The sequence below is a fragment of the Staurois parvus genome, unplaced genomic scaffold (genome assembly GCF_062004578.1).
Source record: "Staurois parvus isolate SC_StPar_1 unplaced genomic scaffold, SC_StPar_1.0 ptg001108l, whole genome shotgun sequence".
In the NCBI taxonomy this organism is placed as follows: Eukaryota; Metazoa; Chordata; class Amphibia; order Anura; family Ranidae; genus Staurois; species Staurois parvus.
Window position 1 is genome coordinate 753,616 of NW_028318904.1, and position 144,179 is coordinate 897,794.

The 144,179-nt window shown below is 47.6% G+C and overlaps 3 protein-coding genes across 3 annotated transcripts; 1 reads left to right on the forward strand and 2 right to left on the reverse strand.

Moving 5' to 3' along the window:
* Window positions 1-7,152: 7,152 nt before the first annotated feature.
* Window positions 7,153-61,175, reverse strand: LOC149440239 (C-type lectin domain family 10 member A-like). The gene is made up of 7 exons (XM_089658878.1): window positions 61,076-61,175; window positions 51,034-51,156; window positions 40,701-40,790; window positions 30,521-30,823; window positions 20,922-21,067; window positions 15,976-16,067; window positions 7,153-7,859 (listed from the first exon to the last, which is right to left on the reverse strand). Exons 1-7 carry the CDS (start codon window positions 61,143-61,145, stop codon window positions 7,661-7,663), a joined length of 1,023 nt encoding a protein of 340 aa, XP_089515004.1. The 5' UTR covers window positions 61,146-61,175; the 3' UTR covers window positions 7,153-7,660.
* An 11,440-nt stretch (window positions 61,176-72,615) lies between these two features.
* On the forward strand, window positions 72,616-96,427 carry LOC149440240 (uncharacterized). The gene is made up of 7 exons (XM_089658879.1): window positions 72,616-72,685; window positions 74,097-74,231; window positions 74,428-74,508; window positions 79,783-80,064; window positions 88,415-88,560; window positions 94,327-94,439; window positions 96,213-96,427. Exons 1-7 carry the CDS (start codon window positions 72,616-72,618, stop codon window positions 96,379-96,381), a joined length of 996 nt encoding a protein of 331 aa, XP_089515005.1. The 3' UTR covers window positions 96,382-96,427.
* Window positions 96,428-111,159: 14,732 nt separating this feature from the next.
* LOC149440241 (E3 ubiquitin-protein ligase TRIM21-like) lies at window positions 111,160-112,905 on the reverse strand. The gene is made up of 2 exons (XM_089658872.1): window positions 111,867-112,905; window positions 111,160-111,767 (listed from the first exon to the last, which is right to left on the reverse strand). Exons 1-2 carry the CDS (start codon window positions 112,903-112,905, stop codon window positions 111,160-111,162), a joined length of 1,647 nt encoding a protein of 548 aa, XP_089514998.1.
* Window positions 112,906-144,179: the final 31,274 nt, after the last annotated feature.

Sequence of the window (144,179 nt, forward strand, 5' to 3'; positions counted from 1 at the left end):
GTTTTGTAACTTTTTTTGGTCTTTTCTAATCTATTCTATTCTTTTCTATGACTTTACATTCTATTCTAATGCATTTGTTGAAATTCATTCTATTTGAAATTCAAATTTTGGAAGGCAGTTATTTTCTATTCTATTCAATTTTATTGTTTTTCTATACTGTTCTATTCTTTGATTCTCTTTTCTAATCTTTTCTATTCTTTTCTAATCTATGCTTTGATTTTCTATTCTAATCTATTCTAATTGATTCTATTCTCTCCCTTTATTTTCTGTTCTATTGTAATTGATTCACTTTGATTACTTTATTTTCTTTTCTATTCTATTCTAATTGATTATGTTCTAATGCTTTATTTTCTGTTCTATTCTATTGTAATTTATTATATTCTAGTACTTTATTTTCTGTTCTATTCTATTGTAATTGATTATATTATGTTTCTTTATTTCCTGTTCTATTCTATTCTATTCTATTCTGATTGATTCTATTCTACTCCTTTATTTTCTGTTCTATTCTAATGTATTCTATTCTACTCCTTTATTTTCTGTTCTATTGTAATTGGTTCAGTTATATTCCTTTATCTTCTGTTCTGTTCTATTCTGATTGATTCTATGCTATCCCTTTATTTTCTGTTCTATTGTAATTGATTCAATTTGATTACTTTAGTTTCTGTTCTATTCTAATTGATTCTATTCTATTGCTTTATTTTTCTGTTCTATTCTAATGTATTCTATTGTACTCCTTTATTTTCTGTTCTAATGTAATTGATTCCTTTATCTTTTGTTCTGTTCTATTCTGATTGATTCTATGCTATCCCTTTATTTTCTGTTCTATTGTAATTGATTCAATTTGATTACTTTAGTTTCTGTTCTATTCTAATTGATTCTATTCTATTGCTTTATTTTCTGTTCTATTCTAATTTATTCTATTCTACTCCTTTATTTTCTGTTCTACTCTAATTGATTCTATTCTATGCCTTTATTTTCTGTTCTATTCTATTTGATTCTAAGCTACTCCTTTATTTTCCGTTCTATTCTATTCTAATGTATTCCATTCTACTCCTTTATTTTCTGTTCTATTGTAATTGGTTCAGTTATATTCCTTTATCTTCTGTTCTGTTCTATTCTATTCTAATTGATTCTATGCTATCCCTTTATTTTCTGTTCTATTGTAATTGATTCAATTTGATTACTTTAGTTTCTGTTCTATTCTAATTGATTCTATTCTATTACTTTAGTTTCTGTTCTATTCTAATTGATTCTATTCTATTGCTTTATTTGCTGTTCTATTATATTCTAATTTATTCTATTCTACTCCTTTATTTTCTGTTCTATTCTAATTGATTCTATTATATGCCTTTATTTTCTGTTCTGTTCTATTCTAATTGATTCTATTCTATGCCTTTATTTTCTGTTCTGTTCTATTCTATTCAATTTGATTCTAATCTATTCCTTTATTTTCTGTTCTATTTTTCCTGTTTTACTCTATTATTTTCTTTTCAATTCTTTGATTTTCTATTCTAATCTTTTCTATTCTATTATAATCGATTCTATTCTTTTCTATTCTATTTTCCAATTTTCTATTCAAATCTTTTCTATTCTATATTTTCTGTTCTTTTCCTATTCTATTCTGGTTTTCAAATTCCAATTGGCTTTTTTATTTGAATTTGTTTTCAAATGTGTTTTTGAAATCGAATTGATTCGAATTTCAGCCAAATTTTGTTTCGGAATTTCGGATTCGTTACTATTGTATTTCGGAATTCGGATACATCCGAATAACGGAAAATTCTTCTGGATTTAGATTCGGAATGAAACACACTGCACACGTCTATCTGGTGGTGAGGGGCCGATGTCTTCCCTAGAGGTAGGTATCCATTTGTAGCAAGATCGGAACCCATGTTATGGAGACCTATGGCCTGGTCATGAGGTACGGGCAGTGAAGGAGTTAATAAGTACACGCATGAAGTTGGCCCTAGGAGCACGACGGGGCCCCATTCTGTTACTGGGAGGGAGGTACTGGAGGAGAGGGGGCGGGACTACTAAAGTCTCGTTGTGCAGTGACACCAGACAAGTGCTCTGAACTCTGCACTTCATTACTGCACACGGTAGGAAAGGTCATCTGCTTTAATGTTGGATTCTGCACATGACCCCAGGTTCCGGGCTCTGATGAACGGGTACCCCCAGGTTCCGGGCTCTGATAAACGGGTACCCCCCAGGTTCCGGGCTCTGATAAACGGGTACCCCCAGGTTCTGGGCATTGATAAGCGGGTACCCCCCAGGTTCCGGGCTCTGATAAGCGGGTACCCCCAGGTTCCGGGCTCTGATAAACGGGTACCCCCAGGTTCTGGGCATTGATAAGCGGGTACCCCCCAGGTTCCGGGCTCTGATAAGCGGGTACCCCCAGGTTCCGGGCTCTGATAAACGGGTACCCCCAGGTTCCGGCCATTGATAAGTGGGTACCCCCAGGTTCCAGGCATTGATAAGCGGGTACCCCCAAGGTTCCGGGCATTGATAAATGGGTACCCCCAGGTTCCGGGCTCTGAATGCGGGTACCCCCAGGTTCCGGGCTCTGATAAGCGGGTAACCCCAGGTTTCGGGCATTGATAAGCGGGTACCCCCAGGTTCTAAGCATTGATAAGCAGGTACCCCAAGGTTCCGGGTATTGATAAGCGGGTACTCCCAGGTTTCGGGCATTGATAAACGGGTACCCCCAGGTTCTAAGCATTGATAAGCAGGTACCCCCAGGTTCCGGGCATTGATAAACGGATACCCCCAGGTTCCGGGCTCTGATAAGCGGGTACCCCAGGTTCCGGGCATTGATAAGCAGGTACCCCCAAGGTTCCGGGCTCTGATAAACAGGAACCCCCAGGTTACGGGGTTATGATAAATGGGTACCCCCCCAGGTCCTTTGCTCTGATAAACGGGTACCATCCAGGTTCCGGGCTCTGATAAGCGGGTACCCCCAGGTTCCGGGCATTGATAAGTGGGTACCCCCAGGTTTCAGGCATTGATAAGCGGGTACCCCCAAGGTTCAAGGCATTATTAAATGGGTACCCCCAGGTTCCGGGCTCTGATAAGCGGGTACCCCCAGGTTCCGGGCATTGATAAGCGGGTACCCCCAAGGTTCCGGGCATTGATAAATGGGTACCCCCAGGTTCCAGGCTCTGATAAACAGGTACCCCCAAGGTTCTGGGCAGTGATAAGCGGGTACCCCCAAGGTTCTGGGCACTGATAAATGGGTACCCCCAGGTTCCGGGCTCTGATAAGCGGGTACCCCTAGGTTCCGGGCTCTGATAAGCGGGTACCCCTAGGTTCCGGGCTCTGATAAGCGGATACCCCAGGTTCCGGGCATTGATAAGCGGGTACCCCCAAGTTCCGGGCTCTGATAAGCGGGTACCCCTAGGTTCCGGGCTCTGATAAGCGGGTACCCCACGTTCCGGGCATTGATAAGCGGGTACCCCCAGGTTCCGGGTTCTGATAAGCGGGTACCCCAGGTTCCGGGCATTGATAAGCGGGTACCCCCAGGTTCCGGGCTCTGATAAGCGGGTACCCCAGGTTCCGGGCATTGATAAGCGGGTACCCCCAGGTTCTGGGCACTGATAAGCGGGTACCCCTAGGTTCCAGGCTCTGATAAGCGGGTACCCCACTTTCCGGGCATTGATAAGCGGGTACCCCCAAGTTCCGGGCTCTGATAAGTGGGTACCCCTAGGTTCCGGGCTCTGATAAGCGAGTACCCCAGGTTCCGGGCAATGATAAGCAGGTACCCTCAAGGTTCTGGGCATTGATAAATGGGTACCCCCAGGTTCCGGGCTCTGATAAGCGGGTACCTCTAGGTTCCGGGCTCTGATAAGTGGGTACCCCAGGTTCCGGGCATTGATAAGCAGGTACCCTCAAGGTTCTGGGCATTGATAAGTGGGTACCTCCAGGTTCTGGGCATTGATAAGCGGGTACCCCCAGGTTCCGGGTTCTGATAAGCGGGTACCCCAGGTTCCGGGCATTGATAAGCGGGTACCCTCAAGGTTCTGGGCATTGATAAGTGGGTACCTCCAGGTTCTGGGCATTGATAAGCGGGTACCCCCAGGTTCCGGGTTCTGATAAGCGGGTACCCCAGGTTCCGGGCATTGATAAGCGGGTACCCCCAGGTTCTGGGCACTGATAAGCGGGTACCCCTAGGTTCCAGGCTCTGATAAGCGGGTACCCCACTTTCCGGGCATTGATAAGCGGGTACCCCCAAGTTCCGGGCTCTGATAAGTGGGTACCCCTAGGTTCCGGGCTCTGATAAGCGGGTACCCCAGGTTCCGGGCATTGATAAGCAGGTACCCTCAAGGTTCTGGGCATTGATAAATGGGTACCTCCAGGTTCCGGGCTCTGATAAGTGGGTACCCCCATATGCAGGGTGAGTAGGCCCCGCCCAGAAACACCCGGCAATAGGAATAATGAGTACAACTGCTCACCTCTCACCGGGAGAGACGAAATGTCCTCTGCTGGTCACAATGGTGACGACACCCGGGGGTTCCTGCACTGATCTGTGTGACTGAGGCTCGGGGAGGTCAGTGCGGTTGGAAGGGGAGAGCCTGAGATGGGTCCAGCCGGGATCTCTGCAGATCCTGAACAATCAGCACTACTGGAGGCAAACTCTGTAGGATCAGTGACACCACTGATGCAAGGACATTTTTTCCTTCCAGTGACACCACTGATGCAGGGACATGTTTTTTTTTCAGCAAAACCGCTGACTTAGGGATATTTTTTCCTTCCAGTGACACCACTGATTCGAGGGCTTTTTTTCTTTCAGCTACACCACCGACGTAGGGATATTTTTCCGTACAGTGACACCACCAGTACTTCCCTCCAGTGACACCACTGATGCAGGAACATTTTTTCCTTCCAGTGATACCACCAATAAAGGGATATTTTTCCTTTTCACCTACACCACTGACACAGGGACTTTTTCCTTCCAATGACACCACTGATGCAGGGAAATCATTTATTTCCAGTGACACCACTGATGCAGGCATGCTTTTTACTTCCAGTGACACCACCAATACAAATGAAATGAAATGCGTTTTTTATATATTACAAAATATATGAAAAATATTTTTTAAAATATATATATTTTTAAGTATATTATTCAGATTTTTTTTTTAACATATAAAAAAGTTATTTATACATATATTTGTAAATGCATTCCAAAAATGTAGATTTGTATTTACAGTGAAGGAAATGTGTATTTGCTCCCCGGCTGATGTTGAATGTTCGCCCCTCACACAGAAATGATCGGTCTAACAATGGAATGTTCGCCCCTCACACAGAAATGATCGGTCTAACAATGGAATGTTCGCCCCTCACACAGAAATGATCGGTCTAACAATGGAATGTTCGCCCCTCACACAGAAATGATCGGTCTAACAATGGAATGTTCGCCCCTCACACAGAAATGATCGGTCTAACAATGGAATGTTCGGTGTAACACTGAAAGACAGAATACAACAAATTCAGCAGAAATGCGTCTAACAAATGATGACTGATCTGCATGTTCATGAGGGAAAGAAGGATTTGATCCCCTTCACAAAACATGACTTAGTACTTGGTGGCCAATTCCTTGTTGGCAATCACAGAGGTCAGACGTTTCCTGGAGTTGGCCCCCAGGTTCGCACACATCTCAGGAGGGATTTTGGCCCACTCCTCTTGGCAGATCCTCTCCAAGTCATTAAGGTTTGGTGGCTGACGTTTGGCAACTTGAACTTTCAGCTCCCTCCACAGATTTTCAATCGGATGAAGGTCTGGAGACTGGCTAGGCCACTCCAGGACCTTAATGTGCTTCTTCTTGAGCCGCTCCTTTGTTGCCTTGGCCGTGTGTTTTGGGTCATTGTCATGCTGGAACACCCATCCACGACCCATTTTCAATGCCCTGGCTGAGGGAAGAAGGTTCTCACCCAAGATTTAAGGGTACATTGCCCTGTTCATCGTCCCTATGATGCGGTGCAGTTGTCCTGTCCCCTTAGCAGAAAAACACCCCCAAAGCAGAATGTTTCCACCACCATGTTTCACAGTTGGGATGGTGTTCTTGGGGTCATAGGCAGCATTCCTCCTCCTCCAAACACGGCGAGTTGAGTTGATGCCAAAGAGCTGGATTTTGGTCTCATCTGACCACAACACTTCCCACCAGTCCTCCTCTGCATCATTCAGATGTTCAGTGGCAGACTTCAGACAGGCCTGGACATGTGCTTTCTTGAGCAGAGGGACCTTGCGGGCACTGCAGGATTTCAGTCCTTGTCGGCGTAGTGTTACCAATTGTTTTCTTGGTGACTGTGGTCCCAGCTGCCTGGAGATCATTGACAAGATCCTCACGTGTAGTTCTGGGATGATTCCTCACTGTTCTCATGATCATTGACACTCCACGAGGTGAGATCTTGCATGGTGCACCAGACCTAGGGAGACTGACACTTGTTTTGTGTTTCTTCCATTTGTGAATGATTGCACCAACTGTTGTCACCTTCTCACCAAGCTGCTTGGCCATAGTTTGGTAGCCCAGTCCAGCCTTGTATAGGTCTACCATCTTGTCCCTGACCTCCTTGGACAGCTCTTTGGTCTTTGCCATGGTGGAGAGTTTGGAATCTGATGGTTTGATTGCTCCTGTGGACAGGTGTCTTTTATACAGGTAACACAATGAGATTAGCAGCACTCCCTTTAAGAGACTGCTTCTAATCTCAGCTTGTTACCTGTATGAAAGACACCTGGGAGCCAGAAATCCTGCTGAATGATAGGGGATCAAATCCTTCTTTCCCCCATGAACATGCAGATCAGTCATCATTTGTTAGATGCATTTCTGCTGAATTTGTTGTTGTATTCTGTCTCTCAGTGTTACACCGAACATTCCATTGTTAGACCGATCATTTCTGTGTGAGGGGCGAACATTCAGCATCAGCAGGGGAGCAAATACGCATTTCCTTCACTGTATATATATGGAAATATATTGAATATGGCCAAAATTGTAGCATTTCAAATATATCTTTCTTCCATATGGGCAGATATCCTAATCCACCTTGCAACAAGAAGTACTAGGATTGGTCAACAGCAGGCACAGAGGGGTGGAAATGTTGGATCTATGGAAACAATCCCAATGTGCCGAGCTCTGTATTCCTATGTATCAGGCACAAGAAAAACGGAGTACTACGCAATTGTTTACATACTACAGTATATCTGTACATGATTGAAACAAGAAAAATGATTTTAGGTTCAAAAATGCCCCAAGATTGGCCTATCTGCAATGAATGATCCCCATAGTTTGTCTAATATGTGTATTTCCTATTGTCATCAGCTCCATCTAGTGGCCATCATGTGATATTTTCCTAATTGAGGAGTTTCAGGGATATACTGCATTACGGCCACTAGATGGAGCTCAAGATCATAGGCAAACATCATATACAGAATCCGGGGATATCTTGCTGGTCATGCACATGCCTGTAACAATTGTCCAATGAATGTTTAATTAGCAGGCCCCTGACTGTAATATGACAGTGATGGTTGTGTATTGATCGGGGTCCCGATAGGCAGTCATCACAAAGTCCTCCAGGTATGGTGGGTCTCCTGATGATCATCCAAGCTGCTGTAATTGTAGGGATTTCAGGAGGACAATACATTGTCCCGTCTCGTCTCTCTGAGGTTTGTCCTACATGTTGGGCTTTTTGGTACAATAGTATTGTTTATCTCCCAAATCAAATTCCAGTGTCAAATAATTGTCATAATTATTCCACTTCTTCAGTTCAGTCAAGACGAGGTTCCTCTCACAGATCCATCTACTGGAGTCCTCACACCGCACACCATGCAGGTTCCCTCCAACGATCTTCCAACAAGCATCCTTCATCCGTCTAAAGATCAACAAAAAGGAAACCACGTTACACACTTTTATGTGAGTGATTATATTTAAGGCAGGGGTCTCCGAACATTCTAAGCAAGGGGCCGATTTACTGTCCTACAGACTTTAGGAGGGGGGTGGCCAGACCAGAAAATGACCCGGCATCAGTGGGAGTAAACAATGCCCCATCTATGATGTTAGTGAGAGGAATTGTGCCCCATCATTGGTGTCATTGGGCCACATTCTTGGTATCATTGGGATGAACTGTGCCCCATCATTGGTGTCATTGGGCCCCATTCTTGGTATCATTGGGATGAACTGTGCCCCATCATTGGTGTCATTGGGCCACATTCTTGGTATCATTGGGATGAACTGTGCCCCATCATTGGTGTCATTGGGCCACATTCTTGGTATCATTGGGATGAACTGTGCCCCATCATTGGTGTCATTGGGCCCCATTCATAGTATCATTGGGATGAACTGTGTCCCATCATTGGTGTCATTGGGCCCCATTCTTGGTATCATTGGGATGAACTGTGTCCCATCATTGGTGTCATTGGGCCCCATTCTTGGTATCATTGGGATGAACTGTGCCCCATCATTGGTGTCATTGGGCCCCATTCTTAGTATCATTGGGATGAACTGTGTCCCATCATTGGTGTCATTGGGCCCCATTTTTGGTATCATTGGGATGAACTGTGCCCCATCATTGGTGTCATTGGGCCCCATTCTTGGTATCATTGGGATGAACTGTGCCCCATCATTGGTGTCATTGGGCCCCATTCTTGGTATCATTGGGAAGAACTGTGCCCCATCATTGGTGTCATTGTGCCACATTCTTGGTATCATTGGGATGAACTGTGCCCCATCATTGGTGTCATTGGGCCCCATTCTTGGTATCATTGGGATGAACTGTGCCCCATCATTGGTGTTATTGGGCCCCATTCTTGGTATCATTGGGATGAACTGTGCCCCATCATTGGTGTCATTGTGCCACATTCTTGGTATCATTGGGATGAACTGTGCCCCATCATTGGTGTCATTGGGCCCCATTCTTGGTATCATTGGGATGAACTGTGCCCCATCATTGGTGTCATTGGGCCCCATTCTTGGTATCATTGGGATGAACTGTGCCCCATCATTGGTGTCATTGTGCCACATTCTTGGTATCATTGGGATGAACTGTGCCCCATCATTGGTGTCATTGGGCCCCATTCTTGGTATCATTGGGATGAACTGTGCCCCATCATTGGTGTCATTGGGCCCCATTCTTGGTATCATTGGGATGAACTGTGCCCCATCATTGGTGTCATTGGGCCCCATTCTTGGTATCATTGGGATGAACTGTGCCCCATCATTGGTGTCATTGGGCCCCATTCTTAGTATCATTGGGATGAACTGTGCCCCATCATTGGTGTCATTGGGCCCCATTCTTGGTATCATTGGGATGAACTGTGCCCCATCATTGGTGTCATTGGGCCCCATTCTTGGTATCATTAGGATGAACTGTGCCCCATCATTGGTGTCATTGGGCCCCATTCTTAGTATCATTGGGATGAACTGTGCCCCATCATTGGTGTCATTGGGCTCCATTCTTAGTATCATTGGGATGAACTGTGCCCCATCATTGGTGTCATTGGGCCCCATTCTTGGTATCATTGGGATGAACTGTGCCCCATCATTGGTGTCATTGGGCCCCATTCTTGGTATCATTGGGATGAACTGTGCCCCATCATTGGTGTCATTGGGCCCCATTCTTGGTATCATTGGGATGAACTGTGCCCCATCATTGGTGTCATTGGGCCCCATTCTTGGTATCATTGGGATGAACTGTGCCCCATCATTGGTGTCATTGGGCCCCATTCTTGGTATCATTGGGATGAACTGTGCCCCATCATTGGTGTCATTGGGCCCCATTCTTGGTATCATTAGGATGAACTGTGCCCCATCATTGGTGTCATTGGGCCCCATTCTTAGTATCATTGGGATGAACTGTGCCCCATCATTGGTGTCATTGGGCTCCATTCTTAGTATCATTGGGATGAACTGTGCCCCATCATTGGTGTCATTGGGCCCCATTCTTAGTATCATTGGGATGAACTGTGCCCCATCATTGGTGTCATTGGGCCCCATTCTTAGTATCATTGGGATGAACTGTGCCCCATCATTGGTGTCATTGGGCCCCATTCTTAGTATCATTGGGATGAACTGTGCCCCATCATTGGTGTCATTGGGCCACATTCTTGGTATCACCACCAAGTTGGGCAATCATGACATTGGGACCCAGGACAGCCAATGGGAAGTCAACTTCGGGGGCGCCTACTGTATTTCCGAAAATGCATCCACTAGTCCATGGGCCAGTCTCATGCAGACAGATGAAATAAGGAGGGACACAGATGGGTACAATCCATATAAGGGAAGCACTCCGATGGGGACACTTGATGTAAGGGGGCACTCTGATGGGATCTCTGATTGGATACCTGATGTAAGGCGGCACTCTGATAGGGACACCTGATGTAAGGGGGCACTCTTATGGGGACAAATGATGTAAGGGGGCACTCTGATGGGGACACCTGATGTAAGGGGGCACTCTTATGGGGACAAATGATGTAAGGGGGCACTCTGATAGGGACCCTGATGCAAGGGGGCACTCTAATGGGGACCCATGATGCAAGGGGGCACTCTAATAGGGACCCCTGATGCAAGGGGGCACTCTAATAGGGATCCCTGATGTAAGGGGGCACTCTGATGGGGGCACTCTGATGGGGACCCCTGATGCAATCGGGCACTCTGATAGACACCCTGAGGAAGGGGGCAATCTGATAGGGACCCTGATGTAAGGGGGCACTCTGATAGGGACCCTGATGTAAGGGGGCACTCTGTTGGAGACAGTTGATATATGGGGAACTCTGAAGGAGGCACTCATGGGAACACTTGATGTAAGGGGTACTCTGATAGGGACCCCTGATGTAAGGGGTCATTCTGATGGGGGCACTCTGATGGGGACCCCTGATGCAAGCGGGCACTCTGATAGGGACCCTGAGGACGGGAGCACTCTGATAGGGACCCTGATATAAGGGAGCACTCTGATAGGGACCCTGATGTAAGGGGGCACTCTGTTGGAGACAGTTGATATATGGGGAACTCTGAAGGTGGCACTCATGGGAACACCTGATGTAAGGGGTACTCTGATAGGGACCCCTGATGTAAGGGGGCATTCTGATGGGGGCACTCTGATGGGGACCCCTGATGCAAGCGGGCACACTGATAGGGACCCTGAGGAAGGGGGCACTCTGATAGGGACCCTGATGTAAGGGGGCACTCTGATAGGGACCCTGATGTAAGAGGGCACTCTGTTGGAGACAGTTGATATATGGGGAACTCTGAAGGAGGCACTCATGGGAACACCTGATGTAAGGGGTACTCTGATAGGGACCCTGGTGTAAGGGGGCACTCTGTTGGAGACAGTTGATGCAAGGGTGAACTCTGATGGAGGCACTCTCATGGGAAAACCTGATGTAAGGGGGCAAGCTGATGGGAACTCAATGTAAAGGAGGCCTCTGATGAGGACTCCTGATTTAAAGAGGGACTCTGATAGGGACATCTGATATAAGGACGACAGGTTCTGTGTCAGTCTGATACATACTTGTGTTTCCCAGGTCGTGACACCGTGTGACAGGCTCTCAGTGACTCACAGTGTTGTCATTACACCCCCTGACTTTTTTTTTTACTTCCCCCCCCCCAGCAGGACGAACCGCCATCTATATATAGGGCCCGGAGGGACACTCCCACTGATCAGGATGCGTTCCATGGGGGAGGAAGGCGTACCAAAAACAGGACGGGAGGTCGGAACGGACCGCGTGTCTAAATTTCTGGGAAATGACAGTTTCTGGCCTCTTTGCCCTTTTTGTAAACGGAGGGATAGGGACTCTCAGGATCCATACCAGACTCTTATCCCGGATGAGTGTCTGATATATATACAGTGGGGATGGAAAGTTTGGGCACCCCAGCTAAAAATGTGTATTAATGTGCATAAAGAAGCCAAGGAAAGATGGAAAAATCTCCAAAAGGCATCAAATTACAGATTAGACATTCTTATAATATGTCAACAAAAGTTAGATTTTATTTCCATCATTTACACTTTCAAAATAACAGAAAACAAAAAAATGGCGACTGCAAAAGTTTGGGCACCACTGTATGAAGTCTCCGCCCCCCCGGATCAGAAGTCTCCGCCCCCCCGTATCAGAAGTCTCTGCCCCCGGATCAGAAGTCTCCACCCATTGGAAGGTTCAACCTTGGTACAGACACACAAGGCGACACACATGGGGTACAATGGCAATTAAAAGGTTAATCTCCCACATCTTTGGCTTTTTAAATTGCAATTAGTGTCTGTGTATAAATAGTCAGTGAGTGTGTTACTGAGCAGGCTAGATACTGAGCCATGGGGGGATCAGAAAAGAACTGTCAAAAGACCTGCGTAACAAGGGAATGGAACCTTATAAAGATGAAAAAGGATATAAAAAGATATCCAAAGCCTTGAGTATGCCATGGTGGTGGCTCACTGATGTTTTTGGGGTGCGTGAGCTCTAAAAGCACAGGGAATCTTATGAAAATTGATGGCAAGATGAATGCAGCAAGTTATCAGAAAATACTGGCAGACAATTTGCATTTTTCTGTACAAAATCTGCATATGGGGCGCTCTTGGATTTTCCAAGGGTTAGGACAATAATCCTAAGCACACGGCCAAGTTGACCCTCCAGTGGTTACAGCAGAGTCTCCTGACCTTCATATCATCGAGCCACTCTGGGGAGATCTGAGACATGCGGTTCATGCAAGACCTCCTATCACGTACCTGGTGATGGAGGCCAATGGAGAGAGGGCTTCCCTTGCGGCTAAGTTCCAGACTCCCCTGGATATGGGACAGAAGGAGTCAGGCCCAAAGTAGCACGGGTCGCCTGTAGGAGTGCTGGTCAGGAGTACACCCAGGAGCACAGCTGATGCACTGGGATGGTGTCTGCAGACAGGTGGCGCCTGTGAGCGGTATATGCACCGGGATGGTGTCTGCAGACAGGTGGCGCCTGTGAGCGGTATATGCGCCGGGATGGTGTCTGCAGACAGGTGGCGCCTGTGGGCGGTATATGCGCCGGGATGGTGTCTGCAGACAGGTGGCGCCTGTGGGCGGTATATGCAGCGGGATGGTGTCTGCAGACAGGTGGCGCCTGTGAGAGGTATATGCACCGGGATGGTGTCTGCAGACAGGTGGCGCCTGTGAGCGGTATATGCACCGGGATGGTGTCTGCAGACAGGTGGCGCCTGTGGGCGGTATATGCACTGGGATGGTGTCTGCAGACAGGTGGCGCCTGTGGGCGGTATGCAGGCCTTCAGGGAAACAGAGGAACACAGAGTAGCCGGTTCAAAGCCAAGGTCAAGTGCCAGGTGGAGATTGGAGCCGATGTAGTCAGTAGACTAGCCGGGGTCATGCACAGAGGAGCAGGAGAGAATATCCGTTAGCCAAGCCAAGGTCAGGTCAGGAGTCAGGCAGAGAGGACAGGTCCAACAGCAAGCCGGGTCGATAACGGGAAAGCACTAAAGCAAGGAACACAGACAATGGTACTGAGGAGCCAGAGATCAACCAGCAACTTGAGGGAGTGGTGAGCCTCCTTATAAAGGCCGTCTGGCACCAAACTGAGCCAATGCATGTGCAACTATGCACCACTGCGCATGCGTGTTCTGGCTCGTGTCCGTGTGCCAATGCGCATTGGGTCTTCGCCAACCTGCACTTCTGCGGCCACGCAGGTTACTGGCAGGATTGCCAGGTCTCCCAGAACTTGTACTGTGGACAGAACCCTGACACCACTAAAGACTTTGCATGACCTGGACCCGCCATACCAATGGGCAGCTCTACCACCTGCAACAATTTGGGGGCCTCATAGACTACTATTACAGAAGACGGCACGCTGTCATTGGTGCTAAAGGGGGCACTACACAATATTAAGAACTAAGGGGGTGCAGACTATTGAACGGGGGGGGGGGGGGGAAGGGCATTTCATTGGTTTACTTTTTGTCATGTTTTGTTTTCTGATTGGGCCAATCTGTTATCACCTCCAGTTACAGAATGTGAGTCCCAGAAGAAATAAAAGAAATGGGCTTTGCCGGCTCACTCGTGTTTTCTTTAAAAATGGTCCATCTTGTATATTACAGATTCTCCGAGGGGGGGGGGGGGGGGCAACTTTTCAGCACAACTGTATTGGACTTTTATTTGGCGATAAATAGTAATGGATATTGCCTGGATGTTCTTATCATCAAAAGTAAGCTGGTTCAAAAAGTAAAAAAAAACACTATTAAAGTGTGGTGGTATATTTATTGCCATTACTGTGACCCACCATGAAAAAAACATACATTTTCCTACTTGTGTTGTTTGCGGTGATACCAGATAGACTATATTGCCAAAAGTATTGTCCCCGCCCTCCAAATCATGTGATTCATGTGTTCCAATCCCCTCCATATCATTGGATTCAGGTGTTCCAATCCCCTCCCAATCATGTGACTCAGGTGTTCCAATCCCCTCCCAATCATGTGATTCAGGTGTTCCAATCCCCTCCCAATCATGTGACTCAGGTGTTCCAATCCCCTCCCAATCATGTGATTCAGGTGTTCCAATCCCCTCCCAATCATGTGATTCAGGTGTTCCAATCCCCTCCATATCATGTGATTCAGGTGTTCCAATCCCCTCCAAATCATTGGATTCAGGTGTTCCAATCCCCTCCCAATCATGTGATTCAGGTGTTCCAATCCCCTCCCAATCATGTGATTCAGGTGTTCCAATCCCCTCCATATCATGTGATTCAGGTGTTCCAATCCCCTCCAAATCATTGGATTCAGGTGTTCCAATCCCCTCCCAATCATGTGATTCAGGTGTTCCAATCCCCTCCAAATCATGTGATTCAGGTGTTCCAATCCCCTCCATATCATGTGATTCAGGTGTTCCAATCCCCTCCCAATCATGTGATTCAGGTGTTCCAATCCCCTCCATATCATGTGATTCAGGTGTTCCAATCCCCTCCCAATCATGTGATTCAGGTGTTCCAATCCCCTCCATATCATGTGATTCAGGTGTTCCAATCCCCTCCATGGACACAGGTGTATACAATCAAGCCCCTTGGCATGCAGACGGCTTCTACAAACATTGGTGAAAGAATGGGTTGCTCTCAGGAGCTCAGTGACTCCAAGCGTGGTCCTGTGATAGGTGGCCACCTGGGCAATAAGTCCATCCGTGACATTTCCTGGCTACTAAATATTCCACGCTCAACTGTTAGTGGGATTATAACAAAGTGGAAGCCACTGGGAACAACAGCCACTCAGCCACCAAGTGGTAGGCCACGTCACATGACAGGGCGGGGTCAGCGCATGCTGAAGCGCACAGTACGCAGAAGTCACCAACTGTCTGCAGAGTCAATAGCTAAAGACCTCCAAACTTGGTGTGGCCTTCAGATGAGCCCAACAACAGTGCGTAGAGAGCTTCATGGAATGGGTTTCCATGGCCGAGCAGCTGCATCCAAGCCTTCCATCACCAAGTGCAATGCAAAGCGTCGGATGCCGTGGTGTAAAGCACGCCGCCACTGGACTCTAGAGCAGGGGAGACGTGTTCTCTGGAGGGACCAATCACGCTTCTCTCTCTGGCAATCTGATGGACATGTCTGGGTTTGGCGGTTGCCAGGAGAACGGTACTTGCCTGACTGCATTGTGCCAAGTGTAAAGTTTGGTGGAGGGGGGATTATGGTGTGGGGCTGTTTCTCAGGGGTTGGGCTTGGCCCCCTAGTTCCAGTCAAAGGAACTCTCAAGACGACATTTTGGACAATTTCATGCCCCCAACTTTGTGGAAAGAATTTTGTGGGAAGACTCAGGCCACAGGCATATTGGATTCATGTCATGGCCGCAAAAATGGCCGTGTGACTATATTTTGTCAGTGATGTCATACTATCGCCCTTTGTCTACACGGGGGATTCCTGGCCAGTAAATGACTGAGACCTGATGGCATCGCTGGTTGCCAAGGATGCAGCTATATGAAGAACGATCTTTATGCTGGAAAATGCTGGACATCTGCCATGTTGCCGCGATGTCATACTTACGATTCATATCGGCTGGGCCACTTCCACTCTTGTGGATAATTCCATATTAGTGCCTTTCCAACCCAGAATTCTCCTTTCCCCGACAAGAAATCCTAGAAATAATAAACAATCTCTGAATGAAGTCGGGTGGAGTAAGTGCAGCCAACAAACACCTCGTCCTGAACCGTCACAGGAGCCACAACAAATACCCCATCAGTATAATCCAGCCCTGCATAGAGGCAACATGTCACATGTGATAGAACAGAAAATATTGTTTATAATATACAGTCGGGGCTTCTTCTAGAGTCACATCTTGTCTCCACCCCCCCCCCCCACCAATCACCCCCCACCAGACCCCCCCCCACCAGCAACAACAGATTCCTCCAGCAACAATGCACCCCAAAACTAAATACCATCCCAGTGATACCCCCAGCAGCTACAATAGATCTCCCAACAGACAGCAACAATAGAACCTCCCCAACAGTACATCTCTTTTAGCAACAATAGACAACCACACAAATTCTCTCCCCCAGCAGCCAGCAACAATAGATCCTACAGCATCCCTTCCCATTACATATGTACATTCAGTGCTGGAGGTGCGTTCCCCCACACCCCCGCTGAAGAAAAGCCCTGTATACAGTATATGTATATATATATATACACACGCACAGTGCTTTGAAAAAGTCCCCCTCCCCCCTGAAATGTCGCCCATGTTGTCATGTTACAATGTATCCCCCTCCCCCCTGAAACGTCCCCCATGTTGTCATGTTACAATGTATCCCCCTCCCCCCTAAAATGTCCCCCATGTTGTCATGTTACAATGTATTCCCCTCCCCCCTGAAATGTCCCCCATGTTGTCATGTTACAATGTATTCCCCCTCCCCCCTGAAATGTCCCCCATGTTGTCATGTTACAATGTATCCCCCTCCCCCCTGAAATGTCCCCCATGTTGTCATGTTACAATGTATCCCCCCCCCCTGAAATGTCCCCCATGTTGTCATGTTACAATGTATCCCCCCCCGAAATGTCCCCCATGTTGTCATGTTACAATGTATTCCCCTCCCCCCTGAAATGTCCCCCATGTTGTCAAGTTACAATGTATTCCCCTCTTCCCTGAAATGTCCCCCATGTTGTCATGTTACAATGTATTCCCCTCCCCCCTGAAATGTCCCCCATGTTGTCATGTTACAATGTATCCCCCTCCCCCATGTTGTTATGTTACAATGTATTCCCCCCTCCCCCGTGAAATGTCCCCCATGTTGTCATGTTACAATGTATCCCCCTCCCCCTGAAATGTCCCCCATGTTGTCATGTTACAATGTATCCCCCCTCCCCCCTGAAATGTCCCCCATGTTGTCATGTTACAATGTATTCCCCTCCCCCCCATGTCCCCCATGTTGTCATGTTACAATGTATTCCCCCCCCCATGTTGTCATGTTACAATGTATCCCCCCCATGTTGTCATGTTACAATGTATTCCCCTCCCCCCCATGTCCCCCATGTTGTCATGTTACAATGTATCCCCCCCCCCATGTTGTCATGTTACAATGTATTCCCCTCCCCCCATGTCCCCCATGTTGTCATGTTATAATGTATTCCCCCCCCCATGTTGTCATGTTACAATGTATCCCCCCCCATGTTGTCATGTTACAATGTATTCCCCTCCCCCATGTTGTCATGTTACAATGTATCCCCTCCCCCCATGTTGTCATGTTACAATGTATTTATTGGGATTGGATGTGATGGACCGACACAAAGTGGCACATAATTGTGAAGTGGAAGGAAAATGAGAAATGGTTTCCAACATTTGTGACCCATAAATCTGTGAGAAGTGTGGTGACATTTGTATTCGGCCCCCCGGAGTCAATACTTTGTAGGACCCCCTTTGGCTGCCATTCCAGCTGCAAGTCTTTTTGGGGATGTCTCTTTGCACATCTAGAGAGGGACATTTCTGCCCGTTCTTCTTTGCAGAATCCCTCAAGCTCTGTCAGATTGGATGGAGAGCGTCTGGGAACAGCAATTTTCAGGTCTGGCCACAGATTCTCCATTGGATTTGGGTCTGGACTGTGACTGGGCCATTCTAACACATGAAGATGCTTTGATCGGAACCATTCCATTGTAGGTCTGGCTGGATGTTTCGGGTCGTTGTCCTGCTGGAAGGGAAACCTCCGCCCCGGTCTCAAGTCTTCTGCAGACTCTAACAGGTTTTCTTCTAAGATTGCCCTGTATTTGGCTCCATCCATCTTCCCATCAACTCTGACCAGCTTCCCTGTCCCTGCTGAAGAAAAGCATCCCCACCACATGAAGCTGCCACCACCATGTTTCACAGTGGGGATGGTGTGTTCAGGGTGATGGGCAGTGTTAGTTTTCCACCACACATAGCGTTTTGCTTTTAGGCCAAAAAGTCCCATGTTGGTCTCCTCTGACCAGAGCCCCTTCTTCCACATGTTTGCTGTGTCCCCCACATGGCTTCTCACAAACTGCAAACGGGACTTCTTATGGCTTTCCTCCAACAATGGCTTTCTTCTTGTCACTCTTCCATAAAGGCCAGATTTGTGGAGTGACGACTAATAGTTGTCCTGTGGACAGATTCCCCCACCTGAGCTGTGAATCTCTGCAGCTCCTCCACAGTTCCCATGGGTCTCTTGGTTGCTTCTCTGATGAATGCTCTCCTTGCCCGGCCTGTCAGTTTAGGTGGACGGCCATGTCTTGGTAGGTTGGCAGTTGTGCCGTACTCTTTCCATTTTCAGATGATGGATTGAACAGTGCTCCGTGAGACGGTCAAAGCTTGGGAAATTGTTGTATAACCTAACCCTGCTTTATTTGTCTCCACAACTTTTTCCCTGACCTGTCTTGTGTGTTCCTTGGCCTTCATGATGCTGTTTGTTCACTAATGTTCTCTAACAAACCTCTGAGGTCTTCACAGAACAGCTGGATTTATACTGAGATCACATGACACACAGGGGGACTCTATTTACTAATTCGGTGACTTCTGAAGGCAATTGGTTCCACTAGATTTTAGTTAGGGGGATCAGAGTAAAGGGGGCTGAATACAAATGTCACCACACTTTTCACAGATTTATTGGTCACAAATGTTGGAAACCATTTCTCATTTTCCTTCCACTTCACAATTATGTGCCACTTTGTGTCGGTCCATCACATCCAATCCCAATAAATACATTGTAACATGACAACATGGGGGACATTTCCAGAGGAAGGAAGACTTTCTCCAGGCACTATATATATACACAGTTGTGTTCAAAATAATAGCAGTGTGTTGAAAAAAAGTGAATAAAGCTGCAAATCCTTCTAATCCTTTTATTTCCATCCACACAAATGCATTGGGAACACGACACATTCTATTCCAAATCACAACATGAAGAAAAATACATCAAATTTGTGTTGTTCCTCTAAAAATGGAAGAAAAGTGAATATTAGATGGTTCAAAAAAATGGCCGTGTTTGTATTCTTCTTTACAAACTCCAACATTCACTATATAAACTGAGAAATGTTTGAAGATTTTGCTTTCCTTTGAATGACTTCATGAATATTTGGTTGTAGTCGCACTGTTTCTGAGAACTGCTGTACATCTGTGTTGCATGGAGTCCCCCAACTTCTGGCCCCTGTGATCAGGTATTCCAGCCCAGGATGATTGGACCACATTCCACAGTTCTTCTCTATTTCTTGGTTTTGCCTCAGAAACAGCATTTTTGATGTCACCCCACAAGTTTTCTATTGGTTTAAGATCCGGGGATTGGGCTGGCCACTCCATAACGTCAATCTTGTTGGTCTGGAACCAAGATGTTGCACGTTTACTGGTGTGTTTGGGGTCGTTGTCTTGTTGGAACACCCATTTCAAGGGCATTTCCTCTTCAGCATAAGGCAGCATGACCTCTTCAAGTATTCTGATGGATTCAAACTGATCCATGATCCCTGGTATGCGATAAATAGGCCCAACACCGTAGTATGAGAAACATCCCCATATCATGATGCTTGCACCACCATGCTTCACGGTCTTCACAGTGTACTGTGGCTTGAATTCAGTGTTTGGGGGTCGTCTGACAAACTGTCTCTGGCCACTAGACCCAAAAAGAACAATCTTACTTCCATCAGCCCACAAAATGTTGCCCCATTTCTCTTTAGGCCGGTCAATGTGCTCTTTGGCAGATTGTAACCTCTTCAGCACGTCTTTTTCCCAACAGTGGGACTTTGCGGGGGCTTCTTGCAGATAGCTTGGCTTCACATCGGCGTCTTCTAATTGTAACAGTCCTCACAGGGAACGTCACACCTTCTTTCATCTTCCTGGAGCTGATTGTTGGCTGAGTCCTCACAGGGAACGTCACACCTTCTTTCATCTTCCTGGAGCTGATTGTTGGCTGAGTCCGCGCCATTTTGGCTATTCTTCTATCCATTCCAATGGTAGTTTTTCGCTTTCTTCCACGTCTTTCAGGTTTTGGTTGTCATTTTAAAGCATTTGCCATCATTTTAGCTGAGCAGCCGATCATTTTCTGCACTTCTTTATATGTTTTCCCCTCCAATCAACTTTTTAATCAAGGTACGCTGTTCTTCTGAACAATGTCTGGAACCACCCATTTTCCTCAGAATTTCAGAGAGAAATGCACTGTAACCAGCATGTCCAACATTTGCTGCCTTCCTTCCTTAAATAAGGGCAATAATTGCCACCTGTTTTTCAAAGAATGAATGACCTCACTAATAGAACTCCACACGGCTATTATTTTGAACACGCCCCTTTCAATGAGTGATTCAATGACACAGAATCAGCAGCATGCATGTCATGACTGTTGGGTCTGTTGGATTTCTATGACTCTACTACACCTGCTAGGAAATTATTTGCCGCGTAGAAATATCATTTCCACCAAAAACAGTGATTGATCCGGTTAGTGATGTCTGACTGCTAGTATTTTCAACACAGCTGTATATATATATATATTTTTAGTTGGAATTACCTTTAGCTCTTGGTCATTCTGCTGCACAACAATCAGTTGGGAATTTTTGCTTCGACAATCTTCTTCACCAACTTCCCATGTTTTCTTTTCATTGGAAAACCAGAAACATTTCATTCCAAAATGGATCCATCCTTCAGGACACAAGACTGGAACAGAAACCCCGGAAGAGGCAGTTAGTGAGGTTGCTGGGTGGGGATGGGGGGGGGGGGATATCAATAGTAAATCATTCTCTGAGGGGTTTCAATGTATTGTAACTATTCTAGGTATTTGTAGTCCCCACAAAGTGTACATAAAAGTGGAACTTTACTCATAACAACTGATAAAAAAAAAAATATTCTTTAGCAAGAAACATACATTCCATGTGAAGAATTCTGCTTCCAACATGAGCGTGTGCCGTAAATTGTCTCCAGCGTTGCTCCGGATTCATCTTGCCGGAGGCGGCCATTGTGGTGAAGCCCAGAACCCTGAGCAGCAGTTAAAGCGGAATTAACCCCTCGCCCTCCAGAGGCTTCCCCCCCCCCCCCTTCCTGACCAGGCCATTTTTTGCATTCTGACGCTGCGTTACTTTAACTGACAATTGCGCGGTCATGCGACGCTGCACCCAAATTAAATTTATGTCCTTTTTTTCCCACAAATTTAGCTTTTTTTCAGTGGTATTTGATCACCTGTGCATTATTTTTTTTGCAATATAAATAAAAAAAGTCCGACAATTTTGAAGAAAAAACTTTTTGCTATTAAACATATCCAGTAAAAATATTTAAAAAGAGAGCTCAGGATGAGCGGGGGAGGGGGGAGGGAGAGAGCTCAGAGTGGGAGGGGAGGGGTGGCAGAGAGCTCAGGATGGAAGAGGGTTGACAGAGAGCTCAAGATGGGAGGGGGGGGGACAGAGAGCTCAGGATGGATGTGAGGGGGGGATGAAGAGCTCAGGATGGGAGGGGGGGGGGGAGGATGGAGAGCTCAGGAAGGGAGGGGGGAAGATGGAGAGCTCAGGATGGGGGGGGGATGGAGAGCTCAGGATGGGGGGAGGATGGAGAGCTCAGGATGGAGAGCTCAGGATGGGGGGATCAGAGAGCTCACAATGGGAGGGGGGACAGAGATCTCAGGATGTGAGGGGGGGACAGAGAGCTCACAATGGGGGACGGACGGACAGGAAGCACAGGAAGGGAAGGGGGGGACAGGGAGCTCAAAATGGGAGGGGGGATGGAAAGATCAGGGTAGGAAGGGGGGGGCAGAGAGCTCAGGATGAGAGGGGATGGGGCAGAAAGCTCAGGATGAGATGGGGGGACAGAGAGCTCAGGATGGAAGAGAAGGGGGGGGGGGATGGACAGCTCAGGATGGGAGGGGGGATAGAGAGCTCAGGATGGGAGGGGTGGATAGAGAGCTTAGAATGAAAAGGAAGGGAGGGATGGAGAGCTCAGGATGGGAGGGGGGATAGAGAACTCAGGATGGGAGGGGGGGTAGAGAACTCAGAACGGAAGGGGGGACAGAGAGCCCAGGATGGAAGGGGGGGAGAGACAGAGAGCTAAGGATGGGAGGGGGGAGAGAGCTCAGGATGGGAAGGAAGGGGGGAGGGCAGAGAACTCAGGATGGGAGGGAGGGGGAGACAGAGAGCTCAGGATGGAAGGAGGGGATAGAGAGCTCAGGATGGGGGGGAGGAGAGAGAGCTGAGGATGGGAGGGAGGGGGAGGGACAAAAAGCTCAGGATGGGAGGGGGGGGACAGAGAGCTCAGGATGGGAGGGATGGAGGAGGGACAAAAAGCTCAGGATGGGAGGGGGGGGGACAGAGAGCTCAGGATGGGAGGGATGGGGGGCCAGAGAGCTCAGGATGGGAGGGAGAGGGGGGGGGGGCAGAAAGCTTAGGATGGGAGGGAGAGGGGGGGTGCAGAAAGCTTAGGATGGGAGGGAGAGGGGGGGACAGAGAGCTCAGGATGGGAGGGAGAGGGGGGGACAGAGAGCTTAGGATGGGAGGGAGAGGGGGGGACAGAGAGCTCAGGATGGGAGGGAGAGGGGGGGACAGAAAGCTTAGGATGGAAGGAGTGGACATATAGCTCAGGATGGAGGGGCAGGGGGGGTTGGAGAGCTCAGGATTGGAGGGAGGGAAGGGGGGGGGGGCAGGGAACCTTAGCACAGTATGGTGGCCACCTCATCCCTTTCAAGCTGAGCCCACATTAATGACACGGGTTCTGTGAGTAAGGCGGTCATTAGTCTCCCCTAGTGCCTGTCTGCAGTAAGTGAGGCCACACAACCCGTGTCATTAATATGTGTTCGGTTTATAGGGATGAGGTGGCCACGCTTGCACAGACCCGGCCTTCACCTGAAAACATTCTGCCATCTCCCAGGACACTGCAACATCTTTGGATACTCCAGAAAAATTTGCATCAGACTCACTCGCCGGCTCTACTCCACTAGAAAGTACCTCCTGGGCGTCAGCCTAGACCAGGATCTGACCCCGCCCCCACAGGACAAAGAGTTATAGGAGGATTGCTTTGAGCTTCAGCCAATCACCATGATGCAAAACAACCAGCCGGTCCAATTAGAGAAGGATTTCCCACCAGGCTGCGGGATTCTGCCTGTATCTGAGGGACTGAGGGACAGCGTTCAGTTTCCGGGAGGGTCCCGGTGGTTCAGGGACAGTTGGGAGGTATGCTTGGGGGTGCTTGGCTACCCCTCTGGTGCTCAATAGTCAGCGTGGGTCTCAGAAAGGGAACATTGGGCCAGTTTCCTGAAGAGCTTGTCCAATGGACATACTGCAAAGGACTTTGCTCGGTTCTATTGTGTTTGGACTGCCACAGTCTGCCGTAACGGGCTTGTACCTGAGCAGCTCAGCCCTGTAACTACTACTACTGAAGAAGGGACTTGGCCGACTCCTAAACTACTTGTTGTTACAAAGTAGAGGGACGCCTGCGATCTGCTTTCAGCCAGGACTTCAGCAAAGCACAACTAAGAGCTGATCCCTTAGTTGTGCGTTGCTGAAGTCCTGGCTGAAAGCAGAGAGATCAGCTAGAGGTCCACAGTGTGAAGAGTTCTAGTCTTGGAGTATCCTATTACATCCCCCATCCCTATCCCCAGATCTAAAACCCCAAAAACCAACATCCCCTAGACTGGTCATTGGAGACAACCAGCAAAAAAATACTTTGTGCCTGGCTGCGGGGTGAAGCAAGGGGAAACCTGAGCAAAAATACAAACGGCTCCTCCGGGGTGAAGGGGGGGGGGGGTTAGCATTACACACAATTTCATTTTAAATTTTTTTAATTGTACTTTGTATTTGCATATAAAAAAAAAATGTTTTTTTAACGTAAAAAAACCCCTATTTTCTTCAGTTAAAAGAAAAAAGAATGGATAAAAAACAGATGTAAATGGAGAAAAAGAGATGTAAATGGATGAAAAACAGATGTAAATGGACAAAAATGGATGTAAACAGACACAAACGGATGTAAACAGATATAAATGGACAAAAAACAGATGTAAATGCATGAAAACGGATGTAAACAGATGTAAACGGATGAAAATGGATGTAAATGGACAAAACAGATGTAAACGGACACAAACGGATAAAAATGGACAAAAAACGGATGTAAATGGACAAAAACGTCTGTAAACGGATAAAAATTGGACAAAAAAATATGTAAACGGACACAAATGGATGTAAGTGGATGAAAAACGGATGTAAATGGACAAAAATGGATGTGAACGGAAACAAACAGATGAAAAATGGATGTAAACAGAAAACGGATGAAAAACTGATGTACATTGACAAAAATGGATGTAAATGGACACAAACGGATGAAAAATGGATGCAAATGGATGTAAATGGATAAAATGGACAAAAACTGATGTAAACAGATGAAAAGGGATGTAAATAGACAAAAATGGATGTAAACAGACACAAACGGATGTAAACAGATATAAATGGACAAAAAACAGATGTAAATGCATGAAAACGGATGTAAACAGATGTAAACGGATTAAAATGGATGTAAATGGACAAAACAGATGTAAACGGACACAAACGGATAAAAATGGACAAAAAACGGATGTAAATGGACAAAAACGTCTGTAAACGGATAAAAATTGGACAAAAAAAAATGTAAACGGACACAAATGGATGTAAGTGGATGAAAAACGGATGTAAATGGACAAAAATGGATGTGAACGGAAACAAACAGATGAAAAATGGATGTAAACAGAAAACGGATGAAAAACTGATGTACATTGACAAAAATGGATGTAAATGGACACAAACGGATGAAAAATGGATGCAAATGGATGTAAATGGATAAAATGGACAAAAACTGATGTAAACAGATGAAAAGGGATGTAAATAGACAAAAATGGATGTAAATGGACAAAAACGGATGAAAAACAGACAAAAAAAACCAGATGTAGATGGATGAAAAATGGATGTAAACTGATGAAAAACTGATGTGAACCGATCCGTTTTTTCGTGGAAAAAATGTAACTGGACTGCTCAAAAAAAATGGAACGCCCGTGTGAAGGGGCATTAGGGCTCTTTCACACAAATGTTCCGATCCGGTCTGCCTGCCCGTTTTTCAAGCAAACCCGATCGGAAACCTCCATTCTCCTCTATGGAGCAGCAGGTGTAAACGGACATGTATCTATTTACACTCGCTGACATCCAATCTACCAAAAACAGATGGATGGGGTCCAATTCCCCTCCTGTCTGTCGGATCAGATTAGATGAAAACAGACAGGCGGTCCATTTTCATCCGACCGCCCATTGAGGAGAGTGAGCAGGTCTGTGTCTGCTCTGCACAGCAGACCGGACACAGCTGTCATCCGCTTGCTCAGCGGGGATCAACGGAGAGATCTCAGCCGGGATCAATGGAGAGATATCAGCGGGGATCAGCGGAGAGATCTCAGTGGGGATCAGCGGAGAGATCTCAGTGGGCATCAGCAGAGAGATATCAGCGGGGATCAGTGGAGAGATCATAGCGGGGATCAGCGGAGAGATCTCAGTGGGGATCAGCAGAGATATATCAGCGGGGATCAGTGGAGAGATCATAGCGGGGATCAGCGGAGAGATCTCAGCGGGGATCAGCAGAGAGATCTCAGTGGGGATCAGCGGAGAGATCTCAGTGGGGATCAACGGAGAGATATCAGTGGAGAGATCATAGCAGGGATCAGCGGAGAGATCTCAGCGGGGATCAGCAGAGAGGTTTCAGTGGGGATCAGTGGAGAGATCTCAGCGGGGATCAGTGGAGAGATCATAGCGGGGATCAGCGGAGAGATCATAGCGGAGATCAGCGGAGAGATCACAGCGGGGATCAGCGGAGAGATCATAGCAGGGATCAGCGGAGAGATCATAGCGGGGATCAGTGGAGAGATCATAGCGGGGATCAGCGGAGAGATCTCAGCCGGGGTCAGCGGAGAGATATCAGCGGAGAGATCACAGCGGGGATCAGCGGAGAGATCATAGCAGGGATCAGCGGAGAGATCATAGTGGGGATCAACGGAGAGATCATAGCAGGGATCAGCGGAGAGATCTCAGCCGGGGTCAGCGGAGAGATCATAGCGGGGATCAGAGGAGAGATCATAGCGGGGATCAGTGGAGAGATCATAGCGGGGATCAGCGGAGAGATCATAGCGGGGATCAGTGGAGAGATCATAGCGGGGATCAGCGGAGAGATCTCAGCTGGGGTCAGCGGAGAGATCTCAGCGGGGATCAGCGGAGAGATCACAGCGGGGATCAGTGGAGAGATCATAGCAGGGATCAGCGGAGAGATCTCAGCCGGGGTCAGCGGAGAGATCATAGCGGGGATCAGCGGAGAGATCATAGCGGGGATCAGCGGAGAGATCATAGCAGGGATCAGTGGAGAGATCATAGCGGGGATCAGCGGAGAGATCATAGCGGGGATCAGTGGAGAGATCATAGCGGGGATCAGTGGAGAGATCATAGCGGGGATCAGTGGAGAGATCATAGCGGGGATCAGTGGAGAGATCTCAGCCAGGGTCAGCGGAGAGATCTCAGCAGGGATCAGCAGAGAGATCATAGCGGGGATCAGTGGAGAGATCCCACCGCTGAGCAAGTGGCTCCGCTAAACAGGTCCTCCCCGTGTGAAAGAGCCCTAACAAAAAAAAAAACGATGGTCTTTCACCTCTGGGCTGGTTGTAGTAGCATTTCTAAAATATTTTATAATAAATTAAATTAATTATAAAATGAATGAAAAAATAAAATAAATTTTATTCAGTGGAGCATTTTTGTTTCCGTTGTGGCCCACCTCACTATAACCCTTTAGTTGGTTTCTGATTCCCAGGCCACAGAAGTCTTGGTTTCCAGGCACTGCACCAATGATGTCCAACAAGCCTGGAATACCTGTCTGCATTTTAGAACTCCTTCCTGCTCCATCATAAACTCTCCAACCCACATCTTCAACCTCTCCCTCCCCACCTTCCCCTCTCCCTCCCCACCTTCGCCTTTCCCTTCCCACCTTCGCCTTTCCCTTCCCACCTTCCCCTCTCCCTCCCCACCTTCGCCTTTCCCTTCCCACCTTCGCCTTTCCCTTCCCACCTTCCCCTCTCCCTCCCCACCGTCGCCTTTCCCTTCCCACCTTCCCCTCTCCCTCCTCACCTTCCCCTCTCCCTCCCCACCATCGCCTTTCCCTTCCCTGCTCACACATGCACTGGTTACCCCATACCTAAAAATCCCTCGCTGGACCCCACCTGTTGAATAACTTAAGGTCCATCTACTTACTCCTGTTTGCCTTCAAGCTTCTTGAGAGCCTTGTCCATAAACGTGTGAGTTGCCACCTCAGTGACAACAACCTTCTTGATCCTCTACAGCACGGGTGTCAAACTGGCTCTTCAGCTGTTGCCAAACTACAAGTTCCATGAGGCATTGCAAGACTGACAGTTACAAGTATGACTCCCAAAGGCAGGGGCATGATGGGACTTATAGTTTTGCAACAGCTGGAGGGCCACCAGTTTGACACCCCTGCTCTACAGTCTGGCTTCCACCCACAACATTCATCCCAACCAATGGCCACTACTCCGTACTCATCCCAACCAATGGCCACTACTCCGTACTCACCCCAACCAATGGCCACTACTCCGTACTCATCCCAACCAATGGCCACTACTCCGTACTCCTCCCAACCAATGGCCACTACTCCATACTCATCCCAACCAATGGCCAGTAAACTGTACTCATCCCAACCAATGGCCACTACTCCTTACTCATCCCAGCCAATGGCCACTACTCCGTACTCATCCCAACCAATGGCCAGTAAACTGTACTCATCCCAACCAATGGCCACTACTCCTTACTCATCCCAGCCAATGGCCACTACTCCGTACTCATCCCAACCAATGGCCACTACTCCGTACTCATCCCAACCAATGGCCACTACTCCGTACTCATCCCAGCCAATGGCCACTACTCCGTACTCATCCCAACCAATGGCCACTACTCCGTACTCATCCCAACCAATGGCCACTACTCCATACTCATCCCAACCAATGGCCACTGCTCCGTACTCATCCCAACCAATGGCCACTGCTCCGTACTCATCCCAACCAATGGCCACTACTCCGTACTCATCCCAACCAATGGCCACTACTCCGTACTCATCCCAGTCAATGGCCACTACTCCGTACTCATCCCAACCAATGGCCACTGCTCCGTAGTCATCCCAACCAATGGTCACTACTCCGCACTCATACTTTTAGACCTTTCCCCTCACTTTGACACAGTTGACCACCCTCTCCTCCTCAGTAAACTCCACTCCCTTGGCCTCCATGACTCTGCTCTTTCCTGGTTCCCCTCTTACCTTTCTCAGTGCATTGTCAGCATCACATACAACACCAACTCCTACACTCCTCTTTCAGGTGGGATTTCCGTTGGTCATTCCCCTCATGCCAGGGTGCTAGTTGTAATCCTAGACTTTGACCTTTCCTTCGTGCCCCACATCCAATCAATGTCCAAAGTGTGCCATTTCAACCTCCACAACATCTCCAAAATACGCCCCTTCCTAACCAATGACACCACAAAGATCCCAATTCACTCCCTGGTCATCTCTAGTCTTGACTACTGCAACTCGATCCTCGTTGGATGACGTTTACATAGATTATCCCCCCTCCAGTCCATCATGAATGCTGCCGCCAGACTCATCCCCCTTACCAACCGTTCAGTGTCCTCCACCCCTTTCTGCCAATCCCTCCACTGGTCTTCATTCAGTGTTCTCCACCCCTTTCTGCCAATCCCTCCACTGGTTTTCATTCAGTGTCCTTCACCCCTCTCTGACAATCTCTCCACAGGCTTCCATTCAGTGTCCTCCACCCCTCTCTGCCAATCCCTCCAATGGCCTCCACTCAGTGTCCTCCACCCCTCTCTACCATTCCTTCCACTGGACTCCATTCAGTGTCCTCCACCTTTCTCTGCCAATTCTTCTACTGGCCTTCATTCAGTGTCCTCAACCCCCCTCTGCCAATCCCTCCACTGGCCTCCACTCAGTGTCCTCCACCCCTCTCTACCAATCCTTCCACTGGACTCCATTCAGTGTCCTCCACCCCTCTGCCAATCCCTCCACTGGCCTTCATTCAGTGTCCTCCACCCCCCTCTGCCAATCCCTCCACTGGCCTCCATTCAGTGTCCTCCACCCCTCTCTGCCAATCCCTTCACTGGCTTCCATTCAGTGTCCTCCACCCCTCTCTGCCAATCCCTCCACTGGTCTTCATTCAGTGTCCTCCACCCCTCTCTGCCAATCCCTCCACTGGCCTCCATTCAGTGTCCTCCACCCCTCTGTGCCAATCCCTCCACCGGCCTCCATTCAGTGTCTTACACTCCTCTCTGCCAATCCCTCCACTAGCCTCCATTCAGTGTCCTCTACCCTTCTCTGCCAATCCCTCCACTGGCCTCCATTCAGAGTCCTCCACCCGTCTCTGGCAATCCCTCCACTGGCCTTCATTCAGTGTCCTCCACCCCTCTCTGCCAATCCCTCCACTGGCCTCCATTCAGTGTCCTCCACCCCTCTCTGCCAATCCCTCCACCGGCCTCCATTCAGTGTCTTCCACCCCTCTGTGCCAATCCCTCCACTGGCCTCTATTCAGTGTCCTCCACCCCTCTCTGCTAATCCCTCCACTGGCTTCCTTTCAGTGTCCTCCACCCCTCTCTGCCAATCCCTCCACTGGCCTCCATTCAGTGTCCTTCACCCCTCTCTGCCAATCCCTCCACTTTTTTTACCTTTAAGAGTCCCGATTTGATTCAAATGCCCCTTGTATTTTGGATTTGTGATGGAATGATTTCTTGATAAGAAAGAAAATTCCTGCCACTTCCCCAACCTAAAGTACCTCCCTACATAATCCCCAACATGCATACTTACCTTGATGCTGTGGCCTCGGTCTACGTTCTTCACTCCATTGTTCCTGTGCAGTAGTCCTCTTGGACTTCTATAGGGCAACCTCTCGAGGCCAGAGGAGCTTGAGAGATGGTCCCATACAAGTCTTTGTGGATACACTGCACAGCTGAGGCCAGTGCAATGATGATGTTGGGTGAAGGATGTAAAGAACGTAGCACTGAGGTAAGTGTGTATGTTGAAGTGGAGGATTTCCAAAAAGAAACCAGATTTGAATACCTGTAGTACCTTTTTCGTACTTGTCCAGTTTGGACTTTGCGTCTTTTAGCGTTTCCTCCACTGCTTGTTTTTCAGCTTTAGAATTCTGTTCCTCCCACTGGCACTGCAGCAGAGAGCTGTTCAGATCCATAATACCCTGGACTGCCTTCTCCAGCTCCAGACGGGTCTTCTCCAGGTCACTCTCGGTGGTCACCAGCTTTTTCTTCACCAATTCCAGGAGGTCCTCTCCACTTCTGAGGCTCTGAGTCATGCTGCTCCTCATTGTCTCTTGATCGCTCACCAACTGCTGGAAATCATTGGACTGCTGGACATCTGCAGCATGTGACACAGAGAGAATGACGTAATAAGGACAAGACTCTGGAGAAGTTCAAATACTCGATCTGCCTTTTGGCTCTGTGGACGTTGGAGGGAGTCTGTAGCATACACGTAGACATCATGATGAAAAAAATCAGCCATAACATTGCAACGGACCTTGTAGATCAGGGGTGTCCAAACTGTGGCCAGAGGGCTGGATGTGGCCCCTTGCTAGCCTTTATCCGGCCCTTGGGGCACTATTGCTCCTAGTGATATGAGGCACTATTCCTCCCGCTGACACCAACAATGGGGCACGATTCCTTCCACTGACACCAATGATGGGACACTATTCATCCCACTGATACCAATGATGGGACACTATTCCTCCCACTGACACCAATGATAGGGACACTATTCCTCCCACTGACACCAACGATGGGGCACTATTCCTCCCACTGATACCAATGATGGGACACTATTCCTCCCACTGACAACAATGATGGGACACTATTCCTCCCACTGACAACAATGATGGGACACTATTCCTCCCACTGACACCAATGATGGGACACTATTCCTCCCACTGACAACAATGATGGGACACTATTCCTCCCACTGACACCAATGATGGGGCACTATTCCTCCCACTGATACCAATGATGGAGCACTATTCCTCCCACTGATACCAATGATGGGACACTATTCCTCCTACTGATACCAATGATGGGGCACTATTCCTCCCACTGACACCAATGATGGGGCACTATTCCTCCCACTGACACCAATGACGAGACACTATTCCTCCCACGGATACCAATGATGGGGCACTATTCCTCCCACGGATACCAATGATGGGGCACTATTCCTCCCACTGACACCAATGATGGGGCACTATTCCTCCCACTGACACCAATGATGGGGCACTATTCCTCCCACTGACACCAATGATGGGACACTATTCCTCCCACTGACACCAATGATGGGGCACTATTCCTCCCACTGATACCAATGATGGGGCACTATTCCTCCCACTGATACCAATGATGGGGCACTATTCCTCCCACTGACACCAATGATGGGGTACTATTCCTCCTACTGACATCAATGATGGGGGACTATTCCTCTTCCTGATACCAATGATGGGGCAATATTCCTCCCACTGACACCAATGATGGGGCACTATTCCTCCCACTGACACCAATCATGGGACACTATTCCTCCCACTGACAGCAATGATGGGGCACTATTCCTCCCACTGACACCAACGATGGGGCACTATTCCTCCCACTGACACCAATGATGGGACACTATTCCTCCCACTGATACCAATGATGGGACACTATTCCTCCCACTGACACCAATAATGGGACACTATTCCTCCCACTGACACCAATGATGGGGCACTATTCCTCCCACTGACACCAATGATGGGGCACTATTCCTCTTCCTGATACCAATGATGGGGCAATATTCCTCCCACTGACACCAATCATGGGACACTATTCCTCCCACTGACAGCAATGATGGGGCACTATTCCTCCCACTGACACCAATGATGGGACACTATTCCTCCCACTGATACCAATGATGGGACACTATTCCTCCCACTGACACCAATGATGGGGCACTATTCCCCCCACTGACACCAATGATGGGGCACTATTCCTCCCACTGACACCAATGATGGGGCACTATTCCTCCCACTGACACCAATGATGGGGCACTATTCCTCCCACTGACAGCAATGATGGGGCACTATTCCTCCCACTGACACCAATGATGGGGCACTATTCCTCCCACTGACACCAATGATGGGGCACTATTCCTCCCACTGACAGCAATGATGGGGCACTATTCCTCCCACTGACACCAATGATGGGGCACTATTCCTCCCACTGACACCAATGATGGGGCACTATTCCTCCCACTGACAGCAATGATGGGGCACTATTCCTCCCACTGACACCAATGATGGGGCACTATTCCTCCCACTGACACCAATGATGGGGCACTATTCCTCCCACTGACACCAATGATGGGGCACTATTCCTCCCACTGACACCAATGATGGGGCACTATTCCTCCCACTGACACCAATGATGGGGCACTATTCCTCCCACTGACACCATTGATGGGCACTATTCTTCCCACTGACACCAATGATGGGGCACTATTCCTCCCACTGACCCCAACAATGAAGTACTATTACTCCCACTGACACCAATGATGGGACATTACTCTTTCTCCTACTGATCACCAACCCTGAGGCCATCTGTATCCTCACTGATGCTGGACCCGGGACATTTTGACTGAATATTTTAGTATATACTGTATATTAATTTATTAAAATAAGATATATAAAATGTTTTAGAAAGGCACCAAGTGGGTTTAAAATAATATACAGATATACGTAACTCTTCACAGAATAGTTTTATTTATACATGGTGTTTATTTTATTTTATTTTATTGAGAAGTTTTAATTATTCAAATAAAGATGATAGTTTTAAATATAAGAATAAAAAGTGCAATATAAAGTTCACCATTAGAGGGCGTAAATGATGATAGAGGGGATGTACTATAATAATTATTATTATTATTATTATTATTATTATTATACAGTATTTATATAATAAATAAGGATTTGAATACTGCTAATACTAAATAGGTGGTTAAGGGTTCATAAACATGTATTATAGATATAGTTATGTGATAGTATTTATAATTATGCTCCCCATAGTTTTATTTTATTATAGATTTTATACACACAGTGGGGCAAAAAAGTATTTAGTCCCCACCAATGGTGCAAGTTCTCCCACTTACAGAGATGAGAGAGGCCTGTAATTGGCATCATAGGGAGACCTCAAGTATGAGAGACAAAATGAGAAAACAAATCCAGACAATCTCATTGGCTGATCTGGAAATAATTTATTTGCAAATTATGGTGGAAAATAAGTATTTGGTGAATATGAAAAGTTCATGTCAATACTTTGTTATATATCCTTTGTTGGCAATGACAGAGGTCAGACGTTTCCTGGAAGTCTTCACAAGGTTGGCACACACTGTTGCTGGTATGTTGGCCCATCCTCCATGCAGATCTCCTCCTCCATGCAGATCTCCTCTAGAGCAGTGATGTTTTGGGGCTGTCGCTGGGCAACACGGACTTTCAACTCCCTCCAAAGGTTTTCTATGGGGTTGAGATCTGGAGACTGGCTAGGCCACTCCAGGACCTTGAAATGCTTCTTACGAAGCCACTCCTTCGTTGCCCGGGCGGTATGTTTGGGATCATTGTCATGTTGGAAGACCCAGCCACGTTTCATCTTCAATGCCCTTGCTGATGGAAGGAGGTCAAAACCTCACGATACATGGCCCCATTCATTCTGTCCTGTACATGGATCAGTCGTCCTGGTCCCTTTGCGGAGAAACAGCCCCAAAGCATGATGTTGCCACCCCCATGCTTCACAGTAGGTATGGTGCTCTTTGGATGCAACTCAGCATTCTCTCTCCTCCAAACACGACGAGTTGTGTTTCTACCAAACAGTTCTATTTTGGTTTCATCTGACCATATGACATTCTCCCAATCCTCTTCTGGATCATCCAAATGCTCTCTAGCAAACTTCAGACGGGCCCCGGACATGTACTGGCTTAAGCAGGGGGACACGTCTGGCACTGCAGGATCTGAGTACCTGGCGGCGTAGTGTGTTACTGATGGTAGCCTTTGTTACGTTGGCCCCAGCTCTCTGCAGGTCATTCACTAGGTCCCCCCGTGTGGTCCTGGGATTTTTGCTCACCGTTCTTGTGATCATTTTGACCCCACGGAGTGAGATCTTGTGTGGAGCCCCAGATGGAGGGAGATTATCAGTGGTCTTGTATGTCTTCCATTTTCTAATTATTGCTCCCACAGTTGATTTGTTCACACCAAGCTGCTTGCCTATTGCAGATTCAGTCTTCCCAGCCTGGTGCAGGTCTACAATTTTGTTTCTGGTGTCCTTTGACAGCTCTTTGGTCTTCACCATAGTGGAGTTTGGAGTGTGACTGTTTGAGGTTGTGGACAGGTGTCTTTTATACTGATAACAAGTTCAAACAGGTGCCATTGATACAGGTAATGAGTGCAGGACAGAGGAGCCTCTTAAAGAAGGTTCAGGTCTGTGAGAGCCAGAAATCTTGCTTGTTTGTAGGTGACCAAATACTTATTTTCCACCATAATTTGCAAATAAATTCTTTCCAGATCAGCCAATGTGATTGTCTGGATTTGTTTTCTCATTTTGTCTCTCATAGTTGAGGTCTCCCTATGATGCCAATTACAGGCCTCTCTCATCTCTGTAAGTGGGAGAACTTGCACCATTGGTGGGGACTAAATACTTTTTTGCCCCACTGTATATATATATTTAATACAAGGTTATTATTTATGTCCCCAGAGTATGAATATATATTGTTTCATTAGAGTTTTAATCTCATAGTATTTGCTTAGATTGGATGTTAGTTCTATTGGTAATGTGATGCATCGGTACGAGTTGAGTAGATTAGAGGATATGATTACGCTGTGCCCATACAACAACAAGCTCTGCCAAGTACTAATATGGCGGTTTCGGACTCCCTGCCAATTAGGGAGTTTGCTATAAGAGGAACCGCCGTTCAGATGTCAGTATCCCTTCAGAAGAAGTCCGGAAGTGACGAAACGCGTCAGGGACGTGACGTCTGACATAAACACATAAACCAAAAGTGGCGGTGCGGCCATCTTTACTATTGGAAAAAGCAGTATAATGTTCCAGGAAGCTGTTCAGGCGATGTCAAGGGAATTTGCAGCTGACAGATGAGATCCATATATGTATGCACTACTAAATAAATGTTTTATACTCTTTATACTACACTACATTGGCTTCCTTTCTATTTATGAGGATGATGGAGGTATGAGATGTATACCTAAGGATTGGAACCCCATCTGTAACATTCTGGAGTGAGAGCCCAGGGAGTGACTGCAACACTGGAGTGAGAGCCCAGGGAGCGGCTACATCGCTGGAGTGAGAGCCCAGGGAACGACTACAATGCTGGAGTGAGAGCCCAGGGAGCGACTGCAACGCTGGAGTGAGAGGCCAGGGAGCGGCTGCAACGCTGGAGTGAGAGCCCAGGGAGCGGCTACATCGCTGGAGTGAGAGCCCAGGGAGCGTCTACAACGCTGGAGTGAGAGCCCAGGGAATGACTACAACGCTGGAGTGAGAGCCCAGGGAGCGGCTACATCGCTGGAGTGAGAGCCCAGGGAGCGTCTACAACGCTGGAGTGAGAGCCCAGGGAACGGCTACATCGCTGGAGTGAGAGCCCAGGGAGCGACTACAACGCTGGAGTGAGAGCCCAGGGAGCGACTACAACGCTGGAGTGAGAGCCCGGGGAGCAACTACAACGCTGGAGTGAGAGCCCGGGGAGCGGCTACAACGCTGGAATGAGAGCCCAGGGAGCGGCTACAACGCTGGAGTGAGAGCCCAGGGAGCGGCTACAACGCTGGAGTGAAAGCCCAGGGAGAGGCTACAACGCTGGAGTGAGAGCCCAGGGAGCGGCTACAACGCTGGAGTGAGAGCCCAGGGAGCGACTGCAACGCTGGAGTGAGAGCCCAGGGAGCGGCTACAACGCTGGAGTGAGAGCCCAGGGAACGACTACAATGCTGGAGTGAGAGCCCAGGGAGCGACTGCAACGCTGGAGTGAGAGGCCAGGGAGCGGCTGCAACGCTGGAGTGAGAGCCCAGGGAGCGGCTACATCGCTGGAGTGAGAGCCCAGGGAGCGTCTACAACGCTGGAGTGAGAGCCCAGGGAATGACTACAACGCTGGAGTGAGAGCCCAGGGAGCGGCTACATCGCTGGAGTGAGAGCCCAGGGAGCGTCTACAACGCTGGAGTGAGAGCCCAGGGAACGGCTACATCGCTGGAGTGAGAGCCCAGGGAGCGACTACAACGCTGGAGTGAGAGCCCAGGGAGCGACTACAACGCTGGAGTGAGAGCCCGGGGAGCAACTACAACGCTGGAGTGAGAGCCCGGGGAGCGGCTACAACGCTGGAATGAGAGCCCAGGGAGCGGCTACAACGCTGGAGTGAGAGCCCAGGGAGCGGCTACAACGCTGGAGTGAAAGCCCAGGGAGAGGCTACAACGCTGGAGTGAGAGCCCAGGGAGCGGCTACAACGCTGGAGTGAGAGCCCAGGGAGCGACTGCAACGCTGGAGTGAGAGCCCAGGGAGCGGCTACAACGCTGGAGTGAGAGCCCAGGGAGCGGCTACAACGCTGGAGTGAGAGCCCAGGGAGCGGCTACGACGCTGGAGTGAAAGCCCAGGGAGCGACTACAACGCTGGAGTGAGAGCCCAGGGAGCGGCTACAACGCTGGAGTGAGAGCCCAGGGAGCGGCTACAACGCTGGAGTGAGAGTCCAGGGAGCGGCTGCAACGCTGGAGTGAGAGCCCAGGGAGCGACTACAACGCTGGAGTGAGAGCCCAGGGAGCGGCTACAACGCTGGAGTGAGAGCCCAGGGAGCGGCTACAACGCTGGAGTGAGAGCCTATGGAGCGACTACAACGCTGGAGTGAGAGCCCAGGGAGCGGCTACAACGCTGGAGTGAGAGCCCAGGGAGCGACTGCAACGCTGGAGTGAGAGCCCAGGGAGCGGCTACAACGCTGGAGTGAGAGCCCAGGGAGCGGCTACAACGCTGGAGTGAGAGTCCAGGGAGCGGCTGCAACGCTGGAGTGAGAGCCCAGGGAGCGGCTACAATGCTGGAGTGAGAGCCCGGGGAGCGGCTACAACGCTGGAGTGAGAGCCCGGGGAGCGGCTACAATGCTGGAGTGAGAGCCCAGGGAGCGGCTACAACGCTGGAGTGAGAGCCCAGGGAGCGGCTACAACGCTGGAGTGAGAGCCCGGGGAGCGGCTACAACGCTAGAGTGAGAGCCCAGGGAGCGGCTGCAACACTGGAGTGAGAGCCCAGGGAGCGGCTACAACGCTGGAGTGAGAGCCCAGGGAGCGGCTACGACGCTGGAGTGAGAGCCCAGGGAGCGACTGCAACGCTGGAGTGAGAGCCCAGGGAGCGGCTACGACGCTGGAGTGAGAGTCCAGGGAGCGAATACAACGCATTTTAAAGTTCTAAAAATGTTTTGTTTAGTATATACTTGCGGTTTGATATAATATATACCAGTTGATATTGAGGGTAATGTAATATGTAGTTTTTCCATTTTTTGAGGCATACACCTTTTTTGGATTTATTGGGATTGATGAGGATGATCAATTTGGACACGGAGGACTAATTTATTTGGACTTTATTTTATTTTACTTTTGTTTTCAAAATATTGACTGGCACAAAAAAAAGTTTTATAATTTTCTACCCCCGCTGGCCACAATCCGGCCCCCCTAAGGTTTGAAGGACAATAAACTGGCCCATTGTTTGAATGGTTTGGAGACCCCCGATGTAGATCCCAATAATGAGTATCTTTAATTTGCTCACTTTGATCTGTTCCACAAACCATCCAAAACTCTTTGTTATATCTGTTCAATAAGAATAAAGACGTACTCTTTGATCCTGCCAGAAATCCAGTGAGCTCCTGACTGCCCGCAGGCTCTCCCTCTGCCCTCTGTGAACTATAGACATACCCTGCCCTCCATGATGGAGAATAGGATGGGGGAGGGGGTATGCTTCCTGTCTGGTGGTGACAATGCTTCTTCCACTCAGTAGAGTGAGTGAATGTTGTCACCCTGGGACAGGAAGTGTGTGATTTGCAGGTCAACAGAACTAGTGAGCTGCCATATTGTACATTTTTCTTCTTGGGTTTAGATCAGGGGTGTCAGACTCCATTTCACTGTAGGCTGGTTTTATCTGTAAGACTAGATGTCCAGAGCACCCCCCTTACATCAGAAGTCAAGAGCCCCCCCACCTTCCGAAATCAACAGTTCCTCCATCACTGGGCACACCCCACTTACCATGTGCTGCTGCTGGGGGTGGAGCTGGGAAGCAAAAATTGCAGGTTCTGGAGGAGGACCAGAGGAGGACTTGAGTCAGCTGCCAGAGTGTGCTGAATGCTGAGACCAGGGGATGAGGGGGTGCTGAGGCTGTACAGAGAAGTGCACGATCTGGCAGAGTTCTGTCCTCCTCTCTGCTGCCGATTGCTGAGACTAGGGGAGGCAGAGACAGGGGGGTGCTGAGGCTGTACAGAGAAGTGCTGGATCTGGTGGAAGAGTTCTGTCCTCCTCTCTGCTGCCGACTGCTGAGACCAGGGAAGGAAGAGACATAGGGGGGTGCTGAGGCTGCACAGAGAAGTACAGGATCTGGCAGAGGAGTTCTGTTCTCTTCTCTGCTTCTGACTGCTGAGACTAGGGGTGGCAGAAATGAGGGGGTGCTGAGGCTGCAGAGAGAAGTGCAGGATCTGTAGGAGGAGTTCTGTCCTCCCCTGTGCTGCCGACTGCTGAAACCAGGGGAAGTTCAGATGAAAGCGTGCTAAGCAGGGGCGGACTGACCATTTGGGAACTCGGGCACTGCCAAGGGCCCGGGGTCAGTAGGGGACCCCATGAGATGCCCCTGGTACCTTTCATAGGCTTTTTTGGGTGTGGTTTGAGTGTAGGCGAGGACACAGGGGCCCCATGATCCCCTATTGCCTGGGGGCCCCATGAGTTGTCAGTCCGCCCCTGGTGCTGAGGCTGCACAGAGAAGTGCAGGATCTGTAGGAGGAGTTATGTTCTCCTCTCTGCTGCCAACTGCTGAGATCAGGAGAGGCAGAGACAGTAGGGTGCTGAGGCTGCACGGAGAAGTGTAGGATCAGGCAGAGGAGTTCTGTCCTCTTCTGTGCTGCTGACTGCTGAGACCAGGGGAAGCAGAGACATGGGGGTGCTGAGGCTGCAGAGAAGTGCAGGATCTGGCTGAGGAGTTTTGTCCTCCTCTCTGCTGCCAACTGCTGAGACCAGGGGAGGCAGAGATGAGGGGGTGCTGAGGCTGCACAGAGAAGTGCAGGATATGGCGGGGAAATTCTGTCCTCCTCTCTGCTGCCCACTGTTGAGACCAGGGGAGGCAGAGACAGGGGGATGCTGAGGCTTCACAGAGAGGTGCAGGATCTGGTGGAAGAGTTCTGTCCTCCTCTCTACTGCCGACTGCTGTGACCAAGAGAGGCAGAGACGGGGGGGGTGCTGAGGCTGCATAGAGAAGTGCAGGATCTGGCAGATAAGTTCTGTCCTCCTCTCTGCTGCTGACTGTTCAGACAAGGTGGGGGGTGGAGATGAGGGGGAGTGCTGCAGCTGCAGGAGTGGTGCAAGGGCCACATGAAATGGTTTAGCAGGCCAAATTTGTCCCTCTGACCTTGTGTTTGACACATGTAGTTTAGATATCAATGACATCCTCTAGTCATGCCTCTCCTGTATTCTTTCCCTTGCTGCACACAATCCACAGATCTTCTTCAGTTTCACATTCAACTCTATCCTGGTACATGGTCCACCATCAGCACAGAGAACATACATAGTAGATGGTGTCAGAGTCCCAATCCTGCACCTGTCTGCTGGATTTTGCAGCACCATTTCCCTCCATATGAACAGGTCACACTTCAGAGCCTCTCCTAACTGGACTGAACTACAAAGAACGTCATTATATAACACTGTATATGGCCCCGTAATATTTGCACTATATATATATACACCAGGGTTTCGGGATGTGCCTCTAGATGATAGGGTGTAAAGATGATTTGCATGGCTCCACCCGCTTCTTGAAATTAGGAATCGTTCTTTGATTTCCAGGATATGTGATGGAACGAGACATATGAATACCTTCTGGTCTACAAAGGAGTTACTGTGCTACACACTGATGCGTTTGGAAGGCTTTTTGATCCCATTAGTCCCTATTCACCATGACCTGTACAGTTATACCTTCACTACCTAGAAATGTAGGGAATTACTTACATTTCACAGTCAAGCCGATGACAACCGCCGATAAAACCAGACAGAGCATCAGGAGGACCAGAGAAAGGTGCAGAGACCACGTCTGGAGGCCTATGATACAAGAGTGGAGACATTACTATGCAGACCATGACAAGACCTTCATCAGATATAGGAGATCATTCTTTATAAGTAACATGTAGGTTATATGTATTTTCCTGACTATAATCCCTCTGAAATATCCATCTGCACACCAGTCACTGGGAAGAATGACCAAACGAAAGTGGCCACCAATAAAGATATGTAGGCCGATCTTTGCTGGTGTTTTAGACCCAATGTCCAATTTCTGCTTGGCATTGCCACCAGTTTCCTCTCATTCCAAGTCTGACGTGACGATACCTGGCCTTGGGATAAATTGTAGGCTCAATCGCCAGCAATATCAGTAGGAAAAAGAAATCCAAAACTCAATGGTCCTATGTCAGGCCAATACCTGTATGGTGGTTTGATATACAATTGGTGTCACTGTGTGTTTGTTGGCACCTTTCTAAGGACAGCACTGAGTCTAGTAAAGATATCCATGGGAACAAGCTTTTTTTTTTTTTTACTTTTTAATAAATTCTGTTTCTTGATTTTAAACAGTTATACAACATGACATTGCAGAAGCACTAAAAAAACAACAAAAAAGAAAAACAAAAAGCAAAAAAAGGTGCAGAAAACCAATGTGCTTCAGTAGTCCCAACAAACCATCAGGCAGAGTTGGAGACAGTAGAATATGCCAGCAATGAGGAGCCAATACACAAGCAGAAACCAAGGGTAATCACCCAATCAAATTACACAAAGCCAAGAACCATCAGAAACCAACAGCAGACGGTAGTCCCAAAATGAACAACAGGACTAACAAAGATCCTACGCAGAAGAAACATGTGCAAAGATCATGTGGCCATGCCAGGACTTTCCACCCACACTGAGTTTATCAGGTTTAGTTGGGCACCCCTTGCTGTTGTAGGTGGCCTTATACAATGGGAGAACCAGATTCACCAAAGATTTCCAAGTGTTTAGAGTGGGTGGCACAGGAGACTTCCATTTATGTACAATCAGTTTTCTAGCATACAACAATAAAACTCCAAGCAACGATCTGGATGATTTTATTGGGGTAAGGGTTCAACAAGTCCCAAGAGACAGTGCAACATGTCTAAGCAGAGGTGTATTTACTACAAGGCATTTGCCAAGGGTGGCATTTTTGAAGGGGGGCAGCACTGCCCCTTGGAAGAAGGGACACACACGGCATGAGGATCTGGTGGGTTCCGAGAGATGCTGCAGGTTTCATGACGGTGTATGCACAGCCTGACTCTCGTTCCTGGGGATGTTTGGAGCTGTGAAGGTGAGTTTCTTTCTCTCTATCGCCATGGGGGATGGTGGCTGGTGTATAGGGGGCAGTGGTAGTGGAAGGCTTGGGTGGAGGGCAGGGGTGCTTTTGGTCAATATCAGGGTCCTTCAGCAGGGGGGCACCAATTTTTGTGTTGCCTAGGCCAGCACAAAACCTAAATACCCCACTGTGTCTAAGGGCTATGAATAGTTGTTCCCGCAAAGATAAATTGAAGGACGTGGGACCAATAAGGTCTCATTTTAAGGCCCGTCCAAAAAAAGTGCAGAAAGTCTGATTTAGGCACACCTCTTTGAGGGCTGTAGTTTTTACTAACCTTGGCAGGAGCGAGGTGATTTCTGTGCACAATTTTAAACTGAGAGATATAAGCATGCCAAAGATGGAGATACACTATATTGACAAAAGTATTGGGACAACTCCAAAGCATTGGATTCAGGTGTTCCAATCATGGTCCCAGGTGAATACAATCAAGCACCTAGGCATGCAGACTGCTTCTACAAACATTTGTGAAAGAATGGAGCTCAGTGAATTCCCAACTTTGCGGGAACATGACTGCACACCAGTGCACAAAGCAAGGTCCATAAAGACATGGAGGATCCAGTTTGGGGTGGAGGAACTTGACTGGCCTGCACAGAGTCCTGACCTCAACCCCATAGAACACCTTTGGGATGAATTAGAGCGGAGACTGTGAGCCAGGCCTCCTCCCCTGACATCAGTGCCTGACCTGACAAATGTGCTTCTGGAAGAATGGTCCAACCTTCCCATAGACACCCTCCTAAACCTTGTGGACGGCCTTCCCAGAAGAGTTGAAGCTGTTATAGCTGCAAAGGGCGGGGCCAACTCAATATTGAACCCTATGGACTAAGACTGGGATGCCATTAAAGTTCATGTGCGTGGAAAGGCAGGTGGCCCAATACTTTTGGCAATATAGTGTATCTAAAAAATACCAATTAGGTAAAGTGTACTGCACTTTTAATTCATCAAAGGAGGGAAATTCACCTGCAATAAACTAATCTTTAAGAAACTCAATACCTTTAGATGCCCAGAGAGCAGGGTCTGGGAGCTGGAGGAGGAAGTAGAGATTCAGATTATTTTATAATGAGCTGTGCTGAGATCTATGGTTGGTAGAGGCTGAAGGAAGTACTCAGGTCTTGTCCCACACCTGAACGGTTGCCTTCATGGTACAAGTAAGAGGATATGGGGTGGTGCAACCTCTGTATAACAGGATTTGTAGTGTTTCCTACCCTGAGACCAAGGTATTTAATTTGTGCTACCAACTGAAGGGGTAAAGAGTCATCTCTATCAGTAGGTGGAATGGGTTCAAGGAAAGGATCTGTGGTTTGGTCCAATTAACTTTGAGGCCGGAGAAGACCAAGTATTGATCTAAAATGCACAGAGCGGCCTTCAATGAAAGGTTCGGGTCTTGCAAAAACACTAACATGTCATTGGTGTAGAGCACCAGCTTTTCCTGCAGTCTATGAAGCACCAAACCTCAAACACCAGGGTCAGTATGAAGGACCACATCTATTGGCTCCATCAAGAGAGCAAAAATGGAAGGTGACAGAGGACACCCCTGACGAGTATCTCTTTTTGCCAAAAATGGGGAAGACACCATGTGTCCTATATTAATGGCTGCCTGGGGATGTTTGTACAGAAAGGAGATCCATTTAAGAAAGGAGGTTCCAAATCCCATATGTCCCAGTACCACGCACATGTAGGTCCAGTCCACAGAATCAAATGCATTTTTGAAATCCATTGCTAACACCACACTACTGCCTGAGTTCTCATGATTGGCCTGTAGATGGGTAAAGAGGCACCTAAGGTTAATGTCTGGTTTACGGATCAGGACCACATGCGCATGATACAAGGAGTCTTGGGAAGCCCATGCTCATGAAACATAGCATAGAGGTCACACAAAATTGGGGCAAGCTCATCAACATAAAGCTTATACCAATCAACTGGCATGCAATAAGATCCATTAGGGAAGGATAGTGGGAACCAATGTCAATAGAAAGCAGGCTACCCTTCTAGGGATGTTCAGCATTCCTCCTTTCCTGTTAAAAAATATCTCAAAATGCTTAATTCAGACTCCTGGCTTTGCTCTGCTCTGCACACATCTAGCTGCTCTCTTGCAGTCACATGGACTCCTCAGGAGGGTTAAACCCTGAACACTGGTCAGCACCCATACCATAAGGACTGTGCACCAAAATGTGGACCCGAGGTTAGAAGCTGCGTCCCACCCAATACTCTGCAAAGCTCCTGAGCACCAGGACTCTGACCAGGCTTTACCAAACCTGGAGAAATCTGCTCAAAACAAACAACCCAGAGCCCCTCAACCTGCAGGTGGGGGACGACAGAGGAGGGTACAAGATCAATGAAATAAACAAGTTGTAGTGGTCCAAAACTGCCATTAGATGTCAGCATACTAAAAAAATAACAATAACCTGATGCAGTACAATAAAACACAGAAACATTACATAAAAGTGTAACAGAACACTGACATTGCTGAGCTTGCCTTTTAAGAATGCTTGTTCTCATGCTGATTCTGACCAAGACACATACAGATAAGGAATTCTGGCCCTTTTCTGATACTCATTTACTATGCATTTGTTCTGGGTTTATGACTCAAAAATACTTATGTCAGGCGCAGCAAGTCAACTCTGAAGCAATGGCAGCCCCTGTACTGCCCACATGAGGACGTTAGTTTAAAGCCCATACCTCAAGAGATCCCTAAAAACTTACCATCCTGTAGAGCCCTTGGACATGTTCTCTACTGACTATGGCCTAAGGAACCCCCTACACCGCCATCCTCAGGGCTTTGGGGTCCTACACTACCATCCTTAAGGCTCTGGGGTCCTTTACTGCCATCCTCAGGGCTTTGAGGTCCTACACTGCCATCCTCAAGGCTCTGGGGTCCTATACTGCCATCATCTCCTCGGGACTCTGTGCTCCTACACTACCATCATCAGAGTTCTGTGGTCCTAAACTACCATCATTAGAGCTCTGGGGTCCTACGCCACCATCACCAGAGCTTTGGGGTTCTACGCTGTCATTATCAGAGCTCCGGGGTCCTACAATGCTATCCTTGTGGCTCTGGGGTCCTAAACTGTCATTCTCAGGGCTCTGGGGTCCTACTCTGACATCCTTGGGGCTCTGGGGTCCTTCACTGCTATCCTCAGAGCTCTGGGGTCCTACAATGTCATCATCAGAGCTCTGGGGTTCTACACTGTCATCATCAGAGCTCTGGGGCCCTATGCTGCCACACTCAGGGCTCTGGGGTCCTTCACTGCTATCCTCAGAGTTCTGGGGTCCTACAATATCATCATTAGAGCTCTGGGGTCCTACACCACCATCATCAGCTTTCTGTTGTTCTACACTGTCACCATCAGAGCTCTGGGGTCCACAATGCCATCCTTGGGGCTCTGGGGTCCTAAACTGCCATCTTCAGGGCTCTGGGGTCTTAAACTGCCATCCTCAGGGCTATGGGGTCCTACACTGCTATCCTTTGGGGCTCTGGGGTCCTTCACTGCTATCCTCAGAGCTCTGGGGTCCTACAATGTCATCATCAGAGCTCTGGGGTCCTATTCCACCATCATCAGAGCTCTGGGGCTCTACGCTGCCATCCTCAGGGCTCTGGGGTCCTTCACTGCTATCCTCAGAGTTCTGGGGTCCTACAATGTCATCATAACTCTGGGATCCTACACCACCATCATCAGAGCTCTGCGGTTCTACACTGTTATCATCAGAGCTCTGGGGTCTTACAATGTCATCATCAGAGCTCTGGGGTCCCACAATGTCATCCTTGGGGCTCTGGGGTCCTAAACTGCCATCATCAGAGCTCTGGGGTCCTAAAGCACCATCATCAGAGCTCTGGGGCCCTACACTGCCATCCTCAGAGCTCTGGGGTCCTTCACTGCTATCCTCAGAGTTCTGGGGTCCTACAATGTCATCATCGGATTTGGGGCTACAATGTTATCATCCTTGGGGCTCTGGGGTCCTAAAATGCCATCATCAGAATTCAGGGGTCCTACACCACCATCATCAGAGCTCTGGGGTTCTACACTGTTATCATCAGAGCTCTGGGGTCCTACACTACCACCCTCAGGGCTCTGGGGTCCTACACTGCCACCCTCAGGGCTCTGGGGTCCTACACTGCCACCCACAGGGCTCTGGGGTCCTACACTGCCATCCTAAGGGCTCCTGGGTCCTTCACTGCCATCCTCAGAGTTTTGGGGTCTTACAATGTCATCATCAGAGCTTTGGGGTCCTACACTGCCACCCTCAGGGCTCTGGGGTCCTTCACTGCCATTCTCAGGGCTCTGAGGTTCTACAATGTCATCATCAGGTATCTGGGGTCCGACACTGCCATACTCAGGGCTCTGGGGTCCTTCACTGCCGTCCTCAGGGCTCTGGGGTCCTACACTGCCATCCCCGGGGCTCTGGGGTCCTACACTGCCACCCTCAGGGCTCTGGGGTCCTATACTGCCATCATCAGAGCTCTTCTAAAGGGACGAGGGAATTTTTATTTCTGTTTTTACTTCATTCCCATTTCGAAGATTTTTCTTATTTCTTTCTAAAAATAACCCTTTGTTTAGACAGACCACAACTTCCTCTGTGACTTCCTGCACATGAATCGCACAGCTTGGTGCATCAGACCTTTTTCAAAGACCAACATAAAAGAAATCTGTATACTCAGATAGGGAAGTGCTAATACCAATCAACACCCCCCATAGTTACTACCTTTTCTACCGCTAGCCCCTCCCTCCTAGATTGTAAGCTCCCAGGATCAGGTCCTCCTATCCTTCTTGTATTGAACTGTATTGTCTCCCGTTATATTGTAAAGTGCTGAGCAAACTGTTGGCACCATAAATCCTGTATAATATTAATATTAATAATAATAATAATAATAATAACATCCTTCAATGATGTAACCAAAAACATTAAATGAAACCATTCCTACTACTGAACCATAATCGATCCTCTATATACAGTGCTGTGAAAAAGTATTTGCCCTCATCCTGATTTTTTTTCTGCATATTTGTCAGACTTAAATGTTTCAGATCATCAAATAAATGTTAATATGACACAAAGATAACCTGACGAAATACAAATTGTAGTTTTTTAATGAATATTTCATTTATTAAGGGAAAAAAGCTGCCCAACCCTGCCTGGCCCTCTGTGAGGAAGTAATTGCCCCCTAAACCTAATAACTGGTTGCGCCACCCTTGGGGGCCACACCTGCAATCGAGCGTTTGTGATAATTGGCGTTGAGTCTTTCCCATCGCTGTGGAGGAATTTCAGCCCGCTCTTCTTTGCAGAATTGTTTTCATTCAGCCACATCGGAGGGTTTTCCAGCATGAATGGCCTGTTTAAGGTCGCACCACAGCATCTCAACTGGATTAAAGTCCAGACTTTGACTAAGCCTCTCCAAAACCTTCATTTTGTTCTTTTTGAGCTATTCAGAGGTGGACCTGCCGGTGTGTTTTGGATCGTTGTCCTGCTGCATAACCCAAGTGTGCTTCAGCTTGAGGTCAGGAACTGATGGGCGGACATTCTCCTTCAGGATTCTCTGGTAGAGTACAGAATTCATGGTTCCATCAATGATGACAAGTCATCCAGATCCTGAACCCAGACCATCACACTACCACCGCTGTGACTGTTTGTATGATATCAGTCCACAGAATATTTGCCCAAAAGTTTTGAGGATAAGCAAGATATTTTGTGTTCTTTTTGGTCAGCAGTGGCTTTGGCCTTGGAGTTCTCCAATTGAAGCCATTTTTGTCCAGTCTATTTCTTATTGTTGAATCTTGAACACTGACCTTACCTGCAGCAAGTGAGGCCTGCAGCTCTCTAGATGTTGTTCTGGGTTCTTTTATGACCTCCTGCATGAGTCGTTGATGTGCTCTTGGAATCATATTGGTAGGCCTGCCACCCTTGGAAAGTTTCCAAGTTTTCCCTATTTGTGGATAATGGCTCTCACCATGGTTCGCTGGAGTTCCAAAGCCTTAGAAATGGCCTTGGAACTCCAGACTGATACATGTCAATTAATTTGTTTCTAATCTGTTATTGAATTTCTTTAGATTGCAGCATGGTGTGTTGTTGTTTTTTAGATCTATTAGTGTGCTTCACTTTGCCAGATAGCTTCTATTTAGGTGATTTCTTGATTCAACAGGTCTGGCAGCAATCAGGCCTGGGTGTGGGAAGTGAAATTTTACTAAGCTTTACAAAAAGGTTAATCACAATTCATTCATGAATTAGCAAAGAGGGAGTGGGCAATTACATTTTCACACAGGGCCAAGGAGGTTTGAACAGCTTCTACAAAACATGGCCAACTGGCATAAGGGCAAACAGGCCATACTATCCCTCAAGATCCACCTGATGTGTACATGTTTCATCACATTGACTTCCTCAGTAGCTTTTGAGGAAGTCAATGAGACAAAACACATACATATTGGGCGGGTCTTTGTGACATCACTGGAACAGTCTACAGGTTCATGGCTGAGGACCATGAAGTAGTTTTAGCACAGGTAGAGGTAGACTGGAACAGTCTACAGGTTCATGGCTGAGGACCATGAAGTAGCTTTAGCCCAGGTAGAGCTAGACTGGAACAGTCAACAGGTTCATGGCTGAGGACCATGAAGTTGCTTTAGCACAGGTAGAGGTAGACTGGAACAGTCTACAGGTTCATGGCTGAGGACCATAAAGTAGCTTTAGCACAGGTAGAGATAGACTCGAACAATCTACAGGTTCATGGCTGATGACCATGAATTGAGGTGCAACACAGAAAGGAGGCTCTGCTCACAGAATCCAGGAACAAGATCAGTCCATAGGTGCAGCCTATTGTAGAGTAGACCAGCATCCAGTCCAAAGGGTTCCAGGGGCAAGCAGCCCCCCCTCTCCTCTCACCTCACAGATCACTTCCCCCAGGGAAAATGACAATCTCCTCAGGGCTCCAGGCTATTTATTAGCATCCCAACCACCATCTGGGCACACCTCCCCAGGGATTGGCTGGGTCCTGCTCATTATCCAGGTTGGTCATTTGAATTTTCCCTCCCTAAGGCTCCAGAAAATTCTAGAGGCAGGGGGAAGCAACCAAACTCCCAGCTCACAAAGTCCTGAACAGGCCAGACAAAACAACCACTGCTTCTCGGATTGCAGAAGAAGCCAAAAACTAAATGTACCTCTATCAACACAGGGGCTGAGAGAGGAATGACTGGAACCGATTCCCTGCATGGCTATCTCTGCACCAGCTGAGAGGAAGAGGAGAAGAAACCGGATTTCAGCTGCTGTAGGAAGAGCCATACAGGGAATCGGTTCCAGTATTTCCCACCCCCCCACATGCTGTGCTGATCATCCTCCCTGCCCACATCTGATTCACCCAGCTACCTGGGCCCCCCTGCTGGCCTGTGCCCCGCATAGGAGGACTGGTGGTGCCACCTTATCCACGGCCCTGGGTTGATGGCACATACATGTACAGCACAATGTTACATCTCACCTGCCTTCAGCCAATGGCCTCTACCCATAGCGGGTGCAGGAGGTGGTCTCTCCTCTCTAGTGCCCCCTTATACACAGCCCTGACTGTACACGTTAGGTTGATGGCACATACATGTACAGCACAATGTTACACCTCACCTGCCTTCAGCCAATGTCCTCTACCCATAGCGGGTGCCGGATTCGGTCTCTCCTCTCTAGTGCCCCCTTATCCACAGCCCTAGGTTGATGGCACATACATGTACAGCACAATGTTACACCTCACCTGCCTTCAGCCGATGGCCTCTACCCATAGCGGGTGCCGGAGGCGGTCTCTCCTCTCTAGTGCCCCCTTATCCACAGCCCTAGGTTGATGGCACATACATGTACAGCACAATGTTACACCTCACCTGCCTTCAGCCAATGGCCTCTACCCATAGCGGGTGCCGGATTCGGTCTCTCCTCTCTAGTGCCCCCTTATCCACAGCCCTAGGTTGATGGCACATACATGTACAGCACAATGTTACACCTCACCTGCCTTCAGCCAATGGCCTCTACCCATAGCGGGTGCCGGAGGCGGTCTCTCCTCTCTAGTGCCCCCTTATCCACAGCCCTAGGTTGATGGCACATACATGTACAGCACAATGTTACACCTCACCTGCCTTCAGCCGATGGCCTCTACCCATAGCGGGTGCCAGAAGCGGTCTCTCCTCTCTAGTGCCCCTTTATCCACAGCCATGACTGTACACGTTAGGTTGATGACACATACATGTACAGCACAATGTTGCCCCTCACCTGCCTTCAGCCGATGGCCTCTACCCATAGCGGGTGCCGGATTCGGTCTCTCCTCTCTAGTGCCCCCTTATCCACAGCCCTAGGTTGATGGCACATACATGTACAGCACAAACCCTTTATCCACAGCCATGACTGTACACGTTAGGTTGATGACACATACATGTACAGCACAATGTTGCCCCTCACCTGCCTTCAGCCGATGGCCTCTACCCATAGCGGGTGCCGGATTCGGTCTCTCCTCTCTAGTGCCCCCTTATCCACAGCCCTAGGTTGATGGCACATACATGTACAGCACAATGTTACACCTCACATGCCTTCAGCCAATGGCCTCTACCCATAGCGGGTGCCGGAAGCGGTCTCTCCTCTCTAGTGCCCCCTTATCCACAGCCCAGACTGTACACGTTAGGTTGATGACACATACATGTACAGCACACTGTTACACCTCACCTGCCTTCAGCCAATGGCCTCTACCCATAGCGGGTGCCGGAAGCGGTCTCTCCTCTCTAGTGCCCCCTTATCCACAGCCCTAGGTTGATGGCACATACATGTACAGCACAATGTTACACCTCACCTGCCTTCAGCCGATGGCCTCTACCCATAGCGGGTGCCGGAAGCGGTCTCTCCTCTCTAGTGCCCCCTTATCCACAGCCATGACTGTACACGTTAGGTTGATGACACATACATGTACAGCACAATGTTGCCCCTCACCTGCCTTCAGCCGATGGCCTCTACCCATAGCGGGTGCAGGAGGCGGTCTCTCCTCTCTGGGTGGCCGTAGACCGGTGACATTCTCATATGTAACATCCTCAGCGAGATCCTCCTGGGCGGAGCCTGGAATGAAACATAGTCATTAAATGCAGAAAACAAAGATGTGTGATGGTCTGGCAGAGATGCTGGTGGCCCCATAAGGTGACCTAATACATTAAAAGCTGAATATACTGAATAAATATCCCAAACAAAACCAATCATTCATTCAGCCGATCGAGCGAAAGACGGCACAGCCGGGGCGGTGGGTGCGGATGTCATGTGATGTACGTGATCCAGCACTGCCGCAGTATAGGTTACATAGTTACATAGTTACATAGTTAGTCTGGCTGAAAAAAGTGTGGTGGGCGGTCCTGAAGACGTTAAAATGAAGTTATATTGGAACGCTTCACCAGCCGTATTGAGTTTGCATCTGGCTGTGGAAGCAAAGGGGGAGTGGTTTGCATGGCTCCACCCAATATCTTGACATGAGGACTAATCCTCTTTTTCATTTTGGGATATGTGGTGGAACAAGACATGTGATCAAGGATCAGGATGACATTCGGGTTCAGGTTGAACGTGGGTTCGTCTTGGACCAAGCCTGTTCGCGGTTTGCCAAACCCACCATTTAAACTGGTCAAAGTTGGCCAGTTCAGCCTCCCAAATCCCCGGCTGCTAAAAACGAAGCCAATAGCTAGGGATGCCGGGGTATACGACACCGACCAAACGCAGTCATGACCATATTTGGTCAATGATGTCACCGAGGATCCCCACCGCTGGTTTTACTTTACCGCAGCTCCGGCGGTACACTGTCAGGACCCAGATCTGAACCTGCAACCTCTGCTGTGTGTGCCGGTATCTCTTCTTGCTGAGCCCCCCTGAGACACTGGACTGCTGCCTGGGCAACTCTTTGAACAATCTTGCCTTGAACCTTGTTTCTGGAGGCCCTCGAACTCCTTGCTCCTCCCATAAACTTCCAGATTTCCAAATATTAATGAGAGTTTTTCTTTTTCTTGTCTCTCTGCCTGGCAATCAGCTGTTACTGAATCCGTGGCGCGTTACGCTGTAGAACGGTTGTCGTAGAACGGTTGTCGCAGAACGATGAAGGAATCACTTCTACATTTTACACTCACGCTGCTACAGCTGAGCGATCAGCAGTGGAAAACGAGCCGCTTTGTAGAACTCTCTCACTATGTAGTGGAAAGGTTTCTGTAGTCAGGAGCTCCGCCCACTGAGAACGAATCAAAAATAAAATGCAAAAATCAGCAACAACACGTTGTTTTGTTTAACCCCTCGCCCTCCGGAGGATTTACCCCCCTTCCTGACCACGCCTCTTTTTGCTACTTTGCACTAATTCAACTGATAATTGCGCGGTCATGCAATGCTGCACCCAAACAAAATTTACGTCCTTTTTTGCACACAAATAGAGCTTTCTTTCGGTGGTATTTGATCACCTGTGCGCTTTTTATTTTTCACGCTATAAACAAAAAAAGACCCAAAATTTTGAAGAAAAACAATATTTTTTACTTTCAGCTATAAAAAATATATAGTAAACTCAAAGTTGGTTATAAATTTAGGCCAAAATGTATTCTGCTCCATGTTTTTGGTGAAAAAATCCCAATAAGTGTATATTGATTGCTTTGTGTGAAGTTATAGCGTCTACAAACTATGGTATAGATACTGCAATTTACGCCATTTTTCTGCTATACAGCGCTGCGCTAGTTTAACGGACAATTGCGCGGTCATGCAATACGGTACATAAATGAAATTTACATTCTTTTTTTCCCACCAATTGAGCTTTCTTTCCGTGGTATTTGATCGCCTGTGCGGTTTTTATTTTTTGCGCTATAAAAAAAAAAAGGCTGACAATTTTGAGGAAAAAAAACAATATTTTGGACTTTTTGCTCTAAAACATGTCCAGTAAAAAAAAAATTTAAAAATCAAATTTAGTCATAAATTTCTGCCAAAATGCATTCTGCGACATGTCTTTGCTAAAAAAAACCCAATACGTGTAAATTAATTGGTTTACGTGAAAGTTATAGCGTTCACAAATGGCGGGAAAGATACTGGGATTTTTAGGTTTTTTTTATACTAATAATGGCGGCGATCAGTGACTTATGGCAGCGATCAGCGACTTATGGTGGTGATCAGCGACTTATGGCGGTGATCAGTGACTTATGGTGGTGATCAGCGACTTATGGCGGTGATCAGCGACTTATGGTGGTGATCAGCGACTTATGGTGGTGATCAGTGACTTATGGTGGTGATCAGAGACTTATGGCAGCGATCAGTGACTTATGGTGGTGATCAGCGACTTATGGCGGTGATCAGTGACTTATGGCGGTGATCAGGGACTTATGGTGGTGATCAGTGACTTATGGTGGTGATCAGTGACTTATGGCGGCGACCAGGGACTTATGGTGGCGATCAGTGACTTATGGTGGTGATCAGTGACTTATGGTGGCGATCAGTGACTTATGGTGGTGATCAGTGACTTTTGGCGGCGTTCAGTGACTTATGGTGGTGATCAGTGACTTATGGTGGCGATCAGTGACTTATGGTGGTGATCAGTGACTTATGGCGGTGATCAGGGACTTATGGTGGTGATCAGTGACTTATGGTGGTGATCAGTGACTTATGGCGGCGACCAGGGACTTATGGTGGCGATCAGTGACTTATGGTGGTGATCTGTGACTTATGGCGGCGATCAGTGACTTATGGCGGTGATCAGGGACTTATGGCGGCGATCAGTGACTTATGGTGGTGATCAGTGACTTATGGTGGCGATCAGTGACTTATGGCGGTGATCAGTGACTTATGGTGGCGATCAGTGACTTATGGTGGCGATCAGTGACTTATGGTGGTGATCAGTGACTTATGGTGGCGATCAGTGACTTATGGTGGTGATCAGTGACTTTTGGCGGTGTTCAGTGACTTATGGTGGTGATCAGTGACTTATGGTGGCGATCAGTGACTTATGGTGGTGATCAGTGACTTATGGCGGCGATCAGTGACTTATGGCGGTGATCAGTGACTTATGGCGGTGATCAGGGACTTATGGTGGTGATCAGTGACTTATGGTGGTGATCAGTGACTTATGGCGGCGACCAGGGACTTATGGTGGCGATCAGTGACTTATGGTGGTGATCAGTGACTTATGGCGGCGATCAGTGACTTATGGCGGTGATCAGGGACTTATGGCGGCGATCAGTGACTTATGGTGGTGATCAGTGACTTATGGTGGCGATCAGTGACTTATGGTGGTGATCAGGGACTTATGGCGGTGATCAGTGACTTATGGTGGCGATCAGTGACTTATGGTGGTGATCAGTGACTTTTGGCGGTGATCAGTGACTTATGGCGGTGATCAGTGACTTATGGTGGCGATCAGTGACTTATGGTGGTGATCAGTGACTTTTGGCGGCGTTCAGTGACTTATGGTGGCGATCAGTGACTTATGGTGGTGATCAGTGACTTATGGTGGCGATCAGTGACTTATGGTGGTGATCAGTGACTTATGGTGGCGATCAGTGACTTATAGGGACGATCAGTGACTTATGGTGGTGATCAGTGACTTATGGCGGCGTTCAGTGACTTATGGTGGTGATCAGTGACTTATGGCGGTGATCAGGGACTTATGGCGGCGTTCAGTGACTTATGGAGGCGATCAGTGATTTAAGGCAGTGATCAGTGACTTATGGTGATGATCAGTGACTTTTGGCGGCGTTCAGTGACTTATGGAGGCGATCAGTGACTTGTGGTGATCAGTGACTTATGGAGGTGATCAGTGACTTATGGTGGTGATCAAAGACTTATGGCAGTGATCAGTGACTTATGGTGGTGATCAGCGACTTATGGCGGTGATCAGTGACTTATGGTGGTGATCAGTGACTTATGGCGGCGACCAGGGACTTATGGTGGCGATCAGTGACTTATGGTGGTGATCAGTGACTTATGGTGGTGATCAGTGACTTATGGTGGCAATCAGTGACTTATGGTGGTGATCAGTGACTTTTGGCGGCGTTCAGTGACTTATGGTGGTGATCAGTGACTTTTGGCGGCGTTCAGTGACTTATGGTGGTGATCAGTGACTTATGGTGGCGATCAGTGACTTATGGTGGTGATCAGTGACTTATGGCAGCAATCAGTGACTTATGGCGGTGATCGGTGACTTATGGCGGTGATCAGTGACTTATGGTGGTGATCAGTGACTTATGGCGGCGATCAGTGACTTATGGCGGTGATCAGGGACTTATGGCGGTGATCAGTGACTTATGGTGGTGATCAGTGATTTATGGTGGCGATCAGTGACTTATGGTGGCGATCAGTGACTTATGGTGGCGATCAGTGACTTATGGTGGTGATCAGTGACTTATGGCGGCGTTCAGTGACTTATGGCGGCAATCAGTGACTTATGGTGGTGATCAGCGACTTATGGTGGTGATCAGCGACTTATGGCAGCGTTCAGTGACTTATGGAGGCAATCAGTGATTTGGGGCAGTGATCAGTGACTTATGGTGGTGATCAGTGACTTTTGGCGGCGTTCAGTGACTTATGGAGGCGATCAGTGACTTGTGGTGATCAGTGACTTATGGAGGTGATCAGTGACTTATGGTGGTGATCAGAGACTTATGGCAGCGATCAATGACTTATGGTGGTGATCAGCGACTTATGGCGGTGATCAGTGACTTATGGCGGCGATCAGCAACTTATGGCGGCGATCAGCGACTTATGGCAGCGTTCAGTGACTTATGGTGGCGATCAGTGACTTATGGTGGTGATCAGTGACTTATGGTGGCGATCAGTGACTTATGGTGGTGATCAGTGACTTATGGCGGCAACCAGTGACTTATGGTGGCGATCAGCGACTTATGGCGGTGATCAGCGACTTATGGCGGTGATCAGTGACTTATGGCGGCGATCAGTGACTTATGGCGGCGATCAGTGACTTATGGCGGCGATCAGTGACTTATGGTGGTGATCAGTGACTTATGGTGGTGATCAGTGACTTATGGTGGTGATCAGTGACTTATGGTGGTGATCAGTGACTTATGGCGGTGATCAGTGACTTATGGCGGCAAACAGTGACTTATGGAGGCGATCAGTGACTTATGGAGGCGATCAGCGACTTATAGCAGCGATCAGTGACTTATGGCGGGACTGCGGCGGACATTCTGACATTGGGGGGTACTAACTTGGGGTCACTGACATCCTCAGTGACACCAATACAGTGATCAGTGCAAAAAAAACCCACTGATGCTGTACTAATGGCACTGGGGAGGAAGGGGTTAACTTTATTTTTCAGGGAAGGGTGTGAGGGGAGTGTTTTACTGGGGGGCGGGGCAAGGCGTGTACTGCAGGGAACACCGCTGATCCGGAGAGAGAAACTCTTCTGTCCCGATCAGCGTGTCCTGGAGCTGACAGGGAAGTGACAGACAGCACAGCTACTGCAGCTGTGCACTCTGTCAGCTATTGCCGCCGATCACCGGGACATAGCCGGTAATGTTCGGCTGTGACCCGGCGACTGACATCCGCGGCTGTGATCGGCGGGACAGGTAGGGCGGCTGCACGCCTTGCGCGCACCCCCTACCTGTTTACAAAACACACGTGTTAAAACGTGCTTTTGCCTGCCCCTGCCGCCCTGCGCCGTATTTCTACAGTGGCTGGGCGGCATGTGGTAATTCTTCATGTCTGAGTGATCTTTTTACGGGGAAATGGTCGCTTTGTTCACCTCTCTTCTATTCAAGGACTTCCCCTTTTTAATAAACGATCGTTCTTCAAAATGATTTGCCGATGCTTAATACACATGACATGGAGCTACACTTGAAGAATAAGATATACATATACAGAGGTGGACTGACAACTCATGGGGCCCCCGGGCAATAGGGGATCATGGGGCCCCTGTGTCCTTTCCCAAACAAAAAAAAGCCTATGAAAAAGGTACCAGGGGCAGCTCATGTGGTCCCCTACTGACCCCGGGCCCTCGGGCGGAGCCCGAGTTTCCAAATGGTCAGTCCGCCCCTGTACATATGGCCATCAGTCTCTGCACTCCTGACCCTCCCACCTACCTATGCTAGCGGGACTTCTGCGGTTCATTTCCTTCCGAATCAAACTTTGGACAAATTTTACCTCATCCGGATGTATCCAAATCTCCAAATTACAATATTAACTCATTTAAACAAATCCGAAACAAAATTACGTCCAAAATTCGAATTGAAATTGAATTAGAAAACAAACTCAAATTTGAAAACAAGGACAGAATAAAACAGAACAGAATATAAAGGAATAAAATAGAATATCACAGCTAAAACAATAGACTAGAATATAACCGTCTTCCGAAATTAAAATTTAGAATAGTATAAATTAAAATTCAAATAGAATAGGTTAGAATAGAATAGAAAAGAAATGAAAATAAAAGAATAGAAAAGAACAGAATACCAAGAACAGTAGAATAGAATAGACATAACTGTTTTCCAAAACTGAATTTTGAATAGAATACATTTGAATAAAATAGAATAGAGAAAAAATCAAATAAATTAAATTTTGAATAGAATAAATTTTAATAGAAAATATTAAAATAGAATAGTAAAACATAAAATAAATTAGAATAGAATAAAAAAAACAATAGAATAAAGTAGAAAGAATATAACCATCTTCCGAAATTCAAATTTTGCATAGAATAAATCCAAATAGAATAGATTAGAATAAAATAAAATAAAAAACAGAATAGAATATAAAAGAATAGAATATAACAGAATACCAAGAACAGGAGAATAGAATAGATATTACCATCTTCCAAAACCTGAATTTTGAATAGAATAAATTCAAATAGAATAGATTAGAATAAAATAAAAAAAGAACAGAATAGAAAATAAAAGAATAGAATAGAACAGAATACCAAGAACAGTAGAATAGAATAGACATAACTGTCTTCCAAAACTTAGAATTTTGAATAGAATACATTTGAATAAAATAGAAGAGAAAAAAATTAATAGATTAGAATAGAATAGAAAAAAACAATAGAATAAAATAGAAAGAATATAACCCTCTTCCGAAATTCAAATTTCCAATAGAATACATTCAGTTAATATGGAGTTGTCCCCCCATGGTCATTTATATGAAGTGACCCCCCATGGCCATTAATATGGAGTTGTCCCCCCATGGTCATTAGTATGGAGTTACCTCCCATCGTCATTAATATGGAGTTGCCCCCCATGGTCATTAATATGGAGTTGCCCCCCCCATGGCCATTAATATGGAGTTGCCCCCCATGGCCATTAATATGGAGTTACCCCCCATGGTCATTAATATGGAGTTACCTCCCATGGTCATTAATATGGAGTTGCCCCCCATGGTCATTAATATGGAGTTACCCCCCATGGCCATTAATATGGAGTTGCCCCCCCATGGTCATTAATATGGAGTTGCCCCCCATGGCCATTAATATGGAGTTGCCCCCCCATGGCCATTAATATGGAGTTGCCCCCCCATGGTCATTATAATGGAGTTGCCTAACTATGGCCATTAATATGGAGTCCCCCCCCCCATGGCCATTAATATGGAGTTCCCCCCCCCCGGCCATTAATATGGAGTTGCCTCCCATGGCCATTAATATGGAGTTGCCCCCCAGGGCCATTATTGACCTGGATGGACTGTTTTTTTCTAACTATGCAACTTTCTGACATCATTATGGAGTCCCCCTTCCCCATGTCTATTAGTATGGAGTTGCCCCCTCCGTGGCCATTTATATGGAGTTGCCTTCACCTATCACATTTAATAAGGGTTTGCTTCTCCCCACCCATGACCGTTATTATGAAGGTGCCCCCATTATGACTATACGATCCTCCACTCTTCTAGGAACACATTCCACAAGTTCTTGTAGGGTGTCTGTGGTGGGAATTTGTCCCCATTTGTGAAGTCAGGTACTGATGTTGGAGGAGAAGACCTGACTTATCATTGATGTTCTAATTCATCCCAAAGGTGACCAGTAGGCTTGAGATCAGAGCTCTGTATGGGACACTCTAGTTCCTCAACACCAAACTGGTCATCCATGTCTTTATGGAGTTACTTCCCATCTTCCCATGGCCATTAATATGAAGTTGCCCCCTTTTTGGCTATACCATCCTCCACTCTTCTGGGAAGACTTCCCCCAGTTTCTGGAGGGTGTCTTTGGGAATTTGTGCCCATTTGTGAGGTCAGGTACTGATGTTGAATGATAAGATCTGACTTATCAATGACGTTCTAATGCATCCCAAAGGTGACCAGTAGGGTTGAGGACAGAACTTTGCATGGGACACTCTAGATCCTCAACACCAAACTGGTCATCCATGTCTTTATGGGGTTATCTCCCATCTTCCCATGGCCATTAATATGAAGTTGCTCCATTTGTGGCTATAGCATCCTCCACTCTTCTGGGAAGACTTTCCCCCAGATTCTAGAGGGTGTCTGTGGGAATTGGTGCCAATTTGTGAGGTCAGGTACTGATGTTGGATGAGAAGATTTGACTTTCCCCCAGATTCTGGAGGGTGTCTGTGGGAATTGGTGCCAATTTGTGAGGTCAGGTACTGATATTGGATGAGATGTGACTTTCCCCCAGATTCTGGAGGGTGTCTGTGGGAATTGGTGCCAATTTGTGAGGTCAGGTACTGATGTTGGATGAGAAGATCTGACTTACCCTCAGATTCTGGAGGGTGTCTGTGGGAATTGGTGCCAATTTGTGAGGTCAGGTACTCATGTTGGATGAGAAGATCTGAATTTCCCCCAGATTCTGGAGGGTGTCTGTGGGAATTGGTGCCAATTTGTGAGGTCAGGTACTGATGTTGGATGAGAAGATCTGACTTCCCCCCAGATTCTGGAGGGTGTCTGTGGGAATTGGTGCCAATTTGTGAGGTCAGGTACTGATGTTGGATGAGAAGATCTGACTTCCCCCCAGATTCTGGAGGGTGTCTGTGGGAATTGGTGCCAATTTGTGAGGTCAGGTACTGATGTTGGATGAGAAGATCTGACTTACCCCCAGATTCTGGAGGGTGTCTGTGGGAATTGGTGCCAATTTGTGAGGTCAGGTACTGATATTGGATGAGATCTGACTTTCCCCCAGATTCTGGAGGGTGTCTGTGGGAATTGGTGCCAATTTGTGAGGTCAGGTACTGATGTTGGATGAGAAGATCTGACTTACCCTCAGATTCTGGAGGGTGTCTGTGGGAATTGGTGCCAATTTGTGAGGTCAGGTACTGATGTTGGATGAGATGTGACTTTCCCCCAGATTCTGGAGGGTGTCTGTGGGAATTGGTGCCAATTTGTGAGGTCAGGTACTGATGTTGGATGAGAATATGTGACTTTCCCCTAGATTCTGGAGGGTGTCTGTGGGAATTGGTGCCAATTTGTGAGGTCAGGTACTCATGTTGGATGAGAAGATCTGAATTTCCCCCAGATTCTGGAGGGTGTCTGTGGGAATTGGTGCCAATTTGTGAGGTCAGGTACTGATGTTGGATGAGAAGATCTGACTTACCCCCAGATTCTGGAGGGTGTCTGTGGGAATTGGCGCCAATTTGTGAGGTCAGGTACTGATGTTGGATGAGAAGATCTGACTTTCCCCCAGATTCTGGAGGGTGTCTGTGGGAATTGGTGCCAATTTGTGAGGTCAGGTACTGATGTTGGATGAGAAGATCTGACTTCCCCCCAGATTCTGGAGGGTGTCTGTGGGAATTGGTGCCAATTTGTGAGGTCAGGTACTGATGTTGGATGAGAAGATCTGGCTCACCATTGGCATTCCAATTCATCCCCAAGGAGTTCAGTAGGTTGTGGTCAGGGCTCTGTGCAGAACACTCGAGTTCCTCCACACTGTACTGGTCATCCATGTCTTTATGGACCTAGCCTATACACATGGGCACAGTCATGGGAAAACAGAAAAGGGTCTTCACCAAACTGTCACCACAAGGGCAGGAATACAGGATCAGCTCAGCCGGTATAATAACAAATACTGGATAAATATGAGATATAATATTACCGCCATATTTGGTCTCCTTCGACCTGATGTCACCGAATCTGAGGTCAGCGTAGGTGACGGAGTCGGTCATGTTGGTCCCATTTATGAGAACGATGAGAACTGCGGATGATTTACTGTAGAGGAAGAGGAAGGAACTCAGATCTGTTATAATCAGAAGAAGGGAATCACGCTCTGCTGATAGAAGACCAGCGGTCACCACCCACAACCCACCGCGTGTGCGAGAGAAGGAACAACAACCGTTTTTTTTTAGCTAAAATCTTTTTTTTAAGATCATTAAGCTGAACCATGTGGACGTCTTCCTGAACTAATAACATGAGTGTGTCCTTTACTAAAGAAAATCTACTTTGTAGAAATGTAACAAAACGTTCTAACAATCTAAAAAAAATTCATGGAAACATAAATAGTGTGAATGAGCCCTGAAGGAAGCTGACTATGAGGCACTCGTTTTGTTGCAGTGATCGGAGGCCGGTAGGGAGGAGCTTCAGGTCCTGGTGGAGCTGAGCTCAGCTCATTCACGGACACTGCGAAGGAATGCGCAAACTCAAACAAACACCGCAATGGCAACCATCAACAACGCACTTCCTGGTCAGCTGCCTTAGAAGGACCAATAGGGGAGCTTTTGACCCAGTTGGACTTCTAACCACTTCAGTACCGGCACTTTCACCCCTTCCTGTCCCCAGGCCAATTTTCAGCTTTTAGCACTCTCATACTTTGAGTGACAATTGCGCGGTCATGCAACACTGTACCCAAACTACATTTTTATCATTTTGTTCACATAATGTTACTGATTTTCAGTGCATCTCCTATTACCAGGCTTTTTTTTCCTTAAAAAATAGGTGCAGGAACTCCGCCCACAAGAGTCCCTTGACTTTGCCTCCTTACCCACCTCCGAGTACCTTCACTTGGTTCCACCCTCTACCCACCTCCGAGTACCTTCACTTGGTTCCACCCTCTACCCATCTCCGAGCACCTTCACTTGGTTCCACCCTCTAATCAACTCTGAGCACCTTCACTTGGTTCTACCCCCTACCCACCTCCGAGCACCTTCACTTGGTTCCACCCTCTAACCACCTCCGAGCACCTTCACTTGGTTCTACCCCCTACCCACCTCCAAGCACCTTCACTTGATTCCACCCCCTGCCAACCTCCAAGCACCTTCACTTGGTTCCACCCTCTACCCACCTCCGAGCACCTTCACTTGATTCCACCCTCTAACCACCTCCGAGCACCTTCACTTGGTTCTACCCTCTACCCACCTCCAAGCACCTTCACTTGATTCCACCCCCTACCCACCTCTGAGCAGCTTCACTTGGTTCCACCCTCTACTCACCTCCGAGCACCTTCACTTGGTTCCACCCCTTACTCACCTCTGAACAGCTTCACTTGGTCCCACCCCTTACCCACCTCCGACCACCTTCACTTGGTTCCACCCCCTAGCCATCTCGCAGTACCTTCACTTGGTTCCGCCCTCTACACACCTCCAAGCACCTTCACTTGGTTCCAGCCTGTACCCACCTCTGAGCACCTTCACTTGGTTCCACCCTCTACCCACCTCCGAGCACCGTCCCTCAGTTCCACCCCCTACCCACCTCCAAGCACCTTCACTTGGTTCCACCCTCTACCCACCTCCGAGCTCCATCCCTCAGTTCCACGCCCTACCCACCTCCGAGCACCTTTACTTGGTTCCACCCCTTACCCACCTCAGAGCACCTTCACTTGGTTCCACCCCCTACCCACCTCCGAGCACCATCACTTGGTTCCACCCCCTACCCACCTCCGACCACCTTCACTTGCTTCCACCCCCTACCCACCTCTGAGCACCTTCACTTGGTTTCACCCTCTACCCATCTCCAAGCACCGTCCCTCAGTTCCACCCTCTACCAACCTCCGAGCACCTTCACTTGGTTCCACCCCCTACCCACCTCTGAGCACCATCACTTGGTTCCACCCCCTACCCACCTCTGACCACCTTCACTTGGTTCCACCCCCTACCCACCTCCGAGCACCTTCACTTGGTTCCAGTCTGTATCCACCTCTGAGCACCTTCACTTGGTTCCAGCCTGTACCCACCTCCGAGCACCGTCCCTCAGTTCCACCCCCTACCCACCTCTAAGCACCTTCACTTGGTTCCACCCTCTACCCACCTCCCAGCACCTTCACTTGGTTCCACCCTCTACCAACTTCCAAGCACCTTCACTTGGTTCCAGCCTGTACCCACCTCAGAGCACCTTCACTTGGTTCCACCCTCTACCCACCTCCGAGCACCATCACTTGGTTCCATTTCCTACCCACCTCCGACCACCTTCACTTGCTTCCACCCCCTACCCACCTCTGAGCACCTTCACTTGGTTCCACCCTCTACCCATCTCCGAGCACCGTCCCTCAGTTCCACCCCCTACCCACCTCCAAGCACCTTCACTTGGTTCCACCCTCTATCCACCTCCGAGCTCCATCCCTCAGTTCCACCCCCTACCCACCTCTGAGCACCTTCACTTGGTTCCACCCTCTACCCATCTCCGAGCACCATCCCTCAGTTCCACCCCCTACCCACCTCTGATCACCTTCACTTGGTTCCACCCTCTACCCATCTCCAAGCACCGTCCCTCAGTTCCACCCTCTACCCACCTCCAAGCACCTTCACTTGGTTCCACCCCCTACCAGCTCTGAGCACCATCACTTGGTTCCACCCCCTACCCACCTCCGACCACCTTCACTTGGTTCCACCCCCTACCCACCTCCGAGCACCTTCACTTGGTTCCAGCCTGTACCCACCTCTGAGCAGCTTCACTTGGTTCCAGCCTGTACCCACCTCCGAGCACCATCCCTCAGTTCCACCCCCTACCCACCTCTAAGCACCTTCACTTGGTTCCACCCTCTACCCACCTCCCAGCACCTTCACTTGGTTCCACCCTCTACCCACTTCCAAGCACCTTCACTTGGTTCCAGCCTGTACCCACCTCCGAGCACCGTACCTCAGTTCCACCCTCTACCCAACTCCAAGCACCATCACTTGGTTCCACCCTCTACCCACCTCCGAGCACCATCCCTCAGTTCCACCCCTACCCACCTTCGAGCACCTTCACTTGGTTCCACCCCCTACCCACCTCCGACCACCTTCACTTGGTTCCACCCCCTACCCACCTCTGAGCACCTTCACTTGGTTCCACCCTCTTCCCATCTCCGAGCACCGTCCCTCAGTTCCACCCCCTACCCACCTCTGAGCACCTTCACTTGGTTCCACCCTCTACCCATCTCCGAGCACCGTCCCTCAGTTCCACCCTTTACCCACCTCCAAGCACCTTCACTTGGTTCCAGCCTGTACCCACCTCTGAGCACATTCACTTGGTTCCAGCCTGTACCCACCTCTGAGCACCGTCCCTCAGTTCCACCCCCTACCCACCTCTAAGCACCTTCACTTGGTTCCACCCTCTACCCACCTTTGAGCACCGTCCCTCAGTTGTACCCCCTACCCACCTCTAAGCACCTTCATTTGGTTCCACCCTCTACCCACTTCCAAGCACCATCCCTCAGTTCCACCCCCTACCCACCTCCGAGCACCTTCACTTGGTTCCACCCCCTACTCACCTCTGAGCACCATCACTTGGTTCCACCCCCTACCCACCTCCGACCACCTTCACTTGGTTCCACCCCCTACCCACCTCCGAGCACCTTCACTTGGTTCCACCCCCTACCCATCTCCAAGCACCGTCCCTCAGTTTCACCCCTTACCCACCTCCGAGCACCTTCACTTGGTTCCATCCCCTACCCACCTCCGAGCACCTTCACTTGGTTCCACCCCCTACCCACCTCTGAGCACCTTCACTTGGTTTCACCCTCTACCCACCTCCCAGCACCTTCACTTGGTTCCACCCTCTACCCACATCCAAGCACCTTCATTTGGTTCCAGCCTGTACCCACCTCTGAGCACCTTCACTTGGTTTCAGCCCGTACCCACCTCTGAGCACCATCCTTCAGTTCCACCCCCTACCCACCTCTAAGCACCTTCACTTGGTTCCACCCTCTACCCACCTCTGAGCACCATCCCTCAGTTCCACCCCCTACCCACCTCCGAGCACCTTCACTTGGTTCCACCCCCTACCCACCTCCGAGCACCTTCACTTGGTTCCACCCCTTACCCACCTCCCAGCACCTTCACTTGGTTCCACCCCCTACCCAGCTCCGAGCACCTTCACTTGGTTCCACCCCCTACCCAGCTCCGAGCACCTTCACTCAGTTCCACCCCCTACCCACCTCCAAGCACCTTCACTTGGTTCCACCCTCTACCCACCTCCGAGCACTATCCCTCAGTTCCACCCCCTACCCACCTCCGAGCACCTTCACTTGGTTCCACCCCCTACCCACCTCCGAGCACCTTCACTTGGTTCCACCCTCTACCCATCTCCGAGCACCGTCCCTCAGTTCCGCCACCTACCCACCTCCGAGCACCTTCACTTGGTTCCACCCCCTACCCACCTCCGAGCACCTTCACTTGGTTCCACCCCTTACCCACCTCCTAGCGCCTTCACTTGGTTCCACCCCCTACCCAGCTCCGAGCACCTTCACTCAGTTCCACCCCCTACCCACCTCCAAGCACCTTCACTTGGTTCCACCCTCTACCCACCTCCGAGCACTATCCCTCAGTTCCACCCCCTACCCACCTCCGAGCACCTTCACTTGGTTCCACCCCCTACCCACCTCCGAGCACCTTCACTTGGTCCACCCCCTACCCACCTCAGAGCACCTTCACTTGGTTCCACCCCTACCCACTTCCGAGCACCTTCACTTGGTTCCACCCCCTACCCACCTCCGAGCACCTTCACTTGGTTCCACCCTCTACCCATCTCCGAGCACCGTCCCTCAGTTCCGCCACCTACCCACCTCCGAGCACCTTCACTCGGTTCCACCCCCTGCCCACCTCCGAGCATCTTCACTTGGTCCACCCCCTACCCACCTCAGAGCACCTTCACTTGGTTCCACCCCTACCCACTTCCGAGCACCTTCACTTGGTTCCACCCCCTACCCACCTTCGGGCACCTTCACTTGGTTCCACCCTCTACTCACCTCCCGGTACCGCGCCTTTTAGAGGTTACAGAGCCAAATACCATTTTGTGGTGATAAATAATTTGTATGAAATGTGGTACTGATAACAAGAAAAGCAAAAAAATTGATCCCTGCAGCCAGCAGCATTAGACCCCCCCCCCACAGTAAGAATAGATTCCTCTAGCAACAAAATACCACCCCAGCAACAATAGACCCCCAGCAGGTACAACAGATCTCCAAGCAGCCAGCATCAGTAGACTCTACAGCAGCCAGCAACAATAGACAATAGATCCCTTCCTCAACAGCAGATACCTTTCAGCAACAATTGACCCCCTTCAACAACATACTTTCAGTGCCGGGACTGCGTCCCCCCGTGTTCCCGCTGAGGAACAAATATATTATATAATATATACAATAAAAATTAGGCATACACCAGTTAGGCCTATTATCCCCGAATAAAGTGTCCTGCTGCTGATTCTGTACTGCTGAGTCCTCTGAATGCTCTCAACTCTTGCAGTACAACCCCTCGGTGCCTGAACTCTTTGCCTTTAGTAAATTTGGGCCTGGTGACGTTCACTAAAAAATTGTCCTGCTCCTGGCCAGTTTTAGTCCTCATCCACACGGGTCGTTTTTACAGAGGCTGTTTTTGACTTTTGATGATTTTTTTCTCCAGCCAGTAAACCCCCCAGCATGTTCTCCTAGGTGTCCATACACACAGAGACTGGAATCAGCGTTTTCTGGCTGGAAATAAAACCCGGAACTAGCGGGCTTCTAGAGGTGTTTTTTAGCTGTAAACACGGATTAATGCTGAAAAACGCAGCAAAATGCGCTAAAACATCGCAAACCAGTGTTTTTGGACGTTTTTTTGACCAAAAAATTTTTTTTTTTTAACAACACTAAAAGAAACATGAAAAAACTCACATTTTAACGTGACTTTACACAGCTAACGTTACCAGTGTTAGTCCTCATGCACACGGGACGTCATTACAGCGGCTGTTTTTGGCTTTTGATGTTTTTTTCTCCATCCAGTAAACCCCCCAGCATGTTCTCCTATGTTGGAATCAACATTTTTTTGGCTGGGAAAAAAACCCAGAACTAGCGGGCTTCTAGAGGATTTTTTAAGCTGTAAAAATGCTCTAATGTAGAAAAACACAGCAAACCAGAGTTTTTGGATGTTTTTTGACCAAAAAAAAGTTTTGTTTTTTTTTTAAAAATGCAGACGCAGAAAAACGCAGGAAAACACTGCTAAACACTAATACAAAGTTGCTGAAAAAAGCTGAAAAATTCACATTTTTAATGTGACTTTAGACAGCTAACGTTACCAGCGTTAGTCCTCATGCTCACGGGACATTTTTGAAGTGGCTGGTTTTGGCTTTTGATGTTTTTTCCTCCAGCCAGTAAACCCCCCAGCATGTTCTCCTCGGTGTCCATACACACAGAGACTGGAATCAGCGTTTTTTGGCTGGAAATAAAACCCAGAACTAGCGGACTTTTATTGGACTTTTTTAGCTGTAACACCGAAAAACGCCGCAAAACGTGGAAAAAAGCCACAAACCGCTGTTTTTGGATTTTTTTTAATCAAAAACTGCTAAAAAACGCAAACGCGACAAAATTCGGGCAAACGCTGCTAAACACTAATGCAAAATTGCTAAAAATTGCTAAAATGTACCGGCGTTATCAAAACGTCCTGTGTGTGTTGAGTCTTACCCCTTGCAGCATAAAGGCCTGGCCTGTTCTGCTAGCACAATTCCCACCTGAAAAAAAATACTCCTCCTACCACAAATCCCCTCCCTCACCATATTACCTTTTCCAGCACAAGCCCCCCAAAATTCCCCCTCCTAGCACACATATTCTCCCCCCATCCCCTCTCCCAACACAGATCCCCTTAAATCACCACTCCTAGCACACTTCCCTAAATTTCCCCTCCTAGAACAATTCTTATTCTCTGCCGCCCCTCCAAATTGCCCCACCTAACACAAATCCCCTCCACCCAACTTCCTTGTGGTGCTCCCCCACTTCACATGATACGACAGTGCCCAAGGCAGCTGCCTCTCCTGCCAACCCCTTGTTCCATCTCTGCCCTAACCTACCCACTATGAAAAATCCACACCAACTGGAGGGGGAAAATGCTATTTATTAGCCCTGACCATCCTAAAGATGGCAGCACCTTAACACTTCTCATCTTCCCCACCACCATCCCAACACTTCCCCTCCTCAGCTTCAGCACCTTAACACATCTCCTCCTCGCCACCTCAACATTTCCCCTCCTCAGTGTCAGCACCTTAACACATCTCCTCCTCATCAACATCCCAACACTTCCCCTCCTCAGCTTCAGCACCTTAACACATCTCCTCCTCACCACCATCCCAACACTTCCCCTCCTTAGGGCCAGCACCTTAACACTTCTCATCTTTCCCACCACCACCCAAACATTTCCCCTCGTGAGAGCCAGCACCTTACCACATCTGCTCCCCTCCACCACCCCAACATTTCTCCTCCTCCTCATCACCATCCAAACACTTCCCCTCCTCAGCTTCAGCACCTTAACACTTCTCCTTCTCATCACCATCCCAACACTTCCCCTCCTTAGGGCCAGCACCTAAACACTTCTCCTCCTCGTCACCATCCCAACACTTCCCCTCCTCAGGGCCAAACCTAAACACTTCTCCTCCCCAGGGCCAGCGCCTTAACACATCTCATCTTCCCCACCACCGCCCCAACACTTCCCCTCCTCAGGGCCAGCTCCTTAACACTTCTCTTCCTCAGGGTCAGACCTTAACACTTCTCCTCCTTCCCTGTCACCCCCCATGCTTCCCCTCCTCAGGCTAGCACCTTAACACTTATCCTCCTCCCCACCACCCCAACACTTCCCCTCCTCAGAGCTAGCACCTTAACACTTCTACTGTCCAGCACCACCTCAACACTTCCCCTCCTCGGGGCCAGCACCTTAACACTTCTCCTCCCTATCACCCCAACACTTCCCCTCCTAAGGGCCAGCACCTTAACACTTCTCCTCAGCCCCATCACCCCAACACTTCCCCTCCTAAGGGCCAGCACCTTAACACTTCTTCCCAGAACCCCAACACTTCCCCTCCTCAGAGCCAGCACATTTACACTTCTCCTCCTCCCCACAACCACCTCAACTCTTCCCCTCGTCAGTGTCAGCACCTTTCAAAGGAGGAGGAGGAGAAAACAAGTGCATTAGCAGAAAAAAATGGCTGCTATACAACTTTGATGAGGAAGAGTGTGTGCCTTTTGCTGTGAACAGTCTCTTTGTATGACATCTGCTGTTAGGATTTTCCGAAACAGCAGGAGGAAGGATTTCCCTAATGTCAGAGCTGTATTCCAGAGCTAGAAGACCAAAAATGACCTGTTTTTTAATGTCAGGTGAGTCAGTTTGTCTAGAGACTGAACCTATGTTGTGTTGTAGGGGTCTGAGGTGGACCTGAGCAAATGGGACTGCCTCAAAGGAAGCTATCACCAAGCCCAGAACTCTCATACACAATTGTAGAGTTGCATGGTCCAGGGTTGTGGATTCCAAGTCTGAGATTGGAAATTTTCCTTGGGATAGCTTGAACTGTGATTAGAATAAGACCCAGATACTACAAGAGATGTGTAGGATCCAGTGCTAATTTCGGAAGGCTCAGGATCCTTCTGAACCTTTTTTTAAGGTCCTGATTGTATCAATCACATTGTTGGTCAGAAGTCTACAGAGGCTAGAAATTCTGCCTGATGGAGAGAAGCTATGACAGGCCTAGTGGATTCCACGAGAAACTTTTGAACTTGAATGAAGACATTTAAAGCCTTTAAACCCAAGATAGGGCTGCTGATACTTATTGTTTTGGAGCAGTTAAAATGTTTGAGTAAAAACCCTGAAAACTCTGTTGGAACAATGGTGCTAAGTCTTGGTTCAAAAGACCCAAGGGAGCAGAACGTAGGCCTCCTAGTGTATGGGAAGTTGGACAACATGATCCAGGCATCCAAGTTGATTTCTGACCAGTCTGCAAAAGCCAACAGACATCCTTCTACTTTGGAAAGCGGCAGCTTCCATCAATGCTGACTTGTCTGAAGTTTTTGAGGATATCGAGGCCCAAGGTTTGTGATTGAATAGATACTCTGGCGTGTGCCTATCCTTGAAGGTTGAAGTCTGGGAGTAACAAAAGGAACTATTTTTGGCCTCATATTCTGGCTTAGGCTTCTTCTGCTAGACAGTTGGGCACTTTTACCCCTTGGTGAAATCCCATATGATGGTGTCCAATGAGGCGCCATCAAAGCGTATGTTCAGCAAGCGAATTTCTGTTTTGCAGAACAACATTTCAGCTAAAAGGTTCTCTTCAAATTCACTGAAAGGAGATTCATTCAGGAAATAAGAACAGTTTTGACTAACCTGTCTAAGCAATTGTATAGGGCTGAAGGCATAAGCTATAAATGCTCTACAAATAACAGATTGGTGAGGACATACATTTAGTGCATTCCTCTGAAGTTTGACAGACTGACATCCCGGCTAGGGAAGGATACATAAGCAGGGTCTGCTAGCACAAATAATTTGGAAAGGGTTTCCAGACATGTTTTAATGTGATCCATAAACACTGGCGCATCCTCATATTGCAGTCCAGCATAGCTTTGGAGAACTCCTCTCTGGAAAAGACAGAGAAGGGGGGCACACCTGATGAAGCTAATGGGGACTCTAAGGAGTGTGTGGACTTAAGCAGAAGTCAATATTTCAGGGTGCCAGTGATAGGTCCCTGAGAGAGGACACTAAAGGCCACCCTGCGTGTACTGGTCAGGCTTGGAGACCTCTAGCTATAGCAGTAGAGAGGCTCCACCAACCATCAGGATAAGTACAGCAGCAGGTCACCCTGGCGGGGTCTAAGCCCTAGCCTGTGTTCATCATAGCTCCTCATGGTGGAGATGGGTGTGGTTGAGTTTTAGTACCAAGTCGCAGTCCTCAGGATGGCCCCAACAGGAGGTGAGGAAGCCGGGGTCCAGTGTCAGATATATCAAGTACGGATCAAGCTGAAGCATAGTCAGTAAACAAACCAACTGTTGGTAACAAGTGGCTGCAGGTTGGGATCAAGCAGGAATGTAGTCGAGGAACATGCCAAGGTCAGTGATGAGTGGTAGTGGAGATAAGGACAGCAGCAGATATGCAAAGGAGCAAGATATCGGCTGGAGAGAGCACAATAATCTGGCAAACAGGAAGTTCAAAGGTGTGGCTTAAATAGGAAGTTCATGGGAGGAGCAAGGCGTTCAAGGTTCAGCAGAAACAAGGGACAAGGCAGGATTGTCCAATGAATCAGTCATGGTGCTGTCCAACAGCTCAGGTGGCTCAACAAGAAGAGACAATGCCAGACACAGCAGAGGTTGCAGGTTCAGACCTGGGTCCTGACACTATCATTGTATTGTGAGATGCCCATTGCCCAAAGGTCATGTCCCAGGCCAGGAGCATATTTACCGCAAGGCATTTTTCAGGCGGGCAGCAACACTGCCCCCACCCCTCAGAGGTGGCACACGTGAGCCATTAGGTTTGCAGCAGTCTCCGCTAAATGGGATCCAATCCGTGAGAGGATGGTTGCCCCTAAATGTGCAGGGCACACACAGGCTGGATCTGGTAGAGAGGAGGAGCCAAGTAGATCGGTGATTGCTTCCTGGGAGTGGCCGGAGCTCGGCTCTGCCCATTGTCTGTGAGGGGATCCGAGGAGAGTGGAGCTGAGGGTGCTGGCTGTGGACTGGCAAGGGAGAGGAGATGATGGCTAGTGATGGGGATGGGGATTTGTGTGTTGCCTAGGGCAGCACAAAGCCTAAATACACCTCTGTTCCAGGCAGGCTCCACAATCTCTGGTCAAAAGAGGTCTCATACAGCCTCCAAGTTTGGACATGCTGATCTGGATAGCTGCATAAAGAGTATCAGCAGCATGTACTAAGTCTTGGTTCAAGAAAAAAAGAAAGCAAAAAGGCTACATTCGTCTTAGTAGAGAAAAAAAAGTCCTTCTTTGTTGGACACAATGGGGTTTATTTACTAAAGCTGGAGAGTCCAAAATCAGACTCCCTTCTGCATAGAAACCAATCAGCTTCTAACCTCAGCTTGTTCAATGAAGCTTTGGCAATGAAACCTGGAAGCTGATTGGTTTCTATGCAGAAGTGAGTCTGATTTTGGACTCTCAAGCTTTAGTACATAAACCCCAATGTGGCAAAACCAAAGCATTCTAGAAGTGGGAATAGTTACAACTGGGTGACCAATGGAATTTTTCTTTGACATGGTTCAAATCTTCATGTGGGTGGCAGGGTAACCCAATTGTCTCTGAATATTGAAATCCTGTGTCCTTTAATGAGAGAAAAAAGAAAATCAAATATTCTATTATTCTAATATTGTGTGAAACCAGCAGAGTGTAATTCCCTCACCCTGAACACAACAGTTTATTGTTCCTTCCTCTTCTGATACGGGAAACCTTCTCCTCTGCCCTCATCATCTGTGTGACTGTGTCATATACGGGGCCAATATGACCGACGCTGTCACCTACGCCGACCTGAAATTTGAGGACATTGTGATGAATGAGACCGATTACAGAGGTAAGAAGACCTAGTGATTATTCCTTATGACCTCCTATTAGATGATCCTCCTCTACAGATGTGACTCAGTCATTGTATAAACAGGTACCCATGTGGTGGGGACATTAGATTGTAAGCTCCTCTGGTACAGAGACTGATGTGACTGTGGAGGAGGGGACATTAGAGTGTAAGCTCCCCTTGTACAGAGACTGATGTGACCAGGGGCGGACTGACCATTTGGAAACTCGGGCACTGCCCGAGGGCCCGGGGTCAGTAGGGGGCCCCATGAGATGCCCCTGGTACCTTTTTCATAGAATTTTTTGAGTTTGGGCAAGGACACAGGGGCCCCATGATCCCCTATTGCTCGGGGTCCCCATGAGTTGTCAGTCCGCCCCTGGATGTGACTGTGGTGGTGGGGACATTTGAGTGTAAGCTCCCCTGGTACAGAGACTGATGGGACTGTGGGGGAGGGGACATTAGATTGTAAGCTCCTCTGGTACAGAGACTGATGGGACTGTGGGGGAGGGGACATTAGATTGTAAGCTCCTCTGGTACAGAGACTCATGTGACTGTGGAGGAGGGGACATTAGAGTGTAAGTTCCCCTTGTACAGAGACTGATGTGACCAGGGGCGGACTGACCATTTGGAAACTCGGGCACTGCCCGAGGGCCCGGGGTCAGTAGGGGGCCCCATGAGATGCCCCTGGTACCTTTTTCATAGAATTTTTTGAGTTTGGGCAAGGACACAGGGGCCCCATGATCCCCTATTGCCCGGGGGCCCCATGAGTTGTCAGTCCACCCCTGGATGTGACTGTGGTGGAGGGGACATTTGAGTGTAAGCTCCCCTGGTACAGAGACTGATGTGATTGTGGAGGAGGGGACATTAGATTGTAAGCTCCTCTGGTACAGGGACTGATGTGACTGTGGAGGAGGGGACATTAGAGTGTAAGCTCCCCTGGTACAGAGACTGATGGGACTGTGGGGGAGGGGACATTAGAGTGTAAGCTCCCCTGGTACAGAGACTGATGTGACCAGGGGCGGACTGACCATTTGGAAACTCGGGCACTGCCCGAGGGCCCGGGGTCAGTAGGGGGCCCCATGAGATGCCCCTGGTACCTTTTTCATAGAATTTTTTGAGTTTGGGCAAGGACACAGGGGCCCCATGATCCCCTATTGCCCGGGGGCCTCATGAGTTGTCAGTCTGCCCCTGGATGGGACTATTGGGGATGGGACATTTGAGTGTAAGCTCCTCTGTACAGAGACTGATGAGACTGTGGGGGAGGGGACATTAGAGTGTAAGCTCCTCTGTACAGAGACTGATGAGACTAGCTCAGTGATCTCTGTACAGCTCTGCGGTATATGTCAGAGCTATATAAATATATAATAACGATGTGTGTCTGGGACCAATGTAAAGTGGTTCTCTTCTATTATAGAGGATGAGGACAATGGTAGTGACCATGGGGACATAATGTACGAGAATGTGGAGACTCTGACGCCATCCAGATTTAGAGATCACCCGGATCCGTCTGATAATCCAGCTAATAAAAGAAAACATCGGCTCCTATCAAGTAAGACATGATGCTACATTTCTATTATGATCCTCTCTAGGAAGCTTTAGTAAATCAGACATAAAACTAGATTTTCCTGCTAGGAATAAAAAACTGCTTAGAAAAAAAAATCCACAAGAAATAAAGCCTAGTGATTGATACGTTTGACATATTATGATGAGAATGCTGTAACATATCCCTATCCATTCTCCCCCAGAATTTGCAATGTCTCTTCTCTTCCCTTCTCTCCTACTGGTTCTTCTGCTTTTTGCCACCACCATCGGAATGTCGGTGAAATGTAAGTTTTTACTATTGCCTAGACGCCATTTTAATGGGGCTTTCACACTTGACAGGTTTGCTGTTCCATGTTGTCATGATCTGATTTCCTATATAGACTTTTATATAGAGTCTGCAGTTCTGAAAAATGTTTTAAGCCCTCGTGGTTTAAAGGATAAGTCATCATTAAAGTGTTTTGTTTCTTATTTGTCTGATAGACATCATGGACAGACACTCATAATCATCCAGGACCTCTCAGGAAAAGATCTTAGAACAGCCATTCCCAACCAGGGTTCAGTGGCACAATAGGGATTCAACAAAGGTTGCTATGGGTTCCCTGAACTTTGGCTGATTGACCTCTCATTATATGGCACCCACATGGCTGACCTGAAATACTGATGGCACACTGAGTGTAGGGCTTCATGGCCCCCCTCTCCATCCGCTGCAAAGAGGTCAACTCCACTTCGCAGAGCCATCTGAATGAACCCAAAAATGTGTTTAGCTGCCTATAAGAGAGGCATTCTGACCTCTACTGTAAGGGGGGCATACTTCCTACTAGCCACCAAGGCAGGGGGCATTTTTTCCCAATGACCACCAATAAATTGTTTTTTTTTTTGCAAGAATTCAAGGGTTCCTCTGCAGTAAAAAAAATAAAAAGGTTGAGAAAGACTGGCTTAGGGTGTCCTCTTCATACAACACACATCCATCTGCAGTGGGATTTCTCCTCATTCTTACCCACTCTCGGAATTACCTATTTCTGGGTCTTCTGGATGTCCTGAGACATCATTCTGTGTTCTTCAAGCTATTGCAATGTGTCAATTAAAGAAGAGGTCCTACCAAAAACATCTTCTGCTACAACAGTCCCCTTGTTGCACTTTGTCCCATTTTGATAGTTGCTGAGGTTTCTGAGCTGGCATGGTGGACAGTGAACCTTCCTCTCCCATTCGACCACGTTGCTCAGTAGAAGGCTGGTAGATAATTAGGTGTGATTGACAGCGCTTGTCTCTGGTAGCACCGTCACTGCTAATCGTGAGGGAAGGAGGGTGTGAGCTCAACACTGTCTGGAAGACATAAACAGGAGTGGTGATGATGCTGGCACTCTAAACATGTGCACTCTTAATAGAGGGGGTGGTACGACTGGGATTGCATGAGGAACAACCAAAATTCCAGTAACATGAAGGCAAGGCCACTGATAGGGTCCAAGGCCACTCCCATCCAAGGCCTAGGCCCCATTAGGTCAATAGGGGGCCCAACATGCCAGAAGCTGCCTATTATCTGTAGCCAATGTAGGTATTTCTTCACTTCCATGTGTGTGGAATACCTGCTCTCCTTGCCATGTACTGTGGTTCCTTCTGCCAGATCCTATGTCTTGCAGAGATGTATGAGTCAGCGAGAGGAACCAAAGTGCGCAGTAGTAGGAGCAGGTATATGGGACAATATAAGCCAACGCAGAGCTAACAACACGTGGTATTCTTTTACAGCCCAGTCTTCTTATATGGGTATCCTTGTGGCACCTTCAGGTTTTTGGTTGTGTCAGTTTGGTACTGGTTGTGGACTCAGGCATGGTTTTGTCAGCACAGTACTAGTAGTATTTTGTGTGTAAGGGCACAATGTGAAATGTGTGCAGCATGTGCTGTGAGTAGGCTCAGACCCAATGTGGACTGCTTTGTAGCCACACCCATTTTTCACCACGGCACATTTTGTACGCCACACTTTGTAGTCTCGTCCATGTTTTGTTGGCACGCTGCTCCCTTTCCATGCCACGTAAGGGCTGTCCTTCCCCCTGTGGGCCTCGGAGCCCCAGTTTGCCCCCATGAGGCAGCCCTGGTTGGGGTGTCAGGTAGACTGATTTCTAGTGGTGGCCCTGCAAGAAGGGGCAGAGCTCACAGGCAATATTAGTACAACTAGCAATAGAATTTTATAAAAAGTTGGTCCATGCTTTTTATCCAATGCAGAGAAAATTATTTAAAGATGAATTACCGGACCAGCAGGTCATCTTTTATTCACCGTGAGAAAATCCCTCTAGGGTGCAATAAGGTGGGATTTCCTTCTATGGTGCATCAATATGGAAGTTCCTTCTACCATACATCAATGTGGAAGTTCCTTCTATGGTGCATCAATGTGGAATTTCCTTCTATGGTGCATCAATGTGGAAGTTCCCTCTATGGTGCATCAATGTGGAAGTTCCCTCTATGGTGCATCAATGTGGAAGTTCCCTCTATGGTGCATCAATGTGGAAGTTCCTTCTATGGTGCATCAATGTGTAAGTTCCTTCTATGGTGCATCAATGTGGAAGTTCCTTCTATGGTGCATCAATGTGGAAGTTCCCTCTATGGTGCATCAATGTGGAAGTTCCTTCTATGGTGCATCAATGTGGAAGTTCCCTCTATGGTGCATCAATGTGGAAGTTCCCTCTATGGTGCATCAATGTGGAAGTTCCTTCTATGGTGCATCAATGTGGAAGTTCCCTCTATGGTGCATCAATGTGGAAGTTCCTTCTATGGTGCATCAATGTGGAAGTTCCTTCTATGGTGCATTAATGTGGAAGTTCCCTCTATGGTGCATCAATGTGGAAGTTCCTTCTATGGTGCATCAATGTGGAAGTTCCTTCTATGGTGCATCAATGTGGAAGTTCCTTCTATGGTGCATCAATGTGGAAGTTCCCTCTATGGTGCATCAATGTGGAAGTTCCTTCTATGGTGCATCAATGTGGAAGTTCCCTCTATGGTGCATCAATGTGGAAGTTCCCTCTATGGTGCATCAATGTGGAAGTTCCTTCTATGGTGCATCAATGTGGAAGTTCCCTCTATGGTGCATCAATGTGGAAGTTCCCTCTATGGTGCATCAATGTGGAAGTTCCCTCTATGGTGCATAAAGTGAAATTTAATGTAATTGTGAACATCCAATGTTATAGACATTTTCTAATACAGTAATAACTATGCCAGCACCATAACTGCTTTTCCTTACTTTCAGAAATTATCTTTCTATCCTTTCTTACAAGGTAAAATATTCATGTGACTATGCATGTCTTAGTGGAGGGGTTACAGGACACTGTGCAGACACTCCGTGTCCCTGTATTCCATAGTCTGTAAAGCCTGAGGAGCAGGGACATGTTCAAGGGACAGGGTATGATTGGCCAGGGGTGTGTACAAGAGGCAGGCTGTGATTGGCAGGATAGTGTGTGCCAGAGGCAGGCTGTGATTAGGAGGGGGTGTGTACCAGAGGCAGGCTGTGATTAGGAGGGGGTGTGTACCAGAGGCAGGCTGTGGTTGGCAAGGGGTGTGTGCCAGAGGCAGGCTGTGAATGGGAAGGGGCATGTTCAAGAGTCAGGCTGTGATTAGGAGGGGATGTGTGTCAAAGGCAGGCTGTGGTTGGCAGATGGTGTGTGCCAAAGGCAGGCTGTGCATGGGAGGGGGCATGTTCAAGAGGCAGGCTGTGATTGGCAGGAGAGTGTGTGCAAGAGGCAGGCTGTGATTGGGAGGGGGTGTGTGCCGGAGGCAGGCTGTGATTAGGAGGGTGTGTGTGCCAGAGGCAGGTTGTGATTGGGAGGGGGTGTGTGCCAGAGGCAGGCTGTGATTGGGAGAGGTGTGTGCCAGAGACAGGCTGTGATTGGGAGGGGGTGTGTGCCAGAGGCAGGCTGTGGTTGGCAGGGAGTGTGTACTAGAGGCAGGCTGTGGTTGGCAGGGGGTGTGTGCCAGAGGCAGGCTGTGCATGGGAGGGGGCATGTTCAGGAGGCAGGCTGTGATTGGCAGGAGAGTGTGTGCCAGAGGCAGGCTGTGATTGGGAGGGGATGTGTGCCAGAGGCAGATTGTGATTGGGAGGGGGGGGTGTGCCAGAGGCAGGCTGTGATTGCGAGCATGTGTGTCAGAGGGAGGCTGTGATTGGGAGGGGGGTGTGCCGGAGGCAGGCTGTGGTTGGGAGAGAGTGTGTGCCAGAGGCAGGCTGTGGTTGGGAGGGAGTGTGTGCCAGAGGCAGGCTGTGGTTGGGAGGGAGTGTGTGCCAGAGGCAGGCTGTGGTTGGTGGGGAGTGTGTGCCAGAGGCAGGCTGTGCATGGGAGGGGGCATGTTCAAGAGGCAGGCTGTGATTGGCAGGAGAGTGTGTACCAGAGGCAGGCTGTGATTGGGAGGGGGTGTGTGCCAGAGGCAGATTGGGATTGGGAGGGGGTGTGTGCCGGAGGCAGGCTGTGATTGCGAGGATGTGTGTCAGAGGGAGGCTGTGATTGGGAGGGGGGGGTGTGCCGGAGGCAGGCTGTGATTGGGGGGGGTGCCGGAGGCAGGCTGTGATTGGGAGAATGTGTGCCGGAGGCAGACTGTGATTGGCAGGGGGTGTGTGCTAGAGGCAGGCTGTGATTGGGAGGGGGTGTGTGCTAGAGGCAGGCTGTGATTAGGAGGGGGTGTGTGCTAGAGGCAGGCTGTGATTGGGAGGGGGTGTGTGCTAGAGGCAGGCTGTGATTGGGAGGGGGTGTGTGCCAGAGGCCTCTTCCCCCTCATTTCATTGTGTAGAGGCTTTACACAATTTGATTACCCCGCCCCCTATCTCCTCCAATGACCGCTCATCTCTCGGCATCAGGGAGCCAGGGAATGAATCAAACATTGAACATTCCGAGAGTGTGTGAGAGCAATCCTCTGTCATCTGCTTCATGGAGGATAGTTCCACTGACAGGAGAGGAGAGCACAGCCTGCTCCTCCCGGCTCTCTCCTGTCATTCCTCCTTTGCAGGCTTCACTGCTCTAAGCTGCCCTCCAATTGTCCCAGCCATGAGTGTAGGAGTGGGGGAAGGCACTCAGCGGCCAGGCACAGCGTCTATGGACAGACTAGCCTGGAGGGGCACAATCTGGGGGGGGGGCGTAGCCCATCCCAGCACCCCCCTATGTCTGACCGTGGTGGAGAGTAAGGGAACCAAGGGCCATGATGGCTGTGCCGCCTAGTGGTAGCTCCGGCCCTGTCTGCATGTTTTGCTTCTCCCCTTTGTTCGATGGTCCAGTATTTTTGCATGGATGTTCTAAAGAAGGCCCTGTCTGTCATGAACTTCCAAAGCCTTCTATAGATAATTGTGTTCTTGGTCTTTAGACTCTGTATATGTTTTTACCATATTGACCCAATGTTACAGACTTAATAGCCCCCCATTTATCTTCCAGTGGGTGTTGGAAGTCAAAAAGACTTCAGTGCCCAAGGAACCCCCATGATGTGTAACACACAGTCCAAAAAAATAATTGGAACTGAAGAAGTGGTAAGAAACGTCTTTGGCATTATACAAGTCCAGTTGAATGACACGGTTTGTCCTTCTTCATCTGCAGACATGTCCGAATCTTGGGAATTACAGCAACTGTCTAAGCAATTTGTAGAGATGAATGAAAGTCTCTCACAGAGGCTACAGAGTGAAAAGGACCTGTTAACCTCCACCAAGAATGACCTGGAGACCACACAGAAGAACCTGGAGCAGCTAGTCCAGGGTAGGAACACTCTGAATGCTTCTTTCCACACTCTGCAAATACAGAACCAACAGGCCATTAAGGATCAGCAACTTACAGAGAGATCGCTGAATGAAACCAGGCTTAGAGTCACCAAGATGGAGCAAGGTATTTCCTCTAGGACCCCCAATGAGAACAAGGGCTGCACATTCACAACATGGGTGCAACATATGACCACACATGTCACAATCGTATTGTACAATCTCCTTTAGATCTATGACGATTGATGTGGTACAAGGGACTGTCTAATTGGAAACAAATTGAGTTGTTCAAGAAAGTCCTCACATTGCGTAGTTTTGGTACACAGTATATAAAGGAGATTGCACATTAGATTGTATGTTGTATGGGCAACTTTCTACTATAAGAATAGTGTAAGACAGCCTTTGGCATCCTTTTTACCCCGGAGGAACCGCTAAAGTAATTCTGAGGTCCTACAGAACCCTTCCAGAAGCAATTATTAGGGGACAAAGGGAAAGAAAAATATCCTTTACATTGGTGATCAGTGGGAAAAATACTCTTTACATTGGAGATTAGTGGGAAAAATACCCTTTACTCTGGTGATTAGTGGGAAAAATACCCTTTACATTGGTGATCAGTGGGAAGAACATCCCTTACATTGGTGGTTAGTGGGGAAAATACCCTATACATTGGTGATCAGTGGGAAAAATACATTTTACATTGGTCGTCAGTGGGAAAATGCTCCTTACATTGGGGGTCAGTGGGAAGAATGTCCCTTAAATTGGAGGTCAGTGAGAAGAATGTCCCTTACATTGGTCGTCAGTGGGAAAATGCTCCTTACATTGGGGGTCAGTGGGAAGAATGTCCCTTACATTGGGGGTCAGTGGGAAGAATGTCCCTTACATTGGGGGTCAGTGGGAAGAATGTCCCTTACATTGGTGGTCAGTGGGAAGAATATCCCTTACATTGGTGGTCAGTGGGAAGAATGTCCCTTACATTGGTGGTCAGTGGGAAAAATGCCCCTTACATTGGAGGTCAGTGGGAAGAATGTCCCTTACATTGGTGGTCAGTGGGAAGAATGTCCCTTACATTGGGGGGTCAGTGGGAAGAATGTCCCTTACATTGGTGGTCAGTGGGAAGAATGCCCCTTACATTGGAGGTCAGGGGGAAGAATATCCCTTACAGAGCATGACCCAGAGCATGACCAAAGGACCTGATGCTCCCACCGGACCTCCATTACTTGGCATGCCTATCTGTTACCTACCTATGTGAGTGCAATTTTACCATTAAATCTGCCTGACTGTAACCGTCTACACTTAGAGTGGTGCTGCTGTCTCTCTTCTCTATTAGCAGGCTGCATTGCCTTTTATTTTTAGAGTAACTTGTACTGTAAGCACCATGCCATCATATTTGACTTTAACCCTTCCCTCTCTGCTACAAAGGGCACTGCGTGGAAACAAGTCCTTAACAATCCTCAATCTTGCTGCAGGTTCAGCTTGACATCGTAAATAAATACAATCAAAAACCATGCAAGTGCTAAAATTAGATTGTGTTGAAAGCAGCAAAAACACACTAAGGGGATATCCTCTCTAAATATCAAATTCAAATAATCTCTAGTGTTGCGCTAAAGTGAGAAATAAAATAATATGCATAATATGTACAAACAATACATTGAAAACCGATTGTGAACAGTGAATAAAGTGCTCAATGGTGAACCAATACCAAAAGTTCAAGTGCAAAAATGATTAGCATCTCGGGGGGCTGAGTTTTTTCCAGAGAAGAAATCCTCCCTGCTAGATCTACAAAAAACTCAGAAACTATTGTCCAGCAACCACCAAGAAAAAAAAGACAAGACGGTGGAGGACAGGTGGACAAAGCAGAGGACGCAAGAAATATCTAAAACGAGTGAGGAAGCCAAAAGACTGGGTTTCCATTAAGAAGCTTTCCGAGTTGCCGAATACTTGTATTGTGGATATTTGATATCAGGAATGGACGCCTCAGCCACAGCACCAGTCTCCTGTCTCCATGTGGTGAATGGAGACTGGAGAGCTTGGACAGGACAGGAGAGTTGGGCTTGGGTGTCCTGGTTTTCAAGGACAAGGATCTGCTAAGCCTCCAATTTGCCATCATGGTGGTGCAGTGTTCACGTTGGTGGTTTTATTGGAACAAAGAGTTTGGACTGTTTATTACAAAAAAGGGGATTCAGCTTGACACCGTGCTTTGCTACCCCACAGGGTATTATATTGCAGCAAGTCTCTTTCTTCACTAGAAGCGGAGTTTTTGACTGGACTTACTCCCACTTCACAGGGATTAGTCCTCATAACCAGCCTCTCACATTTGTAACAACAGTCTTACCATTCCATTTGACCGATGGTGAAAGCTTCAATTGAAATCCTGCCTGCTAGATCTACAAAAAAATCTGAAACTATTGTCCAACAACAACCAAAAAAAAAAAAGGACAGGGCGGTGGAGGACAGGTGGACAAAGCAGGGTGCAAGAAATATCTAAAACGAGTGAGGAAGCCAGAAGACTAGGTTTCCATTAAGAAGCTTTCCGAGTTGCCAGATACTTGTATTGTGGATATTTGATATCAGGAATGGACGCCTCAGCCACAGCACCAGTCTCCTGTCTCCATGTGGTGAATGGAGACTGGAGAGCTTGGACAGGACAGGAGAGCTTGGGTGTCCTGGTTTTCAAGGACAAGGATCTGCTAAGCCTCCAATTTGCCATCATGGTGGTGCAGTGTTCATGTTGGTGGTTATATTGGAATGAAGAGTTTGGACTGTTTATCACAAAAAAGGGGATTCAGCTTGACACCGTGCTTTGCTACCCCACAGGGTATTATATTGCAGCAAGTCTCTTTCTTCACTAGAAGCAACGTTTTTGACCGGACTTACTCCCACTTCACAGGGATTAGTCCCCATAACCAGCCTCTCACATTTGTAACAACAACAGTCTTACCATTCCATTTGACCGGTGGTGAAGGCTTCAATTGAAGGCGTTGTCTGTTCTCTGCTGCACCCTTACAAGCTAATGCCCCCACTTGGACATGGGGCAACATTGCAGATTTCTTGGATTCTCCAACACCCCCTGCAAGCCCAGGGGCACAAGCAGACCAGTTTCATAATGTTGGATATTCTGCCCTCTTCTGTGGGCTGACTACATCGCATAAGCAGCCATAGCATGAATCCACTGGTTTCTCGTGCTCTGTCACCCCCCACAGGCTAAGAAAATTTTTCGATTGCCAGGGGTGACAACAGACACTTTTGCACAAACATCTTCCCTCCAAACTTGAGTCAGATCTCTGCTGCAGTGCCTCCATTCTGCAAACAGGCTTTCTCCTGTTGCTAAGGGTACCAGCTCTCCCTTGCCGGAGTGTTGCTGGCATTCCCAATCACGGCAGCTCTGTTCCAATTTCCGGATTTCAGCTTTAAACGTGTTTGTAATCCTTGGTCCTTGGTTGGGAACTTGGCCCACCATGGGTAGCACAGTGGCTAAATGGTAAGCACTTCCCCCTGGCGTTTCTAGGGTCATTGGTTTGAATCCCAACCACGGCACTACCTGTCTGGAGTTTGCGTGATCTACCTGTGCCTGTGTGGGGTACTCCAGTTTCCTCCCACACTCCAAAAGACATGCTGGTAGGTTAATTGGCTCCTATCTAAATATATATATATATATATATATATATATTGCACGTTGAAATGCGTTTTTTATATAATACAAGACATATGAAAACATTTTTTTAAATATTTTTTTAAAATATATTCTTCAGTTTTTTTAACATATAAAAAAGTAATTTTAACATATAATTTTACATATATTTCTAAATGCATTCCAGAATTTTAAATTTTTATTTTTAAAGACATACAGTATATTTGAAATATATGAAAATATTTTTAAAAATACATTTTGTAACAAAAACACATTTCAGCATGCAGTATATATATATATATATATTTATTGAAATATATTGAATACGGCCAAAATTGTAGCATCTCAAATATATGTCAATATATTTGGGAAGAATATTTTTAAAATATATTTCAAATATATTTTTCTTCCATATGGGTAAGAGCAGTTATTAATCCAAAAGTGAATAGATTGAAAAAAAAAGCTAAAATAGAAATGTATAAGAACAAACAAAAACAATTGTCAGGTATCATAAAACCAATATTGTCCATAAAAATACTAAAATAGCTGATGTGACATACATCTAATAGTAATAGGATCCATAAAACAATGGAAAAGCTGCTATACTGTGTTGCAAATGTAGCACTCCCCCCTTGGATAGGGTAAGGGGTATATGGGATGCCCAATGGAACTTAGAAACTGAGGACAAATTCATGAACTATGTACAAATGATTACAGAAAAACAGTTTTTTCTGGAGAGCTTGCCAGCATTTCCTGTAGTACCACCCCAGATCCTATATTTTCCCTATCCAGCTGTTTTGAGTGAATCTCTGAACATGGGATCCGGTGTCTGCCATGTAGACAGTGAAACAGTTGTGAGTGGTAGACTAATCCAGCTTCCTAGAGTGCCTCCTTCCCTTTCTGGACCAGGGGGTGCAGGTCTACTCACTCGGTCCTTCTCCTTTGCTGCTGATGGGTTGGTGGCTGCTACCAGGCCTTTTAGCTGGTGCCGCTCCTTCCCTGCCTCACAGGTGGTTCTCATTTTAGAGGGTGGTGAAGGTCTGAGCTTTCCTCATTTCCAGATCCACTGCCTGTAGGTGAGCCCTTCTCCATCCGGGCTCTCTCCCAGGCTCCTGCTCTCCAGATTCACTTCTTCATCTCCAACTTCCACCTGAAACCTCCCTGCTGCTGAGCAGGCTCCATTACTCTTAAAGGTTGTCAAGCTTCCTGTTGAGGATTGGCCAGGATCCTCCAAGAGTACAGACTAGTCAATCCTCAGATCCACCCACTTCTTCTAGACCTTTATCAAAGCTCTAGAGCAGAGGAAAATTCCAGAGAGCTGGTCTGCAGAGCCTCTCAGCTCTGACCATAATTTGACCCCTGCTAGCTGTCATACCCAGACTGCTACTCAGACTCCCTTGCTAACAATTGGAGTTTGACCTAGCTGACTAGGAGGGTGTTACACAAACATAAATGTTGGGACTCTGCAGCAAAAGCTACTTGATCCAACCAATAAATTAGGTTCATCATTCTTCTAAATAACTTTTATACTTATGATTTTGTAGCCCTGATGGAAACAATTGAATACTGACGTGATACTTTTTTTATTTGCACTAACATACAATTTTGAGGACAAGCTTTTGGGGTATGTCCCCTTCTTCAAGGTCCAGGCAGTACTCCAGAGTACTACCTGGACCTTGAAGAAGGGGACATACCCCAAAAGCTTGTCCTCAAAATTGTGTGTTAGTGCAAATAAAAAAAGTATCACGTCAGTACTCAATTGTTTCTGTCGCAAATGCACTAATGCGGCTACAATCACCTCGTAGCCCTGATGAAGAGTATAAGTGGTTTTGCCCGCAAAATGTGTTAGATGTTCTATGCAATCATACAATGAATCATTAATTGATTTCAACTCTTTTGCCATTTGGTTTGGTACTCCTGTATTTTCATGACTTCAAGAAAGAAAAACAGAGGATCTAACCCTTGTCTACTCCCATGCCATGCTTTAAAGAAGTTGTGACCCCACAGACAAGAAGAGGGAAACACCTTCAAAGTCTAAAGTTGATATCCCAGAGGTCCTGTAGAAGGTACCTTCAGCACGTTAAGTCCACTTACTTTGACTCTCAGATTGGATAGCACTTTAACAGGTGAAGCCGACACACTAAACTTCTAAAGTGGAATAGTCTTCCAAAACTTACTGGGAAACCTATACCTATTCCAGCAGTGTTGATCTTCTGAACCCCTACAGCACTCACTGGCTCCTTTTGATAACACCCATGTTATTACAGGAGACAGTACATGACAGTAGTGACTTTGATATAAGTACAAGGAGCCAGTAAGAACTTTGGGCAAAGTCACTGTAGATCCATACTTCCAGAGGTGTTGGTTTCCCAGATGAGTTTGGGGGAGAATTTCAACAGGAGGAATCAGTGAGAGCTTTGGGGAGTCACCAAAGATCCACACCTCCAGAAATGTTGGTTTTCCAGGAGATTCTGGGGGACAATTTTTTTAGAAGGAACCAGTAGGAGCTTTTGTGAGTCACCGGAGAACCACAACCCCAGAAGTGTTGGTTTTCCAACAGACTTTGGAGAACAATTTCATCAAGAGAAACCAATGAGAGCCTGGGAGTCACCAGAGATTCACACCCTCAGAAGTGTTGGTTTTCCAGCAGACTTTGGAGAACAATTTCATCAAGAGAAACCAATGAAAGCCTGGGAGTCACCAGAGATTCACACCCTCAGAAGTGTTGGTTTTCCAGCAGACTTTGGAGAACAATTTCATCAAGAGAAACCAATGAAAGCCTGGGAGTCACCAGAGATTCACACCCTCAGAAGTGTTGGTTTTCCAGCAGACTTTGGAGAACAATTTCATCAAGAGAAACCAATGAAAGCCTGGGAGTCACCAGAGATCCACACCCTCAGAAGTGTTGGTTTTCCAGCAGACTTTTGGGGACAATTTCAGCAGGAGGAACCAATGAGAGCCTGTGAGTCACCAGAGATCCAAACCCCCAGAAGTGTTGGTTTCCCAGCAGACTTTGGGGGACAATTCCTCTTCAGCAGGCAGGTCATTTTGGCCAATTTTTATGACAGAGTCTATATATTTTATTGTGAAGAGTTGAGTTCCCTGCTGAGCACACAACAAGGCAGATAAAATTTCCCCAACGTTAAGGTTTTTGTAGTTTTCTTTGAGATATATATATATATATATATATATATATATATATGTATTTCAAAGGTAGGTTAGCAGCAGCACTGTATGTGCCATAATGGTGCTCATGGACTGCTGCCTAAGGAATACAGATCAAAGAGATCAACATCAATTCTCCTAATCCCCAAAAGGTGGTAACTTTTTACATTTTAGCTCATTCTTCTAGTCACCGCTGAGTATTCATGGTTAAATTCAGGCAAGAGAACTGCAGGGGAAAGAGGTGCAGGGAATAGTGAAAAGTAAGAGGTTGTTCAACAAACATGAAACCGATTTTCTCTCCTCTTCTTTGGCTCTATTTACAGCTCAGTTATGTCTTTGCGTGTAACGTGGACAGTATGTTTCCTCTAATACAGCTCTCTAGCATTGTTTTATAATAAAAATAATCGGATAGCATAAAGGGCAACATCATTCAGGGGTGCCTAAAGCCATGATATGTCTATGCTTGTCACAATCAGGGGTCAGGCTCAGAGACATTGTGACTACAGAGAGCAATAAAAAAACATTTTTTATGGCGAGACCCCTTGTCAAGTTTTCAATGTTGTATGTGACCTTACTGCACTTTGTCCTCATTTCTTCTCACCAGGGGGTCTTTATAAAGCAGAACTCTGGTCAAAACTTTTATTTTCCCATGCAGTGGAACTATGCCATCACTGCATGGGTTAAGTGCTAGATTTTTTCCAGGGGCTCAGAGAAAAGCTTTACTTACGCATTCCTCTGATCCTCCGAAAAACTGTGCTTCCCCCCACGTCCAGTGGTGGACTGTTCCTGCTGTCCTTACATCTGGAACCGGTCTATGGGCGTGATGATGTCAGGAACAACCCATTCACAAGACCGCTAGTATGTGAGGGGGAAGGAGGAACGGAGGGGACCGGTCATGCACTTGGAGGATCAGCGGATTCGGTAAGTATATCTTTGCAGAACTCCGGTCAAGGTTGTCTAAGGGATCAAACAGGGGGCTGTACCAGGTCTAAGAAGAAAAACTACTACCAGACATAGAAGAGGTCCTGGGTTCAGAACCAGGTCCTGGCAATGACAGTGAGGGTTCTTCAGTCTTCTCCATCTTCTACTGGCAATTATGGCCACACCTGAGCCCCAGACAGGCAGATGAAACTGGGGGGAAACCCTTAGAACGCATACTGCAAAAATTAATCTGGCACAGCTTGTAGTCAAAAACAATGTAGAACAATTGTAAAGTATTGGCCCAATGAGTTAAATATTACTGTTAAATAGGTTAAGGGTAGCTAAGGGGTAGGAGGCACTGAGGGTTTCCCATCTGGGGAATGGTTAATGGTTAAGTGAGGGACACGTTTCTTTCTTGAGTCTTGAAGGAATCATTTTTAGAGCTGTTAGGTGTTTGGGAAAAGGAAGGTTACCATTGGGCATTAGTTGGATATGTGTTGGGGTACGTTTTGTGGCTTTCACAGCTAGGATTGGGTTGGGCTCAGTGTTAGGAGTAGGTTCAACATTATGAGTTCAGTTTGAGGTTGAGGTGTTGGAGGTAGATGAACCCGAGAGTATTTCCATTTGTTTTGGGCAAAGTAAACCTGCGTGTTTATCCAGCCCCGGATTCGAGACCTTAAAAATAACTCACTGATGTTCTTTTACTTTTCCGTCCGTGTAACTGTAACAAACCTATTCACAATTTATTGTTCTTCCATCCCAGATCTCTGCCCAGAAGACTGGATTATGATTGAGAAGAAATGCTTACTGATCAATGACGAACCGAGAAGTTGGTTTGAAAGTGAAAGACAATGTCTTCTGAAGTCTGCCAACCTTCTCACTGTACGAAGCCAGGATGAAACTCTGAAGGTAAAGTATGTGTTTGATTATTCAACTTCCTCCGGTTGTTCTGCAGAATACAAATCAGAATTGACTCCTGACCCCCTAAAACCATTATGTTTGAACCCGACCTTCCGTGTCTACAGCCTCCTGAGATAACATCATACGTCCCAGGAGGCTACAGGACCGGTCAACCCCATGCCCAGTGGAGAACCAGCTGGGAGTCATTAGGAAGTGACAGTCCCCAAATCTAAGATGCTGCCACAGGAACCTCAAGAGCAGTGAAGACTAAGGGTGCTCATGAGAAGGTGTGGGACCTATTGGACCCATTAGTATGTCTTTCTGAAAGGTCAGCAGCTACGGTATTTGGAAAAGACGAGTGAAGTTCCTCTTTACCCACCAGTATACACTGTGTTGGTCACAATACTTCAAATAAAGTTTTCAGACCTTGAATTTGAACCTGGTTATAATAAAGAAGGGTTAAAGTGTACGTCACATTTTTACAGATGTCCAGACTCTGCTGAAGAGATTTCCCCCCATTTCCTGTCATTGTGGCAATATTGTGACTACAGAGAGCAATAAAAAAACGTTTTTCTAGGGGAGACCCCCTTGTCAAGTATGTTGTATGTGATCTCACTGCAGATTGTTCTCATTTCGTCCCACCAGGGGCTCCTTATAAAGCAGAACTCCAGTCAAAACTGTTATTTTCCCATGCAGTGGGACTGTGCCAGCAATGCATGGGTTAAGTGACAGATTTTTTTTTTCCAGGGGCTCAGAGAAACTTACCCATTCCTCTGATCCTCCGGAAAACCGCGCTCCCCCCACGTCCAGTGGTAGACTGTTCCTGCTGTCCTTACATCTGGAGCTGGTCTATAGGCGTGATGACGTCAGGAACAAACCCATTCATAAGACCGTTAGCGTGGGGGGGGAGGAACGGTGGGGACCGGTCATGCACTTGGAGGATCAGCAGATCAGGTAAGTATATCTTTGCTTTCTGAGCCCCTAAACAAAAACAAACATTTAACCCAGGCAGTGCGGGCAGCTCTAGGAGTCTCTCTGCACATGCTCAGTTTGGTGTATATTGCTAGAGAGTTTTTTTTCTTGGGGAGGGTGCATGTGATGAACGCAGGGTCAATCAGCACTGTCCCGACAGAGTCAGGGGTCATGCAGCCTCATAGGACAGTCAGGGGAGAATGAAAACTCCTCCTACAAGCTTAAAACAGTGCTCGGCCGGACACTTATAGACGTCACAGGACTGCTATATACTGCTGATGAGAAAAGGGATTTAGCAGTTTATATATACTAACATAACATCATTTCCATGTTTTGTACTGGGAGAGACCAGATATAGTGAATGCGGGGTCCTGGGAGAGCGGATATAGTGAATGCGGGGTCCGGGGAGAGACCAGATATAGTGAATGCGGGGTCCTGGGAGAGCGGATATAGTGAATGCGGGGTCCGGGGAGAGCGCATATAGTGAATGCGGGGTCCGGGGAGAGCGGATATAGTGAATGCGGGGTCCGGGGAGAGCGGATATAGTGAATGCGGGGTCCGGGGAGAGCGGATATAGTGAATGCGGGGTCCGGGGAGAGCGGATATAGTGAATGCGGGGTCCGGGGAGAGCGGATATAGTGAATGCGGGGTCCGGGGAGAGCGGATATAGTGAATGCGGGGTCTGGGGAGAGCGGATATAGTGAATGCAGGGTCCGGGGAGAGCGGATATAGTGAATGCGAGGTCCTGAGAGAGCGGATATAGTGAATGCGGGGTCCGGGGAGAGTGGATATAGCGAATGCGGGGTCCGGGGAGAATGAATATAATGAATGCGGGGTCTGGGGAGAGCGGATATAGTGAATGCGGGGTCCGGGGAGAGCGGATATAGTGAATGCGGGGTCCGGGGAGAGCGGATATAGTGAATGCGGGGTCCGGGGAGAGCGGATATAGTGAATGCGGGGTCCTGGGAGAGCGGATATAGTGAATGCGGGGTCCGGGGAGAGCGGATATAGGGGATGCGGGGTCTGGGGAGAGCGGATATAGTGAATGCGGGGTCCGGGGAGAGTGGATATAGTGAATGCGGGGTCCGGGGAGAGCGGATATAGTGAATGCGGGGTTCGGGGAGAGCGGATATAGTGAATGCGGGGTCCGGGGAGAGCGGATATAGGGAATGCGGGGTCCGGGGAGAGCGGATATAGTGAATGCGGGGTCCGGGGAGAGCGGATATAGTGAATGCGGGGTCCGGGGAGAGCGGATATAGTGAATGCGGAGTCCGGGGAGAGCGGATATAGTGAATGCGGGGTCCGGGGAGAGCGGATATAGTGAATGCGGGGTCCGGGGAGAGCGGATATAGTGAATGCGGGGTCCGGGGAGAGCGGAGATAGTGAATGCGGGGTCTGGGGAGAGTGGATATAGTGAATGCGGGGTCCGGGGAGAGCGGATATAGTGAATGCGGGGTCCGGGGAGAGCGGATATAGTGAATGCGGGGTCCTGGGAGAGCGGATATAGTGAATGCGGGGTCCGGGGAGAGCGGATATAGTGAATGCGGGGTCCGGGGAGAGCGGATATAGTGAATGCGGGGCCCGGGGAGAGCGGATATAGTGAATGCAGGTTTCAGGGAGAGCGGATATAGTGAATGCGGGGTCCGGGGAGAGCGGATACAGTGAATGTGGGGTCCGGGGAGAGCGGATATAGGGAATGCGGGGTCCGGGGAGAGCGGATACAGTGAATGCGGGGTCCGGGGAGAGCGGATATAGTGAATGCGGGGTCCGGGGAGAGCGGATATAGTGAATGCGGGGTCTGGGGAGAGCGGATATAGTGAATGCGGGGTCCGGGGAGAGCGGATATAGTGAATGCAGGGTCCGGGGAGAGCGGATATAGTGAATGCGGGGTCCGGGGAGAGCAGATATAGTGAATGCGGGGTCCGGGGAGAGCGGAGATAGTGAATGCGGTGTCCGGGGAGAGCGGATATAGTGAATGCAGGGTCCGGGGAGAGCGGATATAGTGAATGCGGGGTCCGGGGAGAGCGGATATAGTGAATGCGGGGTCCGGGGAGAGCGGATATAGTGAATGCGGGGTCCGGGGAGAGCGGATATAGTGAATGCGGGGTCCGGGGAGAGCGGATATAGCGAATGCGGGGTCCGGGGAGAGCGGATATAGCGAATGCGGGGTCCGGGGAGAGCGGATATAGTGAATGTGGGGTCCGGGGAGAGCGGATATAGCGAATGCGGGGTCCGGGGAGAGCGGATATAGTGAATGCGGGGTCCGGGGAGAGCGGATATAGTGAATGCGGGGTCCGGGGAGAGCGGATATAGCGAATGCGGGGTCCGGGGAGAGCGGATATAGCGAATGCGGGGTCCGGGGAGAGCGGATATAGTGAATGCGGGGTCCGGGGAGAGCGGATATAGTGAATGCGGGGTCCGGGGAGAGCGGATATAGTGAATGCAGGTTTCAGGGAGAGCGGATATAGTGAATGCGGGGTCCGGGGAGAGCGGATACAGTGAATGTGGGGTCCGGGGAGAGCGGATATAGGGAATGCGGGGTCCGGGGAGAGCGGATATAGGGAATGCGGGGTCCGGGGAGAGCGGATATAGTGAATGCGGGGTCCGGGGAGAGCGGATACAGTGAATGCGGGGTCCGGGGAGAGCGGATATAGGGAATGCAGGGTCCGGGGAGAGCGGATATAGTGATTGCGGGGTCCGGGGAGAGCGGATATAGTGAATGCGGGGTCCGGGGAGAGCGGATATAGTGAATGCGGGGTCCGGGGAGAGCGGATATAGTGAATGCGGTGTCCGGGGAGAGCGGATATAGGGAATGCGGGGTCCGGGGAGAGCGAATATAGTGAATGCGGAGTCCAGGGAGAGCGGATATAGTGAATGCGGGGTCCGGGGAGAGCGGATATAGTGAATGCGGGGTCTGGGGAGAGCGGATATAGGGAATGCGGGGTCTGGGGAGAGCGGATATAGTGAATGTGGGGTCCGGGGAGAGCGGATACAGTGAATGTGGGGTCCGGGGAGAGCGGATATAGTGAATGCGGGGTCCGGGGAGAGCGGATATAGTGAATGCGGAGTCCGGGGAGAGCGGATATAGTGAATGCGGTGTCCGGGGAGAGCGGATATAGGGAATGCGGGGTCCGGGGAGAGCGGATATAGTGAATGCGGGGTCTGGGGAGAGTGGATATAGTGAATGCGGAGTCCGGGGAGAGCGGATATAGTGAATGCGGGGTCCGGGGAGAGCGGATATAGTGAATGCGGGGTCCCGGGAGAATGGATATAGTGAATGCGGGGTCCGGGGAGAGCGGATATAGTGAATGCGGGGTCCTGGGAGAGCGGATATAGTGAATGCGGGGTCCGGGAGAGCGGATATAGTGAATGCGGGGTCCGGGGAGAACGGATATAGTGAATGCGGGGTCCGGGGAGAGCGGATATAGTGAATGCGGGGTCCTGGGAGAGCGGATATAGTGAATGCGGGGTCCGGGGAGAGGGGATATAGCGAATGCGGGGTCCGGGGAGAGCGGATATAGCGAATGCGGGGTCCGGGGAGAGCGGATATAGTGAATGCGGGGTCCGGGGAGAGCGGATATAGTGAATGCGGGGTCCGGGGAGAGCGGATATAGTGAATGCGGGGTCCGGGGAGAGCGGATATAGTGAATGCGCAGTCCGGGGAGAGCGGATATAGTGAATGCGGTGTCCGGGGAGAGCGGATATAGGGAATGCGGGGTCCGGGGAGAGCGGATATAGTGAATGCGGGGTCTGGGGAGAGTGGATATAGTGAATGCGGAGTCCGGGGAGAGCGGATATAGTGAATGCGGGGTCCGGGGAGAGCGGATATAGTGAATGCGGGGTCCGGGGAGAATGGATATAGTGAATGCGGGGTCCGGGGAGAGCGGATATAGTGAATGCGGGGTCCTGGGAGAGCGGATATAGTGAATGCGGGGTCCGGGGAGAGCGGATATAGTGAATGCGGGGTCCGGGGAGAACGGATATAGTGAATGCGGGGTCCGGGGAGAGCGGATATAGTGAATGCGGGGTCCTGGGAGAGCGGATATAGTGAATGCGGGGTCCGGGGAGAGGGGATATAGCGAATGCGGGGTCCGGGGAGAGCGGATATAGCGAATGCGGGGTCCGGGGAGAGCGGATATAGCGAATGCGGGGTCCGGGGAGAGCGGATATAGTGAATGCGGGGTCCGGGGAGAGCGGATATAGTGAATGCGGGGTCCGGGGAGAGCGGATATAGTGAATGCGGGGTCCGGGGAGAGCGGATATAGTGAATGCGGGGTCCGGGGAGAGCGGATATAGTGAATGCGGGGTCTGGGGTTTAGTAACACTTTAATACAAACTCTTTTTTTTTTTTACAATTGTATATTTTCTAAACTTGGCATTATGTGCAGATCAGAGGACAATATTTTGCCTATAAACACTCATTTATGAATGAAGGCTGAAACCTGTTTGCATCCTTCATTCATACAGGAGCCATCATTCTAGCTCTGAGGATTACATCAGCCAACCTTCTGAGACAGAAGAGTGTTCTGCCCAAGTTGCACCCCCCACATCCCTCCTACCCCCACGTTTCCCCCCACAGATCACAGCCCTCCTGATTCTGAATGTAGGGGCTCAGCTTGGTTCACATTACTGGAAATCTATGGAAATGCTCTCTGGAGGGCCAACATTATGTTTCCTGACATCTATGTTCTCACAGCACAAAGTCATTTCTGATTGGTTTCCTAAGCCGAGTCACTTTCTTTATACCAGCTGAGGATGTATTGGTTGGAAATGTTGTTGTGTGATAATAGTGAATCATTTCAGAGTTTCTTATCGATCAAAGGAGATTATTGGCTTGGGAAGGAGATACAATGGATTACGAATTCCTGGAGTTGCTGGAGTAAGGCAGTGTGGGGATGGCCATCCAGCTATGGAAGGTAAGTGTAAAACTTACTGTAACAGTTGCTCCTGATACTCTGGAGCCCTGGTGCCAAAACTGCGGCTCCAAGGGCCACATGTGGCTCTTTCGTTTATGATGTGTGGCCCTTGGACCTCAGCAGTCTACAGTATAGGGGAAACATTGATTAGGGTAATAGCACTGACCTCTCCTAGCCTCATGTAATATCTTCCCAGTTTCGTATTTTCTTCTGCAGTCTGTCCCCAGCCAACAATGTATCCTGTCCTCACTCTCTGACCTTCATTTCTTTTGTTAGTTCTGCAGTCTCTTACCTTCACTTCCATTATTAGGTTTGCAGTCTCTGATCTTCGTTTCCTCTATTAGGTCTGCAGTCTCTGACCTTCACTTTCTCTATTAGGTCTGCAGTCTCTGACCTTCATTTCCATTATTAGGTTTGCAGTCTCTGACCTTCGTTTCCTCTATTAGGTCTGCAGTCTCTGACCTTCACTTTCTCTATTAGGTCTGCAGTCTCTGACCTTTATTTCCTATATTCATCCATCCATCAGTTCACATCAGTGCCCATCAGTGCAGCCTCATCAGGGCCCATCAGTTCATATCAGTGCCCATCAGTACAGAGGGGTGGAGGACACTGAATATAGGCTAGTGGAGGACACTGAATGGAGGCAAGTGCAGGGATTGGCAGAGAGGGGTGAAGGATACTGAATGGAGGCCAGTGGAGGGATTGGCAGAGAGGGGTGGAGGACACTAAATGGAGGCCAGTGGAGGGATTGGCAAAGAGGGGTGGAGGACACTGAATGGAGGCCAGTGGAGGGATTGGCAGAGAGGGGTGGAGGACACTGAATGGAGGCCAGTGGAGGGATTGGCAAAGAGGGGTGGAGGACACTGAATGGAGGCCAGTGGAGGGATTGGCAGAGAGGGGTGGATGGACACTGAATGGAGGCCAGTGGAGGGATTGGCAGAGAGGGATGGAGGACACTGAATGGAGGTCAGTGGAGGGATTAGTAGAGAGGGATGGAGGTCAGTGGAGGAATGAGGCCACACTGATGAGGTGGCATTGATGAGGTGGCACTGATAGTTGGCCCTGATGGACACTGATAACCTGCACTCATGGGGCTGCAATGATGATCCGGCACTCAGTGTAAACAATGCACCCACTATGCCCTGTCAGACTTGCCGGCTCTCCTTTCCCACACCAAGACTGCATGAGAGGAAAGGAAAGGCAGATAACCGGTAAGTCTGTCTACATGTGACCAGCAGTGATGGGCCCTTTACCATGATCTGTGATCAGCTGCTTCCAAGGGACACAGTGGTCACAGAGCTCACCTGATGTGCACCCCAGGGACCTCCACGGATGTCCTCCCAGATCTGGAGACCAAGCTGTAGCCGTCTTTCGGCAAGTGGTTAAGTGAAGCAGAGCCCAAAATATAAACCACCTTCTGGAGAAATCTGCTACAGCAGACAAATCATTACGGGGACGCTCCTCTTTAAGACTCCCCCCCTTCTTCTACCCCAAATGGCACTTTTGTCTGGGGGGGCGGGGGGTACCTGATTTGGACAGGTATTGGCTCCCACTTCTGCTCCACCTAGGCGATTGGAAGCGGAAGTTCTCACTGAAGTCACAGGTGGGTGCCCACAGGTGAGGTGCCGAGGACAGAAGATGGGGGGGAAGGGACAGCTCAGGTAAGTACATCGCTGGACCCCGGGACAGGTGAGTGTCTGTTTAAGTTCCACCATAACATGCATTTTTTTTGTTGTTTATTTATTTATTTATCTTTTTTTACAGCTACCGGAGCAGGTATGAGTGCTGGAAGATCAGCAATGGAGATTATGTGGTTGAGGAGTGTCATAAACCCAACAAATGGATTTGTGAAAAGGACATTGTGTTAGGAAATTATGACTCTGAGAAAATTCCAGGATTTGTACTGCAAGATGCAAAGTATTCTTGTAGAAAAAGAACTTAAAATGGGTAAAATATTATCAAAAGATGCAAAGCAATAATATGTTGTAAGAAAATGAAACTCTACATTATGAATTCACACCCGAAGGAAGCAGAAACGTGTTCAGCTCATACCCTCCCATGGTCTCCAACACCATCTCTATGCTGATGACACCCAAATCTACCCCCCAGCTCACCCCATCAGTCTCCTCACACTTCACTAATTTACTGACTGGCATATCAGACTGGGTGTCACACCACTTCCTCAAACTCAGCCTATCCAATCTACACCCCTCCCCCCGTGCCTCCTCCCATGATTTCTCCATCAAGATCAACCCGTCCCCACATGCCAGGGTGCTAGTTGTAATCCTGGACTCTGACCTCTCCTTCGGGCCCCACATCCAATCCCTGTCCAAAACTTGCCATCTCAACCTCCACAACATCTCCAAAATACGCCCCTTCCTAACCAATGACTCCACAAAGATCCTGATTCCCTCCCTGGTCATCTCTCACCTGGACTACTGCAACTCCCTCCTCATTGGATGACCTTTACATAGGCTATCCCCCCTCCAGTTCATCATGAATGCTCCTGCCAGGCTCATCCACCTTACCAACCATTCAGTGTCCTCCACCCCTCTCTACCAATCCCTCCACTGGCCTCCATTCAGTGTCCTCCACCCCTCTCTGCCAATCCTTCCACTGGCCTCTGTTCAGTGTCCACCACCCCCTCTCTGCCAATCCCTCCACTGGCCTCCATTCAGTGTCCTGCAGCCCTTTCTGCCAATCCCTCCACTGGCCTCCATTCAGTTTCCTCCACCCCTCTCTGCCAATCCCTCCACTGGCCTCTATTCCGTGTCCTCCACCCCTCTCTGCCAATCCCTCCACTGGCCTCCATTCCGTGTCTTCCACCCCTCTCTGCCAATCCCTCCACTGGCCTCCATTCTGTGTCCTCCACCCCTCTCTGCCAATCCCTCCACTGGCCTCCATTCAGTGTCCTCCACCTCTCTCTGAAATCCCTCCATTGGCCTCCATTCATTGTCCTCCACCCCTTTTTGCCAATCCCTCCACTGGCCTCCATTTAGTGTCCTCCACCCCTGTCTGCCAATCCCTCCACTGACCTCTATTCCGTGTCCTCCACCCCTCTCTGCCAATCCCTCCACTAGCCTTCATTCAGTGTCCTCCACCTCTCACTGACAATCCCTCCACTGGTATCCATTCAGTGTCCTCCACCCCTCTCTGCAATCCCTTCACTGGCCTCCATTCAGTGTCCTCCACCCCTCTCTGCCAATCTCTCCACTGACCTTCCTTCAGTGTCCTCCACCCCTTTCTACTAATCCCTCCACTGGACTCCATTCAGTGTCCTCCACCCCTTTCTGCCAGTCTCTCCACTGGCCTCCATTCCATGTCCTCCACCTCTCTCTGCCAATCTCTCCACTGGCCTCCATTCAGTGTCCTCCACCCCTCTCTGCCAATCCCTCCACTAGCCGCCATTCAGTGTCCTCCACCTCTCTCTGACAATCCCTCCACTGATCTCCATTCAGTGTCCTCCACCTCTCTCTGACAATCCCTCCACTGGTCTCCATTCAGTGTCCTCCACCCCTATCTACCAATCCCTTCACTGTCCTCCATTCAGTGTCCTCCACACCTTTCTACCAATCCCTCTACTGGCCACCATTCAGTGTCCTCCACCTCTCTCTGCAATCCCTCCACTGCCCTCCATTCAGTGTCATCCACCCCTCTCTGCCAATCTCTCCATTGGCGTCCATTCAGTGTCCTCCAACCCTCTCTGCCAATCCTTCCACTGGCCTCCATTCAGTGTCCTCCACCTCTCTCTGCAATCCCTCCACTGCCCTCCATTCAGTGTCCTCCACCCCTCTCTGCCAATCCCTCCACTGGCCTTCCTTCAGTGTCCTCCACACCTTTCTACCAATCCCTCTACTGGCCACCATTCAGTGTCCTCTACCTCTCTCTGCAATCCCTCCACTGCCCTCCATTCAGTGTCATCCACCCCTCTCTGCCAATCTCTCCATTGGCGTCCATTCAGTGTCCTCCAACCCTCTCTGCCAATCCTTCCACTGGCCCCCACTCAGTGTCCTCCACTCCAATCTACTAATCCCTCCACTGGCTTCTGCTCACACAACAAATTAAATTCAAAGTACTAAACAACTTACAAAGCCTTCCGCAACTCAGCCCCCAGATGCATCACCAACCTGGTCTCAAAATATCACCAAAATCGTTCTTTTCAGACCCCCTGCTCTCTAGTTCCCTTGTCACCTCCTTCCATGCTTGTCTCCAGGACTTTTCCCGAGCCTCTCTCATCCTATGGAACTCCCTACCCCAATCTCTCTGACTGCCTCCAAACCCATCCACTATTAGACAATTCCTGAAAAACTTTTCTCTTTAAAGAACCCTATCCTGCTTCTATCTAATACATTGTGTTTTGACTTTCTCCACCAGCCCATCCCCCACAGCTATCACCCTTTGTATCACTTGACTCCACCTCCTAGATTGTAAGCTCTAACAAGCCAACTCCCCCCTTGGTTCCTCTTGTACCAAATTGTATTGTAACTGTAATGTCTGCCTTCATTTTGTACAGCGCTGCGCCAACTGTTGGCGCCATATATATCCTGTATAATAATAATAAAAATACTTTGATATAATTGTGTGGCTCTAAACCCTTCAATATGGAAAGTTATTGCAGTATGTAGTCCATAGCAGGCAATGAAGATGGTTTCTCCCACAAACACGGGTTTAATGACGTCCATGCGTTGGTTGTAGCCCTGAAGTATGGACTTCTAAAATAAAAAGCAAAGTAATGGTGATGGCGCCAGGACTTAGAGGGCAAAGGTGAACCAAAAACACATTCAAACCATGAATCACATGCAAATATAAAACAAGAGAGACAAAGTCCCTCTATGAGGAGGTGCTGCTGGAGTGAAATCCAACAGGAGATGGAGTGGAAGGAAGCCACACAAATGAATTCCAGCGCTCACACACCAGTCGGATGGAACCAGTCTATGATAGAATAGAATGCCTAGAGACCTAGTTTTAGCTCCTGTGGATCTTGAGTTCACCTCACACCAGCGTTTCACAGCACATCGTCACTTCTGGTCCGCCATGGTTGGATGGGACCGGTGGTTTCCTGTGTCCCTTACTAGTGGAGTCTTCTTCCGCCTACACTTTGCCAGCCATACCACCATTCTCATCTGCATCTTCTGAGTCTCACCCTGAACCCCCTGGTGACCACAGATGGAGAGGAACCTCAAGAACACTGGGTAGATTCCACTGATCCCTGAGCAGATGGCTGCCATTCCTTCCTGTAAGTGGTTGCTTGCTTTTTTACAATAAAGAAGATTACTTTTACTTGGGGCTTTTTGTGTGAGCCAACTTCCTATTGAGCGTCTTGGTGACTTGTTCCTCATCTGAACTTGGCACTGGAACTGTCTATACGACATTACTGCACACCAGTGACAGTTGGGACTGTGTACTCCCCAACCTAGAGATTGCACTACAGGGCCATATTTATTCATTTTTGTGGCACAATATTCTAATATAGGCTGGTTCCCTCTAACAGGTCTGTTAGAACTGAGATTCATTTGTTTGGCTTAAAAATAAAATGCTCCCGTGTAGTGAACTGAAAGCTGAACCTACAAAAAGGTGGGAGAAGGGCACCATAGTACAGTCTCTGGCACTGCCTCCATCCAGTTGGCCCAGGTGTAGAGCAAGTCTGACCTCCAGTGAAGATGTATCTTGTCCCAAGGCAGTCTAGCCCAAGGAACAGTAGGAATAGGGGTGGGTGGAATAACCAGGGGTGGACTGACCGTTTGGAAACTCGGGCACTGCCCGAGGGCCTGGGGTCAGTAGGGGGCCCCATGAGATGCCCCTGGTACCTTTTTCATAGGCTTTTTTGAGTTTGGGCAAAGACACAGGTGCCCCATGATCCCCTACTGCCTGGGGGCCCCATGAGTTGTCAGTCCGCCCCTGGGAATAACCAAAAGGTAGCACATTCAGTTGGCATCAGCCAACTGAAGAAGCATCCAGTAAGTGGAGGTTTCTGTATTTTCTCCATACCAAGAAGGTGGTTGCAGCAAAACAAGAGTGGTATGCTGGTGTGGTTTCGTTTTACCCAGCTCTATCTTCTCGGCAACAGCATAATCATGGGTTAGATCCTTAAACATCAAACAAGCACATGGTGGCCCTAGAGGGCCAAGTCCCTCAGGCCTGAGTTCCAGCCTAGCACTTCAGACTGAGACAAACAAGGAACCTTCTCAGTATCCTGCTCGTCACATTTATAAAAACAAAGCCCAAACCTACTCATGAAAAGCTCATAAAGTACCGGCCATCTACCCGAATATGCAAGGCTAGCCCACACTGCTCTTCTGACATAGCCCACCTGATCATCAACAGAAGCAGGTGACACATTGTAGGAAGCTCCTACCGGAGAAATCTCTTCAATACAGTCAACCCGCCCCCTTGTGACATCATGACTGTATTTACGAACTGTCATCAGGGAGCAGCTGTCAGACAGCCGGGAGCCATTGTCGCGAGTGGATCGGGGTTTCTTTTTTCCTTTTTCTTGTGATTGATGTTGGATCTACTTTGGGAGATATTTTTACATTTTTAATTTTAATAAAGGACTTGTCAAAGACTGACTCCTGTCATTTTTACACTACGCTTTTTTTTGTGAATGGGTAGTGGTACCATGTACCCCATACTCATTCACATGGGGGCGGGGCAGGATCTGGGGGCCCATCGCTAATTATCACTTTCAGATATATGGAGTTACAACTTTTCGGGCATAACAATAATAATGCAGATATACCAGTAGTCTCCGTTTGGTCTTTTTATTTGCTTTCCCAACCTGGACAAATTACAAAGTTACATAGTTAGTCTGGCTGAAAAAAGACAAAAGTCCATCCAGTTCAACCATAGAAAAAAAAAAAGTTATAATCCGACACCAACAGTTGATCCAGAGGAAGGCAAAAAAAAGCAGCAAAACACGATCCAATTTGATCCTGCAGGGAAAAAAAACTCCTTCCTGATCCCCTGAGAGGCAATCAGATATTCCCTGGATCAGGGGCGGACTGACAACTCATGGGGCCCCTGGGCAATAGGGGATCATGGGGCCCCTGTGTCCTTGCCCAAACTCAAAAAAGCCTATGAAAAAGGTACCAGGGGCATCTCATGGGGACCCCTACTGACCCTGGGCCCTCAGGCAGTGCCCGAGTTTCCAAATGGTCAGTCCGCCCTTGCCCTGGATCAACTTAAGGGCTCATTCACTCTTGTGCCTAATGGGTGGTATTACCCTGTGGTTTAAGGTCCCTTAGGAACCCCCCCTTAGCTGTAATGGTAATGGCCAGGGGTGTAGACATGCCACATCCATGCCACAATGCTTTGCATCGTAGCCACAGAAGGAATTATACCCCCATTATATTTGGTGGGCACTACTGCCCACCCAACCTGACCCATTACGTCTGAAGGAAAAGAAATGTAATCTCCAAACACGGAAAGGTTTCTTCACAGTGAGAGCTGTGAGAATGTGGAATAGACTCCCTCCAGAGTTGGTTGTGGCCAGCTCAGTGGATTGCTGTAGGAAAGTCCTGGATTCTTTCTTGGATACACAGAATATAACTGGATATAACATTTATAGGGAAAGGTGATCCAGGGAATATCAGATTGCCTCTCGGGGGATCAGGAAGGAATTTATTTTCCCTGCAGAAGCAACTTGGATCGTGTTTTGCTGCTTTTTTTTGCCTTCCTCTGGATCCACTGTGGGTGTAGGATTATAACTTTTTTTTTTAATGGTTGAACTGGATGGACTTTTGTCTTTTTTTCAGCCAGACTAACTACGTAACTATCCAACTATATACTGCCCACCCAAGCTGACCCATTCAAGAGGGTAAATCTCCCCAATGGAGACAGAGAAAGCAATAGAAAGCAAAGAAAACAGAAGGTCAAATCCTTCTCCACTCCATCCAAAACTAAAGAAAAAAGGTTTTTGCCTAGAAATGCACTTTATAAGATGAGTTGCTGAGGTCTGAGATGAATGAATTTGTTTGTAACCACATCAGACAGAGTAGGGGATGAATGTTTTGTGTATGCCGGTAAGAGATGGTGCGGGACGCACAGCTGTCTACACATCAAAGCAATGGAAAGAGGAAGTCACACAACCGCGTGATCAGCAGTTGATTAGAGGAACTGTACGAGGATTATCAAAGTGTGGACAAAATTACCAACCCGGGGTCCCAGAGGACCACCCTGGCCACAAAGCACAGATAGAAAAATAGATAGAATGGAGAGTATTACAAATAATGGAAGGTCTGGGACTTCCTCTCTACCTCCCTTTTGGTTTTGTAGGACAATGATTTGACAGATGCAGCATCTAACAAAGACCACCCCAGATTTTACAAGGTAGTAGATAGAAAGAAGAAGTTGGTGAGTGGAAGGCAGTTGGTAGAGCGTGGATCATAGCCACAGGGGCAGTGCTGTATTTAGGTTTTGTGGTGCCCTAGGCAACACAAACATCATCTGCCCCCACAGACAACGACCAACACCACCCCCCTTCCTCCTCCCACGGAGAGAGCGTGACATTGACAAACAACGCTCCTGTCCCCCACCTGGGAGAGCCTTCCACTACCCCCCCCCCCAGCAATAAAGAGAAAGACACTCATCTTCACAGCTCTGGACATCCGCAGGAACGAGAGTCAGGCTCTACATACACCATCAAGCAGCCTGCAGCCTCTCTCAGATCCCACCTGGTTCCTATGGTGTGCGTGTCCCTTCTTTCATCCCTTCTTCTGGGGGGGTGGTGCTGTCCCCTGAAAAATGCCACCCTAGGCAAGTGCCTTGTTTGCCTTGTGGTAAATATGCCCCTGCACAGGGGTCCACAGTTTTCATTCTGTTTAGGGGCTGTGGGGTTGCTTTGCTCCTCAGGAGGGCCTGCAGCAGCTCCTTCATGAATGATCAGCTTTGATTTGGGTTTGGATTGGGTCTCAACTCAGTTTAATCTGAATCAGTATGTTAGCTGTCATTGCTGGACCAATGAGGTTCAGACGGGAGATTCCCCACTCCTCAGCTGAACTACACAACTGGGCAGGGATGCTCCTGACACTATGGACTTCATATGGGAACACGTCCATTTTTAGACTAATGCCATTGACCTACCAAGGCCTGGCGTCCATATTGATGCCACAAACATCTCCACAGTGGTGTATTTAGGTTTTGTGCTGCCCTAGGCAACACAAAAATCAGACACCCCCCTCCCCGGTAGAGCGAGAGCAAGAGTGTGCCTGACAGTGACCAACAACACCCTTGCCCCACCTGATAGAGCCTTTCACTAACACCCACGGCGACAGAAAGAAAGACACTCACCTTCACAGCTCTGGACATCCCCGGGAATGACAGTTGGGCGCTGCATACACCAACAAGCAGCCCGCAGCCTCTCTCAGATTCCACCTGGTCCCCATGCCAATATGTTACTTCTTCCAGGGGTCAGTGCTGCCCCCCTAAAAAATGTCGCCCTAGGCAAACGCCTTGTTTGCCTTGTGGTAACTGCAGCCTTGAATCTCCATCCTGCAGTATACAGTATATGCAGATGTAGGGTGAGAAGTCCCCAACTTCACTTCATTGGCACAGCAATGAATGATAACTTCTGGGTTTGGTCCAAAGCCAAGGTCCTCCCAGTCAATGATGACTGCAAACAGTGTGTAGAGGCTTCACTGATCAACACATTGTACCAGTATTATTGATGGTTGCTGGTTTTTTTGTTAACTGATCTAAGAAATGTCCTTTTATCTGCTAATAAGAATATTTAAAGTATATGTTACCCAGGGGCGGACTGAGCATTTGGAAACTCAGGCATTGCCTGAGGGCTCGGGGTCAGTAGGGGGCCCCATGAGATGCCCCTGGTACCTTTTTTTTGAGTTTGGGCAAGGACACAGGGGCCCCATGATCCCCTATTGCCTGGGGGCCCCATGAGTTGTCAGTCCGCCCCTGATGTTACCCCAATATTTGATATTCCTGATATGTGTCTGCTGTTCCATGTAGGTGTGTTGATAGGTCTCCTGTTGTCCTTTTATTGTTTCCTTTGTGTGAAATACCCGGTGATCCTGCCAGTCCCTCTGCTTTCCTGTTTTATACTGAGAGAGCACATCTGTCCCAGTGTGGTTAGTTTTCTGGCTGTGCTGGGAGTTCAGCCTGCCTGTCCCTACACACAGGGGCAGACTAACAACTCATGGGGCCCCCGGGCAATAGGGGATCATGGGGCCCCTGTGTCCTTGCCCAAACTCAAAAAAGCCTATGAAAAAGGTACCAGGGGCATCTTATGGGGCCCCCTACTGACCTCGGGCAGTGCCCGAGTTTCCAAATGGTCAGTCCTCCCCTGCCTATACGGTTAGACTTGTGATGACACAGCACCCTGCACAGCCATTCACTGGGAAGTCCAGTGTGTTGTTTCTCCAACCCCACCTCTCTAGCCCATTATGCTGCTGACAACAGATATTAAGTGATTACTTTTAAAATTATTTTAATCTCCCTGGCGGTCTGATTATGTCAGTATTTCTGTGCTCAAAGCGGTACATTTTTTGGCATGGAAATTTGTTGTTTTTTTATTGTAGGCTGTAATTTTTAGGAATAACTCCCTGAAATCTGTCCGAACAAGAGTCTAGTAAACATCCCGGGGAGGATAAAACTTGAAACACGAAATCACAAATTATAATATAATAAATAATCATAAAAAATAATAATATAATAATAATAAATGTAATTCGATAATATAATCAAACCAAAAACACTGAAATGTGAAATATAGCGCCAAGTTCTCACGTTGCTGAGCTCAGTCGCAGAATCATTTTCAGTGTCTGATGAGGAATTTCCCCCACCAATCATTATCACTCAATTCTGCAAGTGGTTCTGATTTACTATCGCTGTTCTCTAGCCGGTCTAAAACCGCGTCTGACCTAAAGGGACGCTTTTTGGACGCCATGGACGTTTCTCAGTTTCCAGGCAGAAAGAAAAGGCAAAATGCAGGCAGGGCGCCGGACAAAGCACTCGGGACAAAATGTATGTGAAATGGTTTGATACAGGAATGTTATACTATGTGATTTTACTGTATTTAGTGAATGTCACTTTTTCACATTTTTAAATTTCCCGCCATTTCTGTCCCCCGTACGTCCCGACGTCGCAGGGAACGGAACCCAGATGACAGATGCCGGCATCGGTCGGCGGACAAGGCCAGGAACACTGCAGGAGGGACATCGCGGGAGCGCAGGACAAGGTAAGTGATACAGGAATTCCAGAGCAACTCTGCAGTGTATTCCCGAGCTCGGGGGGGGGGGGGGTTACTGCTTGTGGTGCTGAAACGTTACCCCGAGCTACACTCGGGAATACCTCCAGGGGGGTTAAAAGGACATTTATGATAAATACAGAGAAGGAAATGTGTATTTGCTCCCCTGCTGATGTTAAATGTTCGCCCCTCACACAGAAATGATCGGTCTAACAATGGAATGTTCACCCCTCACACAGAAATGATCGGTCTCACAATGGAATGTTCGGTGTAACACTGAGAGACAGAATACAACAACAAATTCAGCAGAAATGTGTCTAACAAATGATGACGGATCTGCATGTTCATGAGGGAAAGAAGGATTTGATCCCCTTCACAAAACATGACTTAGTACTTGGTGGCCAATCCCTTGCTGGCAATCACAGAGGTCAGATGTTTCCTGGAGTTGGCCCCCAGGTTCGCACACATCTCAGGAGGGATTTTGGCCCACTCCTCTTGGCAGATCCTCTCCAAGTCTTTAAAGTTTGGTGGCTGACATTTGGCAACTCGAACTTTCAGCTCCCTCCACAGATTTTCAGTCGGATTAAGGGATAGGCCACTCCAGGACCTTAATGTGCTTCTTCTTGAGCCGCTCCTTTGTTGCCTTGGCCGTGTGTTTTGGGTCATTGTCATGCTGGAACACCCATCCACCACCCATTTTCAATGCCCTGCTGAGGGAAGAAGGTTCTCACCCAAGATTTGAGGTTACATTGTCCCATCCATCGTCCCTTTGATGCGGTGCAGTTGTCCTGTCCCCTTAGCAGAAAAACACCCCCAAAGCAGAATGTTTCCACCACCATGTTTCACAGTTGGGATGGTGTTCTTGGGGTCATAGGCAGCATTCCTCCTCCTCCAAACACGGCGAGTTGAGTTGATGCCAAAGAGCTGGATTTTGGTCTCCTCTGACCACAACACTTCCCACCAGTCCTCCTCTGCATCATTCAGATGTTCAGTGGCAGGCTTCAGATGGACCTGGACATGTGCTTTCCTGAGCAGAGGGACCTTGCGGGCACTGCAGGATTTCAGTCCTTGTCAGCGTAGTGTGTTACCAATTGTTTTCTTGGTGACTGTGGTCCCAGCTGCCTGGAGATCATTGACAAGATCCTCACGTGTAGTTCTGGGATGATTCCTCACTGTTCTCATGATCATTGACACTCCACGAGGTGAGATCTTGCATGGTGCACCAGACCTAGGGAGACTGACACTTGTTTTGTGTTTCTTCCATTTGTGAATGATTGCACCAACTGTTGTCACCTTCTCACCAAGCTGCTTGGCCATAGTTTGGTAGCCCAGTCCAGCCTTGTGTAGGTCTACCATCTTGTCCCTGACATCCTTGGACAGCTCTTTGGTCTTTGCCATGGTGGAGAGTTTGGAATCTGATGGTTTGATTGCTCCGGTGGACAGGTGTCTTTTATACAGGTAACACAATGAGATTAGCAGCACTCCCTTTAAGAGACTGCTTCTAATCTCAGCTTGTTACCTGTATGAAAGACACCTGGTAGCCAGAAATCCTGCTGAATGATAGGGGATCAAATCCTTCTTTCCCTCATGAACATGCAGATCAGTCATCATTTGTTAGACGCATTTCTGCTGAATTTGTTGTTGCTATTCTGTCTCTCAGTGTAACTGTCGCAGCTGCTTTCCCCTCTCAGCCCCCTTGCTCTGTCCCTGCTCTCTCTGCCGTCTCTCATCCGTGCCCCTCTCCCCTCCTGCAAAGATGAAAGGCATTCCTAAGACAAGCTGGAGCCACACCAGCTCTGGCCCCCCCCCCCGGTTGCCTAGGTGACTAGGGGGCCGACATCAGTTTTAAGAAGCTGATGCCAGAGCTCCCGAGTTATTCACCATTGTGTAGCTGATGGAAGGGGCCTGATCTGCAGCTGGGACCTTTCTTGGCCAGGCTCGGCAGAGACCCAAGGCTGCCTAGGACCCCCCTTCTCCCAGAGCTGGGGAAGACTGTCTGCTAGACACCAGAGATCCTTGAGTACATGCTCTCTGCCTGCTTCAATTGAACTGTTCTTGTGCTGACCTCACACCAACCTCCCCTGTTGGATTACTTGCTACAAAGACTCACACCAAACCCCCTGTTGGATTAATTGCTACAAAGACTCCCACCAAACCCCCTGTTGGATTAATTGCTACAGAGACTCCCACCAAACCCCCTGTTGGATTAATTGCTACAAAGACTCACACCAACCCCCACTGTTGGATTACTTGCTACAGAGACTCGCACCAAACCCCCTGTTGGATTACTTGCTACAGAGACTCTCCCTTGGCTCTCGGTGCTGGACCTTAAGTGTGTTGGTCCTTCCGTGTCGCCCTGTACTGGCGTATTCACCCTCCCTGCGAACTCCCCTATTCGGTGACTGTCATCTGTTTGCCTCAGTAAAGCTTTGTGCGTTTGCCATCTACTCTGTGTGTTCTGTCCTGCCTACGCTCCGTCACAGTTACAATAAACCGAACATTCGATTTTTAGACCGATCATTTCTTTGTGAGGGGCGAACATTTCAACATCAGCCGGGGAGCAAATACACATTTCCTTCACTGTATACATTCTATCGGTATTACAATTAATGCCAGAAGTTATTGTGGAATGTGATTATAAAATAGCCAACATCTGATGACGGTGAAGGTTTTGAATGTTTATTTGAAAGGGAGGAGATACAAAGTAAAAGTAAAAATTAGACAGTAGAAACATTTGCAGAAGCAGCACCTCATTATTTATAAGAGACATCAATTTCTGTTCTTTTGGAATCGCCTTTACCGGTCTCCAGACTCCCAAATATCTCGTCGTAAAAAAGGAGACCAACCGTCTCCACGTTGCACAACAAGACATTCCAAGGATCTGGAGATCAACAATTTGTTCCAATAATATATTTCTGTAAAGTCATTCTAGCAAGCAAGCCGGATATGATACAAGTACCCCGATATTAACATATAAGCACTTATTAATGAAATTCGATCATTAGTAACGCATGTAGTAATATCTTTCCTTATCACATGAATTTGGCATCACAGGAAATGTAAAAATTGATCCTTCCCCAATAATTATAATAAATGTACCGGGGCTGAAGGGGTTAATGGTGATTGTAGTAATCATCCAATCCAGCCCATCATTCTATCTATATCCAATCATTGATCAATATTCCTATATACAGAGCCTGTATCCCGCCCCCGTCACCTGCCAACAATACCACACACCCAAAACAGCCAGAATAATCGCTGATCCCTGACATCGATTTATCAATCTCCGCCCCCTCTACCTTTATAATCAATAGGAACAAGACTAGCACTGGCTGTGGTAATAGCGACAACTTTTACAGCGAGGGGGAGGAGCAATGACAAGTATAGTTACATAGTTAGTCTGGCTGAAAAAGCACAGAGCTCTGACCTCAACCCTACCAGTCACCTTTGGGACGAATTAGAACGTCAATGATAAGTTACACAGTTACATAGTTAGTCTGGCTGAAAAAAGACAAAAGTCCATCCAGTTCAACCATTAAAAAAAACAGTTATAATCCGACACCCACAGTTGATCCAGAGGAAGGCAAAAAAACCCAGCAAAGCACGATCCAATTTGCTACTGCTGGGAAACATTCCTTCCTGAACCCCCGAGAGGCAATCGGATATTCCCTGGATCAACTTTCCCTATAAATGTTATATCCAGTTATATTCTGTGTATCCAAGAAAGAATCCAGGACTTTCCTACAGCAATCCACTGAGCTGGCCACACCCAACTCTGGAGGGAGTCTACTCCACATTCTCACAGCTCTTACTGTGAAGAAACCTTTCCGTGTTTGGAGATTACATTTCTTTTCCTCCAGACGTAAAGAGCGCCCCCTTGTCCTCTGTGATGAGATTGTTATGTACTGTAAAGGAACATGTGAGGACAGACATCTATGAATTATCTTTGTGGATATGGCGGGATAAAACATGTTTTGGATGGAGTGGGGGGGATTAGGACCCCTGTCAGGTTTTTACTGCTATCCGGGACTTTATTACAAAGATTTACCCTCACGTCCTGTCCTTGTGACAACATTTTACCAGACAAGAGATGAAGGAAAATCTACAACAGGGACACAGAAATAAAAATCTGACAGAAGTTCCAGCCTCCCCTCTCCTAAAGAAAAGGTGTCTGTTGGAGAGTTCCTCTCACTTCCTGTCTCATTGTCAGTGAGACAGGAAGTGAGGGGAAATTCCTTTAATAGTGCCCTGGATAGCAATAAAAATCAAACAGGGGTTCTGATTCTTCCCCACTCAATCCAAAAATGGAAAAAAAATTGCTATAGATACAATGTAAAGGTTCATGCTCCAGGGCTGTCATTCCAATCCTGACTACACAACCTTGTCTTACACTCACCTGGAATGAGCATGCAGCCAGTGAATCCTGATCAATATGACCTCCTGTGGAGGTCAGGACAGGATTAGATCAGTTTCAAGACAGGATTAGATCAGGTTCAAGACAGGATTAGATCAGGAGAGGATTATATCAGGTTCAAGACAGGTTTAGATCAGGTTCAGGAGAGGATTATATCAGGTTAAGGTTAGGATTAGATCAGGATCAGGACAGGATTAAATCAGGTTCAGGGCAGGGGTAGATCAGGAGAGGATTAGATCTTGTTCAGGACAGGATTAGATCAGGATCAGGAGAGAATTAGATCAGGTTAAGGACAGGATTACATCAGGATCAGGAGAGGATTAGATCAGGTTCAGAACAGGTTTAGATGTGGCTCAGATCAGGACAAGATTAGATAAGGTTCAGGACAGGACTAGATCAGGAGATGATTAGTTCAGGATCAGGAGAGGATTAGATCAGGTTTAGAACAGGATTACATTAGGATCAATAAAGGATTAGATCAGGTTCAGGATGGGTTTAGATGCGGCTCAGGACAGGATTAGATCAGGTTCAGGGCAGGAGTTGATCAGATTCAGGACAAGTTTAGATTGGGTTCGGGAGAAGATTAGATCAGGTTCAGGACAGGTTTAAATGCAGCTCAGGACAGGATTAGACCAGGTTCAGGACAGGATTAGATCAGGTTCAGGATAGGATTAGATCAGGTTCAGGACAGGATTAGATCAGGTTCAGGAGAAGATTAGATCAGGTTCAGGACAGGTTTAGATCAGGTTCAGGACAGGGTTAGATCAGGTTCAGGACAGGGTTAGATCAGGTTCAGGACAGGGTAAGATCAGGTTCAGGACAGGGTTAGATCAGGTTCAGGACAGGTTTAGATCAGATTCATCACAGGATTTGTCATATGGCTGCCATTCTGTGACTAGAGAGCAAACTGTGCTAAATTTGTGTTAAAAATTGATAACGTGCAATTCATTTTCATTGAGTTTTCGTTTACTGACAAAAATTGAATTGATTTTTGTCATAGTTTTTGTCAGTTGATGGAAATTCCAATTGAATTTCCTCTAGTTTTCGTCACTGAAAACATGCCGATGATGAAAATTATGACAAAAATATTTCTCTAGGCAGATTTCTCACCTGTGATTCCCCCCAGATATCTTTACACAACCTCCTCTTTCAAATACCCCGGCATGGAGGGGCTGAGTGAAGGTGGTGGTGAAGGTGTGGAGGTGTCGGATCGGGTCACACAGATCATAGAAGGAGATCCGCCCGGCCTCATAATCCAGACCTATCCTGACTCTGGTACTGGAGACACCGCCGGGGAATGGGGTCCAATTACTGTCATGTATCACTGAGTACTGATTACTCCACAACCACCCCTCCAACCCCCAGGACTTCTTATTATATCCAATCACTGACTGACCTCCTCTCCTGTCTATATTGGGGTAACACATCCCGACTCTCCAGTACCATGACCCCCCGACATCCACTTCCCAGTAATGTCTCCCGGAGGAGAAGCTCTGACTGCTCATCACCTGACCATACTGAAATCTCTCTGGTGTTGCTGGGCGATTCTCATCTGATGATGAGGATGCATTTTTCCTGTCATCTGATATAAGAAGATCATTAGCTGCTGTTCTCACATCCAGTAATATGTATGTAACATCCAACACCCCCCATGTTTGAGGTGCAGCCCCAATATTTGCTCCTCCAGCCTGGCGAGGTGAGCGTTGTTTGGTGCGGATGCGTTTGGCACATTTCCTGGATGGTTGACCATTGATGGGACCTTTGCCCTTTGTAGTAGAATGTGGAGAGGCATGTGTGCCTGTACATTTCTGTACATTGACCCCAGACATGATATCAGATAAACCCGTGTGTAATGTGTGTGAGATCCCCCCCACATCCCCATCCCCTCCATCATGGAGGAGGCTCTCATGTCTCTCTCTGTCCTCATCATCTCCATCCTCAGTATCACACAAGTCACCTGTGTCTGATTCCTGTAGGACAGTCAGTGGATCAGTCATGTTAAACAGCTCCTCAATGTCCCTCATCTTCCTGGACAGCTCCTCCTCCTTTATTTCCAGATCCTGAATATAATCCAACATGGAACAGGAGACCTGCTCTGCCCACCCGGAGATGTCCCTCAGGACTCTCTTCTCCAGGTCTTCCAGACGTCTCCTGAGGTCTCTGAACAGGGCAGTGACTCTCTTGGTTTCATCATCTGCTTTTCCTTGTACTTTCCTCCTGCGTTCCTGCAGACTCTGGACTCTTTTCTCCGTCTCCTCTCTCTTTGTCATCAGTTTCTGCAGAACATTCCTCAGTTTTTTCTTCTTCATCTCAGAGGCCTCCTCCAGAGTCTCCACCTGGTGTCCCCGATGTTCTCCAATGAACCCGCAGGACATACAGATACAGGTGGAGTCCTCGGTGCAGTAATACTCCAGGATCTTCTTATGGATGGAGCATTTCCTGTCCTTCAGGGAAGTGGTGGGGTCACATAGGACGTGTTCTGGTGACTTGCTGTGGACTCTCAGGTGGTTGTCACACAGAGAAGCTTCACACAGCAGACAGGATTTCACAGCCGGTACAGGAGTGTGAATACAGTGAGTACAGAAGACCCCGGACTCCTCCTGCTCTGGATGGGTAGACTGGAAGTTCTCCACTATGTTACGTAGTGTTATGTTCCTCCTCAGTGCAGAACGTTCCTGGAACTCTTCTCTGCATTCAGGACAGGAATAACCTCCAGACCCCTCCTGTGTATCCAACACACGGCCAATACAGTCCCAGCAGAAGTTGTGTCCACATTTCAGGGTTACAGGATCTGTATAAATGTTCAGACAGACGGAACATTCCAGCTCCTTTCTCAGATCAGAAGACGACATCGCTGAGAGTGGAAGAGAAATAAAAATAAAGTATCTCAGTAACCAGTGTGACCCGTTCTGTACATTCCTACCCCGGGACGAGGCTGAGACTGAGACACGTAGTCATAGGACTCCTTATACAGAGGAACACAGATAATACACGGGAGAGTTCCTGACAATAATCTCCCTAGCCGGGGAAAATAAAGAACATTCAACAATCTGTGGATACATTGGGGTTGATTTACTAAAGGCAGATAGTCTGTGCATTGCAAGTGCAGTTGCTCTGGATCTGAGGGGAACATGCAAGAAAAATAATAAAAAAATATAATTTTTGCTTGCACATGATTGGATAATAGAAATCAGCAGAGCTTTCCCTCAGATATAGAGTAATTGCACTTGCAGTACACACGCAGTGCCCAGACTATTTGCCTTTAGTAAATCAACCTCAATGTGTCAGAAATATTTCTTCCTCCTTTGTATTATATCTTGAACATTTACTAAACTAAGATACCCAGTGGAAATGGATTTATCTGAAGAAATACAAGTGATCTGAAGATTAGTGGGGGACACAGACATGGTGTCAGGAACCATGAACCAGGCAGAGACAGAAAGTGTAGTTAAATCACACCTTTAATGAAAAAGCAAATATAACATAGACCAGGAATGTAGTAAAAAAAACAGAAGCCAGGATGTGGATGCTAGAGCGGGTAATCGGACGAGTCGGGGTCCGGAAACCAGAAGTCAGCGTAGTCAGCAGAAAAAATCAGGAATAGGAATCCGAAGAGAAGTCAGCCAGACCGAGTTGTACACAGGAACACACTGGAGATCATAGACCATGAAAGGGCAAGGAGGAAATGAGCTAAGCTGCTAAAACAGCCAAAAGGGGCGGGCTGTGGGCTGGCCTAATGAGGCAGGTAATGGCATCCAGGGGAGTCACTGTGCAGACAATGGGTGGCTAGTAATTAACTGACAGCTGAGCAGCTTCTGAGCACTGAAAGGAAAGAGCTGCTCCTTGAGTAGCGTAAGCCGTGTACCGGGGTGGGCTCCCCAGGATACAGTGAAGTCACGAACGAGGAAACAACCCCAACACCAGCTTTTGTCACAACAGAATTTTACTTAGATGTGGCAAATAAACACAACCACAAATGCTGGAACATACAATAAATTTACATACACCCAGCCCAAAGGCTGAGACCCTTGTGCTGCACAGCACGGCGCCCTCTGATGGATGAAGGTAGAAGGTGTAGTGATTTACCTACTGGGGGCACAACTAAGCTGCCACACCTTACCTGTTATTACCCTACAGAGCAGGAATCAGTGTATGGGTGTACGGGATGGGCTAGCCTGCGGTGCAGCACAACAGCTTACAATCTTACACAAATCTACAGTATTCCCCCTCCCATAACTGGTCCTGTAGCACGTGCCTGAGTATTCCTTCTGAGCAAAACGCCAGTCTGGCTTGAGTTTGTGGAATTTTATCAGCTCTCCAATGTGAAATGTCACTTTAAGTTGTGGAGTCCTTCCAATGATCAGTAATAACACTTGTGGCCTGACACAAACAGAGACCCTAACTAACTATAGGCCTGGACTCAGTCTATAGGGACCAACACTGAAATGAGGTGCGTGCACGATCTTACCGACCCGGGTCTGCTTTGCATCCGCTGGTGACTCTGAACAGAACAAATGTCTCTCCACTAAGCATGCGATATCACAATATATATATTGCTTAGTTCCTCAGCGTCCCATCAGCTTCCTGGCAGCAATCTTCCTTTCTTTGAACAGGGTTAGTGTCTTGAACACCATCAGCTTCACTCAACTGAATTTCTGATTACGGTGGGCTGTCCTCACATCTGGATGGCATTGGATTCTCAGATCACACAGCCCCCCTTCTCTCTCTCAAGCATGACTGCTCTCCTCTCCTTTTCCTGTTCAATCTCACCCCTTCATGAATATAGAAATCTCTATGCAGTCTGAGGCTGTGTTAGAAAAAACAGTGACATCTTGTGGCTAAACTGCAGAATGTCAGTCAGAACGTTTTTAATTTACTTCAATCAGTGTTCAAACAATGAAAGCTGTTTCCCCATCTCACAGTAGCAGGAGCCCAGCCCTGACACATAATTTGGGGGTTGTCACTAAGAAGCCAAAAAACTTCCCTTCCTGTTCTGAGGGGATGTATTGTAGTATGGGGATCAGAACTCATTCAGCCCGCTTTCTAAACTCCATTATGTGTTATGGCAGGGAGGGGATCACACATACACTGTATGTACTAACACAGTAGTAGATTAGATAGTCCTGGGTAGGGATGAGGTTCTGGTCAAGCAGGGGTTCAAGGAAAACCCAATCTGTTCACAGTCTGTAGAAACTGGAAACTTATGCCGTCTTTCACCGAGATAGCATCAAACTACCAATAATACACTTCCTGCTGGTGAAGAATTGTCACACCCTCAGTGTGGCTGCAATCCTGGGTTAGGCAAACGTAGTTCTAGCTCACTGTAGTCAGTGCGGCTGCATGTGATTGTTTAGGGTTTGCTCTGTGTCCCACGGGCTTCAGATTTGATTGCTGTCACTCTGTATCTCAAGGGCTACCTGGACAGTTCTGGAACATAGGGGTGTTGTGGGTGATGTAAATGGGCAGCATGAATATTTATACTACCCTAGCTAATCTTGGTGGGCCCCTGCACAGGTGGCTGCTGGGTAATGGGTGTAATAGTCTAAGATCTGGAGTCTTGTCTTGTCCTGGAGAGGAGAACTTCAGCCTGGAGGACTTGCTGCCCTCCCAGACACTCTTGCCATATGCAAAATCTCATGAGGTGAGATCTTGCATGGTGCACCAGACCTAGGGAGACTGACACTTGTTTTGTGTTTCTTCCATTTGTGAATGATTGCACCAACTGTTGTCACCTTCTCACCAAGCTGCTTGGCCATAGTTTGGTAGCCCAGTCCAGCCTTGTGTAGGTCTACCATCTTGTCCCTGACATCCTTGGACAGCTCTTTGGTCTTTGCCATGGTGGAGAGTCTGGAATCTGATGGTTTGATGGCTCCTGTGGACAGGTGTCTTTTATACAGGTAACACAATGAGATTAGCAGCACTCCCTTTAAGAGACTGCTTCTAATCTCAGCTTGCTACCTGTATGACAGACACCTGGGAGCCAGAAATCCTGCTGAATGATAGGGAATCCAATCCTTCTTTCCCTCATGAACATGGAAATCAGGGCATCATTTGTTAGACGCATTTCTGCTGAATTTGTTGTTGTATTCTGTCTCTCAGTGTTACACCGAACATTCCATTGTTAGACCGATCATTTCTGTGTGAGGGGCGAACATTCCATTGTTAGACCGATCATTTCTGTGTGAGGGGCGAACATCAGCAGGGGAGCAAATACGCATTTCCTTCACTGTACATTGTACATTACACACTCCTGTACTATATTGTACATTACACACTCCTGTATTATACACACTATATTGTACATTACACTCTCCTGTATTATACACACTATATTGTACATTACACACTCCTGCACTATATTGTACATTACACTCTCCTGTATTATACACACTATATTGTACATTACACACTCCTGCACTATATTGTACATTACACACTCCTGCACTATATTGTACATTACACACTCCTGTATTATACACACTATATTGTACATTACACTCTCCTGTATTATACACACTATATTGTACATTACACACTCCTGCACTATATTGTACATTACACACTCCTGCACTATATTGTACATTACACACTCCTGCACTATATTGTACATTACACACTCCTGTATTATACACACTATATTGTACATTACACTCTCCTGTATTATACACACTATATTGTACATTACACTCTCCTGTATTATACACACTATATTGTACATTACACTCTCCTGTATTATACACACTATATTGTACATTACACACTCCTGCACTATATTGTACATTACACACTCCTGCACTATATTGTACATTATAGACTCCTGCACTATATTGTACATACACACTCCTGTATTATACACACTATATTGTACATTACACACTCCTGCACTATATTGTACATTACATACTCCTGTATTATACACACTATATTGTACATTACACACTCCTGCACTATATTGTACATTACATACTCCTGTATTATACACACTATATTGTACATTACACACTCCTGCACTATATTGTACATTACATACTCCTGTATTATACACACTATATTGTACATTACACACTCCTGCATTATATTGCACAATACATACTTCTCATCCAAGTGTTCATTGTCCCAGCAGTTGCTGGTTGCTAAGCAATTCTAAAGTTCTACTTTAAGATCAGCTCAGAACAAGTATTATCTCTCTGTCTATTTTCTTTGTGTACAAAACCACATGCAGTATATGGAGTTTCATTTTTTTATGTGTGTCCGTGGAAGCCTGATTGTGATATAGCAATCCAAACATATGTCATAGGTACAGTAAAGCCTGAGCTTTGTTTAACTGTGTCCCTTAAGCCCCTCCCACTGTTAGCAGATTGGTCACGCCCACTGTTAACCACCACATGGTGCATGAGTCACATTATTACTCTCCTTGGGGTGCCCAAAGATTGTCTCCTCCAGGACACATCATTTAACCACACCCAATCTTTATACAGGTCTCTATCTGCTTGAAGTGTCTCTCATTCACGGGTGTTAACATTGGTAGGCATGGCTGTAATGCACTGTATAGAGAGTTGTAGTGTGCTACATTACTGTGGAGTGCAGTGTGGTGGGTTACATGTTATTGTGTACCATCATTTATCTTCGCAGTGAGCAGACCACCACAGTGAACAGACCACCGCAGTGAACAGACCACCGCAGTGAACAGACCACCACAGTGAACAGACCACCGCAGTGAACAGACCACCGCAGTGAACAGACCACCACAGTGAACAGACCACCACAGTGAATGTCTGTTGCTTTTTAGCAGATGCTACTTTATTTTTTTATTTTTGACAGGAGTATCCCAGCTCCAGGCACTAACAGTCATCCACACTACTGCAGACCCAGGAACTTACAGCCATCCACACTACTGCAGGGACAGGCACTAACAGTCATCCACACTACTGCAGACCCAGGAACTTACAGCCATCCACACTACTGCAGGGACAGGCACTAACAGTCATCCACACTACTGCAGCCCCAGGCACTAACAGCCATCCACACTACTGCAGGGCAAGGCACTAACATCCATCCACACTACTGCAGGGCCAGGTACTAACAGCCATCCACACTACTGCAGGTCCAGGAACTTACAGCCATCCACACTACTGCAGGGACAGGCACTAACAGCCATCCACACTACTGCAGACCCAGGAACTTACAGCCATCCACACTACTGCAGGGACAGGCACTAACGGCCATCCACACTACTGCAGCCCCAGGCACTAACAGCCATCCACACTATTGCAGGGCAAGGCACTAACATCCATCCACACTACTGCAGGGCCAGGTACTAACAGCCATCCACACTACTGCAGGTCCAGGCACTAACAGCCATCCACACTACTGCAGACCCAGGAACTTACAGCCATCCACACTACTGCAGGGACAGGCACTAACGGCCATCCACACTACTGCAGCCCCAGGCACTAACAGCCATCCACACTATTGCAGGGCAAGGCACTAACATCCATCCACACTACTGCAGGGCCAGGTACTAACAGCCATCCACACTACTGCAGGTCCAGGCACTAACAGCTATCCACACTACTGCAGGGCCAGGCACTAACGGCCATCCACACTGCTGCAGGGCCAGGCACTAACGGCCATCCACACTACTGCAGGGCCAGGCACTAACGGCCATCCACACTACTGCAGCCCCAGGCACTAACGGCCATCCACACTACTGCAGCCCCAGGCACTAACGGCCATCCACACTACTGCAGCCCCAGGCACTTACAGCCATCCACACTACTGCAGTCCCAGGCACTAACGGCCATCCACACTACTGCAGCCCCAGGCACTAACAGCCATCCACACTACTGCAGCCCCAGGCACTAACAGCCATCCACACTACTGCAGGGCCAGGCACTAACAGCCATCCACACTACTGCAGGGCCAGGCACTAACAGCCATCCACACTACTGCAGCCCCAGGCACTAACAGTCATCCACACTACTGCAGGGCCAGGCACTAACGGTCATCCACACTACTGCAGGGCCAGGCACTAACAGCCATCCACACTACTGAAACCTTTCCAAAGGAACCTTTCCAAAACATTTTCTTGTAAGATAACAGAATTAACAATTTTCATTCAATTAGTGTAACATTTGTATGAGAAAAGTTGGGTGACCAAGACCACGCATTCTCGGAAACAAAAGAACACAATACATTACATCACTTTCGAAGTTGTATCCTGTCCTACCACAATTTTCATAACTTTAGTAACCTATTCCTTTTCGATATGAGACTAGCCTGCGAAAAAAAGAATGGATGGTCATTCATCTGATATTCTCATTGTGTGTACAAGGCTTTAAGGGGGATGTGTTCTCCTGGGAAGCACCCCCTGATCAGGGAAGACCATGTGGGGCTACAAGTCCAAGGAGAACCGTGTGCTAGAGCAGTGTTTCTCAACCTTTTTTCAGTCAAGGCACCCTTTAAAATGATGGACAGTCCCGAGCCACCCTTTAAAATGATGGACAGTCCCGAGCCACCCTTTAAAATGATGGACAGTCCCGAGGCACCCTTTAAAATGATGGACAGTCCCGAGCCACCCTTTAAAATGATGGACAGTCCCGAGGCACCCTTTAAAATGATGGACAGTCCCGAGGCACCCTTTAAAATGATGGACAGTCCCGAGGCACCGTTTAAAATGATGGACAGTCCCGAGGCACCCTTTAAAATGATGGACAGTCCTGAGGCACCCTTTAAAATGATGGACAGTCCTGTGGCACCCTTTAAAATGATGGACAGTCCCGAGGCACCCTTTAAAATGATGGACAGTCCCGAGGCACCCTTTAAAATGATGGACAGTCCCGAGCCACCCTTTAAAATGATGGACAGTCCCGAGCCACCCTTTAAAATGATGGACAATCCCGAGGCACCCTTTAAAATGATGGACAGTCCTGAGGCACCCTTTAAAATGATTGACAGTCCTGAGGCACCCTTTAAAATGATGGACAGTCCCGAGGCACCGTTTAAAATGATGGACAGTCCTGTGGCACCCTTTAAAATGATGGACAGTCTTGAGGCACCTTTTAAAATGATGGACAGTCCCGAGCCACCCTTTAAAATGATGGACAGTCCCGAGCCACCCTTTAAAATGATGGACAGTCCCGAGCCACCCTTTAAAATGATGGACAGTCCCGAGGCACCCTTTAAAATGATGGACAGTCCCGAGCCACCCTTTAAAATGATGGACAGTCCTGAGGCACCCTTTAAAATGATGGACAGTCCTGTGGCACCCTTTAAAATGATGGACAGTCCCGAGGCACCCTTTAAAATGATGGACAGTCCCGAGGCACCCTTTAAAATGATGGACAGTCCCGAGCCACCCTTTAAAATGATGGATAGTCCCGAGCCACCCTTTAAAATGATGGACAGTCCCGAGCCACCCTTTAAAATGATGGACAATCCCGAGGCACCCTTTAAAATGATGGACAGTCCTGAGGCACCCTTTAAAATGATTGACAGTCCTGAGGCACCCTTTAAAATGATGGACAGTCCTGAGGCACCCTTTAAAATGATGGACAGTCCTGTGGCACCCTTTAAAATGATGGACAGTCTTGAGGCACCTTTTAAAATGATGGACAGTCCCGAGCCACCCTTTAAAATGATGGACAGTCCCGAGCCACCCTTTAAAATGATGGACAGTCCTGAGGCACCCTTTAAAATGATGGACAGTCCTGAGGCACCCTTTAAAATGATTGACAGTCCTGAGGCACCCTTTAAAATGATGGACAGTCCCGAGGCACCGTTTAAAATGATGGACAGTCCTGTGGCACCCTTTAAAATGATGGACAGTCTTGAGGCACCTTTTAAAATGATGGACAGTCCCGAGCCACCCTTTAAAATGATGGACAGTCCCGAGCCACCCTTTAAAATGATGGACAGTCCTGAGGCACCCTTTAAAATGATGGACAGTCCCGAGGCACCCTTTAAAATGATGGACAGTCCTGAGCCACCCTTTAAAATGATGAACAGTCCTGAGCCACCCTTTAAAATGATGGACAGTCCCGAGACACCCTTTAAAATGATGGACAGTCCTGAGGCACCCTTTAAAATCATGGACAGTTCCGAGGCACCCTTTAAAATTATGGACAGTCCTGTGGCACTCTTTAAAATGATGGACAGTCTTGAGGCACCCTTTAAAATGATGGACAGTCCTGAGGCACCCTTTAAAATGATGGACAGTCCCGAGGCACCGTTTAAAATGATGGACAGTCCTGTGGCACCCTTTAAAATGATGGACAGTCTTGAGGCACCCTTTAAAATGATGGACAGTCCTGAGGCACCCTTTAAAATGATGGACAGTCCCGAGGCACCCTTTAAAATGATGGACAGTACTGAGCCAACCTTTAAAATGATGGACAGTCCCGAGCCACCTTTTAAAATGATGGACAGTCCTGAGGCACCCTTTAAAATGATGGACAGTCCCGAGGCACCCTTTAAAATGATGGACAGTACTGAGCCAACCTTTAAAATGATGGACAGTCCCGAGCCACCTTTTAAAATGATGGACAGTCCTGAGGCCCCCTTTAAAATGATGGACAGTCCTGAGCCACTCTTTAAAATGATGGACAGTCCCGAGCCACCCTTTAAAATGATGGACAGTCCTGAGGCACCCTTTAAAATGATGGACAGTCCTGAGGCACCCTTTAAAATGATGGACAGTCCCGAGACACCCTTTAAAATGATGGACAGTCCTGAGGCACCCTTTAAAATGATGGACAGTTCCGAGGCGCCCTTTAAAATGAAGGACAGTCCTGAGCCACTCTTTAAAATGATGGACAGTCCCGAGCCACCCTTTAAAATGATGGACAGTCCCGAGCCACCCTTTAAAATGATGGACAGTCCTGTGGCACCCTATAAAATGATGGACAGTCTTGAGGCACCCCATTCTAAAATGGGGTGCCTTAAGACTGTCCATCATTTTAAAAGGGCACCCCATTCTAAAATGCGAAAAACTATTCTAACAGCAACACCCACACATGTAGGACACCCAACATTAGAAGTGATTTATTCTTCCAAAGCAAATACACTTTTGCACACTGGTACTGAGTAGCATTCCCATGTTTCTCCTCTCCATCACTGAGCTAATGTGACCCCAGCAGTGATGGAGAGGGGCAGGGGAGGGTCAAACTAGGATGCTGTGCAGGTAACTGACATCCTCCTTATCAACTGATGATGTCATTGGCTGTCAGGACGCTGGCAACTAGTAAATCGTAATGGTGCGCAATGAAAACCTGTGGCTTTGTGTAACTAGAAGGTAGACTTCTTCCACTCACTGGCCTGTATACAAGTTTGAGGAAATTTTTAGAAATTTTGCCAAGGCACCCCTGAAGAAACCTCAAGGCAACCCAGAGTGCCTGGGCACCCTGTGTGAGAAAGGCTTTGCTAAAAGGTGTAATAAAAACTGGAAAGCCAAAGTTGCTTTGGTCAGTTTCGTGTGGAGAGTGAGCAGAAGGGACGTCTGTGTGACTGCTGGGGGGACATTGTTAGAGAGAGCTAAGTGTCTAATGCAGGGTAGGCTGCCGTTAAGCCTGCATGGTTGCTCCTCTGCTTCTAAAAAAAAAAAAACACACAAAACCAAAAATGATAGTTTTTGGTATTTTAGGGTTGGTGTTTATGAGAGCGCCTGTAGCGCGGAGGGTGGAAACAATAGGCAGAAGAAGCAATTGCCATGGATGTTCCTGCAGCTGCGGCTTACTGCCAAGTGGGCTTGAGCAATAAGAAGGGTGGGGATGACGAGGTGGCAGACCGTACTTTGGTGACCAAGATTATAGAGGAGGAAGTAATGAAGAAGAATCACATCAGCAAAACAAGATGGGAGAAGGGGGAGACGGTATGAGGAGCAGACATCCCATTCCAATGGATGGTGGATGGAGGAGGTCCCATGTGTGCAGGGCCACTCCACAGAGCTCAGAAGTCTGTATAAATGCAAAAATAGTAGCTCAAGGTCTAAGTCACGGGTGTCAAACTGGAGGCCCTCCAACTGTTGCCAAACTACAAGTCCCATGAGGCATTGCAAGATTGACAGTTACAAGCATGACTCCCAAAGACAGCGGCATGATGGGACTTGTAGTTTGGCAACAGCTGGAGGGCCGCCGGTTTGACACCCTGGTCTAAGGGAATGGGTTATTCCATCAGATCACCTGAGGCATGATGGTCTGTAAATCGATGGAGAGAAGAATGTCTGGTGCAAGTGATAACATTTGGAGATTTGTAAAAGATCTTCATAAATTGGCTAAAGGATCAACCTGTGTTTAAAACGTTAAATAATAATTCACAAAATGATGCAGATGAACTAAGCATTCAGTGGCATTAAGAGAACACATTGCACACAAAGCGTTCACTGAATAGGCGAGGTGGAGAGGTGGGACTATGATGTCAGGATGTCCACCTAATCTAATCTGAGAATGCTTTTCATTGAGTATTTTTTAGGGGAAATGCAATGCATTCTCTGAATGGCACATGTACCAAGCAAGCGACCCGCCGTGGGCATCTGCAGGGCATGGAATCTTGAAGACAGGGAGGATCACTGTAGTAGTGGTGCCTATTACAAAGATTATCTGCTTCCACAGCGATCAGCCAGGTATGCAATATGCATACTTACCTTGGTCCAGGCTGGAACAATGCAACTATTCAACATACCCAGAGCTCAGCAACCAAAACCCATTTGTATGTGGCTGTGTCACAGATACAGTGAATGTTAGTTAAGGCAGGGTCCAACCTGTGCTGTGCAGGAATGTTTCTGTGGGCTTACGGTGTTTGAGCACCACCTACGCCCAAAACCCAGTTTTCAGGGTGATAACCAGAAGAGGAATGCTCAACAACCTGAAAAATTTGCCAATGTCCAACATGGCCACCCTCATCTGTGCAAGAATGGGTCCAGACATATTGGAAAAGCTCCAGGGTACGCTGGCAAATGCTGTGCATACTCGGTAGTTACTGCGGTCAAATGGCCTTCATAAGGATGGCAGACATGGTCAGAGATTGCTGGTTGATCTTCAGCTGCCAGAATTCCTTGTTCCTGAGTATTCTGCATCCTTGGATCTCTTGTTACAGATCTTGCCTCTGGACCTGTATTTTGTCTCTCTACTGGCTCTGACCTTGACTTGTTCCCACAGACTTTGCTCTTGTTAGCTTCTCGTGAAGGGCTTTCTTCCAACTCATGCCCAATAACTTTGGCTCAAGTTCCTGACTACGTCTCCTGCCCAGTCCTATCAGTCAGACGTGTCTATTCATCCAGAGTGCCACCCTAGCCCAGCTACCATCCCTGCCTTCAGAAGGCTCTGCATTACAGCTGACTCAGCCGGAAACAACGTAGCTGGCAACCTGAGCCTCATTGGGCTCAGCACTCCTGTCACCATCTCCAGGGGTGCTTTGCACTTAACCACAAGGGAAGCTCTCTCATCACTTTGGCCTCAGACCATGTATGTGGCACCAGTAATTTCATGGCCTTCTGAAGGTAGCACAAAGCCACAAAACACACAATGTTTTGCCAGGTTTGATCCTTTAGAATGCAAGAATATTTGTGTTGGGTTAAGACGCTTCTTTTACGAACCTAGAAATTGTTACTTTTTTGGCTTGGTTAATACTGAGTCAATCGATTCTTTTTTGGGGTTGAATTGCAGTTCATTAACATAAACATTTGACACACCCATTGTGTTTTCCCATGTCGCTGTGAAATTTGGAATGTGCACCCTTTAAAGTAGTGTCGCCTCATGGTGATCCCTTACTGTCCAGGTAATCCTGTCCATTTTCCTGGCTTTTGGCATTGGAGAACACTTAGGCTGATGGACTTTTAACCTCCTGCCGCCCAAAGGCTTTACATATATATGGCCTCAGGAACAAGTATTGCTACCAAGATCATGGCTTCAGCCATGATCCTGGTATTCTTTTTTAGTGCCAGCGTCTCTACAGCCACCCAATGACTTTTACAAGGTGCAGAAAGGGTCCGCCTCCACCTGCCACCTGCCACCGTTCCTGGGCTCCCGTTTAACATGGGAGCCCAGGACTGCTACAGGCTGTTATGCCAGCTGCCCACAGAGGAGAAGGAGTAATATTCATTCCTTCCCCTCCCTTGTGGTGAATGAAGCTAGTAGCGATTAGGACTTCATCACTGTTTTCGGTTTTATATTTACTTGGCTAGTACCGGCCAGGGAAGCAGCCGATCAAACCAATCTTAGTTTGATCAGCTGCCTTGGAAGACAGAGAAGGGATCAGGGGTCTAATAGACCCCATATCTTTCAAGAGTAACTTTCACTGCCCAAGCTATCACAAGGGATGTTGTTCATCCCTTGTGATAGCAATAAAGTTGAATGAAAAAAAAAGTTTAAAAAGTGTAAAAAATATATTTAAATAAAATAAATACAAATTAAATTTTTTTTTAAAGCACCCTTGTCCTTTTGTGCACATGCGCAAATGCGAAACATGCATGTAGATCCAGCATGCATGTGTAAGTGGTGATTGTGCCACACATGTGAGGTATTGCTGCAACTATCAGAATGTGAGCAATAATTCTAGCACAAGACCTCCTCTTTGACCTTAAACTGATAACCTAAAAAGGCTTTTAAAGTGTCACCTATGGAGATTTTTAGTTACAGTAGTTTGTTGCCATTTCACGGGCATGCAAAATTTTAAATCTTGACATGTTTGGCTCACTATATTGCCAAAAGTATTGGGCCACCTGCCTCTACATACGCATGAGCTTTAATGTCCTCCCAGTCTTAGTCCGTAGGGTTCAATATTGAGTTGGCCCCGCCCTTTCCACGCACATGACCTTTAATGGCCCCCCAGTCTTAGTCCGTAGGGTTCAACATTGAGTTGGCCCCGCCCTTTGCAGCTAGAACAGCTTCAGCTCTTCTGGGAAGGCCGTCCACAAGGTTTAGGAGGGTGTCTATGGGAAGGTTGGACCATTCTTCCAGAAGCACATTTGTCAGGTCAGGCACTGATGTCGGGGGAGGGGGCCTGGCTCGCAGTCTCCGCTCTAATTCATCCCCAAGCTGTTCTATGGGGTTGAGGTCAGGACTCTGTGCAGGCTAGTCAAGTTCCTCCACCCCAAACTGCCTCCTCCATGTCTTTATGGACCTTGCTTTGTGTACTGGTGCGCAGTCATGCTGGAACAGGAAGGGGCCATCCCCAAACTCTTCCCACAAAGTTGGGGGCATGAAATTGTCCAACATGTCTTGGTATGCTGACACCTTAAGAGTTCCCTTCACTGGAACTAGGGGGCCAAGCACAACCCCTGAAAAATAACCCCGCACCATAACCCCCCCTCCACCAAACTTTACACTTGGCTCAATGTGGTCAGGCAAATATCGTTCTCCTGGTAACCACCAAACCCAGACAGGTCCATCAGATTTCCAGACAGAGAAGTGTGATTGGTCACTCCAGAGAACACGTCTCCCCTGCTCTAGAGTCCAGTGGTGGCGTGCTTTACACCATGGCATCCAATGCTTTGCATTGCACTTGGTGATGTAAGGCTTGGATGCAACTGCTCAGCCATGGAAACCCATTCCATGAAGTTCTCTACACACTGTTGTTGGTCTCATCTGAAGGCCACACCAAGTTTGGAGGTCTTTAGCTATTGACTCTGCAGACAGTTGGTGACTTCTGCGCACTGTGCGCTTCAGCATGCGCTGACCCCGCTCTGTCATGTGACGTGGCCTACCACTTGGTGGCTGAGTTGCTGTTGTTCCCAGTTGCTTCCACTTTGTTATAATCCCACTAACAGTTGAGCGTGGAATATTTAGTAGCCAGGAAATGTCACGGATGGACTTATTGCACAGGTGGCCACCTATCACGGGACCACGCTTGGAGTCACTGAGCTCCTGAGAGCGACCCATTCTTTCACCAATGTTTGTAGAAGCCGTCTGCATGCCTAGGGGCTTGATTGTATATACCTGTGTCCATGGAGGGGATTGGAACACCTGAATCACATGATTTAGAGGGCGGGCCCAATACTTTTGGCAGTATAGTGTCTATTTACTTGGTGCAGTATCATCTTTTATATTTTATCAAATAATGGGTATTATATTGTGTCTGCTTGCGCTAAAATGCATTTAAGTGTATTTTTTCCTGAACATTTACATTTGAAAAATGCCTGCGCAAAGATCGCACGACACAAAAAATTGCACCAACCACCAATTTATTCTCAAGGGCCTCTGTTTTCAGACAATATATAATGTTTGGAGGATCTAAGTAATTTTCTAGCCAAATGATGATTTTAACAAGTATGTGAGAAATGTCAAAATTGCTCCTAACAGCAGGCGGTAAAAGGTGCTAACTGTGAGACCCGGACACACATCCTCTAAAATATCAGTCAGTTTATTCCAAATAGTTGTAAAAATTACTTTCACAAGACGTTTATAAAACAAATGTACGCATCATAAGTCTCTTCAGTGCCAGAAATGTACATACAAGGATAAAAGACAAAAGCATTATCTATCAAACAAATAACATTTCTTCACATTTGCCTTTCATGAACCCTTAGACCATTCAGGTTTACACCATATACATTTCTCTCCTCACCAAACCATCAAGACTGGAGACCACCTCCTTGAGATTGAAGACCACCTCCTCGCTCAACCTTCAAGACTGGAGACCACTTCACCACACCATCAAGACTGGAGACCACTTCACTGCCAAAACATTGAGATTGTAGACCAATTTCTCAACAAATTATCAAGAATGGAGACCACCTCACCATCAAACCATCAAGACTGGAGACCACCTCCTCACCCAACCATCAAGATTGAAGACCACCTCCTCACCAAACCATCAAGACTGGAGACCACCTCACTGCCAAACCATCAAGACTGGAGACCACTTTCTTACCAAACCATCAAGAATGGACACCACCTCACCACCAAACTATCAAGATTGGAGACCACTTTCTCACCAAACCATCAAGATTGGAGATCACTTTCTCACCAAACCATCAAGAATGGAGACCACCTCACTGCCAAACCATCAAGATTGGAAACCACTTCCTCACTAAACCATAACAATTATAGCCCACCTCCTCATCAAACGATCAAGATTGGAGACCACCGCCTCACCAAACCATCAAGATTGAAGACCACCTCCTTGCCAAACCATCAAGACTGGAGACCACCTCACTGCCAAACCATCAAGATTGGAGACCACTTTCTTACCAAACCATCAAGAATGGAGACCACCTCACCACCAAACCATCAAGAATGGAGACCACCTCACCACCAAACCATCAAGATTGGAGACCACCTCACCACCAAACCATCAAGATTGGAGATCACTTTCTCACCAAACCATCAAGAATGGAGACCACCTCACCACCAAACCATCAAGATTGGAGACCACCTCACCACCAAACCATCAAGATTGGAGATCACTTTCTCACCAAACCATCAAGAATGGAGACCACCTCACCACCAAACCATCAAGAATGGAGACCACCTCACCACTAAACCATCAAGATTGGAGATCACTTTCTCACCAAACCATCAAGAATGGAGACCACCTCACCACCAAACCATCAAGAATGGAGACCACCTCACCACTAAACCATCAAGATTGGAGACCACCTCACCACCAAACCATCAAGATTGGAGATCACTTTCTCACCAAACCATCAAGATTGGAGACCACCTCACCACCAAACCATCAAGATTGGAGACCACCTCACCACCAAACCATCAAGATTGGAGATCACTTTCTCACCAAACCATCAAGAATGGAGACCACCTCACCACCAAACCATCAAGATTGGAGACCACCTCACCACCAAACCATCAAGATTGGAGATCACTTTCTCACCAAACCATCAAGAATGGAGACCACCTCACCACTAAACCATCAAGATTGGAGACCACCTCACCACCAAACCATCAAGATTGGAGATCACTTTCTCACCAAACCATCAAGAATGGAGACCACCTCACCACCAAACCATCAAGAATGGAGACCACCTCACCACTAAACCATCAAGATTGGAGACCACCTCACCACCAAACCATCAAGATTGGAGATCACTTTCTCACCAAACCATCAAGATTGGAGACCACCTCACCACCAAACCATCAAGATTGGAGACCACCGCCTCACCAAACCATCAAGATTGAAGACCACCTCCTTGCCAAACCATCAAGACTGGAGACCACCTCACTGCCAAACCATCAAGACTGGAGACCACTTTCTCACCAAACCATCAAGAATGGAGACCACCTCACCACCAAACCATCAAGAATGGAGACCACCTCACCACCAAACCATCAAGATTGGAGACCACCTCACCACCAAACCATCAAGATTGGAGATCACTTTCTCACCAAACCATCAAGAATGGAGACCACCTCACCACCAAACCATCAAGATTGGAGACCACCTCACCACCAAACCATCAAGATTGGAGATCACTTTCTCACCAAACCATCAAGAATGGAGACCACCTCACCACCAAACCATCAAGATTGGAGACCACCTCACCACCAAACCATCAAGATTGGAGATCACTTTCTCACCAAACCATCAAGAATGGAGACCACATCACCACCAAACCATCATGATTGGAGATCACTTTCTCACCTAACCATCAAGTTTGGAGACCGCCTCCCCCCCAAACCATCAAGATTGGAGATCACCAGTGTAGTACAGCATCATCATATAAATGGTGTGGCGATGATCAGGGATACTGACTGGTGAAAGTACAAAAACAATCTTTTCTTTCAATTTGTTTTTTTACGATTTTTTTTTTTATAACACCCTGTGATCAGAGGAATATAATGTTACCATAGTAAGTGATCAGTATTTTTCTATTTTTACACATTATGATTGCTTATAGCACTGCATTTCCTTGTTGTCAGCAAGCATTTTACTGGAAAAAATTGATTCATTCAGTTTGCTTTGTTGTGACTAGATGTGATTGGCCACAGCTAATCACATGACACAGATGGGCTGTGATTGGCCCAGTCTGTACCATATGATCACTGTGACCAATTACAGCTAGCAACACAACTGTATACAATGGATGGCATGAAACGAAGCCAGCCATTCTTTACAATCGTCATTTGACCTGCTGTGATTGGTCACAGCAGTCACATGGTACTGGCAACGGGCCGGTACACAGATTAGTCATCAGCTGTGTGGCTCAATGGCGCTCTGGGAAGACATCATATGATGCTAACCTGGATTTACGAAAGTCCCACCTGGCCATCATTTTACTATAGGCCGGGCAGGTAAGGGTTAAAAACAAATACCACATTATGTCCACTAGATGGTGATAACAATCATACAGGATAGCTCTACCATTTAGGATACGGCAAATTTAATTGGAGGTCTGTGGATGTGTCACATACTTTCAGCAAGCTTTTACAGTACATGTAGGTAGGTGCTGGTGGCGTTCAATCTGCAGTGGCATGGCAGAGGGAGAGGAAGTCAGAAGGAACATCTCTATGATCTTCTGGGTTATTGGGGAAGCGATCTGGTTGGCTGCTGCCACCACATGTGACTCAGGCGGCCATCTTGGGTCAGGCAGAGTCTATTTAAGACCCCCGGAATTGGCATGAATTTGTGATTGGACAGTGTAGAGACAGGTTACCCATTTGTCAGGGAGAGTGAATAGCAGTAGGGACAGGATAGGGACACACTATCCTCTTCAGGAATCCTCCCAATTGGGCACAAACTAGCCCAGCCTCATTCTACCCTCAGAGACAGATGCTGTCGGCACATCAGTAATGCTCCGATCTGCATAACTGTTCAGAACTGTGAGTGTTCCCATTTGGGCGCCTTCCCGATGGGCTGTTGTAACCTTTGGACCATGACTTCAATGCTGCACCTATCCACACATACATTTTCTTAGGATAGCACTTTTTCTTTCCATGCCCTCCCTCCATCAACACCCCCTAGGACTTCTACACCTGTCAGGAATGGACTTGCCAATAATGGTGGGACTCACCTGCCTTGTGGGCTGCAGTACCAGGGCTGGCCAGCGGGTGCTCTCAGCAATCAGAGCCTCACCCCTGCAGTCAGTCAAACACCTGAAGCTGATTGCAGGGGTTGTATTTAAGGAATGGCCAGACTCACAGTCAGGGCCTTGGTGTGTGTTTTTCCATGGGCCCCTGTATCTTGTATCCTGTGTTCCTGTGTTCCTGTTCCTGTTTCTGCCTGACTTGTTGCCGACCCTGCCTGATCCTGACCTCTGCTGACTTCTCCTGTTTGATCCCTGGCTTGTGACCCTGACCATTCTCTGCCTGACCCTCTGAACCGCGCTGCCCGTGAGTTACTGAACCCAGCTTGTGACCCCGACCACTCTCCCACCTGTTCCTGGTACTCCGTTTGCCCATTTGCTACTGACCCGGCCTGCCTGACTACTCTTGCATTGTATGTATTGTTATCTGTAGTTGAAAATATTGTAATAATGTGAACCTGTGAGCTACTATGGTGGTATATAAATACTTACAAATAATTAACTCCTATAAATGTGACGGTGCATCAACACAAAAACACATACTCATAATATTATGTGAAAATGAATAAATAAAATATCAAATGTGTCGCGCTCCTCAATATTGTTTAGTAGTGAATAATGTATAAATATTATAATCAATAAATAAATAGATGAATAAAATTTAAAAAATTCTAAATAAATCCAAAGTGATAAAATTAAAAACCCTGGTGTTATATTTAATTAACCATACACATAAAATAAATATTGTGAAAAAAACTAATAAATTCAAATTATATGGACACAATATTAATTAAATCAGGTGAACTAAAGAAAATCAGATAAACTAAAAAACCCCATACGTAGTGGTATATTTATGTGCAAACCTTATATGTGCAAAAATTGCAAAAATATTTCATAAAACAGTGAAAAAAAAAAAAAATATATATATCTATAATAAAAAACAATATACTAATTCATATGAAAATGGATAAATCATAAATAATAAATAAATATTAAAACAAAACAAATAATTTAGTTTGCTCACTCTCACTTGTGCAGCCAAAAAATAGTAATGAGAGCTATATAATGGTTAGCCTTAACTCAGATGACAAATAATTATCCCAAGCATGAAAAAATGTATTGCTATTAAGGTAGATTGTAATGTTCCTTTCTTTCCACTAGATGGCCTTTTCTTCTGTGTTATAAGGGTTGGATAGATGGAAGTAGATATCTCCCCTCGTCCTATTACAGACTATCTCCCTTCTCCTCTTCTTCCCTTTTGCTCCTCATTTTACACGGTAATACAGAGCGTTTTGAAATGTGTGTGCCCTCGCACAGTGACAGTACTCGCCGTTCCGTAGTCGATGGCGTCGTGACGTCAGAGCCCCTCCCCTACGCGTTACGCCACAGGGTCACGTGGCTTCCTCAGGGGGATGTAATAAAACGCCATGACGCTACTGCCCTTATATAGGTCGTACTAGCGCCATTTTCCCGAAGCCCGCACATAGGCGGCCATCTCAATGGGGCCAGATATTATACTTATATTCCCGCAGTGTATACATACATAGACCACATTGTCCATATTATATTTACAAAATTTAGGAAACAACCTTTACTCTGACTATGTGTCACTAGTACTGTGACCGGGCTGGGCACCAGAAAATACAATAATTATGTGTATATAAAAACTTATGCTTAGACACCTTATAAAAAAACCTTTTAATCAATTTATTTAAAATATGTAAAATAATATTTATAGAGGAGGAAGTAATTTTATTTATTACGGGTAAAAATATAAAAAAAATGTAAAAATTGATAAATACTTGAACACCTTATTGATTCTTATTATCCCATAATATACAGTAGAATAACTTTTTAATCAATTTATTTAAAATATATAACATAAAAATAGTATTTTTTGTGGAGGAGGAAATTATTTTATTTATTACTAGGAGAATAATAAATATTAAATAAAAATAATAATAAATAATAAATAAATAAGAAATGTTAATAAGTTAGAAAGATGGATGTAGCATAAAACTGATTTGTGTAGGATTATAGGATTGCACGATTAAATAGTAAGGGGATTTAGTTAATATTTCCACAACAAAATATATATATATATATATATTTTTTTTTCATTCTATTTATTATATTATTATTTTCATTTATTATTTATTATTATTTTTATTTAATATTTATTATTCTCCTAGTAATAAATAAAATAATTTCCTCCTCCACAAAAAATACTATTTTTATGTTATATATTTTAAATAAATTGATTAAAAAGTTATTCTACTGTATATTATGGGATAATAAGAATCAATAAGGTGTTCAAGTATTTATCAATTTTTACATTTTTTTTATATTTTTACCCGTAATAAATAAAATTACTTCCTCCTCTATAAATATTATTTTACATATTTTAAATAAATTGATTAAAAGGTTTTTTTATAAGGTGTCTAAGCATAAGTTTTTATATACACATAATTATTGTATTTTCTGGTGCCCAGCCCGGTCACAGTACTAGTGACACATAGTCAGAGTAAAGGTTGTTTCCTAAATTTTGTAAATATAATATGGACAATGTGGTCTATGTATGTATACACTGCGGGAATATAAGTATAATATCTGGCCCCATTGAGATGGCCGCCTATGTGCGGGCTTCGGGAAAATGGCGCTAGTACGACCTATATAAGGGCAGTAGCGTCATGGCGTTTTATTACATCCCCCTGAGGAAGCCACGTGACCCTGTGGCGTAACGCGTAGGGGAGGGGCTCTGACGTCACGACGCCATCAACTACGGAACGGCGAGTACTGTCACTGTGCGAGGGCACACACATTTCAAAACGCTCTGTATTACCGTGTAAAATGAGGAGCAAAAGGGAAGAAGAGGAGAAGGGAGATAGTCTGTAATAGGACGAGGGGAGATATCTACTTCCATCTATCCAACCCTTATAACACAGAAGAAAAGGCCATCTAGTGGAAAGAAAGGAACATTACAATCTACCTTAATAGCAATACATTTTTTCATGCTTGGGATAATTATTTGTCATCTGAGTTAAGGCTAACCATTATATAGCTCTCATTACTATTTTTTGGCTGCACAAGTGAGAGTGAGCAAACTAAATTATTTGTTTTGTTTTAATATTTATTTATTATTTATGATTTATCCATTTTCATATGAATTAGTATATTGTTTTTTATTATAGATATATATATATTTTTTTTTTTTCACTGTTTTATGAAATATTTTTGCACATATAAGGTTTGCACATAAATATACCACTACGTATGGGTTTTTTTTAGTTTATCTGATTTTCTTTAGTTCACCTGATTTAATTAATATTGTGTCCATATAATTTGAATTTATTAGTTTTTTCACAATATTTATTTTATGTGTATGGTTAATTAAATATAACACCAGGGTTTTTAATTTTATCACTTTGGATTTATTTAGAATTTTTTACATTTTATTCATCTATTTATTTATTGATTATAATATTTATACATTATTCACTACTAAACAATATTCTTCCCTCCTGCCCGCGCCCCCCCCCCCATCCTATCCATCACTACTAACATTACCACCATCAATCCCGCCCCGCAAGCCAAAGTCCTTGGGGTCATTCTGGACTCTAACCTCTCCTTCCAACCTCATGTCAAATCACTGACAAACACATGCAGGCTCCACCTCCGCAATATCGCCAAAATACGCTCCTTCCTTACCCCAGACACCGCTAAACTACTTGTGCACTCCCTGATTATCTCACGCCTTGACTACTGCAACTCCCTCCTCACCGGCCTACCCCAGTGCAAACTCTCCCCGCTTCAGACCATCCTGAACTCAGCTGCCAGACTCATCCACCTCACCAGCCGCTCCACCTCTGCCACCCCCCTCTGCCTCTCCCTCCACTGGCTCCCTATCGCCCAACGCATCAAATTCAAACTACTCACTCTGACCTACAAAGCCATTCACAACACTGCCCCTAACTACCTCACCGACCTGATTCCCAAGTACCACCCTACCCGTACCCTTCGCTCTTCACAGGACCTCCTTCTATCTTGCTCCCTGGTCTCCTCCTCCCATGCACGTCTGCAAGACTTCTCCAGGTCCTCCCCCATCCTCTGGAACTCACTACCCCAATCCATCAGACTGTCACCTTCCCTCCTCACCTTCAGGCGCTCCCTGAAAACCCACCTCTTCAGGGAAGCCTACCCCACCCTCACCTAACTGCTGCTCTCCTTCATTCCTCCTACCACTCCATCCCCCACAGCCACTTCCTCCTGTACCACTACCCCCTCCCTCCTAGATTGTAAGCTCGAAAGAGTAGGGCCCTCTTACCCCTCGTGTGCTGTTTGTAGTTGCTGTAATGTTTCATGTATTGTCCCCCCTCTATTGTACAGCGCTGAGCAAACCCTTTGGCGCTATATAAACTCAATGTAATGTAATAATGTAATAATATTGAGGAGCGCGACACATTTGATATTTTAGTTATCTGTAGTTGGTTTGGTTTGTTTGCCCTGTGTTTATGTTTAGTTTTGCACTGCGTTTTGTATTGTTAGTCTTATCAAATCATATTGTTTATACCATATCTGAAGCCTGCGTTTCCCTGTGTCAGTCCACACACCTCTGGTCATACCCAGAGCCCTGACAACACCTGTCCACACTCCAAGAGAGCTTTGCTGTGCAGTCCACTGAGAGTCTCACATCCACGGCTGCAGAATCCCCCAGTTCTTCTCTTTCGAAACCTGCATAGAAAAATCTCCTTGAGTCCTCTCCATGTGTGGAAGGAGCTGAGCCGGGAGGTGGGTATGAGCCTCCTAGTTGACTGCATGACATAGATCTTGGAAAAGCGAAGACAACTAGGCGAGAATAAAGAAAAAAATGCCCTTAACAGCCCAGCAATCCCATAACGAGTATCGGTGGCATGCTGGGAGGTGTGTAATACCAGCAGAGCTCCACCTGTAAGTCTTTGGATTTCTATTATCTCTATTTGCTCCTCAGGCAAAGCGCCTTTTTTGCAATATGAAGCTATCAGTGCCTGGAACCACCTCTGTACTCCTCCTGGGGCTGGCCTTCTCCTGGGGTGTTCTGCAGGGGTGGGACTGAGGGCACTTTTATTTTTATGGGGCCTATAAGATACGTAAGGCCTTGGCCATCTAAACAGGGTGCCAATTACAGCTCAGTCCAATGTCTACAGGCAACATTCTGCAAAGCTAATATTCCAGTTATAGATGGATGGTGGTGGGTGGAATCATTGGATGCTCATATACGACAAAAAGCAGCAGGAGGAAGGAGACTGCATGCAATCAGTGTGAGTTTTGCTGAAAATGATGCCAAATGGTGAATTATGCATAGGAGCAGGGGCGGACTGACAACTCACGGGGCCCCCGGGCAATAGGGGATCATGGGGCCCCTGTGTCCTTGCCCAAACTCAAAAAAGCCTATGAAAAAGGTACCAGGGGCATCTCATGGGGCCCCCTACTGACCCCGGGCCAAATGGTCAGTCCGCCCCTGCATAGGAGGCTTGGCTTCCAGGAGCCCTGAGCGGATCTAATACAGCAGCACCCACTCAGTTTTGCAAGATCAGTTCTGGGTGGACTTCAGTATATACAGTACATGTGTGTTCTTAGTTCTAGAAACCAGTGTGGGCTTCATACCCAAAAATACATCTATAGAATCTCTCATATGGTGCTTGTTACCATAGGAGCTCCTCATTGTTCATCCTGCGTGGGAGATCTCACCGACTGATATCATCACAGAGCTCGGATCACGATTCACACTTCCTGACCACAAACACCTCACCGCCAGACAATGTGTGACACCACCTCCTCCCCCCACCACTAGGATGATACGTGTACTGTATGGCTCTGACATATACCACTGCGCTGTACAGAGAACACTGAGCCAGTCCCATCAGTCTCTGTACCAGAGGAGCTTACGCTCTAATGTCCCCTCCCCCACAGTCACATCGGTCTCTGTACCAGAGGAGCTTACACTCTAATGTACCCTCCCCCACAGTCACATCCGTCTCTGTACCAGAGGAGCTTACACTCTAATGCCCCCTCCCCCACAGTCACATCCGTCTCTGTACCAGAGGAGCTTACACTCTAATGTCCCCTCCCCCACAGTCACATCCGTCTCTGTACCAGAGGAGCTTACACTCTAATGTCCCCTCCCCCACAGTCACATCCGTCTCTGTACCAGAGGAGCTTATAATCTAATGCCCCCTCCCCCACAGTCACATCAGTCTCTGTACCAGAGGAGCTGACACTCTAATGTCCCCTCCCCCACAGTCCCATCAGTCTCTGTACCAGAGGAGCTTACACTCTAATGTCCCCTCCCCCACAGTCACATCAGTCTCTGTACCAGAGGAGCTTACACTCTAATGTCCCCTCCCCCACAGTCACATCAGTCTCTGTACAGAGGAGCTTACATTCTAATGTCCCCTCCCCCACAGTCACATCAGTCTCTGTACCAGAGGATCTTACACTCTAATGTCCCCTCCCCCCCAGTCACATCAGTCTCTGTACCAGAGGAGCTGACACTCTAATGTCCCCTCCCCCACAGTCACATCAGTCTCTGTACCAGAGGAGCTTACGCTCTAATGTCCCCTCCCCCACAGTCACATCAGTCTCTGTACCGGAGGAGCTTACACTCTAATGATCCCTCCCCCACAGTCACATCAGTCTCTGTACCAGAGGAGCTTACGCTCTAATGTCCCCTCCCCCACAGTCACATCAGTCTCTGTACAGAGGAGCTTACATTCTAATGTCCCCTCCCCCACAGTCCCATCAGTCTCTGTACCAGAGGAGCTTACGCTCTAATGTCCCCTCCCCCACAGTCACATCAGTCTCTGTACCAGAGGAGCTTACACTCTAATGTCCCCTCCCCCACAGTCACATCAGTCTCTGTACAGAGGAGCTTACATTCTAATGTCCCCTCCCCCACAGTCCCATCAGTCTCTGTACCAGAGGAGCTTACGCTCTAATGTCCCCTCCCCCACAGTCACATCAGTCTCTGTACCAGAGGATCTTACACTCTAATGTCCCCTCCCCCCCAGTCACATCAGTCTCTGTACCAGAGGAGCTTACACTCTAATGTCCCTTCCCCCACAGTCACATCAGTCTTTGTACCGGAGGAGCTTACACTCTAATGTCCCCTCCCCCACAGTCACATCAGTCTCTGTACCAGAGGAGCTTACACTCTAATGTCCCCTCCCCCACAGTCACATCAGTCTTTGTACCGGAGGAGCTTACACTCTAATGTCCCCTCCCCCGCAGTCACATCAGTCTCTGTACCGGAGGAGCTGACACTCTAATGTCCCCTCCCCCACTATCATACACTATTATTATTATGGATTTATATAGCTCTGATACTTATGCAGCTGTTGAATTATGTCCCTGCCCATTGGCCCACCCCCACCCCCACCTGTCAGTCCTGCAGCTCAGATCCAAGGGAAGTGTCCTGAAACTCCTCCTGGGCTCTGAGCTGCAGGTCTTACAGGCATTGGGTGGGCTGGCAGGTGGGAGCAGACGAGTGGGTGTATGACTACAGCACCAGGGACATTGCCAAGGACATTGCTTTGCCGGAGATGTACACCTCTAAATGTGGGCTGTCCCTGGCAATTGGGGATAGATGGCAATCTTAGAGGGTCATCAAATTATAAAGTGAAATCCCCAAGCAGGTTCTGTCCAGCATTAGCCTTCTGGGCAGGGTTCAGGTTCTGGTTGGTATTGTTCTTTTGGGCTGGGTTTGGGTTATTTTCAGTGTTTGGTCTTCAGGGCAGGATTCAGGTTCTTTTCGGTGATTGTGTTCTGGACTGGGTTAAGTTTGTTTGGTGATGTTCTTCTGCACTGCGTTCAGGTTCTGTTCAGTATTTTTCTTTTGGACTGTGTTTGGGTTCTGTTCAGCATTTTTCTTTTGGACTGGGTTTGGGTTCTGTTCAGTATTTTTCTTCTGCACTGCGTTCAGGTTCTGTTCAGTATTTTTCTTTTGGACTGTGTTTGGGTTCTGTTCAGCATTTTTCTTTTGGACTGGGTTCGGGTTCTGTTCAGTATTTTTCTTTTGGACTGGGTTCGGGTTCTGTTCAGTATTTTTCTTTTGGACTGGGTTTGGGTTCTGTTCAGTATTTTTCTTTTGGACTGGTTTCGGCTTCTGTTCAGTATTTTTCTTTTGGACTGGGTTCGGGTTCTGTTCAGTATTTTTTCTTTTGGACTGGGTTCGGGTTCTGTTCAGTATTTTTCTTTTGGACTGGGTTCGGGTTCTGTTCAGCATTTTTCTTTTGGACTGGGTTCGGGTTCTGTTCAGCATTTTTCTTTTGGACTGGGTTCGGGTTCTGTTCAGTATTTTTCTTTTGGACTGGGTTCGGGTTCTGTTCAGTATTTTTCTTTTGGACTGGGTTTGGGTTCTGTTCAGTATTTTTCTTTTGGACTGGGTTCGGGTTCTCTCCAGTGTTGGTCTTCTGGGACAGGTTCAGGTTCTGTTTAATATTGGTCTTCTGGGCTGGGTTCAAATTCTCATCAGTGTCGGTCTTCTGGGCTGGGTTCAAGTTCTCATCAGTGTTGGTTTTTTGGGACAGGTTCAGGTTCTGTTTAATATTGGTCTTCTGAGACAGGTTCAGGTTCTGTTTAATATTGGTCTTCTGGGCTGGGTTCAAGTTCTCATCAGTGTTGGTCTTCTGGGCCTGGTTCAAGTTCTCTTCAGTGTTGGTCTTGCAAGCTGGGTTCAGGTTCCCTTTGTTGTTCTTTCCTGAGATATTTGTATAGCTTCACACAGAAAAAAGGAAAAAAGATATTTTTAATATTCCACCGTAACAGTCTATTAAGTGCATAGAGAATGACGTGGTTTTGGAGCAGATTTGCATAAGGTGAAAATAAAATCCAAAAGACCTGGATATTTAATTAAAGAAAACCTAAACCACCTGAGATTCAGCCTTGATTCCATTGGACATCCCTCCAACTCATCCAGTGTAATGGAGGCCAGCCCGTAACTTTACTCTACCAGAATAAAAACAAATTCAACCACAAGAGGAGCCTACAGATGGTTCACTTTGGGCTGAGTGCAGTATGAGTACAATACATTCTTTATTAAAGATCAATCAACTTTGTAGGCAATCATGTCATGCTTCATACTGATTCTAAGGGGAAGTGGGGGGGTGGGAACCCTGACAATATGAGAGACCATGTTACGGCACCACAGAAGTTTTTGGGAGTTAGCTCGGAGGGGAGTCAATGCCGTCCCCGACCACTCACGTTTCCATTTGGTACAGTTCCCTGTTGCCTGAGCTCATCTCCATTCCCAAAATTGATTTACGGGTCTCTAAAGGAGTCCTTTATCTTTACTAGGCACTTACAACCTCTTGGCCAAAGACATTTCAAACCCCGAAGAAGGATTTTGATCTCCCGAACCACATGTTATTGAGATATTTACAGCTCTGGCATGACCTATGGGCTCAGTTTCCTGGCCAGCTTCCTATTCTGCAGTCTCTGTTCCTGATAGACATCATTACAGGCACAGAACCCACTAAGTTGATATCAACTTTATACAATGCTATGCATACTCCCATAGCGGCCCGTATAGCAGACAGACCCCACTCAATGGGGGCAGGATGTTGGGTTTGTGGAGGCAAAAGAGTGGGATGAGATATCAGAAGGTACTAAGCTAGTTTGACCTAGACTATCTGATAGACTCACGCAACTTTGCATTGTACACCAAGCCTACTTCACCCTACTCCAAGTTTCTAGATATTGCCCAGAACAGAGGCCATTGTGTCCCCGATGCTCAGAGGCTTCAGGTACCTTCTTCCATCTACTATGGACCTGCCCTGTTATACAGTGGGGCAAAAAAGTATTTAGTCCCCACCAATTGTGCAAGTTCTCCCACTTACAAAGATGAGAGAGGCCTGTAATTGGCATCATAGGGAGACCTCAACTATGAGAGACAAAATGAGAAAACAAATCCAGACAATCACATTGGCTGATTTGGAAAGAATTTATTTGCAAATTATGGTGGAAAATAAGTATTTGGTGAATATGAAAAGTTCATGTCAATACTTTGTTATATATCCTTTGTTGGCAATGACAGAAGTCAGACGTTTCCTGGAAGTCTTCACAAGGTTGGCACACACTGTTGCTGGTATGTTGGCCCATTCCTCCATGCAGATCTCCTCTAGAGCAGTGATGTTTTGGGGCTGTCGCTGGGCAACACGGACTTTAAACTCCCTCCAAAGGTTTTCTATGGGGTTGAGATCTGGAGACTGGCTAGGCCAATCCAGGACCTTGAAATGCTTCTTACGAAGCCACTCCTTCGTTGCCCGGGCGGTATGTTTGGGATCATTGTCATGTTGGAAGACCCAGCCACGTTTCATCTTCAATGCCCTTGCTGATGGAAGGAGGTTTGCACTAAAAATCTCACGATACATGGCCCCATTCATTCTGTCCTGTACATGGATCAGTCGTCCTGGTCCCTTTGCGGAGAAACAGCCCCAAAGCATGATGTTGCCACCCCCATGTTTCACAGTAGGTATGGTGTTCTTTGGATGCAACTCAGCATTCTCTCTCCTCCAAACACGATGAGTTGTGTTTCTACCAAACAGTTCTATTTTGGCTTCATCTGACCATATGACATTCTCCCAATCCTCTTCTGGATCATCCAAATGCTCTCTAGCAAACTTCAGACGGGCCCGGACATGTACTGGCTTAAGCAGGGGGACACGTCTGGCACTGCAGGATCTGAGTCCCTGGCGGCGTAGTGTGTTACTGATGGTAGCCTTTGTTACGTTGGTCCCATCTCTCTGCAGGTCACTCACTAGGTCCCCCCGTGTGGTCCTGGGATTTTTGCTCACCGTTCCTGTGATCATTTTGACCCCACGGGGTGAGATCTTGTGTGGAGCCCCAGATCGAGGGAGATTATCAGTGGTCTTGTATGTCTTCCATTTTCTTAATTATTGCACCCACAGTTGATTTGTTCACACCAAGCTGCTTGCCTATTGCAGATTCAGTCTTCCCAGCCTGGTGCAGGTCTACAATTTTGTTTCTGGTGTCCTTCGACAGCTCTTTGGTCTTCACCATAGTGGAGTTTGGAGTGTGACTGTTTGAGGTTGTGGACAGGTGTCTTTTATACTGATAACAAGTTCAAACAGGTGCCATTGATACAGGTAATGAGTGCAGGACAGAGGAGCCTCTTAAAGAAGAAGGTCCAGGTCTGTGAGAGCCAGAAATCTTGCTTGTTTGTAGGTGACCAAATACTTATTTTCCACCATAATTTGCAAATAAATTCTTTCCAGATCAGCCAATGTGATTGTCTGGATTTGTTTTCTCATGTTGTCTCTCATAGTTGAGGTCTCCCTATGATGCCAATTACAGGCCTCTCTCATCTTTTTAAATGGGAGAACTTGTACAATTGGTGGGGACTAAATACTTTTTTGCCCCACTGTACATGCCTGCTGGGAGCAAATTATTCAATTATTGGATGATCGGATGGGCTCTCCACTTCAAATAGACCCCAAACCATGCCTTCTGGGCCTCCTTCCATAAAAGAAGTGGATAAGTTTCTTAATATGTTCCTACGCTAAACCCTTTTTAGTGCTCAGAAGCTTGTTGTGCGCCACTGGATGCAGCCCCCCCCCCCCCTTCACCTCCCACACACATTTCAAGCCTGGTTTCTAGAAGTTAATTCTACACTCCCTTATAAAAAATGATTTCTTCTTCACAGGGGCTGCCCTATGAAATACAATAAATATGGAACAGGTGGCTTGAACAGCTAAATACTTGTGTGGCCTGACACTGACTCTGGGGATTTGTGTCCAGGCCTTGGACTTCCCTTTTATGTGCATATATCCATCACATACTGCCTTTACTGCCACCTCGCTCTGCCAGCTTGTACTAGTATATAGGGGTATATGCACCCTCTTTCCACCTCTGACCCCCTGAAATTCATACGGCTTCCATGCCTTGGAAGTTGGTACAATATGTATATATCCAGTGTATTGTATCTACTGTCAACTGTTTAATACACCTATGACTAGCCTGTACACTATGGATTCTATTTGTGTACCATTTGCTGTGTACTATGACATGCAACTGTACTATGTTCTATTTCTGTCAATTAAGTTGCTTTTTTGAAAAAAAAAAAGATGAGTTAACAATATGTAACACCCTCCTAGGTAGCTAGGGGGAGCTAGACTCAGATTGTTAGACAGTGGCTGAGTAGCAGCCCATTTGCAACAGTCAGAGGAGCTGAGAGGTTCTGCAGGGCAGTTGTCTGAGACTTTCCCCTGTCCTAGAACTTAGGAAAAAGTTCTAGAAGCAGTGGGCGGAGATAAGGAGTGGCTGGTTTGCACTCCTGAGGGATCTTGACCAATCCCCATCAGGAGTCTTGGTATGGGGTCAAGTCTGCCCTTAAATGTGACAGAGCATGCTCAGCTACAGAAGAGTTTGGGTGGAAGAGGAGGATGTGAAGGTTGATGAGCTGGAGCCTGTGAGGGGGCCCAGATGGGAAAGCGGCTCACCTCCAGGCAAGAAGACCTTGGAAGGAGGAACGCTTGGGACTTCACTAAGAGAGGACCACCTGTGAGGCAAGGAAGGAGAGGCCCAGCTAAAAGGCCTGGTAGCAGCCTCTGACCCAGGGGTGGACTGACAACTCATGGGGCCCCCGGGCAATAGGGGATCATGGGGCCCCTGTGTCCTTGCCCAAACTCAAAAAAGCCTATGAAAAAGGTACCAGGGGCATCTCATGGGGCCCCCTACTGACCCCGGCCCTCGGACAGTGCCCGAGTTTCCAAATGGTCAGTCCGCCCCTGCTCTAACCCATCAGCAGGAGAAGGCCTGAATGAGTAAACCTGCAACCTCTGGGCCAGATAGGGGAAGGAGCACTCTGGTGGGAAACCAGATTAGCAACTACCCAGGACTGTCTTTCTTTAAAGTGGCAGGACTGGATCCCCTGCTCAGGGAATTTTTCTTAGATAGCTGGATGAGAGGAGGATTCATCTGGGGTGGCACTGCAGGAGATGCTGGGTAGCTCTCCAAAAGAGACTGTTATGTTGTGAATAGATCAGAAAGTTGTCCTCAGTCCATTGGCAGCCCTCACACCTCTTACCCTATCAAAGTTCAATTCCCCTAACTTCAAAAAACAACTCAAAGACTGGTTACTGTCTCCTGGATGCAAGT

Excerpts from the sequence above, each read along its gene's own strand:
- LOC149440239 (XM_089658878.1), bottom strand. The coding sequence starts at position 61,145 with ATGACCGACTCCGTCACCTACGCTGACCTCAGATTCGGTGACATCAGG. Across the intron at positions 16,068-20,921 it reads AGAATGACCAAGAGCTAAAG|GATTTCTTGTCGGGGAAAGG; the intron begins GTAATTCCAACT and ends TATTATTTCTAG. Across the intron at positions 7,860-15,975 it reads TGGCCCAGCCGATATGAATC|ACGGATGAAGGATGCTTGTT; the intron begins GTAAGTATGACA and ends GTTGATCTTTAG.
- LOC149440240 (XM_089658879.1), top strand. The coding sequence starts at position 72,616 with ATGACCGACGCTGTCACCTACGCCGACCTGAAATTTGAGGACATTGTG. Across the intron at positions 88,561-94,326 it reads GCCAGGATGAAACTCTGAAG|AGTTTCTTATCGATCAAAGG; the intron begins GTAAAGTATGTG and ends GAATCATTTCAG. Across the intron at positions 94,440-96,212 it reads TGGCCATCCAGCTATGGAAG|CAGGTATGAGTGCTGGAAGA; the intron begins GTAAGTGTAAAA and ends CAGCTACCGGAG.
- LOC149440241 (XM_089658872.1), bottom strand. The coding sequence starts at position 112,905 with ATGTCGTCTTCTGATCTGAGAAAGGAGCTGGAATGTTCCGTCTGTCTG. Across the intron at positions 111,768-111,866 it reads TATCATGTCTGGGGTCAATG|GCACCAAACAACGCTCACCT; the intron begins TACAGAAATGTA and ends CCAAACGCATCC.